Raw genomic sequence first — 144,179 nt, 5'->3', positions numbered from 1 at the left:
AAACTATTTGAACGCAAAAACAGCTTGGATTGTTTCAGCTATAATGGCATATTTAAACTCTTGATGTCTTTATAGCGAATTAGTTTCCTACGGGATGGAGTCACTAACCTCATGCCCAACCCTCTTATTTCATTCTGGCTTGGGACCGGAAGTAGCCCCAGGGGGCTCCAGGCGAAGTTATTTAAACTTTTACAACTTTAAAAATGAACTCAAAATGTAAAGAATTCGTAAAAATTAATATAACTAAACAAAATAAAAGTTTATAAATCTATGTTATCAGCAAATTTCAATTGTTTTGCCATCTTTTTGAAGTTGAAACAACCATAAAGTACAAATGAAAACATAAGAAATGAAAAAAAAAGAAAGAAAACGACATCAGATTCAAAAAGTTAATCTATTTCAATGAACATAAATACGATAATAAAAAAATGTATGACCTTTATTCGATGCCGCCTTTAACTTATTTCTAACTTTAGTTTTAAATTTTGCTAACCTATTTATCTTGGTACTTTATGGAGAGATAAAAGATTATGTAATCTAACTTAGAAATAAATTAAGTTTCATCATATTTTTTTTAATTAAAAATACCCCATTTTGATTGATAGTTGATATTTAAAATAAACATGTTATCAATGAAAATTTATCAGTGAATAGAAGTACAAGTTGTTATTTCTTATAAATATTAACCTGTGAATGGATGTATTATTTATGCAAAATGAAATGTAATTTAATTGTATTATGATTTATGTCAGCTTATTATTATATATATTAATATATATTTTTAGTTTCGGGGTTGTGAAGAATGTTGAATTTGATTGAAAGCATGAACTGATCAGTGTTAAACTACCATATATCGATCTCATGAGTAAACGTTTAACCATTAGACAACTGAGTTGGCCAACATCCAACGATATTATTGTCTAACTTTAACCAATTCACAAAATTGCACCACCGTCTACCATTGTCATTAGTTAGTAACTATCTCACAACAGACTTGATTGAAAGCTATTGGTCACTGCTTCTCACTAGAACTACAGGAAATACATCTGGGAGCTAGTCACCAGTGAGCAGATGCTAATTAGGGGGTTTTGTGGATTCACTTACTTACTTACTTACTTACGCCAGTTACTCCCAATGGAGCATAGGCCGCCGACCAACATTCTCCAAAACACTCTGTCCTGGGCCTTCTTTTCTAGTTCCTTCCAATTCTTGTTCATTTTTCTCATGTCTATCTCCATTTCTCGGCGTAATGTGTTCTTTGGTCTTCCTCTTTTCCTTTGGCCTTGAGGATTCCATGGGAGGGCTTGTCTTGTGACGCAGTTCGGTGCTTTCCTCAATGTGTGTCCTATCCACTTCCAGCGCTTCTTCCTAATTTCTTCCTCCGCTGGGATCTGGTTTGTTCTCTCCCACAGTACGTTGTTGCTAATAGTGTCCGGCCAAACGGATCTGAAGTATTTTGCGTAGACAACTGTTAATAAGCACCTGTATTTTCTGGATGATGGCTTTCGTAGTTCTCCAGGTTTCTGCCCCAGTAGACAGTAGAAGTGTCTTGACATTTGTATTGAAAATCCTGACCTTGATTTTGGTTGACAGTTGTTTTGAGTTCCAGATGTTCCTCAGTTGTAAATATGCTGCTCTTGCTTTGCCGATCCGCGCCTTCACATCTGCATCAGATCCACCCTGTTCATCAATGATGCTGCCCAAATACGTAAAGGTTTTTACATCTTCCAAATCTTCTCCGTCAATTGTGATTGGATTGGTGCATTCTATGTTGTATCGGAGAATCCTGCTTTTCCCTTTGTGCATATTGATACCTACTGCTGCTGAGGCTGCTGCCACACTGGTCGTCTTCTCCTGCATCTGTTGTTGCGTTTGGGATAGAAGGGCCAGATCATCTGCGAAGTCCACATCGTCCAACTGCATCCTAGGTGTCCATTGTATCCCGTGTTTCCCTTCAGATGTTGACGTCTTCATGATCCAGTCGATCACGAGGTGAAAGAGAAAGAGTGAGAGTAAGCAACCTTGCCTAACACCGGTCTTCACTTTGAACGACTTTGTCAACTGTCCTCCATGCACGATTTTGCAGTGTAATCCATTATATGAGTTCTGTATGATATTGACTATCTTCTGAGGCACGCCGTAGTGTCGAAGAAGTTTCCATAGTGTTGTTCTGTCCACGCTATCAAATGCCTTTTCGTAGTCAATGAAGTTGATGTAGAGTGATGAATTCCATTCAATTGATTGTTCTACAATGATCCGTAGAGTTGCGATTTGGTCTGTACACGATCTATCCTTACGAAATCCTGCCTGTCGGTCTCGAAGTTGGGCGTCTACAGAGTCCGTCATTCTGTTTAACAATACCCTGATGAAGACTTTTCCTGGTATTGAGAGAAGAGTGATGCTTTTGTGGATATTATAGTAATTTTAGTAGTTGAGATCATGAGTCCCATAATAGAACGAAACGTCCGTTCAAAGTTTTCGGTTTTCCTACGTTGGTCTAGCTTCAACTGACTCATGATCTCAACTATTAAAATTACTAATAATATTCATAAAACCCCTTCTGATATATGTAAAAGACTGAGAAAAATACCATGTTTCGATAGGTGAAAAATAGTTATTTTTTATGAGCGTAGATCAATACAGCTTCTGAAATCGAAATCACATCAACTGAACTAATAATTTATGTACAGTATTTTAAAAAGTTTTATTTGTTACAACGAACACTTGACAGTTTGGCATAGGGTAACATTACGTAACTTTTAAGTTCGAAAAAAAGAAACGGTATAACTACGTTTCATTTTCATAGTTATACTTTAACCAGATACATCTGGTAATAGTTCATTATTTAAGTATAATGACTGTCATATGATTCTGTTCTTTGATGGATAATCAGAAAATTAAGATCAAAATGATCCAAATATAAAATAATTTCTTTTCTAAGAATCTAAATGATGCTTAACAGGTTTATCAGAACCATACAATAATATCTTTTATTCAATTACACTATTTTAAATGAAATTACAACGGTAATTGTGTAAAATTGGTAATGAAACATTATACAAGTCAATCGATGGATCAAGTAATACAAACCTAGTTTACATGTTAATATAATATGGAGGCAAAACTATTAAATATAGTCTGCTACAGTTAGATCAACGACATATGATGATGAATAATTTCATTGATTACTAAATATACCTTACTCGTAACAAGAAATAATCTGAATATTTGGTGTTGACTACGTACGGAATACAAAACCTTTCATTTATAATATAGTTACTATTATAAGTAGTATTACGATAATTATTTATTCTGTTCCTATATCGTCAAGCGTTTTATATTCTACATACTTTGTTAAAAGTTCACGATATTTAAGTGGTATCACAGATATGATTTGTATTTTTTCATTGAGGCTAACTTATACAGTCTTACGAGTCACAACTAATGAACCATTTTCATCAGATAGTGTATTTTCAAGATGTGAACAAAATGATTATGCCGGTTAAGTAATGAAATGAAAGTAATGTAGTTTGTCTTTTTATAATTAAGTATACCTATTTACTGTTACAGTTGAATAGTAAATTTAGTACCAGAAAAGGTTTTTAGTTATTTAAATATTCTATGTATTGGCAATTAGTGTTATGGTGAACAAGAACTCAGATGGAGAAAACCAACTAATATATTTAAGGTAAATTACAGAGTTCTTTCCAAAAATGTGAAAATCATACATTAAAAACTTCATTTGCAAATCTTCCATCAATTTTCCTTTACACCCTTCATGATTCTTCTACTTCCTAATTCCTTTCTATTTCCTTCAGTTCAATCTTCCTAACCTTCTTTTGACATGCCTTCAACCTCTGATCATTTTTACATACACCTTATATCTGTCAATATAAGTAGCATGCACCACAGTGTTATCTTTCAAAGTAGTTGTGAGTTCATATTAAAACCTAAAGAATTTTTAACAGAATTAAAGTAATTATTTTCTTATATCTGTCTACAATGGGTGTTTGATTCAACAAATTTGTAATCACATTGTTAGACAATGACAAATAAGGAAAAGAGAAAAATGATAAAACTTTCCATTTTTACAAATTATCCATCAAATTGGTAAAAACTCCCTTTTAAAAGTTACATATGAAATTCTATTCAAATTACTGTAATCTTTAATACGACAAAGGTCACATGAATTTGATAGACTCTTGGTTCATGTAGGTTTAAAATGTTCGTCTAAAATTATATCTAAATTTTAATTTTCCTTCTCATACTTTAATTGTCTAATGTAATTACTAGTTAACTCTGAATATATCTGAATTTCATTAGAAACAACTACTCACTAGAAATTCAGGAACCTCTTGAAGAAAATCATCAGTGATTTGACTATCTTGGTCAAATTAAACGTTTGGTGGAAATTGGTTGATTTTTTTCGGAATCAATATCTTAAGTTGAGTGAAGTTTGGATTATAATGTTGGGTGCAGACCAAATGGTTCTGATGTTCAACCGTTTGGCGTGAGACTTCAATCTTCTTGATGGGGCTATGGACTCTCACTGTTGTCTCACACTAGGATGAAGCACCTGTTCATTCATAAGCGGTTTTCAATGGCCCAATGGTTTAGATTATTATTTGTTAAAGGCTATCTACAAATTAAAACAGTTTCCAGAAAACCCACTTGACAAAATTATGTAGGTGACCAAATTATCCTAACACATAATAATATATTTGAGTATATACTGTTAAATAATTCGTCATCGTTTAATTGGTACCGATTTTCCATTCAAATGTGAAACCTATAAATTAGTGTAAAATCGTGAGGACAACCTGACCGAAAATATTTTTTTCCATCTCATATCAACATGTACTTTAAACACTGAAATAATTTTGAATAATAATATTCACTTTATTGTTTAACTATAAGGTGTTTGCTGATATCTTGCTAGACTCCAGATTTATTCGAACATCAACCATCACTTAAACCGGAAAAAATGATATACCTTGTAAAGTTAGGCCAGCACACATAGCTTATTCTAGCTTCCGAACCGATCAGTTTGTTCATTCTGCTTGAATCATATTCTGACTTTGTTAATTATTCGCTTATCAACCATGACTGTTTTTATATGAGCGTATGTGTGTGCACTTCATATCCTATTCATCACATGTCTGTTACTTTGTTTGTGTGACTATAAATATCGATTAACGCTTGATTAAATAGAGTTGGCTCACACGCCTTCTCCAATGCGTGTCATTTGGCTTCGTTCTCTTCTCTTCGCTTCTCCAATTTGCTTCGCCCTTCTTTCTTTATTTCGTCTCCCTGATTGCCTGTTCAAATCAATGAATGTATGAAATATACAAATTTCGACAGCAACTATTTCAATAACAATCCATAACGACTTAACTAGAGTCAGATCTAGGGCCACTGAAACCTTCTAAAAATTCTTGACTAGTGGGATGTTACTGGATTTGTAAGAACAAACAACAAAGAAAATAGGTTAATACTCATAGAAAAGATTTTCAACTATTCATAACTATTGTGATAATAATAATTATAGTCATATTGATGACAATAAAATCCTTAAATAAAGCATAAAATGTCTTTTGAATTATTAATCATATGCAAATAATTTATAATGATAACACTAATATAATACATAAAAAATAGCTTTGTGTTTCGTTGTACAGTGATTGTCTAACCTTACCAATGTACTTTTAAGTATATATTTCAATAAAAATTAATATTCTATGATGTATGTATTCTCGGTTAGTTAGTTTGAGTAGGTTAGCTCAAATTGAAAATAGCTTTTGCCAATTTCTAAAACCATTAATCATCAAACAGAATCAGACAGTTGTTAGAAAAATATGAATTAATGATCTAGGTATTATCAGATCTACCATCTTTATTTATTATTTGCACTAGTACTCTGAATCAAACTTGAAAGGATCAGATTTTATACTGTAGTTATTGTTTTATACAGCAGGATGGCTACTAAACGCCATCGATAATAACTGTCACAATTGTACTTTGATCAAAGCTTTGCTACATTGTCAAAGAACTATCTTATATGTAGTCTTTGGTAAACACGTTCTTATTCTGAATCAATACAATTTGTGAAATGATTGAAACCTAGTTGGTAACCTTACTATGTATTGAATAAGTACTGTGATTTCTTAAATGTATTTCAAACTTGATATCATCATTTTGCACTGTTTTAGAATTATTTAACTGATTATGAAGAAAATATGTGACAACGTATCCGATTGTTTATTTGTTAAAAAACATGTTACCAATCCACAACATGAATTTAGTAAATTTAAACCTCGTAAAACTTGATATAACTCCACCTGTAGATAAGCTACGATTACTCCTGGTCACAATCCCCTGTAAAGGAGAAGAAGTGATCATAAGGTAAGCAACTCTATCCTGTAGAAAAAAACTTTGCTAAAAAAAAACGTCAAACGGAACAAACAATATGAACTAATAGGACTCCCTGAGAGTTGAAGGATCGTCATTCAGAAGAATTATGACGTCTCTGTATGCTGCTGGAAGAGTCGACTTTCGAATTGTGCTCCTCTATCAGTTGTGATAAATGCTGGTATCCCATGGTAAGAAATTCACTTTTAGACTAGGGCTTTGGCTACAGACTCGGCTGTATCTTTTATCGGTACCGCTGCAGACCATCGTGTAAATCTATCGATGCATGTAAAAACACAGTTGTATTCATTTGAAACAGGTAGTGGTCCTAAGATATCGATGTGTATATGCTCGAATCTAGTGACTGAGTGAGAGAATGAACCCATTGAGGAGCTAGTATGACTATGTACTTTAGCTTTTTGACACTTCGTACATGCCTGTGTCCAACTACGCACAATGCGATTCATGTTCGTCCATACGAAGCGTTTTCTGATTAGCTTCACCGTGGCTTGTGCATACTTTCAAATGCCTTCTGTCGCAATGGTTTCGGGATAAATGGTAGTGGTCGGCCTGTCGATATATCACACATCACTTTTGCGCTACCGAAAATCTTCAGATACTAATGATGTCTTGTCATCGGATCTTAATTTGTTTGACTCGATGTCCGTCTCTTGCAACTTCGCCAGATCATGATAATCTATTCCACTTGGAATAAGCGCGTTTATCGTTGTCCTCGATAGTGCGTTAGCTACTTCGTTTTCTCGTCACTTAATATATCGTATATTGGAAGTGAACTGGGAAATAAATTCTAAATGTCGGATTTCCCTTGGAGAATAACTATCTTGCTTTGCGCTTAGTGCTTTCGTGAGTGGTGTGTGGTACGTGTACATAGTAAAATTTGTACCTTCTACCATATGTCGAAAGTGTCTTATTGCCAAGTAAAATGCTAGTAATTCTCTGCCGAACGTACTATATCTCGTTTGTGTAGGATTCAATCTCTTCGAGAAAAATGGAAGCGGTTTCTACGTGCCACTTATTAACTCCTGTACAACGGCTCCTACCACCATATTCGACGCATCGGTCAAGACAGCTAATTGTGTTTCGTCCTTGCGTCTAGCTCGAAGGTCAACGGTTGAAGTATTGCTGCACAATTCGGAATACAGCGTCTGTAGTAATTTATCAGTCCTATAAATTATCGTAACTTCTTCCGTGAGTCGGATTACCGATAACCTCTGATGGCATCAACTTCCACTGAGATCCTTGAGAAGTTACAATGTGACCAAGGAACTGTAAGGATCCCTTTCTAGACTCACGCTTCTCAAACTTTATGGAGATGCCATGTTCTCGTAGTCGCTTGAATAGTTGTCGTAGTTGCTGTATATACCCGTCCATAGTGGCGCTGGCTACTAGTAAATCATCAATATATATATATATATATATATATATATATATATATATATATATATATATATATATAAAACCTTTTCACTAGATTATAATTACCAAACTTTACAGTTTACTTAGCCTCCCCATAAATGCTTCATCTGGTGTTTGACAAGACCTGAGGAATCAGCTACGTAATCCTAATTCAATAAAATCAGTTCTATTCTACAAGTTAAGCCTATCATACAGTCGCTTAATTCATTTCAATACTAAACAACAAAGTATATCTTTCATAACAAGGCTGAGACATCTACCATTTCAAAAGCATATATATATATATATATATATATATAGTCCCCTTCTTAAAATATCCATATCTTTCACATACTACTTATTAAAAACAATGTTGTGTTTATATGATATATGACTATCGTTATACTCAGTCGAATTGAACCATAAATTGTATCTTTTTAAATACTTTATTCTTATTTTATAAAAAAAAATTTACCTGGCTATTTTCATTTATTTGATCATGTTCATAAATTGACATGCATCCTGTAAACATTTTCAGAATATAGATATATGTAGCGAGAGAGAGAAAGAGAGAGAGAGAGAGTGGGAGAGTGTGTGTGTGTGTGTGCGTGCTGTAATCCTCTAATTTATTACATCCAAACTAATACCTTCAGATATATTCTCATCTAAGAAGTTTCTCTTTAGTTTTGAATGTAAATTAACTCATTTCATCTTATGTAATCTTTAATCATTTAAAATACTAATTAATAACTTTAATCTCATGGTGATATTGTTTTTTTTCTTTTCGAAAACAAAAAAATACATTATCAAATGGTAAAAAAGTTTTTTAATCCATAGATTCATTTATTTATTAAATTATTCTAACTTAATCTTTTATTTATAACCGAGAGAGAGATAGAAAAGGTTTTAAACATGCTGATTCATTAGTTTGACAATATTTAACCAAGTTAAATCAATCCGACGAAATTGATTGAAACATCCACAATTGTCTTCAGTGAGTTATATTCTGACAACAGATTCGGTTGAACTTCATTGGTCATCGCTTCTCACTAGAACTTCAGGAAATACCTCTTGAAGACCGTCACTAGTGAGCATATGATGATTATAATCCGAAAGGCGTTTTTGTGGATATTTTAGTAATTTTAATCGTTGAAATCATGAGTCAATTGAAGCTAGAAAACCATGGAAAATCTAGAAGCACTGTACGACAGTTTCGTCCTATTGTGGGGATCCTCAGCAATGGGCATCCACGATCCGGCCTTTTGAGATTCTAACCAAGGACCTATCGGCTCAGTGATCTAGATGTTAGGCGTTTATGCACGAGACGTATAGGTCTTGGGTTTGAATCTTGTGAGGTGGGATCGATGATTTGCATTTCTGAGGAGTCTCACAATGGGACGAAACCACCATCCAATGCTTCTAGGTTTTCCATGGTGGTCTAGCTTCAATTAACTCATGATCTCAACTATTAAAATTACTATAATATCCACAAAAACGCCTTTCTGATATCAAGTTAAAATAGTTTGTATTGTATATACATTGTTGATAGTTTAATTTCAAAATAATTTTCTAATAAATTCTTGAATTTTTGTTTATTTTCTACTTTACACATTTATTCTTCAGTTTTTTTTCTATCAAATTTTTCTACTCATATACACATCATATGCTATTTCTATGATTAATGAAATTGTCTGGGTTTATTTCTAGTTTTATACCGTTTTTAAACCAGTTAAAAGTGCGTGTGAATAACTTTTTTTTTACAAAAAAATAATTGTTTCCCAATTCTCGTTTTTTTATTAACTTTTTCTCACTTTGAAACATTTGTTTCCATACATGAGAAGATATTAATATTGTTTCTCTTATATTTTTACCATTGATTTACTCAGGGGCAAGGTCAAATAAATTGATATTCTGATTGGTGATTTTGTCAGATGGTTTTAAACAGGGTCATAAGTTATAACAAATGGTTTGATGATAAGACATGAGTTCAGTGTTATTAACAAAATATTTAATCAATCTCATGATAATTAGAATTTAAGCTTAAATTCTACCTAACAGGTTAGTTGAACTGATGTAATTTATACAATTATTATCAGCTATTTATATCATACTGAGTGAGTTAAATGAATTGAATAATTATAAACTAATAGATAAGTATATCAATAATCTGATATATTTGGTTGATTTTTACTATGAATAGACCATTGTTCGAATCCCGCGAGGCGGGGTCGTGGATGCGCACTGCTGGAGAGTCCTACAATAGGACGAAACGGTCGTCCAGTGCTTTCGGGTTTTCTATGGTGGTCTAGCTTCAATTGACTTATGATCTCAAATGTCCAAATTACATTGTTCGATTCTTAATGTTTAAAACAACTTAAATTTACTGGGTTTTTTAAAACAAATTGAACGGTTCTCATTAATTTACCTTGAGTTTTGTTTTAATAAAATGAAGATATAGACTGAAGATCAAAAAATTACATAATCATTTTTCTCTATATCTTAATGAGTCAAAACATTAATCCTTAAATCATAGAATATAGAAATATGTAATAATAAATTGTCACATTACCTTAGGCTATAAAATGACTTAAGGATTACCAGGGTAAATTCAAGGTTACGACAAATTATTTTTGTACACATAAGGAGGGTTTAAATTTACGAATAGACAAGGCTTCAATAAATTTGAGAATTCGTCCTTGACAATTTCTATACAACGTTTTAAAAGCTGGGTTAATGACAGTTTTGTACCCCATTTCAACTATACGTTTCGCTATCTATGAACATAATTTTCTACCTCTCACGTTGATAGGATCATTTGATACTAATTGGTTTTGAAAATCTCTATGATCAGTTGAACCCTCTTATCCCAACCGTCCTAGATAAGAGAAACTGGCTAAAGGTGAAATCGGTTGATGTTGCCCACAACTTTCACGGTTCTAAAATCAAACACAGAAGTATTTTGATTTCTAAACATTTCGCCGCTTTAAAAAACCTTCAGAGCAGGTCAGATATTGTGATCCTCAGACCTGACAAAGGTTCAGGAGTGGTTCTTATTAATAAATGTGACTATAAGGAAAAAATGTTATCTATATTCGGTGACCAGAATAAGTTCTTTCAGAACGTTCCGTCTAATATTAATGTTAGAAAATTGGAAACCAGAGTCAATTCCAATCTACTAGTTTCTTAAAACGAATGTCATAAACAAGAGTTTAATATACTAAAACCTTCGGGTTCTGTTCTCCTGAATTTATATGGATTACCCAAAAGTCATAAACCTTATAATCAATTACGACCAATATTATCTATGCGTGGTTCTCCTACACATGAGCTAGCTAAATGGTTAGTAAAACTATTAAACTTAATTTGTACTAAACTATGTAAGTTTTCCCTAAAAGATACATTTGAATTAATTAATCTCCTTGAAGAAATTAATGTTAAAGGTAAGACTTTGCATTTTTTGATGTAAGCTCTCTTTTCACGAATGTACCGTTAACTAAGACTGTGGATTTCCTCTGTGACTAAATATCTACCAATTTTCCCGTTTTTTTCCTATTCGGTTATCATTGTTGAAATAATTACTTTTATTATGCACTGCTAATGTTCAGTTCACGTTTGATGGTGAATATTTTCAACAAGTTGATGGTGTAGCTATGTGTAGCCCTTTGAGGCCTCTCTTAGCTGATGTATTTATGTCATATGTGGAAAATATGACGAGTGAGGTCATTAGTGAGGCAACATTCTACAGAAGATATATGGATGATATACTAATTATATGTGATAATGATTTCGAGGTACCGCGGTCACTAGATAAACTCAATGGAGTTCAAAACGATATCGTGATGACTTATGAAGCAGAAAATAAAGACCAGTTGCCCTTTTTAGACATACTGTTTGGTCGAAGAGATGATGGTACTATAAGATGGTCAGTATATAGGAAACCAGCTTGGACAGGGCAATATTTAAATTTCCATAGTTTCTGTCCTTTGCAATGAAAGCGAGGCTTGATTAAGTGTCTCTTCAATAGAACTCAAAGAATTCGCTCTGTTGAAAAAGATGAAAAGTTACTGACTGTCACATTAGTGGCAAATAGTTACCCACTAAAGTTTACTAATTGGTGCAAAACTCTTGTTTATTCGGTTTCAAAAAAAAGTTTATATTCCTCTACAATATAGAGGTGGATCCAATAGTATAGTTTTAAGACAGAGATTGAAAGCAGCCATCGAGAAAACCCATTATGCTGCTCAACTGGTTGTGATCGAAACGTCTAGGCCCATGATTCCAAATAGACTCAGGTAATGCACAATTGATTACGTCGCATCCCATTGTATTTACCAATTTACATACTTTTGTGGACACATATACATAAGGAGGAGCAGTCGAACAATGTAATCAAAGGTCATTGAACATATTCCTAGATGGCTTCAAAACCAATTAGTATCAAATGATCCTATCAACGTGAGAGGTAGAAAATTATGTTCATAGATAGCGAAACGTATAGTTGAAATGGGGTACAAAACTGTCATTAACCCAGCTTTTAAAACGTTGTATAGAAATTGTCAAGGACGAATTCTCAAATTTATTGAAGCCTTGGCTATTTGTCGTAACCTTGAATTTACCCTGGTAATCCTTAAGTCATTTTCTAGCCTAGAGTAATGCGACAACTTCCTCTTCTTTCTAGAGGAGTTGAAAAAATTTTTCTCTCCTCTATTATCTTTTTTGCCTAAACTTTCATTTAATTGACCTTTATTAATCTTCATATAAAATGCCGTGACAAGTATATGTATGACCAGATTGTTCGTGGTATATAGCGCAAACACATCACATTATTTAGATCACCTCCGTCTTCTCATTCCTCTATCGAGATTAATGTTTTAACTTACTCTTCTAATTCAATATGATGTCTGATCAGTATTACTTCCGTTTAATTCAATAAATACTCAAAAATGGCATTCGTATGCAATGAATAATGATGGTACATTGTAAAATCCCAATGAGTAGAAAATTGGGTTTCTAATGTTTCTCAAGTTTATGTACGGTGATTCTTCAGATAGTAAATAACCAAATTAAATGAATATAATTTTTAACTACACGACGAAAATCAAAATTGAAATAGCTCTGATCATGTTAAATATTCTGCTTTGTTTCCTTTGTACCGTTTGAACTTGTGTTCATTTATTTTGATTATTTATGATCTGAAGAATAAACTTATATTAAGTTATGGAACATCAGAGATTTAATTTCTGACACATTCAGTCATCTTACAAATGCCCTGGTACGGCTGAGAGTGAAGAGAGTTTGCCCTCTCTCTCTCGGAATGCTCTCACATGACCATGTACATGCAACCACTGCCATGAAAGTCCTACTCACTGCCTTCTCACCGCGGGGGTATTGTTTACGAAATTGATAGAACGAAAAGCGAACATCTGGCGGTCTAACCGGGTTGGTAGATACGTAGGATCTACCTAGAGGAGTTGGAAAACCCTAATTCCAAATTAATGGCGCACATGAGCTTCAGGATACTAACGGAACAAACGGCGTATTAACCAATTATTGGTCACTGGCTACCATGAGACTGCACCACCTGACGTTGCTGCACTGCCTTGTGGATTAGACCTTTAGGTCGAGGGCTCTGGATGTAGCCTCCTAAGAAAACCGTCTGCTTCGGTCTGGGCACCTGGGCAACATCAAAATCGACACACAAATCAAGTGATTTGTGTGGAGCATTTGTATTTGATGTTCTCTTAGTACCAATATTTATGTGTTTAAATAAATAAATTACTATTGATAATAATCTACCCAGTGCTTAATACATTTGAAATCATCAAGTTAATAGTTGGTAATGAGATATTCATTTGGTTTTTATTACTGGTTTATTTTCAGTGTGATTTTTATTCGGTATAATATATTTTATATAAAACTGACGAAAACTCTGTTCAGCATGGTATGTAGAAAGCATTTTACATACGTGTAATATTTGTCAACGGATGATTAAATGAGTGTACGAGTTAATTTACATATTAACTCACTTTTCTCTATGAACAATCTATTTTGAAGTGTCAATAAATCTTCATTCCCATCAAGCTTCCATATTCCTACATTGCATCATGGGAATTGCAGTGATTTCCGATTTCAGGTATTTGGTATTAGGACTATAGGGATACAACAATATTTAAAAAGTAAAATCAGTATAATAAAAACACTTGATTAAAAACAGCTTCATATCTTATAAATTTCTATTAATCCTGTAAAATAGAGCAAACGATTCGCAAAACAATTCATGAAAAGCAATCTTAGGGTATTTACACTGGAGTAAATTTGTATCCATAGGGGTTTGTATCATCCCTTTGTTAATAATAAATGTTGAATTTTTCACCAGGTTTAATTTTCGAGTTGATAAAATCTAACTTTTGAATATGTCGTTTAGTCACCAAAATTCTAAAATTTCACAGACATTCATCTCGATGTGTTGTCATATTTCACTTCAGAACACCTTATTACCTGATGTCTCTAAAGAAATTCAAATGTTCAAAGTTGTGAAGTCCCAAATCAAGAAACATCAACTATTTTAAGCACACTGATTTCAATGATACAAGCTGTACAGAATACTTACATAAAATTGAAGTTATCTCTAAAAATCACCCAACCTAAATAATTATTCTATGATATGTATTATAGGATAGGCTTATATGTACTAATCAATAGTAATTCTATTTATAAACTATGAAGTTGAGATGGTGGAGATTTGTACTTCAGCTGGATGATTTTGGTGGAGTTTCAAGTTTCATTATCAACTTCATATTCCATTTCAAGAAATTAATAATTTATTCAATTTAGTCTTGAATAAATGGATTAAATTTAATTCTTAGATTAATTTTATTGAACGATCCATTTGAGACAGTTCACCATACTGATAAATATAATGATAATAATAATAGTAATAGGCCCTTTCAATACTACAGTAAAGAATCCATAATATCAAGTATACAAAATTACAATCAACATCTCTTTAATATAACATATTTTGTAAGCTTTTTTACTAATCAGTATCTTTACAATATATCCAGCCATTGACGTTTCATGATAGTTCATCCACTTCAAGCAATTTTTTTATTTATTATATACAAGATGCTTCAAAAGCAGTTGTCTCACATTATGTCAAAGCATAAGTAAAAAAGAAAATATGCCAGGAATCTCAGTGTTTCTGTTTGAATTTTCCAAAATTTAAAATCTCACTGATTTGTGATTTCTTATATTAGCTCTCGAGTACTTATGACTAGGATTCATAGTTGTTCAGCTCAAACAAATCCCAAACATATAAGTTAACTGTAATATTTGTACAGTTAGAAAACTATGTGAGCTAAATGTCTGAGCTGTTCCGATTTGATTATTAAAAATCAATATTAAAATCAAGATATCATAACCGAAATGTCATTTTTATATATAATTTAATCCGTTTAAATGATAATTAATTTTATTCTCACAGTTGAAATTACCAGTCAATCAAAGCTAGACAATCACTAAAAACCTGGAAGCACTAGATAGTTATTTTATCCTGGTATGGGCCTCCGCATCAGTGCGTATGCACAACCCCACATGTAGGACTTAATTAATTTTCATCATAATTTTATGAACACAGAACTAACTTAAGATTGAGCTACAAATCTTCTCCATCATCTTAAGATTTATATCCAATATCTTACAGATACACTATATTAATAAATCTCGAAGGCCTTTTGTCCATGCGAGAAGCTCTTTATATTTACGTAACTGCAGCCTGAATTTCTAAATGTTTTAAATTCTTATTGAAAAATAACTATCGTAATCATAACTATCATCATCAGTCAGTATCACCTTACTTCCAATACCATTGAACTCTCTAGTTTTTATACTGAATTAAACTCTTTGATTCACACGGACAAATAAATGTATAGTTACCAGATTTCACAGTTCAAACTTGAGGCCTGTTAACTTACTAGTCTCTCACAGAAATCATTTTGGTTAGCGTATCCACTCCATTGATACCTTATTTTAATAATAGCTAATTAGCTTTGTTGAATTGTTAGTTAATCGCAATACCTAATATTTTATTTTACTTACAAAACATGTAGACAACAAAAATTTACAAGTACTTATTAAAAATGTATATACTTTACCCTCTGAGCTGGATGGTTTGGTCGTGGAGCTTTCATCGTTCTTCTGAACAACATCATCAGCACAAACTTCAGGTACAAGTAGAAGACTTGGAGAACAAAACTCCACCAAAATCATCCACCTGAGCTACAAATCTCCACCATCTCATACACTTTACCGTCAAATTTATCCAAATACTTACGCAACACTATCTCATCTCTATCATTTTTATCTCTTCCATAAATGTAGACTAAATGGAAAATCAGAGAAAATATTTGAGTTTATAGTTGAGTGATATGTTTTTAATACGCGCAAATATATAATATTAAAGCTTATATACTGGCTTTTTGTGTATGACACAATGTAAACAGTATATCCTGTTGGACCGACAGAATAATAGCACCATAAATGATTGATATCCTTATGTTTATTGGGATTGTTTGCACCCCATCCAGTTAGAATACATATTTCAGTGTTACAGAAATCGAAAATCAATCATTATATGAGCCAAAGCGATTGATTAAGATAAAAGTAACTTTGGTGATGTGAAGTTTTTCTATTAAATAAATAACATTTACCTAACTTCCATCCTGATATTATATAAAATAGTGCTTCATTTAAAGTTTAATCCATTACCATAGAACTAAGTGTAGTACCTGCATACTACAGATTAGACTCAGTTTGTATAAACTAAATTTCACCCTTCTATTTTTCAGTGGCTCATCAGCTGACATAATTGTCATTCAATCTCTTCAAATTATGATGTTTCGATTAACGGAGTTAAATGTTATTAAGAACTATGGAAACTATGAAGTACTTAATACTAAGGTAGTATTTCATGTTTAATTTTCTCAGGTTTATCTTCCTCATCTCCAGTTGTGTATCACATGATTATGAATTTGAAAATGTTGTTCACATTGACAATGTTTTCTCAAGATGAAACAATTGAATATCAAAGATAGATGAATACATTCGTCTATAGTCACAAGTAAGTACTTTACTTAATGCTCTACCATATTCTGATCATTATAGACATGTGACACTTATTTAACTCAGTTTTTTTATAAAACAAAGGATTCATTAAAAATTTGTAGCCCATTTTGTTACTTGGAAATATTTCCATGTAACCATTTTTTTCACAGTAAATTAACGTTAAGTCTGTCTGTTTGCTTAAAAAGACTAATTGTACCATTGTATATATATAAAACTTGATACTACATTATGCTTAAACATAAATAACGATAAGCAAATAGATACTAAAACAAAATTACATTTTATTGGTAAAACTACTTGACTGTTATTATGTCTCGTATTAGAATTTATTCTTTGACAAAAGTAATATATTTTCAATTCTCCTTAGGGTTAATCGATTTTCTATTTTTTTTTTTATTACAAGCGTTTTGATAAGTAACGTTGCTAAAAGAATCCACAAGTGATAAATAGCATGATGAATTAAAATTGTCAAAAGTTTAGAATAGAAAGAAAGAAACTAAGTAATCAAAGGAAATCGGTAGAAACTTTTGAATGTAAGTCATGTACTCGCTAACATTTCTCATTATTGTAAATGTAGAACGTGATGTGAAATAATGCTTTTGCGAGATCTAAAAAATTTCTTATAGAGTGTTACAGTCAGAACTAGTCAAAATAAAGTATTCGAGCTGTGACTAACTCTATATAAGACGAAAATAAATAACCAAGCAAGAGATAAAGATCGCTAGTGAGTAACAGCTAATGTGAAATCTATGTATACGATTTCCTGTAAATTGCTTTCAATCACTTTAGTTTAAATAAAGCAAGAACAAATATTGGTGCAGAATAGTATGAATTCATATTATTTCGAGGTTTCTCGTCAGCTGCTTACAAACCAAAAAGTGTGATAGAATTTTTACATTGAGATAGAGTGAAAAACAAATGACATAGATGAGTGTAAATAACTGGGTTACAATAATAACTATATATATATGCTAGAACAAGTCAGAGGTCAAAAGGAATTAATTCGGGTTGGGTGGTGTAATAATGGAATTGAATAATCATAAGTTAGGTTACGTAATAATAGTTAGATAGAATTTGAAAAGTTAAGATAATTTAAGAGGATCAGGTGGTGGAAATGAGTGAATAATAATGTGGTTTAAGAATTATGTAATAGGAGAGGAATATAAATATTTTAAAATAAATAAAAATAAAATAATAATAATAATAAAGGGTTACCAGGGTAGTGTTAAGTTAATTAAAGTCTCTTTTTGAATGCATAAGTCAGGTTTAAGTTTTTTGATCATAATAGCTTCAGCAAAACGGAGGGTGGTCGTACTTCTTTGTCTATTAATAATTTTGAAAGCATGAGGAATGTCGATGGTGTGCCCGGTGTCAAGTAGATGTCGAGCTATTGCACTGTTGAAAGCCCTAGTCCCACGCAGCCTCAAGTTTTTAGGAACATGCTCAGAAATGCGGACATGCACTCTTCTCTCAGTTCTTCCAGTGTATGTGCTTTGGTACTTACATGTAAATTGGTAGATGCAGTTGGAGTTACTAAGAAAAGAGGGCTTGTCGATTTTGGTTTGTTGAAGTGAGCAGTTCGTTTGCCATACTGTCATAAGTTTTGCTGCCGGGTAGGTGACTTTCAATGCAGAGTTTATTCTGTGATTGATTATTCCAGCGATTTCATCACCTTTGAAACTTAAGTGTAAGAAACAGGTTTTCCTTTCTACTCCATCATATTTTGTATGAGGATTGCTTTTTGCATATTTCTGGATAAATTTCAATGGGTATTCATTATCGCGTAGAACATTAGTAATCAGATTAATTTCATCATCAAGACCTCGAAATAATATGAATTCATACTATTCTGCACCAATATTTGTTCTTGCTTTATTTAAATTCATAAAGGGAACCAATTGCATGAAATTTTTAAAAAGCCGTCTCCCTGATCACACTTTAGTTTAACCAAATTGCACTAAGATATCAAGTTACCCAGTCTGATACCAGATCCCAACTTGATTTTCAATAGTCATCTAGTTGAAGTCAGTCTGTGATGAGAATTACAAAATTCAAGAATTATTTATCTAACACTTCATATTAGATATCTTTTGAAAAATTGGTGTATCCACTCATATATTCTATGGTAAAATACAATTTTGAGGAAGAAAAACAGTCAACCACAATTAGTAATGTAAGCGGAGATGAATGGTGCCTACTAATGTATTCTAAAACGTGCGTTTCGTCTTATTTGGGGGTCGTCAGCTGGGTGTATCTGCACCCCAGAGTTGACGTTCACTCCATGAATAGAACCCGGTACTGTTCGCTTCAAACGCCATCACGTGAGTCCAGATAGGCACTAGCTTGTGGAATGGAATGAAATTTTAATTTATTTTGCATTGGTTGTTTGAATCTTCCCATTGATCTTTAAGATTGGGATGCAGGTACATCCAACTGTCGAGTCCCAAATAGAACGGAACGTGAGTACTGGATTCCATAATTAGCCACCATCCATCTCTGCTTATAATGCTTCTGACTTAAAGCAACATCGAGGCAATGCTCATAGGACGCACATGTGCTAATAAGAGACTAATCAATTGCAGTCCTAACATCAACGGGGCGATCGAACACAACAAACACAAAATGAATTATAAGTAATAATGGTTGATACAGACAGTACTGTAGACTTAGCTACGTTATTTGATGTAAATTAGTTTGTCCAAAAAGTCTAAAAATAAATGGTGAAGTAACTGAGATTAATATTACACTTTATTCATTTTTTCAGTACGCTTCGAATAATTTACTTGAGCGTTTTTGACTCGTGTTATGTTGTCAGCAACTCAGTGACAAGGAAGTATATCAGTTAATGTAATATATGTGCGTCGTACTTACTTACTTACTTACGCCTGTTACTCCCAATGGAGCATAGGCCGCTGACCAGCATTCTCCAACCCACTCTTTCCTGGGCCTTCTTTTCTAGTTCCATCCAATTCTTGTTCATTTTTCTCATGTCTATTTCCATTTCTCGGCGTAATGTGTTCTTTGGTCTTCCTCTTCTCCTCCTTTGGCCTTGAGGATTCCATGTGAGGGTTTGTCTTGTGACGCAGTTGAGTGCTTTCCTCAGTGTGTGTCCTATCCACTTCCAGCGCTTCTTCCTAATTTCTTCCTCCGCTGGGATCTGGTTTGTTCTCTCCCACAATAGGTTGTTGCTAATAGTGTCCGGCCAAACGGATCTGAAGTATTTTGCGTAGACAACTGTTAATAAGCACCTGTATTTTCTGGATGATGGCTTTCGTAGTTCTCCAGGTTTCTGCCCCAGTAGACAGTAGAAGTGTCTTGACATTTGTATTGAAAATCCTGACCTTGATTTTGGTTGACAGTTGTTTTGAGTTCCAGATGTTCCTCAGTTGTAAATATGCTGCTCTTGCTTTGCCGATCCGCGCCTTCACATCTGCATCAGATCCACCCTGTTCATCAATGATGCTGCCCAAATACGTAAAGGTTTTTACATCTTCCAAATCTTCTCCGTCAATTGTGATTGGATTGGTGCATTCTATGTTGTATCGGAGAATCCTGCTTTTCCCTTTGTGCATATTGATACCTACTGCTGCTGAGGCTGCTGCCACACTGGTCGTCTTCTCCTGCATCTGTTGTTGCGTTTGGGATAGAAGGGCCAGATCATCTGCGAAGTCCACATCGTCCAACTGCATCCTAGGTGTCCATTGTATCCCGTGTTTCCCTTCAGATGTTGACGTCTTCATGATCCAGTCGATCACGAGGTGAAAGAGAAAGAGTGAGAGTAAGCAACCTTGCCTAACACCGGTCTTCACTTTGAACGACTTTGTCAACTGTCCTCCATGCACGATTTTGCAGTGTAATCCATCATATGAACTCTGTATGATATTGACTATCTTCTGAGGCACGCCGTAGTGTCGAAGAAGTTTCCATAGTGTTGTTCTGTCCACGCTATCAAATGCCTTTTCGTAGTCAATGAAGTTGATGTAGAGTGATGAATTCCATTCAATTGATTGTTCTACAATGATCCGTAGAGTTGCGATTTGGTCTGTACACGATCTATCCTTACGGAATCCTGCCTGTTGGTCACGAAGTTGCGCGTCTACGCAGTCCTTCATCCTGTTTAACAATACCCTGATGAAGACTTTTCCCGGTATTGAGAGAAGAGTGATGCCCCTGTAGTTATCGCAGTTGCTGAGATCGCCTTTCTTCGGTATTTTGATCAGAAGTCCTTCTTTCCAGTCTGTTGGTACTTGTTCCTCATCCCAAATCTTATTGAAGAGAATGTGGAGTATCCTTGCAGTTGCCGCTACGTCTGCTTTTAGTGCCTCTGCTGGGATGTTGTCTGGTCCTGCTGCTTTTCCACTCTTGATTTGTCTGATGGCCATGCTGATTTCTTCAATTGTTGGTGGGCCAACATTGATTGGGAGGTCCGTGGGTGCTGCTTCGATAATGGGTGTGTTCAGTGGAGCTGGTCGATTCAAGAGTTCTTTGAAGTGTTCTACCCACCAGTTTCGTTGCTCTTCAATGTTGGTGATTACCTCGCCTTCCTTGCTTTTCACTGGTCGTTCTGGTTTGCGGCGATTTCCAGAGAGTTTCTTTGTCGTGTCATTCAGTTGTCTCATGTTTCCTTCTCTTGCAGCCTTTTCCGCCGTCGTTGCTAGATCTTACATATATTTACGTTTGTCGGTTCTGATGCTCTTCTTCACTTGTTTGTTTACTTCTGTGTATTCAGCTTGTGCCTTGGCTTTTTCTGCTCTTGTTCGACTGGTATTGATTGCTGCCTTCTTGTTCCTCCTTTCTTGAATCTTATCCAGTGTATCAACAGTGATCCATTCTTTATGGTGGTGCTTCTTGTGACCCAGGACCTCATGACATGTTGAAGTGATTGCCTCTTTGATCCCCTTCCAGTTGCTCTCCACAGTAGTTCCTTCTCCATCGAGTAGATCATGAAAGGCCTGGAACTTGTTGCTGAGGTCTATCTTGAATTTGTTGAGTTTGTTAGTATCCTGAAGAAAGGCCGTATTGAACTTTTGTGATATTGTCCGCCTCGTTGTCCAGTGCTTCTTGAGTTTCAATTTCATCTTGGCGACCAGCAAGTGATGATCTCATGCTATATCAGCTCCTCTCTTGGTTCTCACGTCCTCTATAGTCCTCCTGAACGTTTTGTTGATGCAAATATGGTCGATTTGGTTTTATGTAGTGTGATCCGGTGAAGTCCATGTGGTTTTGTGTATGCGTTTATGTGGGAATATGGTGCCGCCTATGACTAGTTTATTGAAGGCACATAGATTTGCAAATCTCTCACCATTTTCGTTTCTTTCTCCCAGTCCGTGTCGTCCCATGATGTCTTTATATCCAGTGTTGTCCGTTCCAACCTTGGCGTTGAAATCTCCCATCAGAATAGTCAGGTCCTTTTTTGGGCACTTCTCGACGATTGACTGCAGCCTATTGTAGAATTGATCTTTAGCGTCTTCATTGTAGTCGTTGGTAGGCGCATAGCATTGGATGATGTTCATTGAAATACCCTCTTTCTTTGTTTTGAACGAGGCTCTGATGATCCTTGGTCCATGAGATTCCCATCCTATAAGCGCATTTTGCGCTTGTTTGAACAGCATCAATGCAACTCCTTGTGTATGTGGTGCATTTTCATCTTCATGGCCGGAGTATAACAGGAGCTCTCCTGTAGTTAGTCGTTGTTGTCCAACTTGCGTCCAATGTGTCTCACTGATCCCAAGTACCTCTAGGTTGTATCTTCTCATTTCTGCAGCAATTTGGAAGGCTCTCCCGGTGTCCCACATTGTACGAACATTCCATGTACCTAAATAAATGGTCGCTCTGGTTGTCAGAAGGGGCGTCGGCCTCGTAACTTCTGAAGGAATTCGGCTTTCATCATGAGGCGTCATAATTCTTCTAAATGAAGACCTTCTGACTCCCAGGGCAGAGTTTAAAAGATTTGAATAATTTTTTCTGGCTAGCGTTTTTTTAGCGAGTTAGTTTTCTACGGGATATGGTTGCTAACCCCATGCCCAACCCTCCTCCTTTATCCGGTCTTGGGACCGGCAGTAGCCCCCGGAGGGACTCCAGGCGGAGTTATGTGCGTCGTAGGTAATACTTTATTTTATTTTATTTTCTATGATAACAGCTAAAGTTTTCTACATCCTTGTTAACTCAGGAATAACCACGTTTTTGACGATAAATTAATTATTTCGGTTATTTATAAAATAAATTCTTTTCAGCCAGTAGTCATTCATAATGTTATTGACTTTCGATTCATTTTACGTAGAACTATCAAGAAATACTTAATCACAGTTGAAAATGATATTTACTTCGTTACGTAGTGAAGTTATAAGAGAGCAGAAAAGGTTACCATTAACATGCATCATACTCTTAAGAATATTATTCTTTATTCAAAAGTATAATGAGTGAAATAACTGATTCACAAAATTTATAGAGGAGAATGTACTTCTTTTAGATCTTTTTTTGGATTATATATTGATTTTTGCTTTAATGAAATGACATTAGGTCAGTTTTTTCGAAATGTTCTTATGCATAAATCGATTTCTCGACAAATGACGTGACTTCATAAAATGGAATTGTGAATTCGCTCATTTATCGTATTGGTCAATGATCTTGGTTGTTGACTCTCATAACTTTCACAGTACTAGAATATATTTTTAGTTGAAGTCTGTGTATTAGAATATGTCACGTCTTATTAGAAATCCAGGAGATTACAGTCACCTATTACTTTCATTAATTTACTTGTCCTTACTTGGAATCCTCAAGGCCAAATTGAAGAGGAAGACCAAAGAACACATTGCGCCGAGAAATGGAGACATACATGAAGAGAATGAATAAAAATGGGATAGACCTAGAAAGAAAGGCCTAGGACAGAGTGGGTTGAAGAATGCTGGTCGGTGGTCTGTGCTCCTTTGTGGATAACAGGCGTAAGTAAGTAAGTAGTAATACTAAAAATCGTATTGCTACTATATGAACATTGATAAAAGCTTCATGTTACTATCATATATATACCGAAATTTTCACTCAGTGCTCAGTAACTTCATTAATTGCGCATATAGCGAAATAATTTTTTGACTACCGAATTTCGTTCTTTTTCTTTACGATCCTAAGTGATTAAAAACTAATTGTACGGAGACCTTGACTTGTAGTCTCATGACAGTCAGGACCCATAGGCAACGTACATCGTCGTTTCGAGAAAAAAAACAGTATTGTCACTGGATGTTACTCTACTAATAATCTTTTTATGGGCAACATTATAATGGTACTGGGTTCGAGTCCCAGAGTGAACATCAACTCTGAGATACAGGTACATCCAGCTGACGAGTCCCAAATAGGACGAAACGCGCGTCCTGGATTCCACTGCTAGCCACTATCCATCATTAATTATCAGTGCTGTTTTGAATTTGATTATCAGCAACACTATTTAACAGTTAAAGTAAACTTAATCGGATTAACTTTGATTATTATACATATGACTAAAATTATTTATGGTGAAATTCATTAGAGCATCAACTTGATTATACAATGATCCACAAATGGAAATAATCAGCGATTTGTGAATATTAAAAATGGCAGGAAATAGCTTTCCTAGTTCATTTAAGGGTATTATTATTATTATAAAAATAAGTATGATTACTATTACTAGACTTTTAAGTAAGAAGTTAAAAATTGATCTGCAAAAAAACATAAACAGAAAGTAACATTGAAATTACTCGACGAAATCTCGAAATAATCGAATATTCTAAGTAGATCAATTCATAACTCCTTTGTTACAAAAAGACAAGTAGAAATCAACAGCTATAGTTTGAACAGATCAGCTTATTATTCTAACAATAAAAAAGAAAATAAAGAAATCTCCAACCCTAAAATAATTGTATGAGAAAAATCATATAGGAAATAATTTTAGGATGGTACCAATGATATTTTCAGTAATAATACAATATTGAGGTAGCAAACGAACGACTTTATATATATATATATATATATCAGTCAGTCAGTAGCAAGGTAGAACTTCGTACGTACATACATCAGTTCGAGTTGCCACACCACATTAGCATAGACATGCAGTGGTCGATTCAAATCCCGTAGTCGTAGAAGTTGCAAGAGTATAAGCAGTAATCGGGAAGATTAGTGTTTGGAGATGTTACTTAAAGAGTATAATACAGTGAAATAAATTTGGAAAGAGAAAAAAGAAAGGGACATGAAGAATTCAGAAGATTAGAATTTGGGAGAACACAGAGAGTGTATGCACCTGCGCCATTGCAAACGATTTTGAGCCATGTCATTCAGGGTCTCTGACCATCGGTTGCTATCATCTCGCGGCCCCCAACCGGGTAGTCTACACCTACCGACATGACTCAGTCCACTTGTCAGTGACTTCATGGACTTGTGCCATGTTTTGGTCTGGCCGCCCTTAGCTTTCTTCCACCCTACTCCTATACCACTGAACATAGCACGTCGAGGCAGTCGGTCGTTGGGCATACGTAACACGTGTTTCAGCCATCTCAACTGATGAAGTTTCACTACTTCATCAATTGACTTGCCATCCTTACCTAGTACCCGTTTCCTAACAACTGCATTACTTACTCGATGGTCCCACGATATACGAGCAATATTTCGAAGACACCTATGATCAAATATCCCCTACTCTTACCGGCCATGTGTCACTGTCATAAAGTAGGACGGAACGAACTGCTGCGCAGTAAACACGTCCTTTGGTTGATAGACGGATATCTCGCCTACGCCATAAATGACGCAAGTTGGTAAAAGCTGGTCGAGCCTTCTGTATCCGTGCTGAGATTTCGTCACACACCAGACCACAATGACTGATGAGACTTCCAAGATAAGTGAAGCAATCGACACGCTCAACTACTTCACTCCCTATCATTAGTTCGGGTGTCAATGCAACCCAATCCTGAAGCAACATTTTGCATTTCGAGGGGGAGAATCGCATCCCGAAAATGCTTCCATTGTTGCTTAGAGTGGTCAGAAGACTCTGCATTTTGTCAGCGTCTTCGCCAAATAAAACTATGTCATCTGCATATTCTAAGTCAACAAGTGAACCTCCCGGTAGAAGTTCAACCCCTGGAAATTTAGATGAGGAGAGTGTTATCTCTAAAAGTACGTCAACGACAAAGTTGAACAAGAATGGGGAGAGTGGACAGCCCTGACGAACACCACTTTAGGTAGTCAATTCTGATGACAGTTCACCATAAGCTCTTACTCTACCAGTTGTGTTCGAGTAGAGAGCCTTTATAAGGTTAATATACTTCTTTGGTACTCCTTTCAGTGACAAACACTGCCATAGAACCTCACGATCAACAGAGTCAAATGCCGCCTTAAGGTCGAGAAATACTACCATTGTGGGGCGTCTGAATGTGTGTCTGTGTTCTAGAACCTGACGTAGTGTGAATATCTGATCTATACAACCACGTCCAGGTCGAAAATCAGCCTGATTTTCTCTAGTCTGCTCTTCACGAGCTTTGGTTAGGCGTCGAAGTATTATTGAGGCTAATATTTTAGACACTATATTAGTCAAACTGATTCCTCTGTGATTGTCACAAGAGGACTTTTGTCCTTTCTTATAGACTGGCACAATCAGTGATTGAGACTAGTCAGATGGCATTACGTCCTGTTCCCAAATTCTACCTAAGACCTCAGTTAATCTCACTGCTAATACTGGACCACCATCCTTAAAAATCTCAGGAGTAAACCTGTCAGGGCCTGCTGCTCTCCCTCGCTTCAGATTTCCTATGGCTTCTTCAACTTCGTAAAGGGACGGAGGACCTACATTAACTTGCCATTCAGGTTGACTGGAGATCGTGTGAAACCGAAGTGTGGCTGAAGGCCAGTTGAACTGATCCCTAAAGTGTTCTGCCCATCGATCCAAACTCCTGGATTGAGAATGTATAATATGTCCATCTTTCTCTGAGTGTTTCGCTAACAGTCGGTTTCCTAATACCGGTTTCCTTAACAAGTCTGAACAATTGTCTGCTATTACCTATTGCCGTTGCCTTTTCCATCTCTCTTGCTTTCGCTACCCACCACTGTTCACGATCATTGCGTAGGCTTCTTGTCAGCTTGCACTTAAGCTGACTCTGCCCGTCATTATGTTCAGAGCCAGGCGGAATGAGCTTCGGAACATCTATCAGTGAGATAGATGCTGCTGAGATCCAGTGTTGCTCTCTAACCTTACGGGTTACCTTACTGGCAGATATCACTGCTGTTTCCACAACTTTTCGGATATCATTCCGTGCTGCCTCAGGGTGGGCATCACATACATGGCTGCCTAACTGTTTTCCTAGTTGTTCCTGAAATATACTCTTAGCTTGACTATCATTAAGTAGGCCCCTAAGAGGTTTCCTTGCAGCGTCTTTCCTACGTCCAGTAAGACGCAGACAGATACGCGTTCGCACTAGAGCATGATCTGAGTCTAAGCATGTGCTCCAGAATGAGCGACAGTCTTCTATCGAGCCCGTGCCTCAGTGGCTGATAGCGATGTGATCTATTTGGGTCCAACGTTGGGACGAATTAGGGGGTCTCCATGTTAAAAGATGTTTTTCCTTATGCCTAAAGTTAGTATTTGCAAGAAAGAGGCGGTTATCCGAGCATAGCTGCAACAGGCGGTCGCCATTATCTGTTCTTTGAGCCACGATGCTATAAGATCCACCTAGGTGTCTTTCCCTTTCGCTTAGTTTACCTACTTGAGCATTAAAGTCACCGGTCACTATTACTACATCCGAGCGCTTAGCTTTTCGGAGAAGGTCCGAAAGCTTTCTGTAAAACTCATCTTTTACATCATCTGCGCTGCAGTCAGTGGGAGAATAGGCAGAGACGACGAAGAGGCAACGACGAGTGTCCCTATCTTTTCGGATCCTTACTGTTCCTTTCAGTCGGACAGCGCACAAACAACTGTCTACTGGGATCCACTCTAAGAGAGCTAGTTCTGCTCTAGGACTCAATGCTATACCTACGCCGGCGAGGCCACGGGAAGCAGAATCTGGGCTTCCAGATACACGAAGTGTGAATCGAGTTGGTTCTTTATTTTGGCATGGTGAGGTCAGATGAATGACGCTACTCGGATCCTGTATGCGCTTTTCGGAGACGCAGCACACATCGATTCCACGGGATTCTAAGGTCCTAGCTAAGAAAGCCTGTTGTCCTATTTGGCACAGTGTTCGGACGTTAAAAGCTCCTACGTGTAGTTTAGAGCATGGTTTCAGGAGACCAGGAATAGCGTTCCGCGTACTTGAATCGTTTGCTCTAGCGGTGAGAGATGATAAAGAGACGTGAGAAGGGTTAGTCATGGAGATAACAGAGGTATTAGGAGGTGTAAGAAGGATTTGAATATGACCAACTTGTCCTCGTGTGCTGTTACGGGTATGAGGGCTGATATCACTTCCCGGCTGCCCACACCGTGGAAGGGTATTTCTTGAGGAACCTGAAAAGGAAATTGGATTAGTGTTGGTCTTAACGACCTGAGGGCGTAACCGCAGAGCCCAAGGGACAACTGCTTGAGGCCGGTCGCGCACGGCCTTTTCGTGGAAGCTTTTTAATGTGTTAGCTCCGTTCTTCAAAGGGCTTTACCGCCGGAGACGAAAATCCGTGAGGTAAGGTGAGGTGTGACATTTTTGTGGTCGACCTTTTCTAACCCCACCCCTCCTTGTGGGAAGGCAGCATCGCTGCAGATGCTGGTTGTCCGAGGGAAACCCCTTACTGCTGTCACACCTCTCTACAGTCATCAGTACGACTTCGCCCTCAGACCTTGAGTTGCTGCTTTTAGTCTTACCGTTCTCTAATCGACCTGCCTGGCATGGTAGAACCTACAGGAACATATGTTCCAGCCAATATATCTCGGTTGGGTCATCACGATAGGCAAGCCCGACCACCGCCTCAAGGTAGCAGCTTCGGTCGGGCTCAGAATCAGTAGCATTGATCCATAAGACACAATATATTAGGTAGAGTGGTTCACCTTGCTATTATTATATGAACATCAAGCACCAACCAAGCTAATAGGTACTTGTAAAGGAATTTCCTAACTTCATTGTTGTTGATGTTTTATGAAAAAATAATCAAAATGTCACAATCACGTTAACTTGAATAACATTTTCTCTTGTAATTATGTTATTCTTTTCCTCAGATTTCTCTTTTCTAATGTTTTTTTATACACTGTATTACAACATACCAAAAGTTAAAATTTTTATTATTCTATGTATGCTTTCTTCCTTTTGATGTGCCATTATTGAGACTCCGTAAATAAACTCTTATTTTACAAGTATCCTTCTGAATTCAGTGAATGTGTATTATACGTTTAAGACGTAGCCAATCAACTTAACCCCCTTTCTCTCTCTCTCTCTCTCTCTCTCTATATATATATATATATATATATATATATATATACTGCTGACTGTAGAGGGATGTGACAGCAGTAAGGGGTTTCCCTCGGACAACCAACATCTGCAGCGATGCTGCCTTCCCACAAGGAGGGGTGGGGTTAGAAAAGGTCGACCACAAAAATGTCACACCTCACCTTACCTCACGGATTTCCGTCTCCGGCGGTAAAGCCCTTTGAAGAACGGAGCTAACACATTAAAAAGCTTCCACGAAAAGGCCGTGCGCGACCGGCCTCAAGCAGTTGTCCCTTGGGCTCTGCGGTTACGCCCTCAGGTCGTTAAGACCAACACTAATCCAATTTCCTTTTCAGGTTCCTCAAGAAATACCCTTCCACGGTGTGGGCAGCCGGGAAGTGATATCAGCCCTCATACCCGTAACAGCACACGTGACCAAGTTGATCACTGACTGATTCTGAATCCACTGAAAGTCCACAACACATAGCATTTGATACTACGAAATTTCAAAGCGAAAACCAACGCATTTCAAAGAGACTAATTTGAACAGTTAGAGAATTAGTGAGTTTATGCATTATGTTTACCTGCTCATTATTATTTATCTTTTCACCCGATCCTATTTCAATCCAGCATTATCTGGATGTATGTTACAGATGTCCTAACTAATTCAATCTACGTCGATTAAGAAAATCATCTGATAAATCAGTTTAATTATGAGGTTTTCTGTGCTAAACATAACTGTCGTTCACTCGACCGCTGTCCGTAGAAATATTTCTTGAAAATTTATGGTTGTATACTATTATTTTTTATACCATTTGATCATAATATCAGACAAAGACGATTTCTGTATACAGTAGTTGCGATGACCAAACTCGTCTAATTCAGCTCACTAAATGTTTATAACGTTACTTATACGCATTCACAAGCACACTCAAAATTATTCACAATAGAGTTTTGAAAATTCATGCTAGACATATTTGTGAGTTCAGTAACTATTAATACCAGTACCATAATTTGAACTTGATGAAAAAGCTAAGTGAAAACCTATTTATCCAGTTATCAACACAACTGAGGATAATCGGATGTATTTAAACACAAAACTACAGAGCATCCAAGTTAAATCTGAGAACCATACAGTAAATGCTTTATTTGCAAAATGTCAATCATTCGTCTCAGATTTCATTGTTCCTTCATTCCTACATTTCACTATTCTCGTTCTCTCTTCTTCAATCTTCCTAACTTTCTGCTGCCAGGTATTTCACTTTAGATTGATGATACATACTACTTATATCTATCGACATCAGTAGCACACACCACAATATTATTAACCATTTAAAGGTTGTTTATTTACGTCTAAGACATTGAAAAAATAATGCTACGTTTTGAATTATATCTTAAATGAGATAAATGTCATGATATTTATAAGCTCATCAACACAATTTAAGTATATTACTAGCTGAATAACACTATCTTTTTTAACGGATCTTTTTATAACTTGTTTGATTACAACAGCATTTAAAAAAATTTCATTGTTTCAATTAAAAAACAAAAGGTATTTCCTGGAGTTCTAGTGAGAAGCAGTGACCAATGAAGTCCAGCCGGATCTATTGTGATATATTAACTCACTGAAGACAATGGTGGATGTATCGTTCAATTTCGTGGATTAGTTGAAGTTAGATATTAACACCTTTGGATGTTGCCCATTTCGGTGATCTAGTGGTTAGGCATTCACATGCGAGATTCATAAATCTTGAATTTGAATCTCGCGAGGCGGGATGGTGGATGCGCATTGCTGAGGAGTCTCATACTAGGATGAAACAACCATCCAGTGTTTCCAGGTTTTCCATGATGGTCTAGATTCAATTGATTTATGATCTCAACTAATAAAATTACAAAAAAATGATCGTTTAATTTTAGATAGACTACTTAATTTGATAAGCATTTAAATATTATCTATTTATATCCGTATTTTATGTATCAATATTTTATAGGCACAATTTTAATTTATACCTGGAAACAATGATATAATTTTCAATAAAATCATTTTTATTCTCATCGTTTCACATATATTTGTAAGTACTATGACAACAAAATTGAAAAATGAGATTAGTTTTTTTTCCTTGTTTAATTTATTTAATTCACTTTCCAATAATTATCCAATTGATTCTGTAAATATACGTACATTTTTACAATATATCAATGAATTAGAGAATTACTATCATCGCTCCAATTAAACATCAGATGAAAGTGTTTCAATATAATGCATATCTATCTATCTATCTATTTGATCTATATATATATAACAATTTGTAAGTTATTCTCAATGAAAAATGCATTACCTTCGAAAAAGATATAAAATCAACAAAAAACGAGATCCAATTTGGTTATACAAACCACTTAAAACAACATTACACTTTAGAGATTGTAAATGTACAGATTTATTCAAATTACTTATCTTTTTTATATTATTGTATACATTATTATTTATTATGGTTATATGTTTTATGAAATTAGTTTTATGCAAAATTATTGATGCTGATAAACCATATTTAACTGGAAGTTACTCGTCGTTACAAAATACACCAGGTTTATCAATTGTTCCAGTGATTTCAACTGAAATGAATCTAGTTGCGTATAAAGTGAGTCAATACTAGTAGTTGACTATAAAGAATATTAATTTATTTCATTATTAATTTCAGTGATTGAGATCATGAGTGAATTGAAGCTAGATCATCATGGAAAACCTTGAAGCGCTAGACGATTGTTTCATCTTATTGTGGTACTCCTCAGAAATTCGCATCCACGATCTCGCCTCGCAAGATTCGAACTCAGGATCTATCAATCTCTCACGTGAAGGCTTAACTTTTAGACCACTGAGCTGGGTGGCATCCAATGGTGTTAGTGTGTAACTTCAACTAATCTACGAAATTGAGCGTTACATCTACAATTGTCTTCAGTGAGTTAATATCTCACAACAGACCTGGTTGAACTCCACTGATAGGTCCTGGATTTGAATCTCTCGAGGCCGTGGATGCGAACTGTTGAGGAGTACCACAATAGAACGAAACGGCCGTCCAGTGCTTCCAAGTTTTCAATGATGGTCTAGCTTCAATTGACTGATGATCCCAACCATTGAAACTGCTATAATATCCACAAAACCGTTTTGATTATTTCCTTATTGTTTGAAAATTACTTTTTCTGTTTCAAGTAAATATAAATCCTCTGCAGTATATCGAGTGTAGGTACAAATTAAATTCATTTTCCAATAATAAAATGATAATGTTATTCAAGATATTCAATTTATTGTCCTTAGAGCTTATTATGTTAAACTCTATCATGATCTAATCAGTAAAATGATCATTGAGCTAATGTATAATTGTAAAAATAGTTTCCATTAGGTGGTGATACCAAATGAAGTTTAACGGAAATCGGGGAATTAATTATGAGTTGTTTTATCTTAGTTTAGTATTCCTTAGTTGTACGTGTCCGCGATTTCAAGACGGAAAGAAATGTAGCTTTCAAGATAAGCAGCATATATTTGAAATATTAAGTTCTAAGTCAGTGGCCATTATTCCCAGCTTTGACAAAACACTTGCATAGTGCTCTCTGACAAGTTCAACTAATCTTCCCAAGGCACTTAAACAATAAAAGATACCATTGTATTTATAATGTTTTTTACAGTAACTTATATAATAGTTAAGGTGTACATCATTTTCATACGTTGATAGATGTAATAACTAAAGATTCTAACTCTAATGTACATCATACTTTCTTGAATCTCTTTAGCATAATGCTTTAACAATTAATCAGTTTATGTAGTATTCACTACAAAGTAATCAATTATGTTCAATACACTTTTCAATGTTGATAGTGTTGAAAAAAAATAAAGTCATACTGAATTTCCTAACAATCTAAAGCAGGGATTCTTGTATCAGTCTTTCGCTTACATGTACTCTTTCTAGACATTTTTAGTAACGTTACTTCAGTCTTTTCAGAATAACCATTATGAATACATTAAATGTGTTGTAATAAAATGAATTATCTACATCAGTTAAAAAATAAGACTTGTTTACAAATAATAGAAGGACTTTTCAAGTATAGTAAGCTTTCAACATAAGCTCACTTTTCTAGATTTTACCATACAAATAAGATGATTTATTATTTATATGTTTAATCAGATCTCCCTGATCATATTTCTGATTGCATATTTTTAAAACTATTGAAAATTTCACAGATTGAAATCATGAGTCAGTTGAAGCTAGAACACCATGGAAAACCTGGAAACAATTGACGGCCGTTTCGTCCTAGTATAGGACTCCTCAGCAGTGCAAGTCCACCATCCCGCCTCGCAAGGTTCAAACCCACGACCTATCAGTCTCGTGCGCGAGCGCTCAACCATTAGACCACTGAGCCGGCATTCAACGGTGCTAATGTCTAGCTTCAACCAATCTGCGAAATTGCGCCACCGTACACCATTGTCTTCAGTGAGCTGATATCTCACAACAGACCCAGTTGAACTCCACTGGTCACTGCTTCTCACTAGAACTCCAGGAAATGCCTCTTGGAGTCAGTCACTAGTGGTTGAAGTTAGACATTAACACCGTTGGATGCCGGCTCAATGGTCTAGTGGTTAAGTACTCGTGCGTGAGACTGGTTACTAAAATCTCCACAATATCAATATTAGTTTCCGAATGAGATTTTCGCTTTTCCCAAGTTACTACGTATACGAACAATGACATTCTGAATGTTGTTTAAATAAACATAAAATTGCCAGTAGTTTACACATTCAATGTTCGAAGTATATCTTTTAGACTCCTGGAGCTCAATCCAAATATTGATGATGGATTAGACACAAATTCATTCACACATTGAAACCATGAGTCAATCGTGGATGCGTACTACTGAGGAGTCCCATACATGGACGAAACGGCCGTCCAGTACTTCCACGTTTTCCATGGTGGTCTATCTTCAATTGACTCATGATTTCAAGCTGTGAAGTTTCTAAAATCTCCACAAACCCCTTCTGATATTATTAAAAAGTTATTTTTTTACTTCCTTCTTAATATAAATCCAGTAAAGATTTCCTTATGCAATGGGATGAATTTAAATTCACTTGGTATTGTTTGGCTTGTATCTTCACATTGAGGATTAAGACTGCAATTGATCAGTCTGTTAATGGCATATGTGCATACTGTGCGTATGCCTCGATATTGCCTTAATTCATAAGCTTTTTGTAAGCAATAATGGATAGTGGCTAGCAGTGGAATCCAGGATGCGCACTTCGTCCTATTCGGGACTCGTCAGCTGGATGTGCCTGCATCTCAGAGTTGATGTTCACTCTGGGACTCGAACCCAGTGCCATTCGCTTCAAACGCCATCGCGAAACGAAACGAAACGCGAGTCCTGGATTCCACTGCTAGCCACTATTCATTATTGCTTACAAAAAGTTTATGAATTAAGGCAATATCGAGGCATACGCACAGTATGCACATATGCCATTAACAGACTGATCAATTGCAGTCTTAATCCTCAATGTGAAGATACAAGCCAAACAATACCAAGTGAATTTAAATTCACCCCATTGCACAAGCAAGTGGCTATCAGGACACAGTAGCTGAGTGGATAACGCGATGGCGTTTGAAGCGAATGGCACTGGGTTCGAGTCCCAGAGTGAACGTCAACTCTGAGATGCAGGCACATCCAGCTGACGAGTCCCGAATAGGATGAAGTGCGCATCCTGGATTCCACTGCTAGCCATTGTCCATCATTGCTTACAATAATTTACTTTGCGTAAAATTACAGAACAAATGTTCTTCAAAATAAGGCTTCAAAGTGTTAAAATTGAAGGTTTTTTTTAACTTAAATACATCATAAATTTTTTTCCCTAAAAATACCATAGGTTTATTGATCTAAAATTGATCGGCTCATGATTTCAATGAAACTCAACAATCTCCACAATCCTATATGGATAGTCTTAGGTTTAGTCAAATACCAGTGAACTTTGAATGACCAATACTATTAAGGGTCATATTTCACGGCCATAAGAAGAGAAAAAACTTCTCAGTTGTATACTCAGCTCTTCTTTCGAAAATGAACATCCTACATGTGTGATAAACGATGTAAGTTGCTAAAAGCTAAATAAGCCTTTATCTATCCTACGATCTCGTCTAACACAAACCTATCAGGCCTTATATGACTTTCAAACATATTCGAGGTGGTCAATATGATTAGCTACAATAAGTTAAAAATAAGATTAGAAACTAATACTTATTGAATCCATATTGTTTAACTGATTCAGTCGTCAGCATCATGGTATTTGAAGAACAAAAGATGTGATCAGGAATTAATTCCACTTTTCATTTTATAGAAACAATCTGCTTCTTATATGAGTACATTGAGAATGATAATTTCAGTTTTATTATTTTAAAGTTTGGCTGGAGAAATCAGTTGTAGCATTCATTCACAGTTTTCATTTAGTATTGAATTCTACAGACAAATGAATCATGTGACAATTAGGCTGTTTTTTCTGTAGATTACTTTACGGTTAACCTCAGGGATACTACACTTCGTCTTGTATTCGTTCGATGCTGCTTATATTATTACTTAATATGGCCATCTACGTGAAATGAGTGATGTACCAAACTTCTAGTACCCATAACATGTTACCAAGTTTGTCATATATTACAAACCTTTATATACTCATTTAACCTCCTTAATTATGATAAATTTTTCTTCCTTCATCTGTAGGATGGTAAACCTGATACTTTTCTTATCTTTCAAGACATGCTTATCGCATTCCTATCGCAGTATGAATATTACTCATACACAGGAAACAATTTGCGCGATTGTTTAGTGCAGAATGATTCCCAAGCTTTAACTTATGGAACATTAGTTGAAACAAGCTGCCTTTTCAATTTGGATTGGTCTTATGCATGTAATATCAACAATTATTTTGGGTATGACAGTGGATCACCTTGTGTAATAATTAAACTTAATCGTCTCTATGGTTGGTTGCCTGATATACGATCAAATGAGAATGGGATTAAGATATGTTGTAAAGGAGCTAATCCAAATGACGATATTCTTTTAGGTACAATTTGTCTGTATGATGCTTATATACATACAGAAGAAGGATGTGGACGACAATGCGCTTTTATTCCTCATCAATATTTTCCATATTTAAACCAAGAATCATATCAGTCTCCGTTAATCTTTCTTCAATTTCAAAATGTCAAGAAAAATGTTTTGATACAAATCCATTGTGAGACAGTAAATTTGCCTAATAAGATGAGTGTAAATTTTGCACTTCTGGTGGACTAGAGTATAGTGATACATAGTTAAATATATTCAAAATAACAGTGATTATTATGGTTTTATCAATCTATCCAGGGTTTTAAACTTTTAATTGTGGTTAACGTCTTTATCGTTTCACTATGCAGTTTAGCAGCTGAATCGGTATACGATCGTGTATATTTCTTAATTAAACCAATTTGTAGTTTAAAAAGATTCTGATCACTTGTGATCAGTGAGTTACCGTTTTATTGCTCACTTATCTGATTTACCGGGTAATGGCTGGCCAGTAGACCTTTAGCTAAACCATCTCAAGGTTAGTCATCAGTGAGCCCATAATTGTTAGTGATTGAAATAGATTTATATAATTCACATAATTTGAAGGCTATTTTCATTACAATCTGACAGTTATGTAGAAAATTTTCGTTGAGAGAATCTGGGGTTGATCGTCATGGCTACTTACGTTATTAATCAGGCTTATTGTACTGGTAGTTAGAGCCATCGGCTCACTGAAATCAATCGTTACCTAGCTCACATCTATTATGAACTATCATGAACTCAAGCTCTAGGTATGTATACAATGTGTGAAAAAAAATACACCGAAATCTAGTATAAAGAACCTATAAATGCTGTTCTCTCTTAATTGAAATATTTCAGCTTGAACAGAAGACAAATTAAATGAATTGTGTTCGGTATTTTTGACGTTAATGGACATATACATTTCTACATTCCTATTGGTATGATATTCAGACATTTGCCGACGATAGATATGTCTAACTAATTTATCACATTGTTCATTATTACATCGAATTAATCTTCACAACAGTTTTAGTTTATCAAAAGTATTTTATTTTTACTATATCCAAGGTTCAACTAATTTTTTTTTCTTTTTACAGCTTATTTGATTAAAAATTATAAGATTTTAAAGTTTGAAATGAAAATTGTAGCTAAGCACATTCTGTTACATTGTGAAATTTGTATGGTGCCACCTAAATGCTATATATCTAACATTCAATAGTTTAGCTGTTGAACTGTTTATTATAGATGGAGAGCTTGGCCATTATATGGACTGTCTAAATACAGTTAAAATAAATGAAGAGAATACCTATCTACTAATAAAATACAATGAAACAATCTAGTTGACTGACTAGTATTTAAAAAACACTGAATTATTGAATTGAGCCTCTAAATAACTCTCACTAAATGATAAGACCACTAACCAGAAGTATAGATTATGTTTTCCATTTAAATAACAGGCATAACGAAAAAATTAAAAATAAGATTAGATGCCATAAGCCATTAGAAGTTACTAACTAACAAATGAATTAAGAACTGATTATTTGACGTTGGAATTAGTTATATTTCAATCGCTGAGAATATTTTAAATATAATTTTCACATATAATGATTATTTGACTGCCTTATTTACCGTATTAGGGTGATTGGAAAAAAGGCTGCGGTTAAACTAATGATAAATACTCATTATTAAGTAAATTCCAGACAAAGAACAATAACTGGTGCTCATGTAGTGTAGTGTATCTTTTATCTTGTTTGAAAATGAGATACTTTCATCACTTTCAAGAAGTACTAAGATAAATATGAATGACTTTTTGCATTTTACGAGGAGTAAGTGGTTGGAAACAGTCAACAGGAAACTCTGAACCTAGATATCCTGCTATTTGACACTCATTAGGAAGGTATATCTGTAATCTTGAGGGAACTGATGCTTTCTGGCAGATCAGATCGCATATCACCCAGCTTCATAGTCATAGACGTTGCGACTGAGCTATCCAGGCCGCGACTTACCTTCTGAAGGACTGAGATGTATTTATAATTGATCGATCACTGGATTGCGATCAATTTCATGTATGTCAGGTTCTTCTTAGTTCAGATTAAATTCTATCGATCAAGTTCAAAAGAAGTTTCGATTATTTCTAAACTTGTTCGAAACCATTCTGCTAACTTAAAATATTTTAATAAGATTAATCATCTTATCCGTTCATATTTCTTTCACATTTCTTTGTATCACTTTAAATGTATTCGGTAGTCAAGATATTATACATCGGTTGGTTCCATAATTCATAAAGCAGTTCCCATAATTTCAGAATAAATTTCCGACATATTTAAAAACTTATTCAATGTCCAACATGAAGGTGAAATCGATAAATCAATAAATACATATGAATATAATACACATTATTTATTCATCAATTACTGTGATACAGACTGAATCCAATAGAACTCTCATGATATATAATGTAATACAGTTAGAATAAAATAATGTAGGCTTAAAGGAAATATTCAGAAAATATCATAACTAGAGTATTAGTATTCGTTTATGCATTAGAACTTCTTAACTGAATCAATAGCACCTATCTCATATTGAGCCTGGTGATTTATTTTTAATTCTCGCTGAATGTGCGGAGATATGCATGACAAGCTTATTTTGTAAATAGTTTTTGATGCTATTTGTATTTATTCTGTCAATTTTTTACTGAATGTACACTTATCAGTAAAGGATTGTACGTGTTGTTTAAGTGTATGACCTTGAACACACTTTCTTCTGTCGTGCTACATTCATAGCATGACACACGCTGTCACGTACTAACAAATACACTGTTACACACATACCGCTTGTTCTCCATTCGCTCGTGATTGTGTTAACTGAACTCTAAATCAGATACCGTCTACATTCATAGACTATAATCAAAATATATCACATTCTACGTTTGGGTATACCACTAGGAGAACATCAATCTTACTGAATCTTAAATCATCTACAATTGTAGATTTTGGTACCAGACTCAATTGGAACACGCGCAAACCTGCTGAATTAAGTAACGGCTCTAATTTTTGTTGTGTTTATGACATTTAACTGATTTACATTAACATTACTATTTGTACTTAATAACTCTGTTATCATTTTTGAGTTCATATATTGTTTGTTCCACCACAGATGATTAATTTTGATTCACTTTCACATTATTTCATTATTTCCAGATCGAAGACACTTAAATAAAATCATCTTAGATGATATAATCGACTTTTTGCAGTTTATTTTCCCTTAAGAATGATGTCTTCGATTGTTAAAAATGTTGGTGTGAATAAGATATTTCTAAATGAATTTCCAACAATCAGTTATTTAAATAAACTTATTAACTGACTTTTCTTTATTCACATAGTTGTATTTAAGACGATTCATATAATTTGAAATCGATTGTCATTATAGAGCAACATCAACCACAGTATCACTGAGTATAGTTTAGCATTAGAAAGCTATGAATTAACTGGAGTTAATACATTGGTTCAGTTATATTTCAGTTAATTTAAAGCTGAAAAGACTAATATATTATTTTTATTTACTGAAAAGACTAAGTTCAATCTAGTATTAGACTGAAAAGTAATGTGATGTGTGCTACTTATATTGACATAAATAGTATACGATGTTAGTCGTGAACAGAAGGTCTGGCAGCAGAGAGATAAGAGGATCGAACAGTAAAGAATGGAAACAGAATGCAACTTGTATGAAAATGCAAGAACAATGAAGTCTGAGTCATTTTGAGCAAATTGGTGGACAATTTGCAAAATAAGCATTAACTTTATGATTGTTAGATTTTATTAACAAATCCTGTAATTTTGTGTTAAATACATTTGATTGTCCCAAACCGTGTTCTGTTCACTACAGTATTACTTAGAATAAAGCCTCTATAGAGTGCTATCTAATTTACTTTAACTCTCTAATTTATCTTAATAAATGACGAAAATTTCCTTGACACTAAGCATTTTTAATAGATCAATTCTTCATATGATTATATACAAAATATACGATAATAAATAAAATCGGAAGTCAAATCATATTGACTAGAGTCTTCTGTTACAATTATTGTTGTATATTACAAAGCTAATCAATAAATTTAAGACTTGACAATGGAGCATAACTTTTGACCACCATGTCAGTAACTAAATATATATATATATATATATTTCTTCATTTCCTTATTTGACTTAATTTATGCTCACAACGAATTACCGGACATTTCCAGATAGAGAAAATGATCGTTCCTATTTTTTTTTTGAAGAAGAAGAAGAAAAAAAAAGAAACCATTTGAAAAAAAACTATTATGAATTGATTAATCACTATCGAAAAGTGTTTTTTTTTTCACTCTCAGATATATTGATTTTCAATGAGAAAAGTTAGTTTTATCCTTATTGATTGAATAAAGTTTCTTTATGATTAAAATGTTCTGATTAGAATGCTTATTTATGATTTACATTTAATGTTTTGTGTAATTTTATGTTTTGTTAATCGTTAATTACACATTAGTTGATAAATACAAATGAATATCAAAGGGAAACTATAAAATTTTCTTGATATTCGTTTTAATTCCGTTTAGGCGATAAAAATAATTAAAAAACAAACATACATTGATTAGATGGTCAGACTGAACATAATCACATGTGTATTTCATTTATATTAATGGTAAAATATGTATCACCGATTTTAATGGATGGACGATTTCCAAACTTTGCAAATAGTTCAGAGTAGGGAATAGGAATAACTGGTTACTAATTCTATGTTCTGAAAGTGTTTCACTAGCATCTTGGCTCAATCGTCATGATTTTGGTCCTGGACGATATTGTTAGTGCATACTGTTGAAGATTTTTATACTAAAACAAAAAAAACCTTTTAATGCTCTCTAACTTTTATTGGTTGTTTAGATAAAGTTAGTTTGTAATGTGAACTAACTTTAATCTAAAATATGTGAATAACAAGCATTTTCTTAAGTTGATTAGAAAAAAGTGGTTAGTTGATCAACGTTAGTAAAATCAAAGAAATTGATAGACAATTTTACTTCGTCCTATCTGAAACGCATCATCAGGCTGTTCATGAACACATACTGATGTTCACATTGAGACTCGAACACAGTACCTATCATTTTAAACGCTTTCTATATTATCCACTTAGCCATTTACTTCAGATAGCCACTGGCTTGTTCAGTGGAGTGAATTTCAATTCACTTGCGTTGGTTGCTTGAATCTTCCAGTTGATACTTTTTCTAACAGTAGATGATAACAGCCACAGTTCAAATTACGCACTTACTTACTTACTCACTTACGCCTGTTACTCTTCATGGAGTAGCGTAGGCCGCTCACCAACACTCTTCATCCAAACCTGTTCTGAGCAATCCTTTTCAGCTCTTTCCAGTTGTTATTCATCCGTTTCATATCTGCTTCTATTTTCCGATGTAATGTGTTCTTTGGTCTTCCTGATTTCCGCTCCCTTTAAGAATTCCAAGTTACGCCTTGCCTCGTGATGCAGTTTGGTGATTTCCTTAATGTATGTCCTATCCACCAACTCCATCGTCTATTCTAAATTTCCTCTTCAACTGGAAGCTGCTTTGTTCCCTCCCACAGAAGGCTGTTGCTGATGGTATCCGACCAATGGATGTCCAGTATATTGCGTAGACAGCTATTTTTAAATACTTGTACCTTCCTGATGATGGTTGTAGTAATTCTTCGCGCTTCAGCTCTGTATAGTAGAACTGTTTCGACGTTCGTATTGAAGATTGTGACTTTGATATTGGTTGGCAGACAGTCGTTCTGAGTTCCATATGTTCTTCAACTGTAGGAATGCGGCCCTTGCTTTGCCAATCCTTGCCTTCACGTCTGCATCTGATCCTCCTTGTTTATCGATGATGGTTCCCAGGTATGTGAAGGATTCCACGTCTACCCGAGTTTCACCATCAAGTGTGATTGGGTTGGTGTTCTCCGTGTTGTATTTGAGTACTTTGGTTTTCCCTTTGTGTATGTTGAGGTCTGCTGATGCTGAGACTGCTGCTGCTACACGAGTTGTCTTCATCTGCATTTGTTGGTGTGTATGCAGTAGGAGGATTAGGTCATCTGAGAAATCCAAGTCGTCTAGTTGGTTCTGAGCTGTTCATTGTATTCCGTGGTTTCCCTCAGATGTCGAGACAGTTCAAATACGTTCCTAAAATCAATAAAATGTCGTAAATGTTTGTCTGTCAAGTAACTAAACCATCTGAGACTGTTATGTCTTTCATGCCATGGCAAATCAGTCAAACTATTATTCCAGTCACTATTTTGAAATTACAAGATATGTTGATCTGACGAGTAAAGAATATGTGAATTTACCTAAAATATCATCAGGCTGCCTATATTCAAGTCAAGATGAAGTAAACTTAAATATGGTATCTAACTCATGTTAAAGGTGACAGTTTCGGCTAATGGAATCTATGTAAATTTGGTAATCCTGACATTTTACTTAAAAAATATATACAGGACTAAGAAAAGTCCAAATATTTGTGTTCAGATTAGATATGTACCCTCTTAAAAAGATAACTATCACTAAAACAAAAAATGTAAGCCACTTTACACTGAAGAAGTGGCTTACATTAGGTTACGAAACGTCAGGAATATAGTTTTCTACTCGTTAGGATATAACAAAGTAATATATTTATTATAAACACATGAAGCTGTTACTGTATATTCTGTATAACAGGACAAGTCAACTAATAAAAATTATGCAAAATATAATTTTTGTATAAATTGCAAGACATCACCATGTAAATCTATTTAATCATCAAACTGAATAAAGGATTCAAAAATATCAATATTATCAGAAGTTGTCTTGTGGAGATTTTAGTAATTTCAATAGTTGTGAAGATGCCACAGGTATTTGGAGTTTGACAATGCCTTAACTAGTAACACATTCCACCATGAATCGTACCTATCAAGTGAAATCAAAAGACAGAAGTGAGGAGGTTCGGAGATATATTCGATAGGCTATCAATATATCGTGGATTGACTGATCTAAACTGGCTAGCGACTGCTGGGGTTGTTGAGCACGGCGTTCCCACTCGTTATCTGGTGCGGATGCATGACCGAGCGCCTTCAGCTAGGTGAGTCCATTAGAACATGTGATCAGCATCCAATGTCGAAGACTTACAGAGCTATTTATTTTGGAGATTCATTTACCGCTACAGTTGAAATCATGAGTCAGTTGAAGCTAGAACACCATGGAAAACCTGGAAACAATTGACGGCCGTTTCGTCCTAGTATAGGACTCCTCAGCAGTGCAAGTCCACCATCCCGCCTCGCAAGGTTCAAACCCACGACCTATCAGTCTCGTGCGCGAGCGCTCAACCATTAGACCACTGAGCCGGCATTCAACGGTGCTAATGTCTAGCTTCAACCAATCTGCGAAATTGCGCCACCGTACACCATTGTCTTCAGTGAGCTGATATCTCACAACAGACCCAGTTGAACTCCACTGGTCACTGCTTCTCACTAGAACTCCAGGAAATGCCTCTTGGAGTCAGTCACTAGTGGTTGAAGTTAGACATTAACACCGTTGGATGCCGGCTCAATGGTCTAGTGGTTAAGTACTCGTGCGTGAGACTGGTTACTAAAATCTCCACAATATCAATATTAGTTTCCGAATGAGATTTTCGCTTTTCCCAAGTTACTACGTATACGAACAATGACATTCTGAATGTTGTTTAAATAAACATAAAATTGCCAGTAGTTTACACATTCAATGTTCGAAGTATATCTTTTAGACTCCTGGAGCTCAATCCAAATATTGATGATGGATTAGACACAAATTCATAATTTATTCTACTTAAATAAACACTAATCAATCAATTAAAAATTGGTCAAGTGAAACCATACTCGTATTGTCACTAGCGAAATTCACAAATTTTCTCTAATGTGGATTATTTATTATTATTACTGTTACTACTAGTCGTAGTATTTAGTGAGATGGTAAATCTAGGATTATAAAATTAAAAAGTTCGACGAGAAAGGTGATTAAACATTGATATTAAATTTGTTTTCATAGCATATTTTTACAGATGATTAATACAATAACGGTTCATCATTCTAGTTAGTCAATAGATTAATGGTGAATATCAATGTTTTCTGGATTATTTTTTCTTACATCAACATACTTCTTATGTAACATTTAAATGTATGTTGAATTCACTCTGTAACTGAACAGATGTAAAATCTAGTATAACCGTTCACTTGCATAAACGATACCATATTGTAAAGATAAACAGGCACGACAACTGAAGAAAAAAGTTTTAAAAAACAGAATAGAAATCACTGAAGTAAATCAATGAATAATTTTCTTACACTATGTACTATAATCTTAAACCATTAACTTAGATCTTCAGACCATCGTGATAAGGTGTATATTACAGAGACTGATTCAGCGTTAGACCTCATGGCATAAACAGATACTAAAACTTAGTAGCTTCCTTTATTCTTGTTTCCCAATAAAATTGACCAATACCGAGATGGTGGAGATTTGTAGCTCAGATGGATTATTTTGATGGAGTTTTCTTCTCTGAGCCGGATGGTTTGGTCGTAGAGCTTTCATCGTTCTTCTGAACGACATCATCAGCACAAACTTCAGATAGAAGTGAAGTGTTCGAATTTCTCCACATGTGGTTCATAGCTTGTCCTGTAGACCTCGATGTTGATTGGTTCTTGTTGACCATAAGGGTCAACAAGATGATGTCGTTCAGAAGAACGATGAAAGCTCCACGACCAGACCATCCAGTTCAGAGAACAAAACTCCATCAAACTGACCAATACTGCTAAATAAAAATCGTCTATAGGTGAACAAAGTAGTTAGATCATAATGAGTGGACATTTGTTGACTGAAGCTGGACAACCAATATTTTCTTTAGAAATGATAATTCAAAGTTACTTTTTATGACGAAACGAGATCGTCTGGAGATTGCCAAATTAACCAGAGATATATTAACTACACTCACTCATAGCCTAATACAAGAATGATCCAAGAGTCTATACTTATTTTACTAGGCATAATAATACTAAATGTTCGGAAATCCTAAAGTTAACCAGCTCATTTATTTAACTATTGTCCATGGTTTCACAATTAAGTGAGAAAATGTTTAACAAAATAGAGAAAATGAACATTTCGTTTATATTTTATGAACTCAGATTAATCTGGCATTACCATGATGTATAGATTATTTTTCTCAATATATTCATCATAAATTGTCTTATATTCTCTAAATCAATGTGACCGTAGCTAACTAAATAAAAATTTCTTACAAATATTGGTTTTTACTACATTCACATATTCCTAATGTTTTACTAGTAAGTAACAAAATACTGTGTTACTATAACTGATATCAGGAAGATAATCTGCAAAGTTCTGTATCAAACTAAATGGTTTATTTATCTTTGATGTTGATTATTTCTATTATGTTTTCAAATTTAATAAATTGAAAAGATACGATCTCGAAACATTTTCTTTCGGTTATTCTAATCTATCACTTTGACGTTGTTGATTCAACCAGAATAAATTTATCAGTTTATATTACAAAGCATAATATATACTTGATAAAGCGTAATATGAACAAGGAGGGTGTAAAACTCACTTTGCTGTCTGACTAAAGTAATAATACGTGGTCGAAGTAACATTTTTGCAAAAAAAAATGATTATTAAGAATCCCGATTGTTTTATATTTTTTGTACTTTAAATATATAGTTGTAAGATAGGTAATTGAGTGGTAGATGTTGTTACGTTTGTTTTTTATTTATTCTTATGCATACACCAAGCAAATTATGTTAGTTGGTTTGAGGTAGCCGACAGGAAACCTTGAATTCAGGTTTCTGCTATTTATCACTCGTTAACAAGGAGTATCTATAATTTTAAATCAACCACTGCTCAATAGATGTATGTACTTGGCTATGACCAAAACTGTTTGTCGTAGGACTTATTATGTACGAAGTAGAGGGAATGAGTAGGCGACTCAATAATGAAAACCTAAGTAGTTTAATAATTAAGTCATTACATTTTCACATAAGATAGTCAATTAGCTGATTGTAATTCAGTTTTGTCTACTGAATGATTCAATCAATCAAGTTCTATAACTTACATTGATAGATTTCTCTGGTTAAGAAAATAATTATATATTTAATATTCGATGCATGCAATAAACAAATTTAGAACATTTGTCCACAAAAAAGTCAATTGCTCTTCAAGTATTTAAACAAACAAAAAACATTTTCGAAATAATTTTACCAATATAGTAACCCTTTTAAATTTCTCAAGATAATAGTGGTTACAGAAAAATTTAGAAACTTGTTTGATTGATGACTAAATTGTTTGAAAAAATCATTTTTTTAAGTGGAGCATAGAAATACAAAGCAGAAATAAACTAAGCGTAGTTATTAAATTCTTTGATTCATTCATTTTGAAGATCTGATTGAAGTGTCAGATGGTTGGATGTAATCAACAGAAAATCTTGAACTAAAGTTTCTTACTCAAGAGACCTAGTTTTACAGTCTGAGATGTCATCACTAGGCCATTTAAGCCTTTTCAGGGTGCCTATATGACTTAGGCAACGACTGATTACTGAATGTTGGGCAATGTCGTGTTTTTCTAGCACTTATCTAGTTACTTAAATCCTTAGCTTGATTTAAACTTGATTGATACAATCTAACCAGTGGTATGGATTAGATAAACATTACTCTGATCACTACTCAAAGACCAATCAACATCTACCTGATTGTATTGCCCATGTGATTACTGAGCAAGTTAGGTAACAACTTGCCCTAATAAATTTCACTGGATAAATTCCAGTCTAATTTTCTACTATATTACTTTTGCGATTTCAAACAAGACTTGTAAATATTAACTACCATAGGTCAGTTAGTTAGTTGAGCCTATTAAAAAAAGGTGTGTTGGAACGATTTACTACACTTCCTATCAGTTAAGTAACAGAAAACTGTTAAGATAAAGGATTAAGGTAAGAAAACTGTCTTGGAAACGTAGTTCAGAAGGAATCAGTAAAATTGGTTGATGTTATGGGGTTAAACGACTGTCAGTTAATATGTTGACAGATGCAAAGAAGTTTAACATGCTACACAGTGATAATCTACTTCGAAGGTCTAGAAATGGTGATAATCGTATTGATCAAATGGGACTTTGTTAATAATTTATCACATGTGTATTTTTTTCAATAAGCTCCCCGTGTATGACATTTATTTTGTCTACTCTTTACAAAATTCAATGATTCGTCACTTCAATTGTATTAAAAAGTGTAATTACTAAGGATCACTTTGACATGATCGGATGCGATAAGCCTTCAATTTAAGTTAATTAGCTAACAAGGGAGCATTAAATATCCGATTCATTCCAGTAAAAGTCATGTCAGCAGTACAAGTCGATAACGTTACTCGTGAAAAAACATTTAGGCCATTAAGGTCTGAAATGGAGACCAGAGGGTCATATTTTATGATAAGTCTTTCTAATTGAACGCCATATTCGGTTCCTAAGCTCATCTGGTAACCCCCAAGCTAGAACCACACAGACTTGAACACGAGAGAAAAGGAGCAAAATATGCAAGAAACACTTTACTCCGAAGGTTACTTTATGTACAGGAAATATAGGGTTTTTATAATATTTTAGATGTCCTTAGGTTTTCCCGAAAATTCTAGAATGCTACTAAACATAGTAGCAGAGTAGTAATCATCCAACCAGAAACTCGAAATATGACTTTCCAACTTCTAGATGTTTCTGGCAAAACTTCTAGTGAACGCTGATTGGATAAGATGCTTCTCAGTTTTTTCAGGGCCTTTCTTGGCTTTTTTTCGAGTTTTCTGGATCAACCCAACACTTCCCCCCTTTCAAAAAATAAGACCTTTCCTCCGGGTCTACTTGCAGCTTGATAACTAGTTTCCTGCGGCGTTCGAACTTTCTTGGTATCCGGCGTCTATGAGTGTCCGTTGGGGTTCCTTTCATTGGAGTATCAGTAATTATCTCTAGCGGAAGCCTCACTCGACTATCTACCGTGTTTAGATTCTTTTTTTCTCCGTGTACTTGATTGATAAGTCTAATCCACGTTTCGAAAGTCCCATGCACTTTGTATAAAACATTTCCCATTCTCTTTTCAATGACTCCCGGTTCCCAACGATTTTTCCTAATGTATGACTCGATGAGCACTTTATCACCGACGTTAAAACCCCGGAAATTCAGATTTTGTCTGCGTCCATCCATTAGTTTAGGTGGCAACATGACGTCGAATATATTTCGAATGTTTCTCCCGAACATTGCTTATCGTCCCATCTGGTACGATAGGGTTGGGCGTAGTTATACAAGCTGTTAAGAATTTCGTAATTACCTGGCTTGTCCCCTCTCCTTCCCCTTTCAGTAGTGCCCGTTTGAGTGTGTCCACAAAGTGCTCTGCTTCTCCATTGGATTGAGGATCATAGGGTGGAGAGCGTATATGTACAATTCCATTAATGTTACAGAAAAACCTGGATAATTCTGCAGTGAATTGCAAGCCGTTATCGGTCACTAGTCACCGGAACTCCAAAGCAGCTAAACAGTTCGGATAACTTGCTCAGTTTTCTGGATCTCCCCGAAATTTTCAAGATCAGTTAATGTCCAATACGGTGCAGTATTTACTTAACATCATAAATAGGCTACTAAGACTTCGAGGAGTCCGTCTTATTCAGATGTGATAATATCATTTTTATTTACTTGGGTATTTTATGAATATTTTCATTGTTTAAAGACAATTTTATTGTAAGCGTACACTGCAGTGTTTGAAACTAAACCAGTATCACTAGTTCTACAGCTGATATCGGACCCTTGATAAACGTTATATTGAATCTAACAGATCTCCAGAAAACACTTAAATAGAAATTTTATATTTCTTAACTGATTTACTCAAGGTATTCATTATTTTCAAGTGCAATGAACTGTTCACTCTTACACAAGTGAATTCAGATGTAAACAACTTGAAGTAAACGAGTGCACGTGTTTGAAAACGGCTCAAAATAAAGGTAAACATCATGAATAAGACTATAAATTTACTTATCTAACGAGATACTGTGGTACATCCCCACTACTGTCAAACTAAATAATACGCCAAACACAACTAACACATCACTTCGAGTTCTCGGTGTCAATTTAATCATTCATATTAATACCTTATTAGAGTAAAGCATCTAATGGTGAAGCTAAGAATCTGTTTCGGATAAAATAACTGCTAATCGAATATTGTAATAAAGAAAATCATGTTCATGTAAGCTCGACTGACTAAACATATTTAAATTTACAAATATATACTTGTGATCAACCAGAAATTATTTATTGTAGGAAATGATCCGATAATCATTATTAAGAATATAACATTTCAATAATCTTGTCTGGCTAATATAAGATCGGTTGATCCAGATTTTATGTTCATTTAATCTGTAGCATCATACCGAGACCATCCAACATCAATATTCCTGTACTTGCTATATGTCTGTTATAAAAACCACTCTCAAACAGAAATAATATTGTAAAGCTAGCCAATAAAAATTAATTTATACTTTCCTTTCTTAATATCGAATAAATTGAGCATTGGGTAGATTGCTATAAATAAATAATATATTTGTAATATCCCAATGAGTAGAAAAATTAAATTTTCCGACGTTTCGTGACTTAGTGTAAGTCACTTCTTCAGAGAATAAATAACCAAATTAAAATAACTCCAATTCTAAATAGTTCATTTATTTTCATTAACATATTATAACTATCGTCATACCTTACTATATGACATTCAAAACGTTCAGTTCACAGTGAGTAGCAAATTTTTATTTTTATACAATCTGCTCTATTCCTAGTGGGTTATTCAGTGACTAGTTTTAATATTTAACATATATTCAGTTTTTTGACATCAATTTAACTGAATGGAATTTATTCTGGCGGTATTGATGAAATCGAACAAATAGATTAACTAGTCTTTATTTACAAATGAATAACAATACAACTTGACAATGTGAATAACCACAAATTTAACTAGAGAACTTGTATCTATACAAGTCACTTAGTCAAAATGGTTTCTACTAGTACTTTGTTTTGAATTGAAAATCTGGTGTATAGGCAAACCCATTGATGATAATAAATTAGCAGCAGGACCGGTAGGTTGCAAGTGGATATGATTTGATTGACTTTTCATAGAAACACCCAAATTACGAGCGACGTATTGATCTAATTCAGAATCAGATGTTTCTACAATGCTGTCTGATGATGACTCTCCTGACTCAAAAGAATCATCAGATTCTTGGTCAACAATATCTTGACAGATATCTATATCCTCTGGTTCAGCAAGTTGAATATTTCCACGTGGCTTCTATGAAAAGGCGAAAAGAAGAAAAATTTTAAAGACAAATTGAAAACGTAAATGGGCGGGAATGTGTGTAGATTTATTAAGAAAAGTGAGTTTCATTTTCTACGCAATTATTAAATAAGACAACTTGATTCGTTAAGAAAGGACTGTTCAACGTATATTCACAACAATCACAGATCACTACACTACATATCAAAGTGAATATTCCTTTTTCCAAAGATTTATTACAACTAATGAATCGTATATGTTAACCGAGACAAACAATCGCATGAAACAATTCACAAAAGCCCGCGAAAAAAATCCATTCGTATTTTGAATATCCAAACGGTATTTCCAAAACGATATCAAACACGATATAAAAGATGCAGTACTAGGTACTAATAGAATATATACAAAAAACTGCAATGCAACAACAAGGTATGTCGTGAGCAACTGATAGCAGTCAGTACTTCTAAAGTAAACTGCAATAATAATAGTAATCGGTTGGTTTCTTAAATAGCGATTAATAAACATCAACAGACGAAATTCGTTGCTTCATTAAGTAATGCATGGAATTCATACAAACTCTTGAATTTGAAAGCTTTATTAAACGAATATTTGACTGGACAGCAGTCTCGGAAAAGAATTTTGAACTCAGATCCTCTTGCTGAGCTACCAGTACATTAACACAAGATACATTAAAAAGTTAATCATTTCAAAAGAATAAAAATCTCAATTGAATGATCTTTTAGAAAATAAAGATTTAGTGTGTCTTCGTCCACAAAAAGATGTCAGTATAGTCCTCAAGGGATGAAAAGATTATATTGATAAATTGTTCTCTATAGTGGCAGATGTAAGCTCTCTAAAGAAACGACCAAACTGAAAAGAATTTGGTAAAACTCTTGAGACGATAACAGATTAATCAATAATCAATATCGACTTATTTGAATATATAAGAGCATGAAGTCCTATTATCTCAGAACTGAATGGACTTTTGGAATTGCGTAATGAAGATATCCCCTTCGCCCTGTAATGGATATGGATAACTCCCTATATCCACTAATTCCCAAATACCCGATAGAAATTCTACAATCAGGTAAAAATTATATAGGTAGACACACCACTTCAGATTCACTCGATTTCATTGATTCAATTTTCGGCATTAATATTATTTGGGGAGAGAATTATATGGTTTAGTTATTACTGCTCTCTTCACAGAAGTGCCTCTAATAGAGACAATTTGTTTCATATTTAAATATGGTGAAGAAATTAACTCCACCATCGGCATTTCGAAACACTACCTGGAGAAACTACTTCTACGTTACATTTTTAATGTGCAATTCAGATTTAAAGATGAGTTCTATAGCCGAATAGATGAGATTTCCAATGGTTTCTCTCTTAGTGAACTGTTTTATGGTTTTAATGATTCAACAACTGTTTACTTTATAATATACAACTATGTGTAAAAAATAAATGTTAATAAGTTTGTATAATTTAGGTAAATGATATTATTATAAAGAAAAGATTGTTCACTGAACTGTATTTGGTTTAATAAAACTCGTCTTAAAGTTTCTATTTATAATTCATTCACTTTACATGAAAACTAAAATTTGATATAAAAATATGTCAATAGTTGTAATCAAAAGTCAATTGAAGCTAGACCACCATGGAAAATCTGGAATCACTGGATGGCCGTTTCGTCCTAGTATGGGACTCCTCAGCAGTGCGCATCCACGATCCCACCCCTACGAGATCCGAACCCAGGACCTATCAGTCTCGCGCTGAGGAGTTCCATACTAGGACAAAACGGCAGTCCAGTGCTTCCAGGTTTTCCACAGTGGTCTAGCTTCAATCGACTCATGATTTCAACTAGTGAAATTTCTAAAATCTCCACAAAACCCCTTCTGATAATAAAAATATGTGTAAACAAACAATCGATTTTTTTTATGAAATGCACAATTGCTAATACGATTTAGAAGTATGTTTGATTGTAAGTATTTGTGGTTTTATTCACAAGGTTAGGTCAATTATAACAGTTAAGTATAGAGTTGTGAAGGTTGTTGAGTTTAGATTAATACTAGGAATGGGTCAATGTTAGACCACCACTGAAAATCTGGAATCACTCGATGGCCGTTTCATTCTAGTATGGGACTCCTCAGCAGTGCGCACCCACTATCCCGCACGCAGGACTCGAATCAAGCACCTTCAGTCACGCGTGCGAAACGGTCGTACAGTACTTTCAGGTTTTTAATGGTGGTCTAGCATTGATCCATCCATGATATCAATCTATAACAGTTAAGATGTTTTTATACGGTTATCTGTGATTACAAAGTTATAGAATTTTCTATGAAAATGGTAAAACTAGTAAAGACTTAGGTCCAGCGAAGGGATCTCTTTTCAACGAATTTATTGTCAAGCTGTACACTCGTATATATATGTGAAAAAATTTTTCTCAAAGTATAAATTCTGTGAGGAAATGTGAACACTAATAACCAAGATAATGTAATAGAAAGATTATAATACTAGATTACGTAATACGAATAATAACAATAGGTTTAATGAATATGATCCCTTCGCTAGACTTCGTGTTTTTAGCTTTTAATGTTTAAATGGGATTTTTCTGTCAAAGACTTAGGTATCTGACTGCTCATAATTGTAAAGGATATAAGTTTATCGGCCCCTAAATTTTATCAGAAACCTCTCAAAGATTGAATGTGATTTATCTGAATGTAAATTGAAGCAAGAATAATTTTTCTGATTGTAATCATCATTCAATTTGTGTGAGGAGTGAGGATACTCCTCAGGCGCCTAACCCGAAGTAGGTGGTTTTTTTATGGGGCCACAACCCGAGCCTTTGACCTCAAGATCTGATCCAAAAGGTAGTGAAGCAACGTTAAAAGATACAGTACAATGGTAGCCGGTGACCAACAATAGGTTCATAGACCATTCGTCCCCTCAGGATCCCGGAGCCCATGTGCACTATTGGTTTGGAATCAGGGTTTTCCAACTCCTCCAGGTGGACAGTCCATACCCAACAAAATGAGTTGGCACATTTGCCTTCCCCAGTCTGTTTATCCACTTCGTTTCTCTGGTTGTCTGACTGGACTATCCAATGCATGAAATATACATATCCAAAAATCATCCTCTCATTTGATTCATTTTATTCCTTTATTCTCTAACGTGAATTAAGTCGATAATTAAATACGAGGGTAGACAGTGTATATATTACGTTAGTATCATCACACAATCAAATTGGAGCCAGATCAACGGGCGACTAAAACGTACAAATAATACAATCTTGCTAAGTTAATTAATATTTATGTATAAATTATTTAATGTAGATGAATACTCTTTTTTTTCTTAAGCAGTTAGTGACTAAAGTGAACTTCTTTACTTTCACTTCTAAAAACACGTCTCAACAAATTGTATTAGATCAAACTTTTTATCACACCTAAAAATTTAACAAATAAAATAGATGAATAACACACACACACGAAAAAAAATCTCTTACTTTTGCATTAAGTAACAATTTAGCTTTGTATTTAGACGATTTACCCTGAATTGATGATTTATGCATAGATGGAATGAAACGACCAACATTAACTGGCTCATTTTTTAATTCGTCTTCTAACTGTGATAGATATTTTTTCATAGAAAATGATTTCTTAAATTTAGACGAAGTATAAATTGAATCATGGGGTTTTTCGTTATCTGACGAAAGGTACGAAGAATGTGATTGGTCACTAGTAGTACATGTTATTCGATGACAAGGAATTATGGATCCCTGAAACATAATAAGGACAATAATATTAGTAATAATAACGATAGTAATAATAATAATAATAATAAAGATAACGGGGTAACAATTACCAGTAAAAGTATCAATAGAGAAATGTTCAAATACTAAGTAATGCTACTTATTTTGTATACGTAAAGATTAGGGATTTAAATACATAGACAACCATAAGATTACCCTCCGTCCAGGAAAATAAGAGAAATAAATAGTAGAATACGTATTTTAAGCATACAAATGAGATGGATTATTCGATTAAAGCAGATATATACATTGACAAAACTAGCATAATGATGAAACAATCAGGTACCTTAAGTTAGTGTGAAATATCACTAAGCACATGACCAAATCAATTTTTAGGAGAAAACTACCTCAGAGAACCAAACTTCACCAAAATTATCCAGCTGAGCTAAAAATCTTCATCATCTTAAGTTGTATATATCTACATTTAAATGTAAAATATTCATGGTTATGAAACGTTGTTTCTCAAAGTAGATGATATTCAAAAGTTACTTGTATTTCCTAATAAATTTCTTGTAAGTATTGTTCGCATATGACAGAATAACCGAGTGAGAAAGGCCAAGATTAGATATATAGTACAAGCCAAAGATAGTAGATCGGTTGACACGACTATGAATCTGCATCAAATAAGGTGATTAAGATATGCGTTTCATATCCCAACCATTGCCTACTTCATTGTCCAATTCTGGCTAGCACAGTACTATAAGGTTGGAAGAAAGCTAGGGGCGGTTAAATCAAGATAAGGCATCCTCTATGAATTCCCTGACTGCTGACTTCAGTCGTTGGTAGATGTAAGCTATTTAATTAGTAGTAACAAGATAATCGTTATGGTTGAGGATTCTTGGGTGGTACAGTTTAAATTTAGATGCATTTAATCTTTACTAATATTGCAACATATTTGTGTACTTATAGGTTCAGAGGAAAAAGTGTAAATATTTTTTACAGGTTACTTAAATACGAAAAACCTTTATGGTAGTTTGTTAAATGTCTTTAGGCTCAAAAATGAAAATCATTTTCAAATAAAACTTCAGGCTAAAAATCGATCTATACGATCTAAAATCTGGGGCAAAAAAATAAAAATAATCTATTTTTTGGGATGACTTACAGACTTAACCTCTTTACTCTGATGTTTTGGTCTATCTATAACGTCCACACTATCAGTCGAACTGAAAGATGTACAATCTTTGAAATAAGTTGAACACTCAGAATGAGGACCATAAAGATGAATCAAATCATCCTCATCATCACTATCACTTGTGAGAACATCACATGTTTTCTGTTGTGATGAGTTAATTAAGGATAAACTCAGTGCTTTACATGACTTGATATTTTGCGCCTTTGAAAGTTTCATTGAACTCTTATTATTTGACAAAATTTTATCTAAATTAAATGATTAAAAAACAAATCGGCAATAAATGTAGCAGAATAGGTGAAATGTACATAATTAAACGAATAAATATTCTATAAGTCATTTATTATCTAAAGTGTAACAAAAGAGTAAAAATGCAAACTTATAATAGCAAAGTAGAGTTATAGTGTTGTATATCTTGTCTTTTATGAACGTAATGGAACTCATTTAAATGGTCTGCTTTAGTCATAGGTGGAGTGCTATGCCCTAAACATTTTTGCATATGACCATGTGTTTATATCTACAGTCAATGTGTTCCTACATATCGTCGTCACGTAGACGGGGTATTGTTTACGAAACTGAGAACATAAAAAGCGAACCTCTATTGGTTAAACTAGATAAGTAGATATGGCGGGTTTACATGGAGGTGTTCGAAGCCGTGATGCCAAATCAAAGGTGCACATGATTTCCAGGATCCAGAGAGAACGAACGACGTATGAATATATTTTTGGCACAGCGTGACACTGTTCTGCATTGTAGATTATACCTCTAGGTCAAAGGCTCTGGAAGTGATTTCCTTAAATAATCTGCTGCGGTTTGGATATCCGGCAGCATTTCAAATGACACAATATTTTTGGTGCTCAGTTGTGACAGATTTCAAATGCACAGTGTCGATAGCATATGGTAACCATGAGGAAATGGTCAAATTATGAAAACGTGAACTTTCATATCACAACTCATCAACATAACAATTCCCAACAACTCTATACACTTTTCATCAGGTACATGCCTTAAAAGTCACAAATATACACAAAATAGGGAAATTTGTGTATCATAACTATACTACTTATGAGTAACTATAATTTAGTTCTCTGTCATATTTTATGGATAAACAGACCGTCGATAAGCTGTTTTCTCATCGATTGATACGTATTTGCCTACCGGGTCATATTCAACCGGTCATTTTTGTGCCTGTATACGCTGAGATTCAAACGTTATTATTGAGTTTACCACCTTGAATGTGAATAATTATTTGTTGTGAAACTACTCATTATTTACATATTTTCATATGAAAATATTAAGAGAAGATAAGGCAATCAACCTCGGGTGCGTTGTCCCACTAAATCTAAATAGTATTCCAATCCAGTTAGAAACAGGTTATATCTGATGATAAGTTTAATGTAGGAATCACTGATAATGTCATCAATTTGAAACGAGATAGATATTCAGGATTAATAAGAAACTATAAAAAGAAACGCATGTTAAAGTATGATGTGTACAAATTCATGTATACTGATTGTCATAGACACTAAAAAAAGTTAATCAAATAAGGATAAATAAGAAGTCCGAGAAAAATTTGCCAGTTTTCAATCCTTACCATCTAGGAAAGATAATCATTAGAAAAAGATTAATGGATAAACAATAGGGCAACCTGTTTTGGAAATCTTTGTTGGTTAACAAATGATAAATCACTATACACACTAGAGTGTCTTTTGGTGATGGGGTAGGAAACAAACGTAGAATTGTGAAGCTAAAATTAGGATACACACAACATTTAAACTAACCATTAGTTTCAAGTAAAGACTTCATAATATCGCCCATATTCATAGATTCACGAGTCTTACCGACAATAGAATGAGAATTTTCAGAGTAACCATTTTCAAAATCCTCTTCAATAATATTTTCATCATCTGTAGTGATCTCTTCGCTGCTTGAAGTATGTACAATATTGGAGATATCTTTTGATCCAGATTTCCGCTTAATTCCATGACTAAAAATGATAATATATTGAATAATCATATTATCTTGCCTATAAACCCGGGAAACCTACTACAATACATATACACATATACATAAAATCTAGAATATTTTATAAAGATGAATGGATACATTATTTTAAATGAATTACACAATTATCTTCATATTATTCCGTCTTATGGTTATCCCGCAAAACCAAAAAGACACAGTCAGTACGATAGATGTAAAAAATTATTCTGTAAAACATTTAATGTCATCAACAAGAATTAAATCAGTGTATTCAATGAAAAAAAGTCGGTAAAAATTTATCCCAATTCAGTGAGATATCCAGAATGATTATTACTAATAAGCTGTGTTATTTTCCTGAAAAGGGAAAGTTACAAAAACGTAAACTATAAAAATTAGATATCCTTATTTACCCTAACGTTTTTTTTATATTGACAATAAGTTTGTTTGAGGAAGAGATGGAACTTCCTAAAGACTACCATCTTAAAAGACCTGTTTTTTGCTCTTGTATTAAACATAAAAAAGTCTTTAATATAGATATTTCAAACCTTCATATATCATTTATTATATATACATTTGCAGCAAGTGTGATTATCGTAGTATAATTTAGTGTAACACAAAAACACGTTGATAGGATTATGACTAGACTACCTAATCGGATCTCTAACATATATTTCTGTAGTAATATAGATTGGTTATCAAAAGGCATTGAATTGTTTAACCTATCTTTTACTACCTAATAAATGGCAACACGTCGATAACGGAGCGAGTATTAAAGTTGGAATTTTTAAAACTATTTTACTAACTATTATTGTTTATCATTTTTGTATAATTATTAAATAATTAGATTATTGTATTTCTGTGTTCCCTGTATTGGAAGCTTTCATCGAACTTACTAACTATTGTTATACATTTTATTGTCCCTTAATTAATGTTGATTAACTATGTACCGTTTGCTTCGATCTGTTACATATGGATTGATTGTGCGTAAAATATGATTTCTTACTTGGGGTGCAAAAATTCAAATAATTCATGTGTGGTTGAGTTATAGTGATTCGATGCCTGAAACACAGATAAGTAGAAGCTTGGCTGTTGTGTTCGCTTATAAAACTAGAAACTGGGATACCAGAAGGAGACACATCCTGAACTAATAAGATTCAAGGCCAACCCAGCCTCAACTCAAGGTTAACCATGCAAGTCTAGGGTTATCACTGGTCGCGTTATGCAGTTGATCTATATTGAGGAATATTTCAGGATTATTATTATTATTATTATTATTATTATTATTATTATTATTATTATTATTATTAGTGAACTTTTATGATTCAATTGGGGACATCTGCACGACTAGTGAAAACCAATAAAAAGAATGAGAGTTTATCAAATTTTCATTCCTGAAATACTTTATTTAAACTGCGGATATCTCATAGAAAAATTGTATTCCCTCCAATCTTTCTTATCCTTAATTACGTAAAGCGGTTCTGGCGTACTTGTATTACAAGAGTCTTAGTTGTGTGAATTATATGTCGCTAATTTGGCATAATAAAATAGTTTTAAGATTTACTGTAAAGATCATTTCAGTAACATAAAAGGTGCCGAGAATTAAACTAACCGTTTCTTTCTTGGTTCAACACCTTTAAAAGAAGACGAAGATTTCATAAAACCTTGCAAAAGTGAAGAAATCGATGAGCATGGTTGATCCAATTCAATGATCTCATTTCGCTCCAATAACATTTTGTCTAACTCCTCTGGGGTGACGAACATCCAAGATTCATCTAAGATTAGTAAAGTAATCAAACCAAAAACATTTCATTAAAAAGTTACTGAATCACTTTATACATCAGATACATCCGTCTCTTCGACTGACACATTTCTAGCTTTATAACTAATTAATTAAATTGAGAGTTAAATAGATGAAATCGACTAACAGCATATGAAATTCTCATTTGGACTAGCAATTGCACATTGAATTACTAAGGTGAAAGACTAGTGTCATAAAATGAATCTACTCAGGCTATCCATCACTGGGTCATATGATGTCTCTACCACATCACATTTTATGAAAATAAACTGCTTTGTCCTTAAGGCGAAATCGTAAATTTTAGAACAAATGAGGAAATTACACAGTGGCATTAACCCGTTATGAGAGACCAAAATTTCAGATAGGATAGTAAATAAAATGAGAAAGCCGCTAGTTCGACTTGGGGTAATGTTGAACAATCGAGAAACACAAGAAACACGTATATATATATATATATATATATATATATATATATATATATATATATATATATATATATTTCATTCTATTCAAAATGATATGCTATTAATGTGTTCACTATACTACGAAAACATACCATCAGCCGGAGGTATTCCGTTCGCCTCCAACGAATAAAACCTCTGCACACAAGATGAATAACACTCATTATTCTCCATGTAATTTAAAATGGAATACACAAATTGACTGTGTTTCTGAAGATTGTTCTGTGTTGTTTGTGTATTACACAGGGATTCATCAGCACTGCTGCAATATTTTTTTAACATTAATTAAAATAAAGAGTCAAAGCGAATATCGAATACAACGCGTGAAATTGTATTAGGTGAATAAAATATGATTATTAAAACAACTGGATAATAAATTGTATTTTGGAAACCATAATAATAATAAGTAATATTATTCAACTGGGAAGAAACTATAGCTTGCTATAAAGATAAAAACAAATCAGTAGCATAGTAATTAAAGGATAGAACTTTCAACAACTAAGTCTCAGATTTTTAATCCCGTTTCATTCACTTTAGTTTAAGCAGCAAGATAATATCGCTAGTCCTTATACATAAAGTGTATAGCTCCGAACACAGTACATGAACCTCAAGCAGAGATGGATAGTAGTTAACAGCGGAATCCAGGAAGCAGCCCTAAACAACAATGGGAGGATTCAAACAACCAATATATATATATATATATATATATATATATATATATATATATATATGAATTAGATACTTCATAACATTTTTAATTACAATTACCATGAAGCAGTACGGCTTTATTGTCAGTGTTATGAGTAAGTCAGTCATAGACATTTTTATTAATGTGATGATCCTGAAAAAAGTCCACTAGTTATAAACTGTTGTATATTGTGACGGTAAACGTGATTGGCCACTGAGTGCGAGCTGACAGATAGATTACGAACGATTTAATTTGTGATTTCCTTTCTTATTATTGATTTCTGATCTTGACCCACTATGTAAACTGCTGATAATTATATTGGATAAAGTTTTGTCTGATCTTTGATCTGATCCTCTATATTTGGTCATATCTGGCATAACCTTACCTAGTTTGTGTAACACTATATCAATTGAGTACTCAACCTAGTGGTAGTATAATCTCTGCAACCGGTCATATTATTGTATAATAGTAGTATATCGTGAAAAACACAATATTCTAGTTTTATTAACATATCATAAACAATACTTAAATCAAGTATCAATTGTGTACCTTTGGAATTTCGTCGCAATCAAACAATTATAAATGTCGGAATGCGCTTTAGTCTTACTAATATGATAAAACCAGGCAAAAGGATTTTTTATTTCAATAATGTATCTCAATTAATAAACACTAATTATTAATAGAAAAATTAACGAAACACCTCAATTTATGAAGGGTTTATAAAAGACTTGCATGTTTATGTGTTACAATGTCAACATAATAACTCCGAAAAAGTATTCAAGTGTTCAAATTAGAAAGTTAATTGGTTTACAAATTATGATCACGAAATGCTGATATAGAAAGATGAGGAGAGTATCTTTGATACTAATTATAACGAAGCATATTTAAAGATAATCTGACTTAGATAAATTGAAAATTTGTTCAACAATCTAACAGGACTACATTGTTGAAGCGTGTATACATTTGGATGAGGGAGATACGAAATTTACATATCTTATCCACAATGAAACACATTCTGGACCCAACAGTTCAGTTTTAAAATTTACTTAACAAGACAATAAAATTATCATTTAAAAAAATCAACAAACAAAAATCTGAAATAATTTAACTTCGATACATTTTGAAGGAAACATTGCATCATTGAGTAATTTGAAGATAATGGTGAGATCAGATAAATCAACATAGTTTTATAGTAAATATATTTCAACTTTCGTACCAGTAAATCACCATAAATAATATTAAATTTATGTTCTAGAGATAACTAAAAATCAGCAGCTATATAAACTAAAAAAACACGAAGGTCAGCAAAGTGATCTCTTTTTGATGAATTTATTATTAAACTGAACAATCGTACTTACTTACTTACGCCTGTTACTCTTCGTGGATTAGCATAGGCCGCTCAAATACACTCTTCATCCAAACCTATTCTGAGCAATCCTTTTCAGCTCTTTCCAGTTGTTATTCATCCTTTTCATATCTGCTCCTAATTCCCGATGTAATGTGTTCTTTGGTCTTCCTATTTTCCGCTCCCTTTAAGAATTCCAAGTTACGGCTTGTTTCGTGATGCAGTTTGATGGTTTCCTTAATATCAGAAGGGGTTTTTGGAGATTGAAGTAATTTTAACAGTTGAGATCATGAGTCAATTGAAGCTAGACCACTATGGAAAACCTGAAAGCACTGGACGGTCGTTTCGTCCTATTGTGGGACTCTTCAGAAGTGTGCATCCACGACCCCGCCGCACGGGATTCGAACCCAGGACCTATCAGTCTCGTGAGACTGGAGTTCAACCAGGTCTGTTGTGAGATATCAGCTCACTGAAGACAATGGTGGACGGTGGCGCAATTTTGTGGGTTGGTTGAAGTTAGACATTAAAACCGTTGGATGCCGGCAAGCTCAATGGTCTAGTGGTTGAGCGCTCGCGCGCGAGACTGATAGGTCGTGGGTCCGGATCTCGCGGGGGGCGGGATCGTGGATGCGCACTGCTGAGGAGTCCCATACTAGGACGAAACGGCCGTCCAGTGTTTGCAGGTTTTCTATGGTGGTCTAGCTTCAACTCACTCATGATCTCAACTGTTGAGATTTCTTTAATGTTTGTCCTATCAATTTCCATCGTCTTTTCCTGATTTCCTCTTCAACTGGAAGCTGCTTTGTTCCCTCCCACAGAAGGCTGTTGCTGATGGTATCCGACCAATGAATGTCCAGTATATTGCGTAGACAGCTATTTTTAAATACTTGTACCTTCCTGATGATGGTTGTAGTAAGTCTCCGAGCTTCAGCTCTGTATAGTAGAACTGTTTTGACGTTCGTATTGAAGATTGTGACTTTGATATTGGTTGACAGACAGTCGTTTTGAGTTCCATATGTTCTTCAATTGTGGGAATGCGGCTCTTGCTTTTCCAATCCTCGCCTTTACGTCTGCGTCCGACCCTCCTTGTTTATCGATGATGCTCCTCAGGTATGTGAAGGATTCCACATCTACCCGAGTTTCGCCATCAAGTGTGATTGGGTTGGTGTTCTCCGTGTTGTATTGGAGGACCTTGGTTTTCCTCTTGTGTATGTTGAGGCCTACTGATGCAGAGACTGCTACTACACTGGCTGTCTTCATCTGCATCTGTTCGTGTGTATGCAATAGAAGGATTAGGTCATCTGCGAAATCCAAGTCGTCTAATCAGTTCTGAGCTGTCCATTGTATTCCCTGTTTTCCTTCAGATGTCGAGGTCTTTATACTCCAGTCGACCACCAGAAGAAAGAAAAAAGGAGAGAGTAAACAGCCTTGTCTGACTCCGGTCCTCACATGGAATGCATCTGTCAGCTGTCCTCCATGCACTACTTTGCACTGTAGTCCGTCGTATGAGTTCCGGATAATGTTGACAATCTTCTCAGGAACTCCATAGTATCGATGAATTTTCCATAATGTTCTCCTATCTCCACTGTCAAACGCCTTTTTATAATCAACGAGGTTAATGTAAAGTGACGAGTTCCACTCAACTGACTGCTCGACAATGATCCGTAGTGTAGCAATTCGGTATGTGCGCGACCGATCCTTGAAAAATCGTATATATACATATACATATGAAAATCTTTTTAGGTGCTAATTCCGTGAGGACATGAACAAAAGATAAATATAGTAATGTAGTAGAAAGGTTATAACATACGATTACGTAGTGTAAATATTAGCAATAAAAGATTGCAAATGTGCAAACAAGAAATTAATAAGTTAGCAACGGATTATAATGTGAATGGACTAAAATAATTAAATTTTTATTACAATAATTAAAGGCAATACAGGAGTTAAATGAAATGAAGTGATATCAAAAACAATTATGAATAAGGTCATGGAGATACGAGAAATAACTCAAAAGAGAGGGGGATGTTTTCAAATATGAAATATAATAATAATAATAGTTCAAGGCCATGGCAAAGATAAGGTTAAGACATACTTAATCTGTACGCACAGTTGTGACTTTATCTCATAGATGGAAAGAGCTTCTGCTGTTTTAAGAAGTTGAATAGGAAGAAATTTAGGTAGATTTGAACGAATTGTAAAGACAGACTTAAAATCAACCTGTGGATTAGTGGAGTGACCGGAATTGACTAAATGTTCAAGAATAGAACTTCCACTTTCCTCTTACCCTTGTAGAACCCCACTGGAACGCGTTCTTGTATCAGAGTTAAGAGTTTTTCATCTGCATACACACGATCTTTTATTGTTACTATTTAGATCGCATAATCTATTAGTATAACCTTTCTAATATATTACCATCTTTATTCGTTGTTCATATGTCTTCACGTAATTAATACCTAGAAAGATTTCCATATATATGTATATACATACGATTGTTCAGCTTGATAATAAATTCGTTAAAAAGAGATTCCTTCGCCGAGCTTCGTGTTTTATGATGTTTAAATGCGAACTATATACATGTTTTAGCTAAAGGTTATAATCTACACGCATATTTACAGTGAAAATTCCCAATTTAACATTTTAGCCAAACTTTGATTAAACTTATTCTTTTGAAAATATTGAAACAATTTTCTAATTTCTTTCACTTTCGTATTTTTATATATTCTTAACATCTTTCTCTTGATTTTTACATAACTACCACATTATTGAGTTCCTATCAAAATATTTTGTCAATTTCTTTTCATATATTATGTAATGTAGCAACAGTTTAATGGTGTATAATAGCAGATACAGTTCAGTTAACGATAAAACCGAGAAAGAGGTCTTTCAGCTAATGATGTTTCTCTGGCTTTGCCCGACAAGCGTACACGAAAACTACAGCAGGATAGTTGATGGCTCCTATTCTGAGATATGTCTGATAACATCTGAAACCATCGAGTTGCGCCCAGAACCAGGGAGTCGTGAAAGACCAACAGGTCCCAGTCCTATCCATCACTCTTTTATACCACAGCCCTAGGTCATAAACTGAAAACCTCTCCTGTTTTTCTAACAAGTCCCAGAGTTGACTAACAAAACACTACATGAAAATCGCTGGGATGGTAATCGTAAAACATGTTCAAACCACTGCATCCAGTGTTTTGAGATGATAACAATTACTCACTGCTCCGGAACACACACTGCCAAGTTTCACAGTTACTAACATAGTGCTGCCGTTGGATATCAGAAATCCTTGAAAAGAAGCAAAAATCAAACACGGAGTCGATGAATATCCTCAGTTCGGAAAGGCCTGGTGAGGATAAATCAAAAGTAATCCACAGTCATAAATATAAGTAATATCGAAACAAACCTGCAAACTGGTGGTACAGGTGGCTTATCTGGAAGAAATTCAAGAAAGTGCCACTGAGCTTGCTGAAGTAGTTCATTATGCAACCACGATCCTTCTGAAACACCCTAAAAGAATGAAATATTTTTTCACACTCAGATGATGATATTAAAAATCCCGATGTTTAAATCGTAATTTATCGTAACTGAAATTATTGGAAAGTATTGATAAGTTTATCATGTTAATATTTCCAACCACAATACTTAAGATCGCAGGTCGGTGACAGGTTAAATTTCGGCAAGGATGCTTGACCGACTTTTAATAAACAGCTCCACCCAATATATATATATATATATATATATATATATATGCGAGATAACTCAGTTTATTAGTAGGTTGGAAGCCAGAAGTGACCAAACCAAGAATTAACATCAATCACTGAAGTCATTGACTGGATCTGAGCTATGTTAACATGCACAGACTATGTGCTCGTGGTTCGGATGATAATTGTGGTGAGTGCTGGAAGACAGGTGGAGTGGAACAAAATCCGTTAAGTGATGCAAATGAAGTCATTCCTTTCCCTCGCCTAAATCTTATTTTTAATTTTCCTTCGCGATTTCTGATCCTTTATTTTATTTCTTTGTTTGAACCATGTGCCTGCTAGTCATTTTTATCATTGCTATAGTGATTATTTTGACTCATTTTGTTCCCCTGTGTTGATGTAGTAACTCAACCTGAAGCCTTTCAATGTTTACTGCCGCTCCTAAGTCTAGATATAGAAGGAGGATTAAGCATGGGGTTAGCAACTCCATCTCCTAAAACAGAAGATTACTAAAAAATCACTAGCCAGAAAAAAACTGTTTGAACCATCATTCAAAGTTATTTGTTGGGGAAAACACAATCCTGAACTGATTGTCTGGTCATTAATTTAAAAGTAATTCACTATTATCTGATTATGCAAACGATAAACTAGTAAATTATATCAAGGGGAACTAACGTATCACATTATGTAGGTTGACAATGACTAGATAAACAACCTGTAGTGAGATTCTTTAGTTGAGCAACTCACTCAAAGAAATAGAGATCGATTGAATGATAACGTCAAGATACTCAGCTATTCAACTCCAAAATGGTAAATATCTCAACATAAATAAACCAAAAGAAATTCTTGTTTATATCATCAAAATGATTTATTTCATATGTATCAAAATTGAAATAAACCGAAAGCACACCAAGTGGCAAACTAACAGAGACCAACAACTACTACAGACCAAGCAATAATCTGAAAGATATCCAAAACACTGTTCTCGTAAACAACATGAATTCCCAAAATCTCAACACATGATAAGCATAGCAGTTCTGGGGAATACTTGATAACTCAATCAAAATACATGCTCAGTTTGATAAACCGATTACGATTATTTCTTTTTATTTCCTTATATTTCTTCGAAATACGAACTGTCATGAAATATAAATTTAAAAATTTCACATGTAATTTTCTGACATAGTTATCTGCACATTCACTTACTTAATTACTGTAGTTACATGCTCTAACCAATTCTGATAGTCGTGTCAGATCTTTGAAACTACATAGTTGCAGTTTGCTTCTATGAACACAAAAAATAAGTTTATTGTGCCTAAAGGGTTATTTATTTGCATACTGTCTAAATCAATAACATGAAACTAAGGATATCATAATTAAAATAAGGGGGATTATTAGTCCCACTTAACTAAACGGATTCATGTAGTTTGTTTTTCGAACCAGCCATCAATACAGGATTAAAGACAGAGTGGTCAAGCTATCAAAAATGTTCGAAGAATTACCTGAAAATAACTGCTATTGGTCAGTCTTTCTATAAATTTATTCCATTTCTCCTTAGATTCAGCAGAAGCCATGAAATATGGAGAAAAGTTCGGATCGCGTTCATGTTTTCCCACAAGGTTTAACAATAAATCAAGTCCAATGCACTGAAATAAAAGTAGAAAAGTGTTGAAGTTATAAAATATTTGAACTACTTTCCCTACTGATCAGCAAAACAACTATTTTAGTAAGATAAAAACCGAAAGAAATGGCTTTGTTTAAACACTACATAACGTACCATTCTGCTAAATTGTTTATAAAAGGACAAATATCACATATTAAATGGGTTGAATAATCGATTTAATAGCTGAGGACTTAAACACTAATTTTAATTACTGGATAACAAATATTAGTAGTTATAACGTATCGTTTCAAATCAGGTCATTCAAGCTTATAAGTAATGGTGGTGTTTATGCACCCTTCAAAAAAGATTGCGAGATGAATTTGAAGTCATACCATCGAATTGCAACAAATTTTGGCTTCTAGCAATAATAAGCTTTGAACTATACAGAAAAGCTTAAATTCAAACGTCCTATAGGTTAATGGTCTGAGAGGACAGTTTTCCAGCTAAACCAAACACTAGTAAACAGTTTTGTTAGTTTCCAAGAGCAGTGTCAAAAGTTTGAGGAGGGAATGTACAGTCAGTGTAGAATTTTGATAGTTCCATATATATAGACATAGTAATTGTTACGCGTAGTGTCAATGAAACTTCAAGTGAACCTAGATACGAGCTAATTTAACCATAGCACGTCAAACCCAAGTAGTACAACTTTGAATAATTATGAAGTCCGTAGGATTGTTATGAACTAATCAATCCAAATTGACACAATTTTAGATCTGACAGAATGCTTTTTTCTTTCAAAAACACTGATATTAAGAAAAAACAGAAAAAATAGACAATTTCTGATATCTGTAAGGGTTTGTATGGGACGAAACGCGTTTTCTGGATCCCACTACTAGTCACAATCCAAATTCACTAAAAATAATCTCTGTAGTTCATCCAATTTGCTATGGACTGTTTTATGCTTAAGACAGAATCTTACCAGTAATTCTTAAAAATGAGATGTATCAATAACATGGATGAAAATATTCTTATGATCTTATCTAATCACTTCATGTTGTTGATTAACAGATAAATTACTGCCCTTACAATCAGCATAAATTCTGTCAGTAGATGCAAACAGTATACATGAAAGTTAGCGAAAGAGACTCATTATGTCATTGAAGAAGAAAAAAGGAAATTCAGCGAAGACCATTTTCTTTTCAGTAATGTTTGGAGATGTGTTTTGAAAGAGCTTGCTTTGTATGGCCAATATGATCTGCTCCACATGAGTAAGTAAACTGATAAATGCACATTGATTTGGTCTAAAGCGAGAGCTTTACGCCGACCAAAAAAGTTAATACAAAGTTCAGACGATTAGAATGTTTTTAAAAGAGATCTCGAAAGTCTGTTTTTCGAAATTTCCGTTACAGTATCTTCTTCAAACTGAGTGCTCATGAAAAAAGTCTTCACTGGTGCTGTGGGTACTGTTCAATGTTGTTGGTTTTTGATTTCAGGTTTAACTTATTGAATCTAAGTGGATATCCATTGTTGATTAGTATCTGCCGTAGTTTAGCAAGTTCGATATCAATTGTACCCTCGGTACAGATTTGTTTTGCTTTCATGAAGAGAGAATCAATCAGATTTCCAAAGTTGGATTTCATTGAAGCTAAAGACCAAAAATCAACAACATAAAACAGTGTCCACAGCACCAATGAAAACTCTCTTAATGAAAAATCAGCTTAAAGAAGATACTGTAACGGAAATTTCGAAAAACAGACTTTCGAGATCTCTTTTAAAAACATTATAATCGTCTGAACTTCGTATTAGCTTTTCTAGCAGGCCTATGATTTGCAGTTGTGTGAAGGATCACGCACTGACCTTTTTAGATCAATTATTGAATACCAGAGAGCACTGGACAGCAGTTTCATCCTAGTATATGACTCTCCAGGACCTTCGGTTTTGTTTAAAAGCGCCTAAACTCTAGGTCATTGAGCCGGCATCCAATGGTTTATACGTCTAACTTCAATCAGATGTGAGACAGTTATCCACCATGCGTAATGAAAGATGATCGCCCGAAATCGTGAATCGACTGAAGTTAGACGAACATTACTGGATGACGGCTTAGTGGTTTAGAGGTTAGGTATTCGCGCTCGAGACCAAAGGTTATGGGTTAGATCTTCGGTGGGGATGTCGAATGCAAGTTGCTAGGATGTCCCATACTAGGAAGAAACAGCTGTCCAGTGCCTTCTAGTTTTTAATGGTGGTTTAGTTAAGATCATTCTGTGTAGACTATGAATACTTACCAACCTTCACAAAACCTCTATATTAATGGGAATCAGATTGTTGAATACGGTTTTTGAGACATCTTCAATAGGACCAATATATGGCGAATACCATTTGTGTTAACTGACAAAACTTTATTTATAGTTCTCAGCTTGACACTAAAGATCACAGAGATTGTGAGTCCCCTCTGTATACGCACATACAAATTACAAATTAAAAAGACAGCTGAATCATGAAAAACAGCATATACAAGGAGGAATTATCACATTGAAACACTAACAAACTAACCAATTTTAATCCAAGTTCAGCACCTAAACGGCTAGAAGCCAGATCATCATTTGGAGGTTGTTCAAATCCGCTTGGTGTTGGTAAAGAACGCAGTAGAGCGTAACGAAGTCTATTGAATCGCATTGGGATTGTTACATATGAATTCGATAATTCAGCTAATCTTGGCCAGCTTGATTTAAGAACACCACCCTTATTCTTGCAACGGTTTGCGAAAATGGTCAAATTATTGCTAAACAGCTTTAACCATGATTGTACAGCAGAATGTTCGGAAACTTTATCAGCTAGAACATCAATAGATGAATTAATTATATCCTTTGAACCAAAAACTGTGAAAACAGCTGCAACCGGGTACGGAACAGTAATGTGAGCCAAATGCATAGTCTTAACAAAATCTGGATACCTTAAGAGAAGAGTTAGTAAAATATCAACTGAGGAATCGGGAAACTGAATGTATACAACATAATTATCACACACTGAGTAAACACCCCGTGTAACTTATTTAGTAAACGGATTATGGATAGCAGTGAGGTCCAGGGCGTGTGTATCATCATATTTAGGACTTGTCAATTGCAAGTATCTACAGCCATGTTCACACCGGTACTCGAACCCACTACTTCTCCCTCCAAACGCCCGCCGTGTTATCCACTTAGCTACTAAGTCCAAATAGTCACTGGCTTCTGTAACAGGGTGGATTTCAATTCATTTTTGTCGGCTTCTTAAATCACTCCACAACATCAACAGGGAAATCCCAGCATCCGACAAAAATGAATTGAAGTTCACCCTGTTACAGAAGTCAGTGACTATTTGGACTTAGTAGCTAAATAGATAACACGGTGGGAGTTTGGAGAGAGAGAATTAGTGGGTTCGAGTACCGGTGTGAACATTAACATTTGCAATTGAAAAGTCCTAAATATGATGGGACACACACTCCAAATTCCACAACGAACCACCATTTAGCTCTGCTTAGGAGGATTGGTTTGTTTAAAACCACTGGGATAACAATACGACTTAGCATATACACTCATGATTATGGCCAAGATTATAAAGTCAGTACGTTCGTCCCATAGAAATACCTTCAAATATGCTGTAAAATTGATTTATATTTCCAGCTATCAGTTGATAGTCACCAAGGTCATACTTATTTTATCCAAAGGTCTAGAAGGACATAAGCAGACGAAACTAAACATACAGTAAAGTGACTCATATGTGTGAGTGCATACATATACAAACGGTACACATGTTATGTCTTCAAATCCTCTGACCGACATTATGTGCCTAATCACCGTTCAGAATCACAATTTTATTTTGATCTGGTATTTACTTTATAGTTCACTGCCTGACCTGGACAATCACACGCACGACCAGCACTATTGACCCTGAGCCGGCAGCCAGACTCCTATTTGCCGACTATCTGCTAGCTCCTCTATGTGACCACCCTTGAGTCCATTAGTGGTAGCAAGCCTCTACTATACCTGCACTGCAAACGGACTTGCTTTATATACTGGCATACTAGACGTCATAAGATCATAAAATTAAAAATAGCAATCATGCATGAAGAAGCTCAAAGTGCCTGTGAAGTGAAGAGACTGTAACAGACTGGCTACAAATTACAGATAGTAACCCTTACAACAGTAATTAGTGTGTCAACCTAAAGCTTATGATAAATGCAATATATATGCATAGCGATTCAGTTACTCCGCAATTATACAAAACAACTTGGACCGATGCATATGTGTGCCTGGTCTTACGTTGTAGATGACTGATTGACTGATACAAAACTATAATTAATAATAAATCGAAAAATCAGTTCCAACTTCTACAGTATATACAATATATAATAGTAAGTTGGCAACTAGGGTAGTGATGGTGTAAATACTGGTGTCCTATGTAGATATATAGGAACTGTTTTACGTTTAGGACCCATAAAATCAAGTGAAAGTGACAACAGAATATAAGATGTTTATAAGGAGGTCTTATGTCACAATTGAAATCCGTATTTTTCATTCCAATGAATATCAAACGAACCGAAAACCAAGGTTTATAACGACAGTAAATAAATTACAGGGGTAAATTTGTAAATACAAAATAAATGGAAACATACTTTTTTGTTTTTGCCTGTATACTAGCTTGTATATTATTTGATATAAGAAATACGGCCTTGTCAAAATTTCTGAAAGCCTCTAATGCATAATTCAATGTTATTTTTAGCTTTCTTTCTTTGCAAAGAATACACAATTCTCCTCGGTAAAACCAAACCTAGATATTTATATAAAAGGAAACATTCACTTACACGATTCTCAGCATTCTCGGGATTGATCCAGCTTGGTAACTGATTTGCACATTCGATAAGAAGGAATTCACCGTCTTCATCAGTAACTCTAAATTTCATAATAGAAAGTGGGCACTTAACTAACTGAATAATAACTTCTGGATCTAATTTGCTTATTTCGGCAAGCATCCAAACAATGAACCATTCATCTTCAACACTTTCGCCACAATCAACACATCCAAATAGGAAAAATGAATCAACAGCTATCGATTTATATGATTAGATAGTCAACTTACATGTTGACTGAATCCATAACTTGAAGGGATCTCTGTACCATTGATACTGAATGCACCATAAGCTTAAAAATTCAATATACGTATTCCTTTTATGGCTTGCAGCATTTTCATCAGTACTATTAAGAAAAATAAGCTTGTAGCTGAGACTATTCCGCATTTCTGAAAGTAATATAAGTGGTACAGAAATGATATTCGTATGTATTTTTGAAGTGGTTGAATACAGAGTGGAATGCTCCGATTAACTGAACAATTTCTAAAAAAGGACATCGGAAAGTTACAAGTATGCTAATGCAGTGAGCAACATTGAGTCCAATGGACCATTTAGTTACGGAAACTGTATACATTATGAACCATAATATTTAAATCTAAGCATGTGTCGACAAATGAAAACCTGCTTCAAGTTAGCTCAACTACACTGACTTTCTCAGATTTTCAGTCTAGCTCCAATTAAAACGAAAACAATTAAAGATCCTAAAATTTGAGAGATCATGCCACTTAAATCTATGCCTATTACAGATGTCCCTTTGTAGAAAGTGGTAGACGCACTAAGCTCTAGAAACAGCAAATCTATTGGTGTATAGGGAAATCTAAAATATAAGGTAAGATAGGAAGCTCAGCAACGCAATAAGAATTGGGAAGCGAAGCATCGGCCGTAGTAAAAGTCCCGGACCAAAAAGTTCTCAAACCACCATTTGGAAGCAAAGAGCATCAAAAGAACATCAATACTCAGCCTATTAAAAAAGAACAGGTCTTACTAGTATAATTGACATGGAGAAGCCTGATACTATTCGTCTCAACAAGCTTAGGAAAAAGATAAGTACATGGAGTACAACCACTGATCTCTTTCTATAAAACTCAAATTACACGGTACAACCAGTCTGTAACTGGAGAATAACAGATCTATAAGAGCTGAGAAAAGTGGAACAGGACAGCAAATACACATTATTTATCTTCTAAATATTTGGTTTCAACATTACTTCAGATTCTTAATTCTCTCATTTTTTTTCTCCTTTTCAGGTATTTTCTCTGTCGTCCTTCTCACTAAAATTAGCACTACCATTAGGTCGAGTTATTTGTCATCCATTTGTCTTCGCAGAGACATTTACTCTCTATCTTTTCCTTGATCTTGTACTCCAAGATTTCCCTATAAATACCTTGCTCTTCTGTCTTTTCAAACAATATTCCTAATGTTTAGTCTTTCTCACTTACTGCTACTACATTATTTTGACCTCTTTTTGATGAGTTGATATGGAGTCGCAAATAAGGATTATGGATACCTGTGTTGGATCCAGTAAGGATTATGACCTAATAGTTCTGTGCTACGTCTGATAACGTCTTGAGTCAGTGAGTTGCATGATTTCTGGAACTTTGGCTATGCAGTCGTGACAGATTAATATCTATTTTTTATTTATCTGAACACATAAGCATTGGTAAAAGGCGGCACCAAATACATATGCGTCACACAATAACAATGAGACCAGTAGAAGTTATCATTGATTTGTGTGATACCGCCCGTGCGCCCAGACCGAAGTAGGTGGTTTTCTTAGGGGATCACAACCCAAGCCTTTGACCTTAAGGTTTAATCAACAAGGCAGTGGAGTAACGTCAGGAGAAGCAGTCCTATGGTAGCCGGTGACCAACAATAGGTTCATAGACCTTTTCTTCCATTGGCATCCTAGAGACCATGTGCACCAATGGTTTGTAATCACGTTTCTCAACGACCCTAGGTTGACCCGCTATATCCACTAACCCAGCTAGAGCTCCGGACATTCGCTTTTCGTCCTCTCAATTTCGTAAACAACACTTCTGCGGTGAGAATGCAGTGAGTAGAACGCAGATAACAATTGAAAATACCAAAGCATAGAACCTTTATAGGTAGATCAGAAATATGCGTTATCAAGCCAATTAAGTAAACATCCACGTATATTAACAACATAAACAAGATTTCACAGGATCCCTACTCTGATTAGCGTCGCGAACGTGTTTTGGATGGCAGGCGATTAGAACTTGGTGCGACCATAATTTATGGATGACCTTTGAGAGACGCTTAAAAAACCTTGAGAATGTCCACCTACATACTACGGCAAAATGAGGGCTATAAAACAGTGTGAGGAATCAGGATTAATATTTACTGTTGATAGTTAGGGTTTTCATCCCGAACTGATATCAGCTTTAATGCCACAAACAACCTCGGGAGCCTGCACTTACAAGCTAACTGTAAACACAGAATAAGCTGTATAAATGAGATTGGACGGATTTCTATGAACAGTAAACAGAACGCTATACTCAAGGAACTCAGAACTTCAAGCACATGAAAGTCAATAAGACTGGACAATCTACATATATTATTTGGATAACTTGCTACGCATATAGCTTTATCCTTGACAGTAACTACAGTCACTTAGAAAGCATACTGCATCCCAACACTGAAATAATTGCATACAATAGTGTTCTGTTGGAGCTTGAATATTTGAAAAACGGCATCTATACAGATAGGTCATGGAATCCCTGGCTAATCCGTTGTAGATGAATTGATTGCGAAATTTAATGATGAAAATCAACACAATCTAGGTGCTGTAAGGTTAATTTCGAAGTTTATTGTATTCTATCCTGTATATCAGTAAACACTAAGTTCAATCAATTTCCAAAAATATGGTACACTTTAAATAATGACATTACAATGCTGATAAAAATAGCGCAGGAAAACGATTCATTTAAGTGCAGACGGGAAATATACCAAAATATACTACAAAATGACTAGCGAAACTCTTCGTCCTTCCATAAGTATTATTGAAATACTCTCCGATATCTTAACAACTAAGCATATCAGGCTTATCGGAAAAGTATTGGGGATACTAACCAAGAGGTACCTATTGGGTGCATTTTAATTAGGGATAATCTCATTCACAAAATAATATGGTCTAATGGGAAAGTCCTACGTAACGCACCACTCACGAACAGTAATAAAACGCCGTAGCGAGTACAAGTTATAATACCACCAGATTCTCAATGTTCAAATTCAAGTCCTGAATTTGAGGATAAAGGATGTGAACTTCTGTTATTTCATCCCTGAAAGGCTTTTGCACATGCCTGATCTTCTCTTGAATGAACTAATTTAAGGTGCATATATATCTTCTGGTGTTTCAAAGTTTCAAGGACTGACTAATCAAGTCCCGTTCCAGAGTTTCAGTTTGGAAAGAACAGAAGGCTATGTGGCCTGTGTTCGTCCTGGTAATGATGACCTCTCAAATGATTCAGCTTCCTTTTGAAGGATGCAGCTTCAATCACGTGTTGAGATAAAGAGCTCCATTCTTTGATGATTTGTTGGGAAAATCGACAGTCAGCTGACAAGTAATTTGTTCTAGGCCTGTGAATTGTTGTGGAATTATTTCGCAAATTCTCTGCTTTGGAAGACGAGAAAAATAGGAACATATCGGACACAAACTAATCACTAAGCAACTTAAGAACTGTGATTACGTCACCTCCAGTTCTTTTGTAGCAGTAAATAAATCCCCAAAATAAATTATTCTGTAAATCTCCGACATTCATGCTGACCACATTCGTTTTACTGGACACAAATGGCTGAAGGCACTGGGTCACGCACCATCACCAGATCACGAGTGGGTACACCGTGCTACGCATCCCTCGAAACTGTTAGTCAGCTTAGACCGAACACTTCTCGATGAATCGATAAATATATCTAAGAAACCCTTCACTTCTGACTTCTGGTTTGACTGGGTTGGCCTGCTTCGATTATGAAGGTGTTACTGGTAAAGGCGTTGTGAAACTCTGAATGCTCGTGGCATCTTTAGGGATGAAATCGATGTGATCAAGCACACCAAACAGTAAAATGTGAGTCTGTTCCTTGTTGGAACATCAGATATCATTTTTTAATTTTTATTCTTACATAGAGTGATATTGTTTCCATATTTTCGGATGCTTTTTCCCGTCCATCGATATTTCCCATGTTCATCATGGCGGAACAGATTCCAAGTTAATTTAGATCAAGACCCTTTCGCGTTCCTCATTTCAGCTAATACTATTTGGCCCGACAACGTCTAAGACTGATTCTGCTACGCAGAAGCTGGCTTCTACAAGCACGGCGTGACAGACATCGATGACGGCTTTTAGGGTCTAAACTTCGTACATGCGTATGTTGATGACTGCTTAATTTCAAGTCCGGACAGAGAATCCTATCTCCAGCATCTGGCCTTTGTCTTTGAACGACTGCAAAAACACGGCATTACTGTAAGCATCCAGAAACATCAAATCGAAACCAACTCCCTAAATTTTCTCGAACACACTTAACTTTCAAGGCATCCACCCTCTCAAAAGCAAGGCGGCTACGATTCTGGATTATTCAGAACCTACCACAATAAGACGATTATGCACGTTTAAAGGCCTTGTAAGTTCCTATAGACGGTTCATACTAAACTGCGCATCCCTTATGAAACTTCTAACCGACCAATTTCGTGGAAATGCGAAATCCATTAATTTGGACGATATCGCGAGGAAAGCATTCTCTACAGTTAAGGAAATTTCTGCAAAAGCAAACATGCTTACACGTCACAATTGACGAACTTATCGCAAAATTTGACGGACACTTTCATCTTTTGCTTTTCCAAGACGGCTGGGAAAGATGGAAATTATGACGAAGTTTACGATGAACCGAAATTTTCATCGTACCCGTTTCCTCAATATTATATTGTACCACATGGCTTCTTATAATAAGAAAAGAAGACCAGACGCTGCTGAACACAGAAAACTATGAGAAGACTGTTGACCAACGTCAAACTCCTTGGGTTTAAACTTTTGGCTGGCCACGTCTTAGGTGAGTGATCTGTAGAGGTAAATAAACCCCAGATCATGAGTGGGAACTCCGTGCTCAACTTCTGCAACCTCTAGCCAGGTTAGATCAGTCGCTTCTCGATATGTTGATAACCTATTTATGACTTTGCACCAGACAACCAATCAAAATAAAACGGGACTTGTAACTCACACTAATGTAATCCATGTGTGTGGCATGTTTCGTTCTCTTCCACTTTGCTGGCTTGCATGGCAAACGCAAAGTTTTCTACGACGAAACTATTCTCCCATCGTGCTACGGGCGTGTCAAGCGAAGCTCACTCAGTCATAATTGAAGAATAGTTATAACAAAGCAGAAGTCATGTTTCCAATTGATTTCATATTAGAAATTATTCCAAAATATCTACAAGTAGGTGACTAAATAAACGAAAACATAACCGTAATTACTGACTACGGTACACATAGATGAGTTAAATATATATGTAGTTTATCTACAGCCCACTAAATATGAACTTACCCAATATATTCAACGATCAAAACGAAAACATATGATCTACATATGAACTGCGCGATAGAGGGACGTGACTAATCTGTCTATAATAAACGTGATTGAAACAACTGATCGATCATTGCTTTGGCAGGTGAACTATGAGACAGTTGTAAGGCCAGTGTCACTGGAGTCTAGCCAAATCGCGGAAAATCGGACATTCCATCAGGTCTTTCCAAGTTCACGTTCAAGTAATGCGTGTTATTCGATTACACATCATCGGCTGGGCAATGTGACAGTGGTAGCACTCTGTTTCATGTGCCTTTTCCAATTAATACATCTCCGTAATATCATTGCATTCATTCTACACGGTCATCAAGACAGCCTTAATTTTGGATACAACGAGAGGGTGACTCACGTTGTTTATTGGCCGCGTGGTGTGACATCAACATAAGCTAGTTGAACATTTTATTTCCGTCTATTTCTTCAGTCATTAGCACCTACGTTGTGATGTACAAAGCCAAGGAGCTTTCAGGATGATTTGAGATCATAAAACTTCTATCGAAAGTGCGGATTAGAACCATTGCGCTACGGCTAATTGTTGTCGACTGTTTTCCATTGAATGCTGAACAGTTCACCGATCCTCGTCAAGAGCAACAAACATTCATTAGTTAATTGCACGCCATAGATTGACCGATGTGGTGATGGTCCCACTCTGTTTCTTGTGCTTACTCTTTCTTAAATACTTCTGTAACAGCGTCGTTTGTGTTGAACAGTCACCAAAGCAGTCATAATACCTGGATACGACAAGAAGGTATTACGGGCTAGATACTAACGTCAAGGTGTGACTTTGACGTTAGCTGCTTGATCAAATCAATTCCATTTGACTCGAGTAGACCTCTGATCATTCGACGCAGATCGTATACTTTGGTGATATACGTATGTGTATTTTGTGAGCTTGCTAAGTTGTCTTCTAACTTTTACTTTGGTTTTTCTATCTACTACCTCCCCCACCCACGCTGCCTAGTGCCCTTAAATGCATCCAAGCTAGCTGAAAACATCAGCAGGAGTAACCATTATTTTTTGATGTTTCATGGAAGTAATGACCATTATATTCGGTCTAATTTTTAACAACAAAGCCTAAATTTTAGTATTTACAAAAACCCAAAACTTTTAATTAGGGTAGTGTTTATCCTCTCACATGATCCATATCTTTTCGAAAAACTAGTAATAATTGACTCTACCTGACTCCTAGGATTACTGAAATCAATAAAAATAACATGTGTTCCGCTGAACACATGTGGCATGGTGGGTAAATTGGAGAGCTCGCAAATACCTAGCTACGGCAATTTCATTCAGATAGATTCGACCTAGCTTTGCATTCTCTGGTAAACAAAACTTGATCACTTATAAGTGGATTGCAGGATTTAAATATATTCCAGTTACAACTTTCCGCACTGGCCTAGCAAGGTTGCTGAGATATTTTGTGTGAAGATCCGGTTATTACCAGCCCAAATTGGGGAGATTTGCTCAGTAATTCTTTTTCAGTGCTTGTGCCATAAATCCTGTAATGTTTTGGGAAGTGCTGTAAAACCGATCACTGAAACGGTATTCAAAGGACTAGAGAGTGAGTTAGGTCGTCCTGGTAATGCGTTTGGATATCGGTCCCTTCCAGTTCGAAAAACAAGTTGTCATGAAGATAGCATGAAATAGTAGTGGTATTGGTCATAACCACACAATCCTCAAAGATAAACGTGAGATAACTGAGAAAATGGTAATCATACAACCGCGCTTTTCGAACGGGAAGTTTAGTCCTAACGTGATTTGCATTTATCAAACTTTTGCTGTGTTCTTACGCAACAAAAGTACCATTTCAGTTCTAAAGAATCTATCCTGAGCTATACGTTCGGTAGATTACTTTTTTTTTTGAGTTTCACTATATTTAATAGTTACCTGTGGTTTTGCCTCAGCTTACTATTCGGTTTTTTTTTGTTTTTCACGTATAGACTAGTTTCAGTTTATATCACTCGTTTTGTCCATTTTTGTCCGTTTTCAGTGTGCTTTTTAGTGATTTTTTTAAAAGGTCCTAGGCTCTTGCAAGCATCTATAACATAATTTGCTTCAACACCGTCATGAAAAACTCATGCAAACGTCCGGGATGCCGTTTTGCTGTCACAACTGGCATGCAGTGCGACAACTGCAAAGGTTGGTTCCACGAAGCATGCACAGATCTGACAGCAACTGCTTACAACAGACTCAGCAAGTCAGAGCAAAAGTGGGTGTGTGTCACGTGCAACACAGACTCCGTAGTCTTGCTGAGTAACATCATTGTCCTACTGACAAGTCTTCGGAACAAGTTGTCAGTTAACTTGGAATACGATAGTAAAAAAACTGATATACAAACAAGAGAGTGCAACGGACTCAAAAACAGGGATATCGATAGGTATTCCATCGATGGAGCATCCATCCACACTAACGACGACGTGTCGAGGCTCAGTACCATCATTACGTCGACGGTACTGAACTCCCTGGGCAAACTCGGGTCTCCCAGCTCAGGGTCCCCGAACACAACAGTGGTTGCCAAAAACCCTGCATGTGATTCGACCCACGTTAAGAGAGCCCAAAAGAACCAGGCATCACCGCCTAAGCCGAGCAACCCAAGAGTTGCTGCACGGAAAATAACTGGTAATTTAGTCGCACAGTCTACCCCCAAGACTGTTCGTCCGGTCAATAAAGAGCCCATGATTCATAAACGCACACTGACCTCCAAACAACAAGTTACTAAACCTGAACCCATCGTGAAACCTGGTAAATTAACAACAGTTCGTGACGATTCTCTCATTATCATGAACCTCGTTGACAAGCCTGATCTTCCTCTCAGTCTGCAGGACAAAAACGACAGGATGCTCTGGGGTGAATTGAACAAGAAGCTCGAACTTCCTAGAATAGAGCCTTTGACGGTCACCCGGCTCACTCGAGGAAAGGATTCTAAGCATCTAAATCACCCGAGGCTTCTCCGAGTAACACTTAAGGCTGCTACCGACGTAGAGGACGTCTTGCTAGCAAGCCACTTGCTGAAATCAGATGGTAACGTAAGAATACTGCCCGACACACCGTACTCTGAGCGCAGTATCATACGAAACGTCCCTAAAGAATCTCGTGAGAAGTTTTTCCGCGGAAGAAACATAATTGTCCAAGGTATACCGGAAAATGCAGACCCTACTCAATCAAATTCTGACATCAGGGAATGGAAATTCATCAAACAGTCCTTGAGGCTCAAACACATACTGACTCAGCATGTGACGAGACTAGCCAAGAAGGACGGTGATTCTAGACCCCGTCTAATGAAGATAACCTTCCCATCTTCCCACATGGCGGCTGCAGTTCTGGAAGCATTTCGTGCTAATAGACGTCGATTGCCACCTGGAATCCACATGCACCCGGATAGGCCATACGAAGTTAGGACCAAGAACAAAGACAAGTTGGAGCTGACCATTCCACTTGTGGACTGTCTAAACGATAAAAAAACGTGTAAAGGACAGGGCCTACCACCTCGGCAAACCTCACATAGGTGGGCTACCTGTCCATTCACATAAGGTTCATACAGAAAAACAGGACGAAGCTCACGCGTTCCAAATTGAAAGCATAAACTGCTTATATATGAACGCCGCGAGTCTACCAAACAAACTGGATGAACTACGTGAACTAAGCAACGCTAATAAGGCCCATCTGATAGGAATATCTGAAACATGGATATCTTCTCAGTTCTCGGACCAAGAGTTAGCATTGCCTGGGATGACTTTGTTCCGCAACGACAGAAAAACAGGAATTGGGGGCGGAGTAGCCATATACATAAGCTCTTGCTTGGAGGTGCACCAGGTTCACAACCTCGAGTTTAACAATCTTGAGGAATCCATATGGTGCTCTGTAAGATTGTCTAGTACTTCCAGGTGTCTAGTCGGAGTCATTTACAGGAAGCCAACTGCCGACACCGAGTACGATAGTCGTATGCTGGAAGGACTATCCCGCTCTATCCGTCTCGGTTTCACACACATCCTGATTCTAGGGGACTTTAATCTCCCTAGAGTCAACTTCGCGGAACACACGTACACTGGAGGCGACAACTCAATTGAAGCTCGGTTCTTCAACCTCATCGATGACTTGGGCTTATATGAAAATGTGAGGTCGGCAACTCGTTGGAGAAACAGTCAGACACCATCGCGCTTAGACTGTGTATTCACTAACGAAGAATTCCTAGTCGACAACCTCTCAATCCTGGCTCCTCTGGGAAAAAGCGATCATGCCGTCATAGCCTTCAGTTTTGTCATCAAAACTAAGCTAAGGTATCCCAACAATAATTTGCGTTGGAATTTTAAACGGCTGAATGTCCCAGCTCTACATGACTATCTACAACAGGTGGTTTGGGATGTTCACCCTCAAATCGATGTGGATGGTCATTGGGACTTCTTACTGCACACGCTCTTATGTGCTACAGACCATTCAGTTCCTCAAACGGTTCCCAAAAGCTGCAAGCCACCTACAGTAATCAAGAACCGTACCCTTCGCCTCCTAAGCCGCAAACGGCACTGTTGGGCGGAATACAAACGAACTAATAACGATGGAGCGTATAGGCAATACAAACATATCAGGAACACATGCACGAAGGCTATAAGAGAAGACAGGCTTCAGTACCAAACAAAGCTTATGGACAAATTCGCCTCTAACCCTAGAAGCCTATTCCGTTACGCAGCCTCTCTTCGTCAAGCCAAAACAGGAGTTTCTCAACTGCTAGGTCTTAACGGCCCGACCAACAACGATGGCGACGCCGCTAACCTTCTGGCGGCCCATTACTCTCAAACATTTCAACCGGCTGACATCAACTTTATTGACGACAGTCTCATCTCCAACTCCACAGGACTTTCTGAAGTGGACCTAAGCGCTGACTTGGTGTTCCGGAAATTGCAGCACTTAAGACTTGACACTTCTCCTGGCCCGGATATGGTTCATCCTGCCATACTGAGGGAGGCAGCCTCAATCCTGGCAACGCCGCTTAGCGTGATGTTTTCACACTCGCTTAGCCGAGGCAAATTACCGGAAAACTGGAAGTTGGCTCACATCACACCAATTTTCAAAGGTGGTCGACGCAATGAACCTTCAAGTTATCGGCCGGTGGCTCTTCTGTCATTACCTTCAAAACTCATGGAGTCCCTGATATGCGACGGTTTAAATGACTATCTACTGTCCTTAAATTTCTTCTCACCCCAACAGCATGGTTTCAGGAAGGGTTACTCTTGTATAACCAACCTGCTGACTGCGGTGGACAGATGGACAAGCATCCTCGATCGCAAGGGAAAGGTTGATGTCATTTACCTTGATTTCTCAAAAGCTTTTGATAAGGTTAACCACTTGTGTCTTATCAACAAGCTCAAACGACTAGGTATCAAACCACCTCTAATCGATTGGCTTACTTCATACCTAAAAAATCGACACTTTAAGGTTAGGGTTAATTTCACTTTATCTCAGGCTATGGAATGTCCTAGTGGGGTCCCCCAGGGCTCAGTACTAGGGCCTCTTCTCTTCTTGATCTACATAAATGATCTTCCTCAACAGGTAACGTCAGACTTACTACTTTTTGCCGACGACGTGAAACTTTGGAGAGAGATACGCAACCAAGACGATACACAGGCACTTCAGGAGGATCTGACGCGACTTCAAAGTTGGGCAGACGATAACGGACTTACCTTTAACACTTCAAAGTGTAAAGTAGTCCATCTGCGACATGTCGCAAACTACAGTTACAACTTAGGAAACTCCTCTCTAGTAGTATCCCAAGTCGAAAAAGATTTAGGAGTCCTGGTGCCCCATGACTTAAAGTCTTACTCTAACTGTGACAAAAATGCCTTCCGAGCAAACCTTGCACTGGTAACGTTGAAGCGCATTTTTGGACAGTTTGACGGACGAACTTTCCATACAATCTTCAATAGTTTCATCCGTCCCCATTTAGAGTACGGAAACATAGTACTCCCCCTCACTCCATAAGGACAAGGTCACTTTGGAGCGTATCCAACGGCGAGCTACGAAATCAGTTCGAGGACTCAAATCTAAGCCTTACGAAGAACGCCTCCGTTCACTAGACCTTTACCCACTAGAATATAGGCGTCTTAGAGGTGATTTACTAATGGCTTATAGTATTCTTAACACTTCTGGACATCCTCTTAAACACCTACTTAAGCTTAGTTCGAATAATAATCTAAGGGGTAACACCCAGAAACTGGAAACACAACATAGCAAGACGGAATGTAGACACAACTTCTACTCCTTAAGAGTTGTCAATAGCTGGAATTCGCTGCCGGCCGAGCTAGTCCAAGCGACTTCTCAGGAGTCCTTCAAGAGGCAACTTGACCTATTCTTAAGGACCAAGGACAGCATCACATTATGATTTACCAATTTCTTTTCCTTTTTTATTGTTAACATACCTAGGTTCCTGCCTGGAGGATTTGGTGATCCCCTGCTACTAGACACGGAAGCCTGTTAAGCGAAAGCTTCTTCTATTCCGTCCACAACCATTTGAACCATTTGAACACTTAACACGAAAAGAAGGCCAGCAGTGGTGAACGCAGGAACATTCAGGAACATTCTGTGCTGATGACTAAAGAAATAGACGGAAATAAAATGTTCAACTAGCTTATGTTGATGTCACACCACGCGGCCAATAAACAACGTGAGTCACCCTCTCGTTGTATCCAAAATTAAGGCTGTCTTGATGACCGTGTAGAATGAATGCAATGATATTACGGAGATGTATTAATTGGAAAAGGCACATGAAACAGAGTGCTACCACTGTCACATTGACCAGCCGATGATGTGTAATCGAATAACACGCATTACTTGAACGTGAACTTGGAAAGACCTGATGGAATGTCCGATTTTCCGCGATTTGGCTAGACTCCAGTGACATTTTACTGGCCTTACAACTGTCTCATAGTTCACCTGCCAAAGCAATGATCGATCAGTTGTTTCAATCACGTTTATTATAGACAGATTAGTCACGTCCCTCTATCGCGCAGTTCATATGTAGATCATATGTTTTCGTTTTGATCGTTGAATATATTGGGTAAGTTCATATTTAGTGGGCTGTAGATAAACTACATATATATTTAACTCATCTATGTGTACCGTAGTCAGTAATTACGGTTATGTTTTCGTTTATTTAGTCACCTACTTGTAGATATTTTGGAATAATTTCTAATATGAAATCAATTGGAAACATGACTTCTGCTTTGTTATAACTATTCTTCAATTATGACTGAGTGAGCTTCGCTTGACACGCCCGTAGCACGATGGGAGAATAGTTTCGTCGTAGAAAACTTTGCGTTTGCCATGCAAGCCAGCAAAAGTGGAAGAGAACGAAACATGCCACACACATGGATTACATTAGTGTGAGTTACAAGTCCCGTTTTATTTTGATTGGTTGTCTGGTGCAAAGTCATAAATAGGTTATCAACATATCGAGAAGCGACTGATCTAACCTGGCTAGAGGTTGCAGAAGTTGAGCACGGAGTTCCCACTCATGATCTGGGGTTTATTTACCTCTACAGATCACTCACCTAAGACGTGGCCAGCCAAAAGTTTAAACCCAAGGAGTTTGACGTTGGTCAACAGTCTTCTCATAGTTTTCTGTGTTCAGCAGCGTCTGGTCTTCTTTTCTTATTATAAGAAGCCATGTGGTACAATATAATATTGAGGAAACGGGTACGATGAAAATTTCGGTTCATCGTAAACTTCGTCATAATTTCCATCTTTCCCAGCCGTCTTGGAAAAGCAAAAGATGAAAGTGTCCGTCAAATTTTGCGATAAGTTCGTCAATTGTGACGTGTAAGCATGTTTGCTTTTGCAGAAATTTCCTTAACTGTAGAGAATGCTTTCCTCGCGATATCGTCCAAATTAATGGATTTCGCATTTCCACGAAATTGGTCGGTTAGAAGTTTCATAAGGGATGCGCAGTTTAGTATGAACCGTCTATAGGAACTTACAAGGCCTTTAAACGTGCATAATCGTCTTATTGTGGTAGGTTCTGAATAATCCAGAATCGTAGCCGCCTTGCTTTTGAGAGGGTGGATGCCTTGAAAGTTAAGTGTGTTCGAGAAAATTTAGGGAGTTGGTTTCGATTTGATGTTTCTGGATGCTTACAGTAATGCCGTGTTTTTGCAGTCGTTCAAAGACAAAGGCCAGATGCTGGAGATAGGATTCTCTGTCCGGACTTGAAATTAAGCAGTCATCAACATACGCATGTACGAAGTTTAGACCCTAAAAGCCGTCATCGATGTCTGTCACGCCGTGCTTGTAGAAGCCAGCTTCTGCGTAGCAGAATCAGTCTTAGACGTTGTCGGGCCAAATAGTATTAGCTGAAATGAGGAACGCGAAAGGGTCTTGATCTAAATTAACTTGGAATCTGTTCCGCCATGATGAACATGGGAAATATCGATGGACGGGAAAAAGCATCCGAAAATATGGAAACAATATCACTCTATGTAAGAATAAAAATTAAAAAATGATATCTGATGTTCCAACAAGGAACAGACTCACATTTTACTGTTTGGTGTGCTTGATCACATCGATTTCATCCCTAAAGATGCCACGAGCATTCAGAGTTTCACAACGCCTTTACCAGTAACACCTTCATAATCGAAGCAGGCCAACCCAGTCAAACCAGAAGTCAGAAGTGAAGGGTTTCTTAGATATATTTATCGATTCATCGAGAAGTGTTCGGTCTAAGCTGACTAACAGTTTCGAGGGATGCGTAGCACGGTGTACCCACTCGTGATCTGGTGATGGTGCGTGACCCAGTGCCTTCAGCCATTTGTGTCCAGTAAAAAGAATGTGGTCAGCATGAATGTCGGAGATTTACAGAATAATTTATTTTGGGGATTTATTTACTGCTACAAAAGAACTGGAGGTGACGTAATCACAGTTCTTAAGTTGCTTAGTGATTAGTTTGTGTCCGATATGTTCCTATTTTTCTCGTCTTCCAAAGCAGAGAATTTGCGAAATAATTCCACAACAATTCACAGGCCTAGAACAAATTACTTGTCAGCTGACTGTCGATTTTCCCAACAAATCATCAAAGAATGGAGCTCTTTATCTCAACACGTGATTGAAGCTGCATCCTTCAAAAGGAAGCTGAATCATTTGAGAGGTCATCATTACCAGGACGAACACAGGCCACATAGCCTTCTGTTCTTTCCAAACTGAAACTCTGGAACGGGACTTGATTAGTCAGTCCTTGAAACTTTGAAACACCAGAAGATATATATGCACCTTAAATTAGTTCATTCAAGAGAAGATCAGGCATGTGCAAAAGCCTTTCAGGGATGAAATAACAGAAGTTCACATCCTTTATCCTCAAATTCAGGACTTGAATTTGAACATTGAGAATCTGGTGGTATTATAACTTGTACTCGCTACGGCGTTTTATTACTGTTCGTGAGTGGTGCGTTACGTAGGACTTTCCCATTAGACCATATTATTTTGTGAATGAGATTATCCCTAATTAAAATGCACCCAATAGGTACCTCTTGGTTAGTATCCCCAATACTTTTCCGATAAGCCTGATATGCTTAGTTGTTAAGATATCGGAGAGTATTTCAATAATACTTATGGAAGGACGAAGAGTTTCGCTAGTCATTTTGTAGTATATTTTGGTATATTTCCCGTCTGCACTTAAATGAATCGTTTTCCTGCGCTATTTTTATCAGCATTGTAATGTCATTATTTAAAGTGTACCATATTTTTGGAAATTGATTGAACTTAGTGTTTACTGATATACAGGATAGAATACAATAAACTTCGAAATTAACCTTACAGCACCTAGATTGTGTTGATTTTCATCATTAAATTTCGCAATCAATTCATCTACAACGGATTAGCCAGGGATTCCATGACCTATCTGTATAGATGCCGTTTTTCAAATATTCAAGCTCCAACAGAACACTATTGTATGCAATTATTTCAGTGTTGGGATGCAGTATGCTTTCTAAGTGACTGTAGTTACTGTCAAGGATAAAGCTATATGCGTAGCAAGTTATCCAAATAATATATGTAGATTGTCCAGTCTTATTGACTTTCATGTGCTTGAAGTTCTGAGTTCCTTGAGTATAGCGTTCTGTTTACTGTTCATAGAAATCCGTCCAATCTCATTTATACAGCTTATTCTGTGTTTACAGTTAGCTTGTAAGTGCAGGCTCCCGAGGTTGTTTGTGGCATTAAAGCTGATATCAGTTCGGGATGAAAACCCTAACTATCAACAGTAAATATTAATCCTGATTCCTCACACTGTTTTATAGCCCTCATTTTGCCGTAGTATGTAGGTGGACATTCTCAAGGTTTTTTAAGCGTCTCTCAAAGGTCATCCATAAATTATGGTCGCACCAAGTTCTAATCGCCTGCCATCCAAAACACGTTCGCGACGCTAATCAGAGTAGGGATCCTGTGAAATCTTGTTTATGTTGTTAATATACGTGGATGTTTACTTAATTGGCTTGATAACACATATTTTTGGGTAGTTATTTTCGCCAGGCTTTTCCGTGATATCTGTCGAAAAAGATTGAGGAGTTTTCCGTTAAAACGTCTTTTTGTATCAATTCACCAAAATTGTGCAAAATTTTCTGATTTCATAAATAAATAAAGGCGATTTTCCCAAAAGAGTGAGCAATAAGATTCTGAGGAAATATTGTGGAAGAACCCAAAACTTAGGGGAAATTTTGGGAACAATGCGAAATCTCCTGAAAATTGTGAACACTTGTTGTTTTATTAATAAAAACTGGCCGATTTCCGCAAAGTGTAATACTTAGATTTATAGAAATTGTATCTATTAGGAGATTCTTATTTTCCTATGATGTTCAATCTTTTTGTGCAATGAGGTCAATCAAAAATGAACAGTCTTATCTTAATTAGTGTTCCATCGTTTAAAGATCATTCCTCTCTAATTTATGTAGAATAAGAGCTCGAATAATCTTCATTAGCCTGACCACAGTATTATCTAGGCCAAAAAGCAGAAAGTTATTAACTGAACGTTTGCCATCATTTACTGTCCAGTCTATTAACAGTCGTGACTGCTTCGGCTACATCAAACAGTATTGGTAGTTTTTCGGCAAAGTAGTGGAACTAAGTGTTCGTTTAAAGATAAATTATGCTTTTTCAATTGACGAGTTCGTGTCAACTGATCAGTCAGCTTCTGCAACACTCCCACGGCCCAAATATGCACTCACCATACTCTTGGGAGGGGGGCTGTCAGGTCGTAAACTGTCACAAGCTCTGAACCTAAGTGACAAAATCTCATGATCACTATTAGCCTGTTTTATTTATGAGTAATAAGTTTAATAAAGAAGATCCTTGGCTTGAGCCAGGACATGTAGGATTGAATACATGCTGTTATAGAGCATGCTTCATCACGATCACTAGTCTACTGTCGTATATTCCACTGGATACAGAGGTGGATAGATCTTGTAAATTTATATTGGGAGCATTGAAATCTAACGCAAGGCACCAGTTACATTTAATCGAAATCAACTTGTTGTACTGGTTTTCTGACTCCACTATGATGGAATTGATGATGTTAATGAGATGCAGATACCATTTACTACGTATACACTGTCGATAAACCCTGTCAACAACACTGATACTGAAAGTTAAATAACGAAAGTATTGGAGGTACATATATTTCAGACATTTGGTAGTTCAAATCAGTGACAAGAAACGAAAGTGAATCGGGGCGGTGGACGTAATAATTGGTGGGTGGAGTGGCTGAGTGGTCCAAGGCGCTGGTTCAAAGCACCAGTCCGAAAGGGCATGGGTTCGAATTCTACCTCCATCACAACCTTTGCCCCCCAATACCCTGGTATGGCCAAGAGTTGAGGGGGGGGGTCCGCTCTCCCTCTCAAAGTGCTCTCACATGGTCACGCGTATATAGCCTCTGCCAGGGAAGTCCTACTCACTGCCTTCTCGTGGCGGGGGTGTTGTTTACGAAATCAAGAGAACGAAAAGCGAATGTCCGGCACTTCAACCGGGTTGGTGGACACGAAAAGTCAATCTAGGGGAGTTGGAAAACCCAATGGTGCACACGGGCTCCAGTATCCTGAGGGAACAAATGGTGTATGAACCAATTGTTGGCCACCGGCTACCATATCACTGCATCTCCTGACATTGCTCCACTGCCTTGTGGATCAGTCAGTCAGCTACAACGTAGGACCAGGCACAAATGTGCATCGGTCCAGGTTGCCATACCTCATTAGCACAGCAAGATGAACACCGGATTCATAGGAGTGGTTAGGTCAAAGGTGGTAATATATAGGAGGAAGATTGCAATAAGGATATAGTATAGGAAGAAAGAATTAGTTAGTAGAAAGAAAGATATGAAGTGATTTTAATCTCTTAGTTTAAGGGAAGACAGGGAGTGTATACACCTACGCCATTGTGATCGATTCTGAGCCATGTCACCAAGAATCTCCAACCATTGGTTACGAAAGTCACGCGGACCCCAACCAAGTAGTCTGCATCTACCACCATGGCTCAGACTAGAAGTTAGTGACTTCAGGCACTGATGCCACGTTTTGGTTTGGCCGCCCCTAACTTTCTTCCAATCATCCCCAACACCGGTTAGCATTGCACGTCGCGGTAATCGGTGTTCAGGCATACGTAATACGTGGCCCAACCATCTCAGTCGATGGAGATTCATAACCTCATCAACTGATTTACTATCATTCCCTAATACCCTGCGTCTAACCTCACTATTACTTACTTGTGGATCAGACCTTTAGGTCGAAGGCTCCGGGTGTGGTCCCCTAAGAAAACCACCTACTTCGGTTTGTGTGACCGGGCAGTATCACAGCCGTCACACAAATCAAATGAGATTTATGTGGCGCATATGTATCTAGTGCCCTCTTTTACCAGTATTTATGTGTTCAAATAAATAAATAATAATTGGTGACTCAGTCTTCATATAAAGTGAATAATGTATAAATTAAGGAAAAGCAATGATATAATCAACAAAGTCACAGATGACATAGTACGTATGAAAGTCATAAAACGGCTGACCAAGTTAAAATATCAAATTTAATGGACGGAGAAAAAGTAGACTCCTTAGAGGTGTAGTAAGAGATTCTAGAAACCTACCAAATCGGGCAAAGATAGATGATACCTAACATAAATGGGCAACCTTCTAAAGTAATTCACAACTAATAACGCAGTCGTCTTTGCGACATCTGTTATCATTTGTTGGGTTGTGGAACCTAGTAGTTTTGGAGTTCTGTCAGAGACCTGACTACCCACCAGTCAGAGACTATCCTCACTGTTTTGTCTCTAGCCCTCTAGTTCAACTAGAGCCGTCTTTTTTCACTGTTTTTTAACGTTATGTCAGGCTTTGTGCAAACGTCAGTATAACCCCATTTCCTAGAGTAAATTAACAGGAGATTTATTTGTTTCTTAGACCCTAAGAAGTCTATATGACCGGAGGTCAACATTTTTATCTATCCTTTTACCTATTATCATTAGTTTTTTTATATGAGCTAACCAAATTATATGGCAATGTTGCGAATAAGTACCCTGATTTTTTTTTCAAGTTATGAACGTGTCTAGTCGAAATAATTGGAGTTAAAGTTATGCTTTTGATGTTACGAATTCACAGAAGTTACTTTACAATAAATATGAAAGTTATTGTATTTTTTTGATATACTTAAGCCTTCGTCATATGTAGCTTTAGAGTTATTGTTTCCCTTGACTCTCAAGTCTTCGAAAACATTAATCTTCAGTAAATTAATGAAAGATCTGAAAACTTCTTCGGTACTAGAAAGCAAGGAAAGAGTGAGTGGATGGTAATCTAATTTCATAGGGATCTTTGATGAGTGAATTACCTCGTTAGACAATTTTTGTCCAGATTCTATTCTTAAGTTATATGAATGACATACCGTGGTCTTTTCCATTGTTCTTAAATGGTGTTAAAATACAAGGTACTGTACAAATGAGGGATGATAAGACATGGTTACGGGCCTATCAAACGTCTTTGTTGATTTGATGAGTCAATGGGGAGTAATAACAAGTGTTGTGCAAGTTGATCACAGTGATCCTCATTATTACACAATAAGTAGAACATCTTAACCTAAGATTAACGTTTGTGAGGATTCAGTAGTCGATAAAATGTACTATTCATTATCCATAATTCACATATACGTAAACTGTAATAAGTTCATATGTAAGTCTTACAGTTGTTACTATCTTTGCATTGTTTTAGAATGCTTCACATAAAATCACACGTTTCAAAGTCATCTTCAATGTAGCTTACCAAATAAGACATTCTCATGATGCTAATGTTTGTTATATGACTAGGGAAACTAACATATCGAATCTAATTCGTAGGACAATAATACCACTTTCGCGTTTTCCCTCTAATTTCCATTTTTATTTAGGTGCTCGTGTTATTACTAGCCTTGCATGATGATTCTTTTCACTGGATGGGATCTCGTTCCATACTCCAACCTTTTAGAAGTCCAGAAAGAGGTGTTCGAATATTTTGCAGACTTAAGATGTATTGCAAAACCATCGAATCCGCATTGTAAATCTAATGATGTGCCTGATATTGATCTCATATGTACATGGTAAGATTTGTTACATTAATTAGAAGCCTGTAGTTTTATCAAACCAGAATATGGTATCTCAGCCACTGATGTTAAACTTTTTAAAGAGCTTCTATTAAAAATAAGTTCAGTAGATGTAAATAAATCTGGTCACTCAAAGAAAAGAGAAATGAATAGACTTCAAGTATGTATATATACAAAAAATTATGTGGATTTATTTGTGAAGAAATTGCATTCACTTATTTTGCAGGCTCAAATTTCGGTTCAAAGACAGTTAGAGTTAGCCAATCCTTGTTCACACAATGGTTTAACATTGACAAATGAAAAACAGCTGATGGAATTACAAGCAAAAGAACAAACTTTTCATATAAATACACTACCTAGCTTCTACAAATTTAGGGGCATTACTAAAAGTGTTACAAACTTCAGTACAATAACATTTACGTTTATTGATTTTCTTCAACGAGATGTAAGTTGTTAGATATTTCAATTTCGTATTGTAATCCCTAAATAGTCTTTTATTTGTAAGGTACCTTCAATTGAAATGCTCTCTGTGAATAAACGAATCGATACGGCTTATTATTTTGAAAAGGTAAGTCTTTTAATAACTTCGGAAATTTCCGATATCAGTTCGGTACTCTTGTTTGTATTGTGCTGAGTGTTTTGAGCACACGCGGAGAAAGGCAGTAACCTGGGAGGCCGGTAAAAGTTAAACAACTGGTTTCTATAAATTGTCTACATAATGTTTATGTCATCATACATTCGGTTTTTTATTTTGAAATAGAGCCTATTTTGATGTGAGATATTAGTTGAAGTGGGTTTAGTAGAGCTAAACAGGCTTTTTAATCTTCCCTTTATTGTCGTTGCAATGTCGTCACCTTTAAATTCAAGTTGAATGAAAATAGGTTTCTTGTTTGCTGTGGCTTCTTTAGGCGTTTTGTCTTTTCCCATATTTTTCAATGAATTTCTTTGGATACCCCTGCCTAAGGAGCATTAGGTACCTAAAGTTTATTGAGAAATAATGGAAAAGACAAAACGCCTAAAGAAGCCATAGCAGAAAAAAGACCTATTTACATTCAACTTGATTTTAAAGGTGACGACGTTACGATGACAACAAACAAGATTAAAAAGCACACTGACCAGAAGTTATCCTTCAGCTAAACTGATTATTTCGTACAAAACCGTGTGGTCCTTACTCCAATCCAAGATCGATAGGTACCACTCACATGCTACCGCCAACTGCAAATACAAATTTACATGTACCTGCCAGAACAGTTACATTGGTAGAATAGTAGGAAGGGCCTGCGTTCGATCGTAAAAATATATTCCAAGAAGTCTCAGGTCAATGGAATTTAAGGCTTTTAGCAGTGCTATCGCTAGACATCTCTGGAATACGGCATCGAGTTGATAGACTGAAATCTTTCAGCATTATTAATCGACAGTCGGATTTTGTTCTCCTTCAATCCGCTGAAGCCATAGCCATCGAACGACTAAACCCGGACTTATGTATCCAAAAGGAAATACTCGCAAATCTTCCCTTACCATGGTGAGTATTTCTTCAGTTTATTACATAATACTTGCAATTGTTTTCCCTCCCTTCTGTTTTAATGGTATTACTTTCGAAGTCATAACCTTATTTATTTTTTAACTGACTGATATTAACTCATATCATTCTTGATTGTTATTAATTTATGTTCAACTACTTCAGCTAATTATTTTATCTCTATGATCTTTTGTTACTGTATCTGACGATCCAGGATCTTTCACACATGTTTATTTACGACACTCACTGTATATCTTCACTCACCACCCCACCATTATGTCACATATCCACTTTTACTGTTATGAGTATGTAAACTTTTCAATAATTTCGATTTTAAATATTATATTATAAGCAGCTGATGAGAACCTAACGGAATAAACTGAATTTGTGTTCTGTTCAATTCTTTGTTCTTGCTCTATTCAAAGTTCGACAAAATTTAGATTAGGACCTAGAAACTTGGTCATTGGGATGTGCTAACGAGATGGACGTAGCAACTGTATTTGTTAACTGCTGGATACTGTTTCACCTCACTTGAATCACTGGTAAAAAAATCCTGGGGTCAGTGAAACAATTTGTGAATTTGATGACATGCCAATAAATTACCCCCAAACGCTGAGAACAAAGTATCTAGGTGGGGTTTAACTAGTTTGTTGTTCCTGCGACGTCAGTCGAACTGTCTCATGGTCCCTAATCGGTAACTCGGTATTCACTTGATGAGGCTTGAGATCAGTAACACCCTAACATATGAGGGATAACGTTATGTGCATCAAATAAATAGAGGAAAATGGTGGTACCACGAGAATATTTGCAGGTACTTAACTGTTTCTGTGTTTACAGTGTAACCTATCATTTAAGGTTAAAATGACCCTTAGTATTTCATACTCGTTACTTTAACTACGACGATTTTTCCAATTTGCAATGTTTTGTTTTGGAGTCAAATGCAGACTTCAATCTTTGAATCTGAATCTGCTGGTACGTCACTGTGAAGCATTGTTGTGTTACCTGACTCGTTTGAGTTGTTATGAAGACTTGTCCTTTTCTAACGATGGTATTGATTTATACATGAGCAGATTATTGGTCAGCTAAAAATAAGGAGCTGTATTGACTGGTTAAATTGTCTTTAAATGACGAAAACTGGTAACTGTAGTGTTCGATTGACTCGCTTTACTAGACTGATTTGAGTTTAGGTAAGTGTTAGTTTGTATTCCATATTTACAGATGTATGTTATGGATGATTATCTAAGGTAAAAACCTAAATCCATAACTTTCTGCTTATTGACTACCAATGCTTGATCCTTAGAGCAGTCTTACTTTTCAAAGCATTTTGTCATTTTACTGCTTTTGTATGCAATTAAAATGTATTCAATTATAAAAATGTATTCAGCTGTTCGTATTTTTCTTAATCAAAACAGATGCTTCCATTTCCTACTTACGTGTACAAACAAATTCATCATGCAGTTGAATATGTGGTGTTGTTAACTGAGAATGTATTGAATTTTTTATTTCTTTTGAAAGCACTGGTTGGTGTTTATGTACCATTTGATGTGACTGTTGAAAATTCAGGTAATATAAAGTGAATTTTTCACCTTTTTTTGTCTTCATAAGGAATGATTTTTTTTAAAAAAGACAGTTATCTCCGCCTACTTTTACCATCCAAACACTTAGCATCTATTTTAAATGCTTCGATATCAGTCTCTTATTCTGATCTGCTTTAATCTGTGTACAACTTCATGTACACGAATGATCTTTCTTTTCAACTTCATAGGGATGGGTAAATTGCATTTATCTCAGGATAGGAGGTCCATTCTAATTTCACTCTGGAAAAATATAAAACTAATCCCAAATTATGAAAAATGAAGCACGTCAAAACAGCATAATTTTCCGTTACATATACCTAACCACCACCTACCTCGATGGGGGACGTTTGTTGATGTTAAAGTGGGTTGGAAGAAAGCTAGGGGGAGCTAAGCCAAGACGTGACATCGGTCTCTGAAGTCTTTAGGTGTCGGTTTGAGCTATTTTGGTAGATGCAGACTACCTGGTTGGAGTCCGTGCGCAAACCATGGTCAGTGATTGGAGAATATATTTCTAAACCTTTATATGAAAATTCTCAAATTGTGCGAGGGTTTCGATCATTTCCAATGTAGAAAGAAAACATGTTTTCAGGCTTATTTCAAGTTTGTGTATTTTTCAAACCACTTTTATTCTGAACTTGATGATGTGTATTAATTTCATCCTTAATTTAATTTGAATATAAATATTGTGATGATAAAAAAATATTTGTAGCTTTAGAGAATAATTTTGTTGAGTTCTTTAATTTGAGTGATTCATTCGAATACAGATATTTAGTATAATTAGAAGCATACACATTTAGGACTAATTCTTTCTCTCTTCTTTGAAGTTGAAAATCATGAAGTATCGTAGTTCTTCTACTTATATTGTTTTCCTTGGTTATTATTTTCGTTACTAGAATGCTAGTTTGTATGTGTGTGTGTCATCTGTTCTACATGTTACCAAACTCTCGACTGTATTTCATGGTTATTGACTCATACAGATTCGTGTTCTATTATTAGATGATGAATATTCCCATTCCGTCTAGAATTTGGCTAGTCACTGATTCAGTCAGAAGTAGCGGTGGCCCCCTAAGAAAACCACCTGCTTCGGTTTGGGCACCCGGGCAGTATCTCAGCCCTCACACAAATCGAATGATTTGTGTGGCGCACATCTACTTGGTGCCCCCTTGTACTAGAACCTTGAATATACATGCGTCCACCTAACTTCTCACAGCTAAATGAAGCTCTCAGAACAAATACCAAGGTAGTGTGAGTGGTAGTGGTATCAATTATAATTATAATATTAGGCAGAGAGAATATTATTCAATAAAGGGGAATAAATTGACGGAATAAAAAGTGTAATGTTTTTAACGGGACATAGATTGGATTACAGCACCTTTCACGCAGGATTTTGTTGGAGCGCGCTAACTGATCTATTTTTAGTCAATTAGCCCTAGCTGGTAAATGGAGAAGATTCTAGAATCCTGTGTAAAATTATGTATGTACTGACGTCTTTCTTATTGTAATTCTCTTTCAATCAGCATGGTTTATTTGGGAACATAATTACTTTCTTGTCTAAGCCGTGTTTTTATCCTAGGGACTAGTGGGGTAAAGTGTTCAACGAATACTAAACAGCAAGAAAAGCTGGGTAGCATAAAAACACTTTATAAAGGTAATTTTGAAACTGAAAATGTAAGAGAAACCGAAGAGTGAATGCATCTGCACTATTTTTATCGATTCTGAGCAACTTCATTTATCTGACCGTTAGACACTGATGAAAGCTTATACAAATATACACCTCATAAATGTGCAACCAACTGTCTGTCCAGGACCATTAGGATAATAGTTAGGTTATAAAATTATGTAACATCCTACCAACCAATGATAGCTAATTTGGCCTAGTGTAGGCATATCTGGTTTTAAAAATATTGTGATGTCTAATTATAGAACATTTATATATATTCGGCGCACTCCTGTACCAATATATATGTGTTCAAATAAATAAATAAATAAGAACATTCAAAACTATGAAATTGTCCAAAATCCACACTGTCTTCTGTTTTGTTGTTTCTCCACAGATACATCTTTCAGTCGAAAGACTATCCAGTTTGGAAATATCATATTAACAAGTCCATTTTCTCCAAGAGTTCGCTCTCGTTTGTTTTATGAATCTTTAGTAAAACAACTATGTTTTGAACACATCTCGGGTGATCAAGCACATATTATTGTTAGTTTAATTCCTGGTTATAATGATTCGTTTTTATTTTAAACGACATTTGTCGCTCTGGTTCACAGTTCAAACCACAGTAAATTAGGTTGGTTTTAAGCCCATAATCCATTGATTGCAATTCACTTATAAAATATGGCACATGTTTCTGAAGTACACTTTTGTGATGAAGGTTCATGATAAACTTGACTGGTTGAAACACATTCGAAAGAATACTATTTGAACGTGCAATCCACTGACTAATAGTTGAGTGCATTAATCACTAAGCTATTTCACTTTCATTAGTTAAAATGTGAGTGACCCGTTCATGAAGTCATAGTTCCAATAAACTTGCAGTAGTATCATGTCTATGATATGTTATTATTCAGTGAAACGTATAACCTAAACTGATAAACAAATAGTCAATCAGACAATACATCGTAGTAGGTTTTACAAAAGACAATCAACAAAATATAGGCAAGAGAAAATATTTGAGTGAACTGTAAAACATGCCGTTTTGGATTTTCTGTACAGATATAATTGACTAACTGATTTGTAAGGGTTTGTACTTCCCCGTTGTCGGTGTTAGTAACTGCAATTGATCAGTTTCATTTAGCATGTGTATTTGGTGAACGGATTTCTTCAATATTATCATTAATCTGCAGGTTTTTAATAAAGTTGGCCAGCAGTGGAACCCCGGAAGTGTGTTTCTTCAGTAGGCTGTATCATCATCCATGTTGATGTTTACATCTGAATTCTAAGTTAGTATCTTTCATTTCAATCACTCAGTCTATCATTCACTTAGTTACTCAGTCCAGATAACCACCAGCTTATCCAAGGGATATGAATTTTATGTGTAAGTGTTTGTATTTTCCAGCTGTTGGTTTTTCGTCATAATTAGAAACGCGTCTCCAAATATTACCCCCTAGGCTTTTTAAGGGATCCTAAAAGTCAATCTTAAAGTATCTAGTTAATTCTGGTCACTCTGCTTCACAAAAAGCCTCCTTCAACATCATACACACAGTCAAAAGAGTCGACTCAAGGGGAAAGCACATGGAAATCTTATGTATAGCCCAAGCTATCCACTACTTCAAGCCTATTATTTGAGTACAAAAACAGTATGTTTAGTCACTCATTCCTTCAGAGTTTTCTCCTTCCTTTCTATAATCCACCGTTTCTTATTTCTACTTCTCTCCAATTATTTCCACAACTATCAACTAACCATTATTACGACTTTTCATCATTCTGTTTTTAATAGCTATCAAGTGGACACTTACCTTCACCTTAAAATTTCTCACTAGCTAATTATTACATAACTTCCTTTCAGTATTTGATTTCTGTAAACCATTCACGACAAGATACTGTAGTGTTTAGTACTATGTCAAACCCACATAGGTTATTTTAGCTTTCGGATAGACTAACTTATTCTTATTGGGTCACATTTTGACTATCTCACTTATTAACCTTGAATGATTTTATGTGAGCATATGTATGTGTATTGCTTATCCTATTCATCACATGTATGTAGCTCATTTTTGTCTGTTTATAAATATTGAGTCATGCTTTATCAAAATGAGTTGGCACACTTGCCTTCTCCAATCTGCTCATCCGCTTCGTTTCTCTGATTGTTTGTCTGGATTGACGAATGTCTGGAATATACGTATTCGAAATTCATCCTCTTATTTAACCTATTTTATTCCGTTATTCCCTAACCTGAATTAGGTCGATAATTATGTACGAGGATAGCCGAGATGTATATTTCGTTAACATCGTCGTTCGATTAAATTGTAGTCAGACCAGTGGGCCATGAAATATCCCCAAGTTTCTTTATTACTCAAAACCGTATAATACAATTTTTAACTGATAAAATTAACTAAAGATGCGATTGTATAGCTTGAGTAAATGAAACCGTTGTGAAGAAGATTTCACCGAATTTCCTTTATTCTTTTTTAATGATACACTAGGTCTCTTTTGTTATTTAAATAAATAAATGCTAACATTGTGTTTTTATTTCGCTAAAGACTTACCTATATGTAACATTTAGGCTGCATTGACTATTCCTTTTCCCACGTTTTGTCTTTTAGGAGCAGTCAAAGTGTGCTCTCACTATAAATACAGTTGTAGAAAAGATTAATATATCTAGTCCACGTACACTTCGATCATCCACTAAAGCTCAGGAATATGATTTATCCGTCAATAAATTGGATCCAACAGAGGTGTTAAGTGATACTGATGATGAATTGAGGATTGATTTAGATGAACGGAATAGTGATGATCATAGGTAGGATACATATGTACTATATATTCATGGTTGCGAGTCCTTTTCTCTTGTGGTATTTTGATAGCCTATTTTTATTTTTTAATCCGTTTTAATTATACTACTGACTATTATCAAGTAACACGTCTCGCTACACTTTTCTATAACTTCATTTTACTTGATTTCGGGTTTTGCTAATACTGCTTATGTATCAGGATAATGAAAATGTTACACTGTATTTTTACCCCCCCCCAATGTGCTTGATATTAACATTTTTTCAACTTAGTACAACTATGCTTTCAGTGTAAATATTTTGGGGTTTGATTCCAGTTTTTGTATTCTATTTACCACACTTTCAACAGTACAATTTCCATGTTCCGGTTCATATTTCTTTTACACCACCTTCAAAATCCTGTAAACTAGTATTTGACTAGTAAATCTAGTACACTATACCATATTATATTCGAACCTTGTGGATCCTATGAAATAAAATGTACTACTGTTATTTTTCAAGTGTATATATGCAATATGTAGTTTTATGAAGAATAAAAGGCTAGAGGCGAAGAATTTGGTATGGATAAAAGCAAGATAATAGTGGTTATTATTTACATATGATTTTGTAGTTTTGAACCAAAGTTTATATTTTATTCTGATGTTTGAAAGTATAATGAATTTATTGACTTATGCGCTTGTAATTCACAAACATTATTCTTATCCATTCAATATGTTTATATATATATATATATATATATATATATATATATATATATATATATATATATATATATATATATATATAAAAAACAGTAAGAAATATATACCTTATGCTTTCTATGTTTTATAATTTGTGTTTCGGCTCACTTATCAAGTAATTATTATTGTTTAATTTTATTATCTTTTTTCAGTTCTAAACAGTTTAGTTCATCGATTTGCGATCCTGGAAACGTAGCTAGTTTTTGTACAGTTGTTGAAAGATCCACTAATAAACAACAAGAAAATACAAATAGCATTTCTGTCATCAACTTTTCCAGTACACCAGCTTCACCAACTGATGAGACACCTAAAAGTCCGTGTTTTAATCAAATCATAGAATCAGAGTCTATTATTCATTCTCCTAGTAGGTTTTATATATATTTAACTTTGTTTTCCTGCTATTACCCAAAATTTCTTAGCAATTATTCTACTTTGATTAATTCAACTGAAAAATTGATATTTACATGTATTATTATTTTTATGGATAATTTCTATAAGTAATTAATGTCATAAAATAGTTTATAACATTTTATCTCAACAGTTTTCAATAGTATATATATTCAGTAGAAATTAAATGAAAGTAAATGGCATCCTAAACTCTTAGCTGTTACTCTTAAAGAAGTTTATCACCTGAATTTAGAATTCATGGTTGATATTTTTATTGATCTTTAAAAATCACTTGCCAATATCCTTGACAACGATATCGTTTTTAGTTAAAGTATGAGAATCAAATTCTCCTGGAGACTTTTTCTTTAATGATGTATGAAGAAGAAAGAATAATATTTTTCGACTTTTTTTAACTGCCTGTAATAATTTTCTTCTGATAAATCAAAGCTTATCGGTTGTATTCACAGCATAAAATTTACAAGTTAGTTTTCAAACACCGGTTATTTTTATTAGTCAGATAATCAAGGGAGAATATTAACAGCTCATTAGTTCAACCAGATCTTTGTTCAGAAGCACTTGACTCTTTTTTTGTAGAGGTAGTTTTTACACTGCTCAGTCGCCCATCACTCATAACCCTTAAATTGTTCTTTGTGTAATCATATGACACATGTATTAATTTTATCACGGTCGCATTAGTAATGAGTTCACTGTTATAGTTGTACTTCTTGACACCCTTAATACGACTACTTTTTAGTGAATTGAATATAAACTTTCAGTGAAAAAATGCTTTAGTTTGACTCCATCCTACAGTACATTCTTAATATCCCGTAATGTCTAGTATGTGATTTAACAACATCATTCTATCACTGATGATTTGATTAATTTTTCCGTTCCTAATCTTCATTCGTTTTGTTTGTTAAAGTAATTAATGTGATTCAATGCGTATTCAAGAGTTTAGTGAAGGTAGATAATCTCCCCTCCTTACTCTTGCTCCAAATATCCTCGTTAGGTTTCTCAAGTTTGTAAACAGAAGTATGGCATTATAGCTTATGTCAATTTGTGATAAAGACCCCAATCCTAATTTTTAAACTTAACTCAAAACTCCATTTTAACTCTTAATACCGAACCTTATGCGTTTTGCATCATGGCTGATATCAGCTGGTGACAAAAGCACTACGGGATTCCAACCCCAACTCACAACACTAGCCTGACTTCTTATGTCTAAATTTAACCTTTTTCCTTTACGACAAGGTATAATTGGATGTGTAAGGGTTAATTATTCAGATCAAAGGTGTTATTTCATTACTCTGTACTGTTGATTATTTTACAAGGTGGTGCTTCCTGATTGGCTGATAAGTCGCCCAAGGTCATCAGCATAATATACTTTTACCAAATTTATATTATTGGAAAGAAATTTTCTTTGTTGTATGACTTAATATGGATGTTTTTTCTTCAGTTAGTTAGTGCCCACTAATAACTGTTATCGTTATATTTCTAGGCAATTGTTTTAAACTTCAAAAGATACTACCATTTTTTGCTTGGACTAGTTATAGTAGTAGGATATTAAAATTATGGTGATTAAATCAAAAAGAAGAAAATCCCATGTTATAGATTCTTCACTTATCTATCAATGTTGAGTAAAACAGTAATACAAGCATACTGATGTCATTGTAGCTACTATATTAGTTAGTTTTTTATAATGACCATCCAGTTGGTACAGTACTGTAATTACTTGTTACTATAGTTGGATAAGTTAATAAATTAATTGTTAACTGATAGGAAAATACCTAGTGGTGGAATTTTAACTTTCTTGCTTCACATTACATCATACTATTGAGTAAAACTAGATAAATTTGAAGTAAATCAGTTCATGAAGCATTAAAGTGAACTAGCGTAAGTGGTTAAAAACTGTACTTTATCTGTCCAATTACTTAGATTTATGATGACTGATAGTTGAAATGGAATTATTGTAGTTAGTTGGGTTTTCAAACAATATTTTTGTATTCCAGACCATTAATTATTTAGTCTCAGAAATACTTATTTTCTCGTTGTTGATATATTGAACACTGTTGGTTAGGATTCTTAACTAAATTAACTTGAATCAACACAAGTGTCCATTATTTTTTGAAATTATATTCTTCTGAAAACTAATATTTTGTCTAATTTTTGCAAAGAAGGTATATCGCAGCCTGTAACAACAATTATTATTCATATTTTAATAACTATGCTTAAAATATACCTTTGCTATTAGTTTGATGCTATTATGTAAATGAATGACACTTTTAATCTTATTCTTAGGTCCACAAATAATTCCTCTTGAGCCTGTCAAAATTACTTGTGAATTATCTCAAGATTTATCACCATTGGAAACAATTAGTCCTTCAAAACGATTAACGTCCAACTCTTCTACATCAAATAAAATAAATAAAGCAGAAGTTAATCAGAGTAAGTAATTTTCGTAATTTTAATAACTTACTATTTAAAGCAGTTAGTCCCTTTTATAAATTTCGATAGAACAATGAGAAGATTGAGTTGATCTGAAAAATGTGATGTATTTGCGCTATACATTTCGAACAATCTGGTCACATATATACTTGTCAAGGCATTTTTTATATGAAAATTAATAAAGGTGAAACAAATAAAAGTACGATTAAAATAACTAAGGGGAGAGAAGGAATAAGAAATTGTCGCGTTATCCTAGGCCATAGAATGACTTAAGGATTACCAAGGTGAATTCAAGGTTACGACAAATTGTTTTTGTACACATAAGGGGGGTTTAAATTTACGAATAGCCAAGGCTTCAATAAACTTAAGAATTCGACCTTGACAAGTATATGTGTGACCAGATTGTTCGAAATGTATAATGCAAATACATCACATTTTTCAGATCAACTCCGTCTTCGCATTATTCTATCGTAACTTACTATTGTTATGGATTTCACCATTTAAGGCGACAGTTTGCGTAAACTTACTACCGATATGTTTAGATTTCTTTCATAGATGTTTCAAGCAGTGAGCCGTAAACAATGTTAACCTGACATAAATATACATCAGCCAAAGATACAATACACTTAATCAAGACACCGAGTAAGTAGATTTGATACGACTCAGGTTAACAGTTACTAGCTCTACGGTCTGATATCGTTTCTCGATTTTGGTTACGCCTTGCCTTTTTTTAGCCATCTCATATCTTCATCAGTTTTACGAGTCGGGAGAAATGCTGTCTTGGTATACACATCATCTGTGTAAATCACCTCAGTTGATGAAGCTTCATAGCCTTAACAGCATCAGACCTAATCGAAAGGTTTTTTCACACCGTAAATAGTAGTCAAATTCCATGATGTCCGTGCGGACAATGTACCTTCCAGTATGCTATCGTACTGAAAAGGTATTTCCCGACAGACTAATAATTTAGTCAGTGGAGGTGCGCATCTTGTCCTTCATAAGTTGACGAGCATGCAGACTTCCACATCCCCGTAAGTCTAACGTATCCTGATTGTTACGGATAATAACCTTTTTAGAGACACCCTTGGCCAATTTGTAATAACTTGTGTGGAACTAGTAGCTACTTTGCAGAAACGAATGAAATGCACGACGTACAATAAGACACTTTCGAAGAAACTCTAAAATTATTTCGATCAGGTTTGATGTCTCTCTGGCTACAAATCCGAAGACTTCCGGCATAGGGGCATCAAATGATACTAACTGATGGATTGAGGTTTCCTCCTTGTTACATTTATAGTTACCGTCACTTCCTACAATATCCGTAAAACGGCATGCTATTTTCTTCTGATCTGGTGTGAGGAAGAAATAGCACTGCAGTAGGAAGTTTTCATTTTAAAACAATGATGCTAGTCATAACATAGTATTATACTCTTTATTATCTTGAGCTTAAAATATTGAGTTTTATATTAGGTTTTAAATAAATTCAATATATTGTTTGAAGTTGATATCGATACGTATATTAATCTTGTTCTCTTAAATGTCTAGATCGCTGTCTATCGGTTAAATCAAGACGGAATTCTAAAAATGATGAAAATTTTCATGTTATTCGAGTAGTTTGTGATTTCATGAATGTTTTTTGTCAAATTAGTGTCTACTTGTAAAACCAACCATTATTATTCAAATCTATAAAGTAGGAGTCAACACAACTTGTCACTACTTGATACTACTATGATTTAGAAAGCTCAAAATACAAAAAAATTTAAAAGGAACGATTTTATGTGATTCGAATATGTGAAGGCATATACGCAGAAATCATGTTTACAATTTACGACGGGTGGCGGTGATTTCAAATCATTTCGCTTACTCTTGTTGTCTCTTTGTCACCTTGACAAATTCTATCTTTTTCCGTAACCAAATCTGGGACTACTACTCGGAAAGCTAAATCAAAAGGATTTCTTGCGTTACTTTATTACTTGGTGATAATTTAGTACCACTTTGTTAATTCATTAAATATAGGACCTATTCTAGCGATTGAGTTTTTGTGTGATCACTAAATTAAGTGACTTGACGTTGTGATCCACTTTTTTTAATAATAGATGTAATGGACTAGATAGAATTCTATACAAGGCAATAAGTAAACATAATGATAACTGCTGCCCACTAATCGACTAGTATAATCGATCCATCATTGTCTGAATAGCATGCCTTCTTACTATATTGGGTACACAGGTTTCGGTTTGTTTATTTTTGTAGTTATACGCTGCTGACAAGCAGCAATATTTAAATCTTCTGTCTGCATTTTAGATTAATAATCTTGTGTCACAATTGTTACCACTGTCATGGAATACTCAGAAGTTCTAAATTCTTATCTGAGCCTGTCAGTTATCAATAAGTTATAATTAATGTTCATGTGATATATGGGGGCCGTTTGCGAACGGTTTGTTCAAGAGCTATGAACTCGCATCTTACCCCTATTGATTTATCTTGAGTCTGAAGCAAATTTATTGTCCCTCGGGTCTATGAAATCAACCAACTTATTTCCTCAATTACATTTAATTACAACTGAACTAACAAAATCAGTTTTTCATTTACAGGATTGAACTATCTGACAACTATTTGACAATCTTGAAAATAAAGTATGTTGTGCTCTGTGTACCTCAAACTAATTGACGATGTATTGATTAGTTGGACGACAAATATTCTCAGGAAGGTTTTTATGCATTAAACTATCTTAATATATGATATGCTTATGCTTGTATGTTTTTTTTCACTAGTTTATCTTATCACAACGATTTTTGTGTTTTCCTTTTAGAATCAAACAAAAACTCAGTTAAGGCGTATTCATATTCCTCTTTAAAATTAGGAAATAAAAATTTGTTAGTTCAATTCTTCGATACAATATGGTCGAATAATGAAAGTTGTCAAGCTTGCAAAACGTCATCTTCTGATGGGCAATGTCCACTTTGGCCTTCATGTAACACGCGGAATCGGACAAACAGCGTAGTGGATGATGAATCTAAAAAAAGTAATGTGAAGGTATGCAGTAAACATTCTTTTTTTAAAAGTTGTAATTAAAGTAATGTCTCAGTAAAGGCAAATGATATTATGCTCATACTCTGTTCACCACTTTTTACGTCATTATTTGTATGATACTTCTAAGTTTGTGTAAATATGATATTGAATGGATTACACTCGGAAGATGATCCACTTTCATGGAATGAACCTTGAATAATTTATTTTAAACTCATACAGCTACTGTGTATAATTGTATCTACGGCATCTGAAAATTGTGTAGTTAATTAATACCAAGATATAAGTAAATCAGTAGGCTAAAAATAACCTAAAATGCAGTGGAATTGAAGTGCACATAATGTGAAGATATTGACTAGAAAAATGCTAAATTCGAAATTATAAATAAGCAAATTGAAAAAATTTAAACTTAATAATCCATAACATGGCTGTATATTGTAAATTCACTTTTATGTCCTAATTATCACCAAGTTTTGTTGAGTTATAATAAATATTCATAAAGAAATTGAATTCGATAGACAAGGTAAAACCGAATAAAACACACTTGATATTTTCTATTAGCTTACATACTAGGTTTAGATTCATATACTTGGTTTGAATCACATAGTATGAGGGCTATTGATTCCATCCAGTTTCCTAAACAGAAGTGGAAAAGGTGTTCAAACCTTCGACTTAGCGGCTGAATGTTCGAATCTCCAATCACTGAGCTACTGGTTCTCATACATCATCCGAAGTTTTTCCTTAATATGATTGTCGTAAGTTTGGTTGCATTGTTTGCCCTTCTTTCTTCCCAATTGTATTATGATTTATGGTAAATGGAGCCACTAACTTTGATATTTCATTTGTTGTTTATATTTTCTTATTTATCGGTTGTCTATAGCATTTTAGAGTTTACAATAAACTTCGTTGTTATTAAGTTCTAATTTTTATAAGTATAGGCCTGAATGATAGCTAAGCAACATGTATATCAAGTCAAAGGATTATTGTCTCGAAAGTTAACTTACACTGTATTCCGTCTAATATGAGTGCGCGTCCGTATCGGGTAGAGACTAGAATCTACCTCAGTACAATGGAACATGGTTGCACGATTTCGTGGTTTCGTTGAGGCTAGACATTAACGCCGTTGGATGCCGGCTCGGTGATTTAGAGGTTAAGCGTTCGCGCGCGAGACTGAAGGTCCCGCGAGCGGGATCGTGAATGAGCACTGTTGAGGAGTCCCACAATAGGATGGAACGGCCGTCCAGTGCTTCCAGGTTTTCAATGGTGGTCTAACATCAATCGGTTCTTGACCTCAATGAAAAACTTGATAATTTCCGCAATACTGATAATATGTGATGATTGGAAAATTTCTGAGAGAAATTGGCCATTCACAAAAACTTACTAACAAATATTTTAGGCATGTGATAAAGTGTTAACCAGCAAATTTCAGTGTACACTAAACACTTGAATTATAAGTATTATTTTGATTTAAAATATATGTTTTGTTCCCAATTTGTTAGATGGTTTCGTCTGATTTATGAATCATATGCTCGCACAAAGTAAAGATACTTTATGTGCTTGTTTCCGCCCTTTGATGTACTGTACTCTTGTGACTTATATAAATCCTAATCAATAGATTGATTTCGAAAGCTTCCTCCAATTCATTCTGACGACATTTTGTTATGCTACAGTATGATTCAGTAATCGCACTTAATCAGTCAAGGTTAGAGATACTTCACTGGTTGATTTAGCTTGAGTACTCCATCATTTGTGACTTACTGATCAAAAAATGAATATGTAGTTTTATTGCGGGTGTGGAAATTTCGGATACAATTTATCAGTAAGAAAATCACTATTGATTCGAAGTGAATTTAAAGTGGATTTTCAACATATTTTACATTACATAAATTTTTGCTTATAAAAGCTTGTGAATTAAGGCAGCATCGAGGCATACGCACAGTATGCACATATGCCAATAACAGACTGATCAATTACAGTCTTAAACCTCAATGGGAAGGTACAAGCCAAACAATACCAAGTGAATTTAAATTCACCCCATTGCACAAGCAAGTGGCTATCAGGACTCAGTAGCTGAGTGGGTAATGCGATGGCGTTTGAAGCGAATGGTACTGGGTTCGAATCCGAGAGTGAACATTAACTCTGAGATGCAGGTACATCCAGCTGACTATTCCCAAATAGGATGAAATGCGCATCCTGGATTCCACTGGTAGCCACTATCAATCTTTGCTTATAAATCTTTTTGTTTATCATTTTTTGTCTCCTTTAATGCAAATAAGTTTTATAGTTCCTATAATTAAGTTATTTCTCATGTTTTCTGTGATTTTTATTTATTTATTTTGTCATATTTTATAGCCTATTTGTGTTCAAATCAAACCGGAGTATTTAGGTGATTGGGGCTGTGAAATGCTTGAAAATCAAGAATTGGAACTTTCTTGGTTGGGTTCATTTATAAGAAATAACTCAGATATTTTAAGAAGTGAGTACAATCATTGTGGTATTATGCACATGCATATGTATACATCAAGTTGATGAGTCCCAAATATTATGATACGCTCATCATTCCATTTCACTGCTAACCATAATCCAAATTTATTACGTAATGATTTGTTGTTGATATTTTTTTATGGTTCTGACCTAATCCTCAGTTTTACTGACTATTTAGTGGTATCATATGAAAATACCCCAAATGCCGTGGTATGACCAAGGGTGGGGATAGTCTGCTCTTCATCTCGAAATGCTCTTATATGGCCACGCGCATAATGTAGCCATTGTCAAAGAGGTTCTACTCACTGCCTTCTCACGGCGGGGGTGTTGTTTACGAAATCAATAGGACAAAAAGGGAATTTTCGGGCCTAAACTGGGATTGTGCGTACGAGGACCTACCAAAAGAATTCGGAAAATTCTATTTCCAAACCACTGGCACACTTGGGCGCCAGGATCCTAAGTGGACAAATGGCGTATGAACGTATCCTTGTTCAACGGCTACCATGGGACTTCATCTCCTGAAGTTGCTTTACTCCCTTATGGATTAGACCTCAAGGTCAGAGGCTCGAGGTGTGGTCCCCCAAGAAAATCACCTTCGCTTCTGGCACCCAGCCAACACACAAATTCAGTTATTTACATGGCGCCTGTGTAATTTCGTGCCCCTTTGTACCAATAATCGTGTGTCTAAATAAATAAATAAAACTATTGAAAAGAATTGTGTCGACTTTTTCATTCTTTGTCTCATAATTTAGGATACAGCAATGACGCAGAGATACGTTTTTATTTTCTCTCTCCATATTTCCTTCATTTGTTTTTATATGTTTTACTGGACACTACTTAATGATTCTCAGTAGGTTGGGAATGCTCAATCATTTTTATACTGTAGCGCATAGAGATAACAGGCTTTTCTAGTCCTCTCTTATGTGGTCTGGCTAGATAAGTCTTATTTCTATTTTTTCCAATTTTTAGCAGTATTTCTTGCTCTCAGTTTCTAGTCTTCTTAGTTTATAACAATCTTTTTTGAACTACTTGATATTACCTCTTGATGTAACTATGTTATTTCTTAATTTTTAATACACTTTATATTTCTGGCTTAATGAAATTATTTGATGGAACTTTCCATTTGACTGTGGTTCTGGTGGGATATTTAATACAACACTATCTCCAAACAAACTGATGTGAGTCCTACAACTCTTAATAAGGTTGAAAACTGTTATAAGTAATCTAGAGCAATAGAGAGCATCAGGGTTTGATGGACTTATTCCTGAAATTTTTAAGGATGATCCAGTTTTAGGAGTTGAGTGCTGTTAGAGGTATGAGAGCAGTTATCACTTCCCGGTTGTCCACGCCATGGAAGGGTTCTTCTGGAGGTACCTAAAAAGGAAATTGTGTAAGGGGCGGTCTTACTAACCTGAGAGCGTGGCCTCAGCACACAAGGGTCAACTGCTTGAGGTCGGTCACACAAGACCTTTTTGTGAGCAATTTTCGTGTTGGCTCCGTACTTATTGGAACCTTACCGCTCGAGACGGATATCCGTAGGATAAGGCGAGATGTGCACTTTTAGGGTCGACCTTTTCTAACCCAACCCCTTCTTGTGGGAAGGCAGCATCGCTGTTATGCTGGATGTCTGAAGAAAACACTTTACTATCGTCACACCTCTGTACAGTCAGCAGCACGACCTCACCTTTGGACCTTGAGCTTACTGTTTTTAGTCTTATCGCTCTTCAACCGACCTGTCTGGTATGGTAGGACCTTGAGGAACGATTGTTCCAGCCAGTATAGCTCGATTGGTTCATCATGATAGGCAAGCCCGTCCACCACGGTTGGCTTTTGCCAACTTGCGTCACTTACGGCGTAGGCGAGATATCCGTCTTCTAAACAAAATGCGAATTTACTGCACGACAGTTCAGTCCGTTCTACCTTATGGATGTGAAACACGGCCATTAAGAATAGAGGATATTCGTAGCTCACTGGTATTCGACCGTAGGTGTCTTTGGAGAATTGCTCGTGTATTTTGGGACTACGAATTAAGTGTTGCATGGGTTAGGAATAAAGTATTAGGTAAGTATAGCAAATCAATGGGTGAAGTAGTAAATTTTATCAACTGAGATGGTTGGGGCATGTGTAGCGTATACCCAACCACCGCCTACCTCGACGGGTGATGTTTTTTGGTGTAGGAGTAGGCTGAAAGGAAAATATGAGCGACCAAACCAAAACATGACACTAGCCCATAAAATTACTAATGGTTGAACATTTTAACAGATATAGACTGCATGGTTGGAATTTGTATAATTGTCGTAGCCAATGGTTAAAGACATTGGATGACAAGGCTCACAATCGTTTACAACGGCTCAGGTGCATCCATTTATCTTCCCCAAATTATAATATTGTAAATTCCTCATAATAATTTGTGCTTTTATTTCATCAATTTATTACTGTGTTTGAAGCGATTACGAGTTCACCTAGTCTGCGAACGGAACAAAAACTCGGTGACTAAAGACCAATAAGCTAGCTATTCTGAAGCGTCCCATCCCCGCTAACTAGAGAGGGCGAAGTCCAAGTTCAAAACGGGGAAATATATTTCGCAAGCAGCCAGAAGCACGAGCAATCGCGACAAGTCTAATCGGAAATACACTCATTTAAATATTGATTCATGCACCCATTTATGATTAATAATCAGAATAAATCACATACATGGAAAATACTTCATACAAGAATATCGTATGTTATGAATAAAAATCATAATGACTAAATCAGTCTAATTTTTACTTTTCATCCCGTCATAACATTCATATTTATTCAAATCGTATATGCGTTGCCTATTAACGCTGATACTAATATAAGACGCAACAATAGTCAGGTGGTATGTTTCTTTAGTGCGGAAAGTTACAAAGTATTTACATTATATATATATATATATATATATTTCAGCCGTCCATTTGCAATCTGAACTGGCCTTCAAGTGTTCTTTCAACACCGTGCTTTCGGTGGACTGAAACTCTCCCCTGTATTCGACAATTATTGTAACCTCGACACCACGTTCACCCACACACTACTTACAAACATTCTTGTGAGTAGCGTTCACTGCTCTGTTACTACCTTTAATATTTTAACATTTGGCCGAATAGCTTGATTTCTTGTTCTAATGGGGTATAACAACTTGAACAGATGTATATTCGTACCAGGTTCTACTTTGTAACTGACTGATTGATTTAATGGCAGTATACTGCATAACTTGAGATTTAATCATTTTTAGTATTTTTTTTCCCCTATTAAAGATTATCGTATTTTCAAATATATCCAGTTCCTTGATTTTAAGTGCTTCGCATACGACTTATTCATTGAATTTTAGTCGTAAAATTATAATTTCCCTAATTATTAATAATACAATATGAAAATTTTTAAGTTCAACATTTATGTTTTGCTTATTAAAATGTTCTGGTACAACTAGTTAACTGATCACTGTTTTTGTATTGTCTTTTATTGTTTCCCTCGAAATTACTCGAACTCTTTTTGAATGTTTAAGACATTGAATCGCCTCTTTTCTAAAACATCTGTTTATATATATTAGAAGATGTTATTATATAATTATCGCTCTGTTGTAACATTGGTTGACTTAAATGGGTATGTTTTTTAGAACATTTTTAATTGAACTTTTTTTAATACAAAATTGATATAATCTTAGTTACTGTTCTAATTATATTTTAAAATTCAGCGAACGACCTTATAGAAAAAGAGCCTAGATATTTCGCCAAACGGTTTTTTTCCTAAAACAATCTATATTTTCGTCATTATAACCTAATTATTCATTTATAAGTTATCACTTATTAAGGTTAAAAAGACTACTGATATATATATATATATATATATATATATATATATATATATATATATATATATATCTTTCTATTTTCATCAGTTCGTTTGTATCCAAACTCTGGGAAAATTATCTTGATAGAATATCAATCTATGGAAGAAATGTTGAAGACATATCCTCATTTTAAGTAAGCACAAAGTTTATTATTTTTCTTTTGAGTTCATATCTCTAATTCGCAACACAATTATTATGTTATTTATGTTTTGCGTATCTGATGAATTTTAAAATATTTCCTTTTGAATATTTATTCGTTTGATTTATTAAGGTCAATTGTACAAATTTGTTATTCATTTATGAGTTGGTATCTTTACATAAAGCCATAATATTTTATGTGTACATATGTGTTGTATTCTGATATATATCATTTAACAACTGACAATACGAAATTCTAGTTAAAGGATCCTAATTAATACAAACGTAATGATATAAGTGAATGAATTTGGGTATTTTGGGAAATGTAAATTAATATGCATTTTGTTTATTTCTTTGTAATTATTATTCGTCAATACAGAGAATTTATGTATTTAATCTACGTGTCAAGTTGTATTCAGTTCATTCAATATTTCCTTCTACAAGAAATGAAACTATCAGAATATTCGAAATTTGATCTAAAATTTTATACCGGCTTGCCAAGATAGATTGGCTTATTATGTTTATGAGTGTCGTCGTCTAAATTAACTGAGACGTGTGTTTTAGATGTTTAACTGTCATTTCTGAATAACTTTATTTTGTAGAATTTGGAGTCGAGTTACATAAGTTTATTAATCTTCAAATAAACACATAACATTTTATGAATGAATTGACTTTTTGTGTTTTCTTAACAAATAGCCAATCGAATAACAATTCTTTGTTGATCATTGACTTGCTTTAGAATAATTTTCTTATATTTGTGATTTCGAGGACATGATCTTTAATACTGGCAAAGTCGAACATGAAAACAGTAATTATAGATGATATTAAGTGATAGTTGTATTATATCCCTTATCAATTTAATAAATACACACCATCATAATTAAAACAAAACATGGAAATCTTAGGTTTATTTTCTATAAAGTTAAGTGAATGTGTTGATAGACAGTCTTAGAATAAAGTGGAGTATCTAAGAATATTGTGTTTCCAGTGATTTTATAACTGATGTTTGTGTATTATAAAAATTGTCTTCCCATTTTTAGATTTATTGTTGCACTAGACTTTTCTTGTAAAATTAGCATAAGGTAATCCAATGATATTAACATTAAAATGATCTTTTGTACGACGACTTCATAAGTTAAGGGGCTATTAATGTAGATGGATTTGTTTTTCAGGTGTTAAGTTTGTTTGCTTCTCTCTTCTGTAACATTATACTTTTTTCATTATGACTATTATTATTGCAAATAAAATTTCCTATCAACTAACCATCATTTTCCTTGTAAACACCCATTAAGTATTATTTTTTATTTACTTGCCTCGATGTTACTTTTCTTCCTGAATTTTATCGTATTCTACACTATCCTTCTTTTCCACTGATACCTTCAATGATATCTGAATTTTAAAGTGAATCGCCGGCGAAATTTAATGTTTTGTTTATTAGTCCTCATTATTAAAACATATAATTATATCCAGTTAAACATTCATTCCGTTGCTATTTGACTGGTTTTCCCGGTCTCCCACATTGTTCGGACGTTCCATGTACCTGTAAAAATTGTTGCTCTGGTTGTTAGAAGCGGCATCGGCCTCGTGGCTTCTGAAGGAACTCGGCTTTCACCATGAGACGTCATAGTTCTTCTAAATGAAGACATTCTAACTCCCAGGACCGAGTTTAAATGGTTTGAATTATTTTTTCTGGTTAGCGTTTTTTTGTCGAGTTAGTTTTCTACGGGATGGGGACGCTAACCCCATGCCCAACCCTCCTCCTTTACCCAGGCTTGGGACCGGCAGTAACTCCAGAAAGAGCTACAGGCGGAGTTGCTAAATTCAGAAATTCATGTACGGGTCGTTTTATATCTTAATAGAACAAGCTTTTCAGTTCCCGACTTTCGACTTGGTCAAGATAAAATGCACATAATTTTACATGTATATAATTGCAATTTCTCGAAAGACAGCATAACATCACAAGTTGGCTGAAGTTCATACTTCAAAAGCTAAAGCACATTTATAGCATAGTGAATTTACTTTGAAGTTAATTCTAACTGAAAATAAATTTATTACACACTACTGAAAAGAAGTATTAAATCAAATCAATTGTTTAGGAAACTTCAAAATTTTAAGTTTAATAATAATAATAGTCAATATCTCAGTGTGTTATATTTTGCGAATGTCTTGTTTATGCTTTGAGTATATCTTATTTCTAGTTCACAGTTTTTGTTAGATAATTTATCAAATTGATATTACTTTCCAATTTGTTCATTCTCTATTATTACTATTATTATTATTATCATCATCACTATTATTATTGTTTATTTATTTTCAGACCACAAGATAATGTAAACAGATTATCTGGATTACTGGATCAACTTTTCGAGTAGGTGAACTACTTTGATTATTGGCTTTTGATTGTCTTACTTTTTTATTATTTGAAGTGTATTTATGATCTTCAAGTGTGTGATATACCTTTTCTGTTCATTCAACTGTTTATGTTGTGGATTATATATATTTATATATAGGCTTTTCACGTATTTTCTATCACAGTGGTTCTGTTTCTTTTTCACCTGACTGTAAGTTCACAAGGTTTAAAATTATCGCATATGTTCAGTTAGCTTATATCGACTGAAATGCTTGTTCAATGGATTTATGGTTCACTCAAAATTCGACTAGTCAAAAAGTAAGGCTTCGAAATGTTTACTTTCTCAGTGATCCCTCTAATTTTTAAATTCTACTCTCTCTAGCGTGCCAGGTTCTACGTTGTTTTATAATTAGTTGCCTGACTGACTCTTGCTTTGGTAATTTTTATCACCCCGAGAACTCACAAGATCAACTGCGTACAAACCTTATTCAAGAGGGCATGGATGCACTGCAACACGCAGCGCGGAAATATGAAGAAAAATATCTAAAAACTGTCAAAAGAACGGCTATCCAATCAGCTTCATCAAAAAATATCAGAACAACACATAAGCGGAAACGAAACCAAGTGCGTAAATCAACAAACGGATCATTTTTTCATATATCAAAGACATACCAGAAATTACAACAAGATTAATGAAGCCTTTTGGAATAGGCGTAGCACCCAAACCAGCAAAATCAATTTAATCAATCCTTTGCAAACCAAAGGATGAAATGACAAAAGAAAAAAGATCGAACATCATCTACAAAACAGATTGTTCGAACTGCGAAAAACACTACATCGGACATAGCGAACGTCCTCTTCATCTTCGCCTGTATGAACATGAATTAACGGTCAAACGCCATGACATATCCTTCCTTATATCAATGCATGTGGACATGGACATACGTTCGACTGGAAAAATGTTGAGATCTTGGATATAGGGAATTCTAAAAACATCAGAGAATTTTTCGAAGCTTGGCTCTCAGGCCAATCAGTAATTAACAAATATTTTGAAATCGATCCAATTTATCAACCGATCAGAATCAAATCAATGGGAGATACAATCAAAATAAAGAAGTAAACAATGACTGGTTAAAGGTCAACAATAGCCAATCAAGATTGAGGTCTACAGGACAAGCTGTGAGCTATTTGTGAAGAAATTCGGACACTTCACTTCTACCTGAAGTTTGTGCTGACGATGTCGTTCAGAAGAACTATGAAAGCTCCACAACCAAACCATCCAATTCAGAAAACAAAACTCTAGCAAAGACATGATAGTGATAATAATAATAATAATAATAATAATAATACAAATAATTAAACAAATTGTTACTGTTCAAATAACACTGTTGGTTGAATGGCTTGACAAAATTATTCATAAACCAACTTAATTGCAGCAGAGGTGTTGTAAGATATTGAGGATAAAGAAATCCCACATAGATTAAGCAAAATAAGTTTCTTTTTCCAAGTTAACTCTTCTTTGTAATTGTACACTAATATAATGTATAGTTTTTACTATTGATAGTAGAATAAACCATCAATCATAAAATCAAATTATTTGACAGTTTTTATCATATATCCAGTTATTTATGAACGTATATAGAATGATAATATTAATTTGATTAGAAAGATAGACGAATTAAGGCAATTGTGCCAGATCTTAAGGTTTGATCATCTGATCAATAAATTGGAACAGATGATTCTCTAAAAAGAAATAATAAATAAATTATTATTTTGAATATACCTTTCAAATGTTATTATCCTATTCATCTTCATTATTGAATTACTTATTTTTAGAAAGAGATAATAATGTATATCAATTAGATAAGTTTTCTTAGTGGAACTTATAAAGTTTCTATCGTATTTCTTCAAAATTGTTAGCAACTATCTCTTGCAATATTTATATATATCCATAAATTATTTATTTAACCTTTAAAGATTAAAATTTTTTACTATTGATCTAGTTACATTTTCTCTCTAATATATTTTCATTAGTCATGTAAAACTGTCATTAATATCTTCGGAACTTAGTTCTAGACACATATTAATGCGTTCATATATTCACTAGTTGTTAATTAGTCGAATTTTCAACAGTTATCACTCACTTTCATCATAGTCGTTAAATTCAAACATCATAGAAAAAAAAGTCGAGCATAATTGTGTCTTTTTTCTTCGTTTTTAATATGGTGATAGTATAAAATGCACTTGCTTATATGAACAAGTAGTAGCTGAATGTGAGATTAAAATTAATTTATACCTTTCTTTCTATGAACTAATTCTTTATATCTGTATCATATCCTTATATGTAATCTTTTTTTTCATATATTACTACCATTGTAGTATCTGCTTCTATGAATATGGTGTTCATCTTGTTGTGCTAACGAGGTATAAAAACTTGGAGCGATGCATATATGTGTCTGGTTCTACGTTGTAGCTAACTGACTGAAGGAATCATTTCACTTGAATCTAATTCAGTTAAAGCTGTTTTTTGTGTTAGGCAAATTTAATTTTATTTATGGTGTATTTCAGTTCGAGTAGCGGCATCTCAGACGACAGGAAACTAACAAGATGTGCAGCAGATGAGTGAAAATAGTGTCAACTAGTGCAAATAATGAATTGAGCATTAGAGATATGATTTACAATAAATTAATTCACTGAATGAAAGACATGGAATGATACTATGCTCAAGATTTAAAACAATGTAAAAAATCAATATAACCGTACTGCTATGAGATGTGACACTTTGAACTATTAGATATCTCTGCTTGCTTATAGTTTGTCTACCATGAACTTATTGGTTCGTAAGGATTTTAAGTATGATATAAAAATTCAACATAGAAAATTCTACCGTTTGTTTCGCTCCGAAAAATGCTATCGTATATTGACTAACATCTATATATATACCTTTAATTGTTATCACGAATTGATTTAAAAGTTGAAAATGTGGGCCAGTTGTCGGTAACACAGTAGTTTAGAGACAGTCCCTATGTCCAATCCCTGGTGGGGATGGGTCGTTAATACACACTCATGAAGTAGTCTCATACTATTATGAGAAAGTCTCTCGATGCTCATCGGTTTCTGATAGTTGTCTAGCTGAAATAACTTTGCGGTATAAACTATCTCCCAATTTCAAAGTTTAAAAAACTATAGTCGTTGGGATTTCGTGGGTTTATTGACATGAGGTGTTTTTTTTAGACACAAGTAAAGTTATTAAGCCTATTTTAACTATTGGATATGCATTCTTTGATGATAATAATAATTAGACAATTGAAAGCATTGGTTTTTTTCATCTTAACTTATTAACTTTTTTTATTTTGTAGGGGATAGATCACCTCTTTTCAGAGTTATTTACCCGTTATCCTAACTTACGTGTTTTATTTTGTTTCCAGTTTACAACCTGGATCCTATTTACTGACACAAACCAAGCTCGCATCCGATAATTCGTTTGATATTTACCAATCTGTTAATGATAATCAATCATTTGAGTAAGTTTTCGCCAATCATACATTATTTGTGAAAATGTTGTCATTTATTTAAGATTTGTTTTATTTCTTTTGAAGAAAAACCTATCATGAATAATGTAGGTGTTTAAATAAGTCAATTCGTTTGAAATCATACTTTTGCAGTAGTGTTCAGCACTTGAAGTATCCCGATTGCCTATGAGATTTTCACTATGAATACTGAATTCTAGATTCTTTGTTATCATTAGATAAAATGTGATTATTTTGAATAAATGATGCACTAGAAGTCTAATCCTGTTATTTATTACATAGATTTAAATTTAGTTGAATAGAACTTTGGGAAACCCTGATTCACATGCGCTCCAGGATCCTGAGGAAACAAATGGCGTATGAACCTATTCCTGGTCACCGGCTACCATACAACTGCATCTCCTTACGTTGCTTCACTGACTTGTGGATTAGATCTTCAGGTCAAAGGCTACAGGTGTGGTCTCCTAAGTAAAGCTCCTGATTCGGTCTGGACACCCAAGCAGTATCACAGCCCTAATACAAAGCAATGATAACTGCTATTGGCCTCATTGTTATTGTGTGACGCATATGTATTTGGTGCCCCCTTGTACCAATGTTTTTGTGTTCAAATAAACAGTTTTTCATGTTTAACCTTTATTTGAAGTTACATGAATGAGAAATAATAGTATGTGATGATTTATAAATTCTGCGTAATGGTTCTTCAATTCATTTGGATGTATATATATATATATATATATATATATATATATATATATATATATATCGTGGCATTATGTCCCACTACACGTTGTGAATACCTAATGTTAACTGAAGAAATCTGGCTAGCATTATTTCATATTTAGTCAGAGAAAGGAGTAAATTTATATGACTATATATTCACTTTATATCTTGTTACATTTCATCTACCTATTCCTTCATATTCTCTCATTTGCTAATTTTTCTATCAACTTTTCGTTTTTAATCTGAGTTTATCAACAATATTTAATCAGTGTCATCATCTGGCAACAAGGATTTCTGTGTCTTGTACATATTGTAATAGTGTCAACGCATCGGCTCCCATATTTTGAATTATTTTCCGACTCCGGAAGTAGGTGGGAGATGTATAAAGGTGGTTGGTTTATAACATTACACTGTGGTATGAAAGAAAATTGCTTAGGACTGGGACTTATCAGTTTATTACGACTTTCTGATTGGAGTCCTAGAGCTGATACAACTCATTGGCTTCAGACGTTATGAGTCATGTATCAGAATATTAGCTAGCACCCGTCATGCTATAGTTCCCTGTTACATTCTCCATAACAATGAGAGGAACTCTCTCAACTGAAAGAAGTCCTCTTACGCGGAAATGAGTGGTAAAATCAAGAACGCACGTTTCGTCCTATTTCGGGCTCATCTTGATGCGTCTGCATCACATAGTTTATGTTCACTCCGGTATAACGCGTTAATGTTTAAATATCGAAGCAATCCGCACAGGATGTACATATGTTCACCTTTTTTATATGATTTTATCATTAATATAATTAATCATTTCTTTTTGACTGGTTTTTATTATCTAGTATAGATGCTCGTCAAATTAATCTAAATCAAATTTCCAGTCAGTTCTCAACATCTTCAGAAAGATTACTAAATTTATTATCACTTGGAGATGATAATTTCACTGGAATCACTATTCCAGAAGAAATAGCTAGTACACTTTATTTAGTACGTCGTTTAAAATTGGATTTGGATATTCCTGCTGGTTTTGAAAAATGCATACTTTACAAAATGTTAAATCTGAGAGAAATTTAAAATTGCCTGGATTAAATCGTATAGATTGTATGGAAAACTGTAGTAAACAGAGTAATAGTAGTGAATTAATAAAAACATCGACATCTGACGAAATCAATAAAACTCGTGTTATGAAAGTAATGACATCGAAGAAAAGACCGACGATGAAACCAATGGAGAAAAATAGTACTAAAGGAAGACAACTACCTTCTGCTAGTAAAAATGCAAATAATAAACTTTGCGGTAAAAGACGAAGAATTAATTAATTGATTTGTTTATACATTATTTATTTATGAGCCGGTGTATTTGTATATATTTATTTTTTAAATCATGTACATTTCTGAGTTCAAGTAAAGATTAAAGAAACAAGATTAAATTCTAAATTGTTCATTTTTATTTCTTGTGATAAGTTTGTACTGTGAAAGAAAAAAAGACGTCATTCAGTAATGGAATGTAGTGTGTTTTGATTCAAGATACCGGTGATGTCATAATTCATGGATGACCTTTGAGCAACGCTAGGTTGACCTTGAAAATGTTCACTTGTCTACTAGGGTTAAATGAGGGTTATAAATTAGTGCGAGGAATTAGGATTTACATTTGAACGCTAGAGTAAGAAATTAGATTCAATGTTTTCATCACGAACTAACGTAAGCTAAAATGACATTTAGCCAGATATGTATATGAATTTCGCGCCAAAATTCAAGACCTGTTATTTTAAAATCTATTTTTTCATCCATAAATTATAGTCTCGTCAACACTGCGCCACTGTCTAGATTTAGGTCATGCCTCAACCTCTATGACCATACATTTCGAATATTGCACAGGCTCTAACCAAGAAGTTTTCCAAATTGTATCAGGAGATTATACTTCACTGTTGAAACTTTATCATCGAAAAAGTGCGTTTGTACGACAGATGTTTATTCACATTCATGGGACTATATTTCAGCGCACCTACTTTCGAATAAAATCTAACGTGCTTCCCTTTAGCTTATTTTTTATGAGAGATATTTCACCTAATTCAAATTTATCATAATTTATAGCTGGTATGTTTTGTAATAATTTTCTAATCTGAAAGCTAACTGCTTGGTATTTTCAATCATAAGATTAATAATTATGTTTTGTGTTGGTAAGTAAAATAGACGATATTATTAATTCACTTTCGATCTTTATGTATTTTGTAGCATTTAAAGTGTTCAAATTAGATTAGAAGTGCTCTGCGATAGTGTGTAGCACTCGTAACATACAAGCAATCGGTCTGGTGTTTGTTTGTATTCGTGAAAACCTCATTAAGATTTGTCAGGAAATAGATTATACAAAACTACTTATTTTAATTCATTGTATTTTAATTCAAATCAGCCTGGTTTTTATTTCGAATTCACATTAAGCAAAGATTTTATCTTCTAAGGGTAGAAATTCTCACAGTTTAGTTAGTTATGGGATTGTTTTATGATTAATTGAAAACATTATAACTTGGCATGACTAGGTTTCTATCCTGGAAGCACTGGACGGCCGTCTCGTCCCATTATGGGACTCCTCAACAGTGCTTACTCACTATCCCGCACGTGGGATTCGACCCCGAGGCGTTTGGTTTCGCGTGGACGCTCAAACTATAGACCATTGAACCGGCATTCAGTGGCGTTTATGTTTAACCTTAACCAGTCCACGGTATTTCTCGGCCATTTTCCATTACCTTTGACGGGTAACTGCCTCACGCCCGGCACGGTTGTACCCGACTGGTCACGGCTTCTCACTAGAATTCTGAGCATTCCCTCTCGAAGTTAGGCACAAGTGAGCACATTGATAATTCTCAGTTTGGAGTTGTGGAGATGGTTGGATTTCATTGAAATTGCGACTAAGCCAGCATAGTGGTCTAGAGGTTAGGCGTTCGTGCTCAAGACCCAAGGTGTTGGGTTTGAATTTGGTGTGCGGGATCGCGAGTACGCACTACTGACGAGTCCCATACTAGGAGCAACGGCCATCTAGTTTATCAGTGGTGGTATAACATTGATTTCATGATTTATATGAAATTTAACAATCTTCACAACCCCAAACTGAAAACAGTGTAATGATTAGAATATATTTCTCCATTCAATCGGGAAATGTTTTATGACTGAATTGCAACGGTGTAGTAGTTCATTGCCAGCAGATATTACTTGTGACAAAAGTAAAATATCTGTTTTCCTTGGTGGCTTTCCTATAAACACCATCATTTTGAAGGGATGACGTCAGTTTAAGGGTTTTCGAAGCAAGTGACTGCCATATGGAATGATTCTTTGCGAAATCTATAACAACTGTTTTATAAATACCTTTGTTCGGTAGCACTACAATAATCAAAATAATCATGAAAACCAGTTTATCCTTCAACTTTTTCAGTAGTAATCTTTCCAAACTATTAAGAGAGGATTTGTGCAATCTATAACTGATTTTAGAATTTTCGAATAAACCGCCTAATGTTGATATAACACTCAAAATATTTTATATCATAAAAAGACATTTCCCTTTTTTTCCGGAAGAAACATTTCAGCATTTAGTTGACTGATACGTATTGCGTTGATATATATATATATATATATATATATATATATATATATATATATACTTTTTTCACGACATAAAACGGTTTATGGACAAATTTTTCAGAGGATCTTCGATAAAAAAAGTCCTTTTAATCACATGTTATGAGACAGCTTATTAAGATTAAAAATGCAGATAAACCTGTCGCTACAAATTCAATGTGATCTGTTATTTTGCAAAATAATATTTTGTTTTAGTGTTAACAAAAGAAATTAATACAATATGTTTCTTTCCGTTTATCAATTGATTAACATAATCGCCATAATATCTGTGATGATAAAGTTCTGTTATTTCACATATTTATCAAACTATCTTAGAATATATCAAACCAATTCACCGCGAAAATATGTAGATAAATTTCCTTTAAAGGATAATCATGTAATTGAGTAATTATAGATAAACTATAGTTTGAAAGTTATTCTCCGATCTTATCATACATACTCGTTTATTAATTACAGTAAGCATATCATTACTGAGAAAATAAGTTAAGGTCATATTCAATTCTCCTATTATACTGTAAGTAACAATTCGAATTTAAAGTCGTGAATTTTGCTACGTCGTTAATTTTCGGACTATTAAGTTATGAAATATTTAGAAACATCCATCGAAACGTCATGAAAATCATTTAACAGTATCTGAATATGAATAGAAATGTTCGAGCAAACTTTTTTTTAGAAGAAAGATAAGTCTGATACTTCCATAGTGGAATAATCTTCACTGTTATCGATGAACGATTCCACACGTTTTTTATGTTATGTATGTTTTGTTTAAACTAATGATTCGATTTTATAACTTTGAAAATGATGTTAGTCTAATAAAAACTAGAATAGATTTAAATGAATATAAGAAACAACACTAGTCATTATTTATAAATCCGAGCATACGTCATTTCCATACATTATCTTGAAGAGATTTTGTTTGCAACAACTCATTTGTTTTATCTTAGGACAATGAAACAACTAATACTTGGAAGAACAGATTCATGAATACACTATGAACAATATTTTTTCTGACATTAATTCATGTTTCTTTTTTTCTGAAATTCGTCTATCAATTAACTGGAATCTAAATGGAAAAAAAATGTCTTCATGAAATCATTAGTGTGTTAGAATAATTTACCTATAGATGGATATTCTTGATTGTTTAGTAAAAGTGAAATAGAGCTGATCAAATCTAATGTAAGATTAGTATTCCTCCTTGTCTCTTTTCCTCCTCTCAAATTTATTTCACTGTATTATACTCTTTAAGTAACATCTCCAAACACTAATCTTCCCGATTACTGCTTATACTCTTATTACCTCTACCACTACGGGATTTGAATCGACCACTGCATCTCTGTGCTAATGTGGTGTGGCAACTCGAACTGATGTACGTACATACTAAGTTCTACGTTGTTACTGACTGACTGACTAAATAGCATTGTCAATGTCAGTCAGTTGATTGATTTGCCATCCTTACCTAGTACCCGTTTCCTAACAACTGCATTACTTACTCGATGGTCCCACGATATACGAGCAATATTTCGAAGACACCTATGATCAAATACTAGTAACCTACAGATATCCTCTACTCTTACCGGCCATGTTTCACTGCCATAAAGTAGGACGGAACGAACTGCTGCACAGTAAACCCGTCCTTTGGTTGATAGACGGATATCTCGCCTACGCCATAAATGACGTAAGTTGGTAAAGGCTAGTCGAGCCTTCTGTATCCGTGCTGAGATTTCGTCACACACCAGACCACAAGGGCTGATGAGACTTCCAAGATAAGTGAAGCGGTCGACACACTCAACTACTTCACTCCCTATCACTAGTTCGGGTGTCGATGTAACCCAATCCTGAAGCAACATTTTGCATTTCGAGGGGGAGAATCGCATCCCGAACATGCTTGCATTGTTGCTTACAGTGGTCAGAAGACTCTGCATTTTGTCAGCGTCTTCACCAAATAAAACTATGTCATCTGCATATTCTAAGTCAACAAGTGAACCTCCCGGTATAAGTTCAACCCCTGTAAATTTAGATGAGGAGAGTGTTATCTCTAAAAGTACGTCGACCACAAAGTTGAACAAGAATAGGGAGAGTGGACAGCCCTGACGAACACCACTTGAGGTAGTCAATTCTGATGACAGTTCGCCATAAGCTCTCACTCTACCAGTTGTGTTCGAGACGAGAGCCTTTATAAGGTTAATGTACTTCTTTGGTACTCCTTTCAGTGACAAACACTGCCATAGAACCTCACGATCAACGGAGTCGAATGCCACCTTAAGGTCGAGAAATACTACCATTGTGGGGCGTCTGAATGTGTGTCTGTGTTCTAGAACCTGACGTAGTGTGAATATGTGGTCTATACAACCACGTCCAGGTCGAAAACCGGCCTGGTTTTCTCTAGTCTGCTCTTCACGAGCTTTGGTTAGGCGTCGAAGTATTATTGAGGCTAATATTTTAGACACTATATTAGTCAAACTGATTCCTCTGTGATTTAGTAATTATGTAACATTATAAATTGATTGGTATTAGAAAATATTAATCAGTTAACATCAACGTTATAGTTAAATAACATAAAATTGTTTATTCATAATTAATAAACAAGATGTATAACATTTTATAAAGCTTACAAACATACACTAAATACAGACTTAATAGTGAAGTATTCATTTCATTTAAAATAGATATACTTTACGGTCGATTTATTGCTTAAAATTTTCCTAACAAGAAAAAAATGATGTGTAAACAACTGAACTAATTGAAAAGTAAACACTTTACTAAATTCGTATCTAACCATGTAAAAACTAAAAAGAATTTCTTATTAATTTTATTAAGTAGTATCATTAGTTTACTAAAATAAGTAAACATTTAAGCTAATTAATTAACTTATCACTTAAATTGAATACAATTCACTTGAGAAAAGAAAATTTATATTAATCCTTGAATTATTTCAATATTACTATAATAAGCAAAGATGGATAGTGGCTAGCAGTGGAGTCCAGGACGCGCGTTTCGTCCTATTTGGGACTCGTCAGCTGGATGTACCTACATCTCAGAGTTGATGTTCAATCTGAGTCTCGAACCAATAACAGACTGATCAATTACAGTCTTAAACCTCAATAGGAAGATACAAGCAAAACAATACCAAGTGAATTTAAATTCACCCCATTGCACAAGCAAGTGGCTATCAGGACTCAGTAGCTGAGTGGGTAACGCAAATGCGTTTGAAGCGAATGGTACTGGGTTCGAATCCGAGAGTGAACATCAACTCTGAGATGCAGGCACATCCAGCTGACTATTCCTAAATAGGATGGAGTGCGCATCCTGGATTCCACTGGTAGCCACTATTAATCTTTGCTTATAAAAGCTTGTGAATTCAGACAATATCGACGCAATACGCACGGTATCCACATATGCCAATAACAGACCGATCAATTACAGTTTTAAACCTCAATGGGGAGATACAAGCAAAACAATACCAAGTGAACTACATTGAATAAATAAACATATATTTATTTGATATTCATCTTAAATTAATCTTATAATGTTTTCAATGAATGAAAATAAGTGATAAATTAATTTATTAAAAAAGATTCTTAATTTAATCTCATATTTCAAAATATTTTCATTTAAGATAATCTGACGAAATGATAAGATGGAGTAGAGAAAAAAAGAAAAGAAAAGATAAATGATGAAACTGAATATGATTAATAATTAACATTAGATACAATAACTCGGCCTGGACCCCCCACCGGGGCTACTGCCGGTCCCAAACCCGGATAAAGGAGGAGGGTTGGGCATGGGGTTAGCAACCCCATCCCGTAGGAAACTAACTCGCTAAAAAACGCTAACCATTAGATACAATGATTGCTCTCATCTTCCAACAATCAAATGATAATAGAATAATAGTAAGCCAAAAATTAAAACTAATAAAAGAGAAAACAAATGAATTTTGATAAGATAGATTTAATTTATTTAATGTATTTCTAATCCAGGTGGATTTTATCATTCCTATTACATAGAAGATAATTATCTGTTTATATTTGTACAAACTATTCCATAAATATTACTATTCAATTCATTATAAGAATTATAATAATGAAGAAAATAATGTAGAATATTACAAATGATACATAAATAACATCATCATGTATATATGATAATTGTATTGTTTGTTTTTTGTTGTCTTCTTTAAAATACTATTGATTAAATGAGGAGAAAGTAGTTTAGTGATAAAGAATTAAAATGATGTCTTATTTTTAGGCTTACTAATAAATACTTCATCATATCCTAACACATGAAACCATAGATTAGATATTTCTTAATTCCAATTATCACATATATACAACTTGTGTAATAGTTATGACAGTCAAGATCATATAAATAATTTTGCAACATTTAACTAACATCAACCTCATCTCCAAACTATTCCCTTTTTTGTGGCTAAATATTTATTTTCAGAAGGGCTTTATTTGGAGATTTTAGTAATTTCAATAGTTGAAATCATGAGTCAATTGAAGCTAGACCACAATGGAAAGTCTGGAAGTACTGGACGGCCGTTTCATTCTAGTGTAGAACTCCTCAGCAGTGCGCATCCACAACCTCGATCCCTGCGAGATTTGAACTCAGGATCTACTGGTTTCGCGCGCGAGCACTTAACCACTAGACCACTGAGCCGGCACCCGATGGTGTTAATGTCTAACTTCAACCAATCCACGAATATATATTGGTAATGAATGTCTAAATAGTAGGCACATATAATCCAATACTAATTTAAACTAAACATTCTCAGATTTTATGACAAAGACCATATCTTAATCATGAAAAAGCCAGATTGCCTTCAAATCATTCATTAATACAAATCAATTCCATATTGTATGTAATTTAATGATTAATTACAGGTGTATAAAAGGTTATAATTTTATTTTTAGGAAAAATGATCATAGAAGACAATGTAATATCTCTAAGCCTAGATTTGACATTATTTGATGTTGTTTACATGAATTGCCTTAAGTCACAAGCATTATATATAAAGATGGAGGGTGGCTCGTGACTTATGGCAATATCGAGGTAATCCTCACAGAATGCACATATCTCAATAAGAGACTGATCAATTTCAGTCCTAAACATCAACGTCGTGGATGCGCGCTGCTGATGAGTCCCATACTAGGACGAGACGGCCGTCCAGTACTTCCAGACTTTCCATTGTGGTCTAGCTTCAATTGACTCATGATTTCAACCAGTGAAATATTTATTTGTTTCCTGTTTTGATTGTTCAATAGTTCATGAGTCTTCAGTAGTTAAGTTATTATACTGTTATGTTTTTCCATTATCTCTTTCTTTCTCTTTTGTTCCAGCTTATTTTCATACTTGGAGAATCATGAATAAGTACTTTTTAGTTTCTATCAAAGTATAAGGAAATTTGAGATTTATTTTGTACACAACTTTTTGAATCCTAACTAAATTGTGTGCACAAATGATTTTCCTCATTTTTGCTCATCAGCAGTCTGTTGGACAGTAGTAAATCGATAGAAATTGATATGAACAGAGAAACAAAGAAACCACAACAAACAACGGAAGCTATTTTTAGAGACGTTATTTAACTTTATTCAAAGCTTGTTGACACAGTAACATTTATTTTTATCCCTAGCTTATTCTACAAACCATAAGCTTTCTTTTGATGTATGATTCAGTACCATATCCTTTTCCGTTCAAAAGCTATTATTATTTAAACGTAATCTTTGGTACGGTATTTTCCTACCCCAATTCCCAGTTTTGGACATAATTGTATTTTTCTAATTGTTTGTACGTTGTGGTAGTGTTAGTCATCCATATTATTCATGTATCTTTTTGCATTAATGTGAATCAGAACCGAATTGGAATTGGGAATAAGTCGAGTAGTGTTCCAGTTGACTCGTTTTCTCTTTCTGTCCTGCTTGTCAACCAATCAGGTGATCGGATCGTTTTCGTCTTTCTATCCAAGGCAGTTAGTCTCACTTGGAACACATACATTCTAGCCTTAATGTTAAACCAGTTAGCCTATCGTTCGAAGATTTATTCCATATCGATATAAGTTATCTCCTACATTTTATTGGGTAGATTGACTAAGGATGTAACAGAAATACATAATCATAATGTCATTCCAAAGTATCATAACTATTTGTCTGGTATCCTGATAAATTTTTTTTGAGGTTTGATGCGTGAAAATTTACACGGTTTATCGATCGTGGACTGAACATTGCATCAGAGTTCATTGATCCATTGGAAATGGTGTCTTATTGATTAAGCTGTTACAAAATGAAACTGGAATTCGAAAGAGATAACTTACAAATACAATGAAGAAACTTATATTTGGTGCTATTAAAAAAATAACAACTGCTATTTGCTTTCAATACATACATATGTTAAAAATAAACATCTGCGATATGAGATCGTCATGGAGTTTGTTTAATTTTAGATCCATATAGATAAAACAATAATATTATGTTCTTTGTGTATAACATTTGAATAGTTTTTTTTTAATTTGTATAAAGAATAATATATTTTATTCATTCTATACAATATTCTATCTTTTCTAATTTCCATTTATTTTCGTTATATTCATTTTATTCAAACAAGTTATCATGAAAATACATGTACTCAAGGGATACATTAAAATGAAATCGTAATATTGGCTTAAATATGTAAAATAGTTTTGATACATATAATTCTCTAATCTTTTTTTTTCTTCATAGGAACATAATCAAAAAATGTATTCATTGTGTTGTTTTTTATTTTCCAGTAATGTTTAAACTGAAATAAGTTGATTAAATGATCTCATTGAAAGTCCTTTATGTTGATCATATTTTATTGAGTAATCATCGAAAGTTTTCTTTACAGTAAGTAATAAAGGTACCTATCATTGGGAAACTATGAATTTAGAATACATGAGCAACTAGTTTTAATTAAGTGTAACACAAATAATTTAGTAGTATTAGTAGAATGAGAAAAGTTTATTTACCTCACTTTTCATATCTGACGCTAATGGAAAGCATTGATTAGACGTTTTCTCGACTTATATTTGTTATATCTTGGCGAAGATTAAATTATAGGTAACCTCTGAGAGACTAATACTATACATACATATCTATTAAGTAACTAGATGATGTATATTTATATTCCTCTTATTAAAAGCTTTATTTTGACCTATAGACTATCTTTATACGATTTACTATTCTTAAGTTATACCCAGTTTATTAACTACAGCCACTTTTTGTTTTGATCTTGTACAATTGTTATTTTTTATTTATGGTATGAATTGGTCTGGCTGGCTTGTATATAAATCAAGTATGTTTGAAATATATGATTCATACAGTGGAAGCTAATAATGGCGTTCTGGACTCAACAGGTAAGGTCAAGCAGAAAAAGCAACAATAAAGATGCTAGGCTGCTCATACCGTTCAATACTTCATTGTTATGGCACAGTGTTAAGATGATATAAGTTGTGTTCTGATTGGTTACCTTATCATGTGATGTATTAACCGGCCACAAGTCACAACAATAATTACAGTTAAAAACGGTGGTAATAGAATTCTTGAAGTTATTTTCATCTGTAAAGAACTCAGACATCGTTCAGTTAACTAGTTAAGCTCTTGAAGTTCAAATAATATTTTGGTATACGAATTTATACACAATTTTTATGACCGAGATTATCCAAGTGTTCTGTGGTATTTGTTGAATGCCATTTTTGCATTTTAGTACATTTTTATATATTAAATCATGTACACTATTTTACATATTTTTAACTTAAGCTTTGTTTCTTAAGATTACAAAATATGATTATTTTAAGCAAAACCCGCTGATGTCTTTTTACAATATAGTCAAGCATACACAAACGTTAAGTTTCTTAGCTCATTTAACTCAAACATTAAGTAATGTCAGTTCAAATTTAATGAGTAATATTATGTTTTCTAAATATAATGATACACTCCGTCGACTATTGTTAGTTAACACAAAACGTAGGTTTAGGGCTTCTTGATGGTTGCCTTCTACTCATCTAATATATAAAATCGTAGTAATGGTTGAGTACGTGAGAGTGTAGCTGAATTACATAATGATTTTCAATCATTTTTTTTCAGTTTGGAATTATTCTAGTTATATTGTTTACAAGATTGCCACATAACAAATGAAATGACGGTTATGACTATGATCCTATCACTTCACTGATGTTGACTGATTACATAAATTACTTATCTATGGTGATTAAGTCTTCCAAATGTGCAGAAAGTTATTTGAAAATAACTTCAATATAGATCCATTATAGACACATATTTCGTTATATTTCGGTTCATTATAACAATTCATAAACAAAAGTGGCAGAGATAAAACTGTGAACATTCAAATGAGCAATATACTATTTAGTCAGTGCTTTGAAATGTAAGCGTATAAAATTTTTAACATAAATGATTTCAAGAAATATTCCAATATAATTGGACTTTTACGTTACCCTTTATTTGGCTCATGATACTAGTTTCAATGTCTCAATGAAACTTTAGAAAATTTATCTACAATTAAGTCACTGATAAACAATGAATTACCTATAGTTTGATTACGTGGGTCAAATTAGTTCGAAAATAAATCCCAAATTTGTTAGTCAAGATTCTAAGTAGTATGAATAGAATATTTTTGTATAAGAAGATTTACTACTAATCTATCATCATGTTGTCTTTTTGACGTGATGAATGACTAATATCGTTTTAGGTAAAATGAAGTTATATTTTTATCCTTAGCTTCTCATTATGACAACTAAACTATTCTCCATGACTTACAAAGTGAAAACTGAAGCCATAAAGTTTTTCAGGGATTTTTAAAAGCTAGTTGTAATGTCTATTGTTTATATTTTACCGATGAAAAATGTTTTGGGGTTTCTCACACATGTTTGTATATTCCATTCATATAAACATTTTCAGTTTATTGGATTAAACCTAGCAATGTGCTGTTTTTTTGTTTTACCAAAATAAACGCCTTTGGATGGCCGATAGTGGGGAGAGTTAGCTCTTCCTCTCGAAATGCTCTCACGTGGCCACGTGCAGACAATCACTGCCAAGGAAGTCCTACTTACTGCCTTCTCGTGGCAGTGGTATTGTTTATGAAATTGAGAGGACGAAAAGCGAGTGTCCGGCAATTCAATCGGGTTGGTGGACACGGGGAGTCCACCAAGGGAGGTGGAAAACCCTGATTCCAAACCAATGGTGCACATGGGCTAGAGTACCCTGAGGGAACAAATGGCGTATGAACCTATTCCTGGTCACCGGCTACCATACGACTGCATCTCCTTGCGTCGCCCAACTGACATGTGGATTAGACCTTCAGATCAAAAGCCCCAGGTGTGGTCCCCTAAGGTAACCACGTGCTTCAGTTTGGGCACTCAAGCAGTATCCAAGCCCTCACACGAATTGGAAGATTTATATGGAGCATATCTATTTGGTACCTCAGTGTACTAATGTTTATGTGTTTAAATAAATAAATTTGTTTTACTCATCACACTTTCCAGAATCACAGACCAAAGTATAGTCGAATCTTACCCCTATTTAGTCTAAATGAAACAAACAAGCAGCTGATGAAAAATCACGAGATATAATGAATTCATATTATTCTGCATCAATTGTTGTTCTGGCTTTATTCAAATTCATAAAAGGAACCAATTACATAAAGTAACTAACATAAATTAATTAACTTCAATAGTTTGTCTTGCTAGTAATGATTTATGAAACTTGGTCAGCTTCACAATCCTTCTAACGGGAAACTAAGAGTCATATCAAAATATGCTGTCAAAAAAACATGCTTAGCCTTTATTGTCACCTTAATCAAAATTAAAACTAATAAATCATCACTCAGTTTAAATATAAGGTCATCTATTTCAACTGATGTATACACATACCTTTATTCTTTATATATATATATATATATATATATATATATATATATATATATATATATATATATATATGCATCAGTAGGCCTCAGCATACACAAAGGGAAAACCAAGGTCCTCAAATTCAAAGCGGAGAACAGCAATCCAATCACCCTTGATGGCGAAACTCTGGAAGATGTAGAATCCTTCACATATCTGGGAAGCATCGTCGATAGACATGGAGGTTCAGATGCAGACGTAAAGGCGAGGATTGGCAAAGCAAGGGCCGCATTCCTACAATTGAAGAACATATGGAACTCAAAACAACTTTCAACCAATATCAAAGTGAGAATCTTCAATACGAACGTCAAGGCAATTCTACTGTATGGAGCTGAAACTTGGAGAACTACAACAACCACAATCAAGAAAGTACAAGTATTTATAAATAGCTGTCTACGCAAGATACTCAACATCCATTGGCCGGATACCATCAGCAATAGCCTTCTGTGGGAGAGAACAAACCAACTTCCAGCTGAAGAGGAAATTAGGAAAAGACGATGGAAATGGATAAGACATACATTACGCAAATCGTCAAACTGCATCACGAGGCAAGCTCTAACTTGGAATCCTGAAGGGAAGCGGAAAAGAGGAAGGCCAAAGAACACATTACGTCGGATAATAGAAGCAGATATGAAAAGGATGAATTACAACTGGAAGGAGCTGGAAAGGATTGCCCAGGACAGGGTTGGATGGAGAATGCTGGTGAGCGACCTATGCTCCTTCACGAGGAGTAACAGGTGTAAGTAAGTAATATATATATATATATATATATACCATTAGTTAAACTTGCTTTATTCAGGTATTACAATTATCATGAATTCGTTAGATATATAGAGAAAGCATTGAACATTAACATCATTTTACTGTTTATTTTTTACTTAACTAATATTGTTCCGCACATTATGTAATCTTCGACTGAATATTTCATTTGACTATTAAGTATAATATTATTTCTATTTCCGACTATAAAACTTGCAATCTCAATTAACTTACAAAACTGATCCAAGTATGCATTACATAATCCTGTGCGGATTGCCTCGATATAGCCGTAAGTCACAAGCATTATAGGTAAAAAAGATGGAAGGTGGCTCGTGACTTATGGCAATATCGAGGTAAAACTCACAGAATGCACATATGCCAATAAGAGACTGATCAGTTACAATCCTAAACATCAATGAGAAGATTCAAACAAACAATACCAAATGAATTTAAACTTCACCCCATAGAACAAACGGGTAGCTATCAGAACTCAGTAGCTGAGTGAATAACGTGATGGCGTTTGAAGCGGATGGTAGTGGACTCGAGTCACAGAGTGGACATGAACTCTTGAATACAGGCACATCCAGCTGACGAGTCCCATATAGGACGAAACGTACGTCTTGGATTCTACTGTTAACCACTATCCATCTTTGCTTATAATGCTCAATTCTTTTTATTTCATTAGATAACAAACAGTTCAAATAAGTAAATCTTATTCATCCAAATGATTATGAGAAGAGGTAAAAAATAATTGAAAAGAATTACTTGGTGAAGTGAAAGACAAAAGATAAAAAAATTATCAGCTGACTGCCTTTTAACAATCATTAAAAACTACAACAGTTTATTGTCTATCCATTTAATTTAATTATTAACAAAATGAATGCTTTGAATTAACATGAAAATAATTATGAGATAAATTTTCTTACAGTTTATTATGTACATATATATATACTGTGGCTACTTATAAAGTCTTACATCCAATAGGAGTAAAGTGTATTAATGAAGCGTCAAAGTAACAAATAAATTGCAGTATTATCAGAAGGGGCTTTTGGAGATTTTAGAAATTTCACTGGTTGAAATCATGAGTCAATTGAGTCTAGACCACCATTGAAAACCTGGAAGCACTGGACGGCCGTTTTGTTCTAGTATGGGACTCCTCAGCAGTGCGCATCCATAATCCCGCACCCCGCGAGTCTCGAACCCAGGACCTATCAGTTTCGCGCCAGACGCTTAACCAACTAGACCACTGAATCAGCATCTATCGGTGTTAATGTCTAACTTCAACCAATCCACGAAGTCGCACCACCGTACAACATTGTATTCAGTGAGTTGATATCTCAAAACAGACCTGGTTGAACTCCACGGGTAACGGCTTCTCACTAGAACTCCAGGAGTATTTTGAAAATTTTATTATATTATTTATCAAATTAATCTCGATCTTAATAGTTTAACACTTTTTGATGATTAAGCGTCACTGTCACTAAACCTATAGAGATGTTTTAATAAAAAAAAAAGACGTATTGCATTATAAGATTTAAAAATGTAAGGTAAAGATTAGAAAATGGATTATTACTTTTGACAGGTTTCAAGTTAATTGAAATCTGTAAAATGAATATTCAATACTAGCTGTCACATATTCACTTGGTGTTGTTTTACTTATAGCTTCCCATTGTTATTTAGGACTGCAATTGTTCAGTCTCATGTTGGCATATGTGCATTCTGTGCGGATTGCCTCGATATAGCTTTAAGTCACAAGCTTTTTCAGCAAAGATGGATAGTGACTAGCAGTGGAATCCAGGACGATCAGTCCCAAATAGGACGAAACACGCGTTACTGATAGAATTTTCTGCTATCGATTATTCATACATACTTATTTCTTATTGTGCCATGGTTTTTTTATATTTCGTAATGATATGGTGAAGATTTGTAGCTTGGTAGCTCAGTGGTTTAGTCAATAATGTATTCGATTATCCGTTTAAACGATATCGTTGGCATAAATTTCAGATAGAACTAAGCTGTTTGACTTTCTTGACATATAATTAACAGGTTGTTATGCCGACCTTGATTGTGTTTAGTTGATATATTTAACGAAATTTGTCGAAGCAGTTACATTACTAGAATTGAAAGAAGAGCCTACGTCCGATTCAAAGAACATATGATTAAAAGTCCAAGGTCAAATGAATTAAAAGTATTCAACAGTGCCATCTCCAGATGTCTCACTGACACAGGACATTAGGTTGATACACTGAAGTCTTTCAAGGTGATTCACAAACAATCAAACTCCAATCTTCTGAAATTTCTCGAAGCGATAGCGATCAAACGTCTAAAATCAGATCTATGTTTCCAAAAAGAAGCAGTAATAAATCTTCCTTTGCTTTGGTAACTTTATATTCTTTTATTTATTGATTGCGTCATTCATTATTTCAATTCTTTCTGTAGTTTGATTACGTCATTGTTACTTTTCTTCAATTCATAACTGACTGATTTCAATTCATATCTTTATTACAATTAATCTGTTTTCAGTTGCTTCATTACACAGTCATCTAATGTTTGTTAACTCCATGAGTTTTAACTTCTATTTCAATGTTCTGCAACTTTCCTTCCCAAGCTTTATTTATTTAATCGAAACAAAAATTTTATGACCTTATTAACTCTATTGAAATCTTCGCTACATCATGATACACATATTCATCTCTAATCGCTCATATTTATAAGTATGTTAATATCTGTATTAACTTTGATTTTAAAATATTATAGATTGTAAGCAGCTGATGAGAAACTAACGAAATAAAATGAAATTTAACGAAATTTAGTTCGTTCTTTTCTACTTGTTATTTCAGTTCCATAAATGAATATGACTTGAATATATTCAATAACTTTTTGTGATCAATTATCAAGAAATTATCTTTCTTGATACACAGCTATCTTCAATACTTTTTCATGTATTCAGTAAAAAACAAATTGTTTCATGATGGTTTTTAAAATTATTCCGAATCTCTGAATATTAATGTATTAGTGTCATAGATTAAGAATAGATCTAATGAATCTTTTACTATCAGTTTAGTGGTTGTGGAGATTGTTAAGTTTTTGATTGAGATCATGGACCGATTGATATTAGACCACCATTGGAAACCTGGAAGCACTGGACGACCGTTTGGTCCTATTGTGGGACAGGTGTCTACTTCAGTACAATGGAAGATGGTCGCGCAACTTCGTGGATTGGTTGAGGTTAGACATTAACACCAATGGATGCCGGCTCAATGGTCCAGTAGGTTAAGCGTTCGCGCGCAGGACTGAAGGCTCTGGGTTCGAATCCCGCGGAGCGGGATCGTTGACGCGCACTGCTGATGAGTCCCATACTAGGACGAAACGGCCGTTTAGTACTTCCAGGTTTCCAAAGGTGATGGTCTAACATCAATCGGCCCATGATCTCAATCAAAAGAATTCTTTATTGTTTTTTTATTGTCGCTTCGTCTCAGTCGTATTATCACTATCATTATTAATATTTATTGGATAATTATAGACTTTGTAAAGTTTAACATATTAGATTTACGTTAGAATGAACAGGTAACAAGGTCAATATTTAGTAAGATCAGTGATATTAGTTTTGTCAAATAAAAATTGACAAAGTATGTATTCATTTCTTTTAATATAGGAAATACATTGTATCATACCTTCAAAATTTGTTTCATACAACTGTTTTGTCTTAATTGAAACTTGAATAAAGACAGTAAATTATTCTTTTATGTCAAATCGATAACCAAACACTTGAAATATATATGTCACTATTTTGATAAGTATTTCAAATATATGTCATCGCCAACTGACAAAATAATTCCTGTCATATGATATAACATTACAACATTACGTAGTATAATTTATAAATGAATGAAAAGAAAATGATGATTTATAAAACCACAAGTAAACTGTAGGGTAATCTAATCGAAAATATGTTCATATTCATGTTGAATACAAGATTAAAATCTCCTGTCATACTTTTGTTATAAAGGATATCAATTAATAATGAAGTTAAAATTATATATATATATATATCTTTTGATGGAGTTTTGTTCTCTGAGCTGAATGCTTTGGTCGTGGATCTTTCATCGTTCTTCTGAATGACATCATCAGCACAAAATTCAGATAGAAGTGAAGTGTTCGAATTTCTCCATATGCGTTTCACAGCTTGTTCCGAACAATGAAAGATTCACGACCAAACCATCCAACTCAGAGAACAAAACTCCATCAAAATCATCCACCTGAGCTACAAATCTTCTTCATCATCTCATATATATATATATATATATATATATATATATATATCAAAAGAAAACTGATAAATTAGTGAAGAAAACCTTGACTGTTATTGTGTACAAAGTTTTAGAATGGATAAATGATTTTACAATATCGAGTATGATCAATTATTACTTATAAAAATCTTCTGACTTATGAGCAATGAATATTGAACTCAACAATAAATGACATGTTTTTTTTCAACCAGCAACTTTTTTAAAGATTACATTTTGAAAAAAGTACTTTTACACCTGAGAGGTTGTTTCAATGCAAATTTGTAAGTTATTATATTTTTTTATAGTTTAAAGCACTTGCTATTGTATTAGCAAACTGAATAACAACACATACAACATCGGTATAAAACATCGCCGTTGCTTTCATACTTACCAACAGTTTCTACAATTTAGAAAGTAAAGAAACATAAAAACACGGTTTGTAATAATGAATCTAATGAACAGTATGAGATGGATTGACCTTGTGTATGATACAGACATGTAGGGTAGTGTTTTCAGATAGATAATGAAAGCAAATAAGTATAAAAATATTAGAATTATTCGTTGTTTGGGATATTTTTAAAATGAATGGGAATTTGTTCAAATATTTAAAGTTTGAAATAGAGAGTAGTTAGGAAAAACTATTTACATTAGTAGTAAAACTAAACAAAAGAAATGTTAGAAGGGGTTTTGTGGATATTAGAGTAATTTCAATGGTTGAAATATTAATCAACATATGCTCACTAGTGACTGACTTCAAGAGGTATATCCTGGAGTTCTAGTGAGAAGCAGTGACCAGTGGAGTTCAGCTGGGTCTGTTGTGAGATAGTAACTCATTGATGACAATGGTGGATGTGTCACTCAATTTCGTGGATTAGTCGGAGTTAGACATTATCACCATTGGATGCTGGCCGGCTCAGTGGTCTAGTGGTTAAGCGCTCGCGCGCGAGACTGACAGGTCCTGGGTTCGGATCTCGTGAGGGGTGATATCGTGGATGTGCACTGCTGAGGAGTCACGCAATAGGACGAAACGGCTGTCCAGTGCTTCCAAGTTTTCTATGGTGGTCTAGCTTCAACTGACTCATAATCTCAACCATTCAAAAGAAATATTGTTCAAAAAGGAGTGAAACAAAGGAATAGAAAACCGAAAACAAAGCAGTAAAAAGTTTAAGAATAAATACGAATATTCCATTACGACAAATTTTAAGGTTTCGCTTTTCTATACATCATTAGCTTCTTATTTAAATTAGATAACAAGCTGTAGAATCGGTGTTATTTTAAAACACCTAAGTTTATTTTAAATTTTCTTTTGCAACGTTTTCCAGAAAAAGTCAATTTTGGTTTAGTTTATCTGTATGTTTATACCTAAAGTAATGAATTATTTTGAGATTTTAGCCTATTTGTTTGACATTACGGTGCCGTATCAGCGCCATATATATATGCATGTTTATCGAAGTTGTGCACGCTAATGATTATTTAATAGCTGTACTGAAATTGTAGCATTATTACAATTGAACCTTTTTTTCGATTAATTCTACTTTTAAACGTTTTACTGAATTCAGTTATTGTTTCTTTTCATTTGGCAACATAAGAATAATGCAGGCTAATATTACTGATTCTAGATTATTTTCTTATTTTTCTAAATGGGGATTTTTTCTTTCTTATTCAATACAAAATACAGTTTGATTGATATTTTCACTTATTATTATTGATTAGCCTAATCTAAGATCAGTCTTTTTTGGCTGTAGTCACAATGTTATTCTGTTATCTAGTTCTAATTTGTAATTAGTCACACGCAAAATGAAAATTAGTCTGATAATCATTTCCGAAGTGCAAAGTTTTATTTTATGTTGTATACTATTCCATATGGTGTGTAAAAATGTAGGACAAAACAGCGAGACTCTAATTTAGGGACGAGCCAATCAGAAGCGTTTGAGCAAGTTCAACACGCGATGCTAACATACGATCGGTTCACAGCGGATTTTAGAGAGGAGGTGATTAATGAGAGGTTACAACAGATGGGACGGCGAGACTCTAATTTTGGGACGAGCCAATCAGAAGCGTTTGAGCAATTTTAATTATTAGCCAATCAGAAGACAGTATAAAGTAAAAATATATTATAAGAAAGTAATGAATTAGAGTGGATATTCTTCTTTTACATGATTTGAAAGCTTGTTAAGGTTTGATAAAGGTTCAGAAGTTCTGAATTCATAATGCATACAGTATAGAAACTCGTCCATAGGGTTAGGGGTTAGGGTTGTAGCCTAGGGTTAGAGTAAGAGTTAAGGTTAGGGTTGTAGCCTCTCAATAAAAACCTCTTCTCTAAAATCCGTTGTCAACCGATCGTTAACATCCTAACCCTAACCTAACCCTAACCCTAAACCCTAACCTTGACCCTAAACCTAACCCTAAATCTATGGACGAGTTTCTATACCATATGCATTATGAATTCAGAACTTCTGAACCTTTATCAAACCTTAACAAGCTTTCAAATCATGTAAAAGAAGAATATCCACTCTAATTCATTACTTTCTTATAATATATTTTCACTTTATACTGACTGTCTTCTGATTGACCAATAATTTTCAAGGTCATTCAAGATTCGTTCAAAGGTCGTCCCTAAATTAGAGTCTCGCCGAAAAAGATACCTTTTATTCAATCATTTTTCAGAATACTGTTAGGTCAAGGTTTACACAAAGCTATAACTAGAAGAATTTCAACTTGATCATTAATAGTTCACCTGCCTTGGAATCGTAGATATTTTATAACTAATGCAGAGATAAAAATTACGTAAAGTCATTAAGGAAAGGAAATTAAAGCTTATAAAGTTCTAGAGGATGCGATAGTAAGATACATTGAAGTACATAGTTCCAATCATACATACAAAGACTAGCAGTATTAAGGTCAAACTGAGATACAGTGATAAATGTGTAGAATACAATTTAAGAAATCGCTTGTTTTGCCATAAACATCAATACATTAATCATACAGTTCAAGAAATATACATTTGACAAAGATCTCAAGGATACCTTTCAAATTCTAAGTAACTGTATTATATTTGCCAGTTGACAAACGTTGACTTCATAGTTATGATGCTTTAATTAATTTAGTATTATCCTTCAGATGAAAAAAGTGACATTACATTTACTTAAGAAGATATTCGTAACAAATTTATAAATAACCAGCTTCTATCTTCGTATGCACATAGTTCTTTACATTATCTTGAAGAGAGAAGGAACAAAGATTTGAACAGAATAACATGAAATCATTTTATTTTGTTTAGTTCTCGTCGGTTACTTGCGATATTTAAACTCCACAATTACAAAATGATTTTAAATTAATTACATGAAAGTTTAGTGGAAAGTGACTTTAGTATGGTTTAGCGAGGATGTAAATTAATTTAATTGACTGAATAAAACGTAAATTTATACCTTCAAAGGGTTAGAAACAGGTGATTGTGCAATAAGTAATTGCTGATAGGAATAAAATGAGTACAATTCAGATAATTAAATTAAGATAACTAATATAGAAGACAGCAGAAATCAATGACGTAATGATGCGAATAATTGAAAGGGTTAAAAATGTTTTCCGATGCAACGAAGGTATATGTGTCACTAAGGCAACGAAAGATTAAAACCATCTCCTTTTGAACACATGAATCAGGTTTTTGACGCCTGAGAGCAACGGCCTCAGCAAACTTCAGAAGACTGGAGTTTGGCTGTTTATTAGTCACTCTGAAAAATAGTAAGGTATCAACCTGATGTCCTGTATCTAAGATATGTTTGTTAATTGCAGTGTTCAAAGTCGTTCTTTCCCTTGTTCTACGGCTTTTTGGAACATGCTCAAAAAATCTATGATACGCCCACCTTTCTGTTCGGCCAATTTAACTGCTTTGGCAGGTACACGTAAATTAATAAGCACACTTGACGGTAACATGAAAGAGGTGTTTGTCGACTTTTTATTTGGTTACTGAACATATTTTATACAGTATTAATGGTTTGGCTCCCGGGTACGTTCTAGCTAGTTCAGTGTTAAGCCTTGTGCTTATTGTGCTTGCGACATCACCTTTGAAGGTGAGATTTATAGATACTGGTTTTTTATTAAATGTAGTCACTTCTATCTAGTTTTCTTTGGGTTTTTTATATTTGTCAATATATTTCTGTGGGTATCAGTTGTCTCTTAGGCAATTTTTCACGTCCATAAATTTTGTTTACCAGTTTGGTGGCGACACATTTGCTTTCTACTTTATAAAATAGTGTTTTGACCAGTGCTTTCTTGTTACTGATTGAACAATAACTATTGGATTTCAAGTAACTACTATTCCAATTACTTTTAACGTAAATCAAACGTTCAACTATCTCGTCTTCACTCTGTTGTATATCGACACCAAGAATGAGATTCTGCTGTACACCGGTCACGAAGAGGAAAATGCTCCATACACTCAGGGAGTTGCTCTGATGCTGTCCAAAGAGGCACGCAATGCACTTGCAGGATGGGAATTTTATTGATCTTACTTCAAAACAAAGAAGGAAGGAATCACGATGAATGTTATAAAATGTTATGCAACCACCAATGATAGCAACGACAGCAATAAAAATCAGTTATACTCGAGGCTGCAATCTATCATAGCGAAATGCCCAAGAAAGAATCTCACCATCCTGATGGGATACCTAAACGCCCAAGCCGGGATGGACAACACCGGATATGAAGATATCATGGACTGGGAGAGAGAAACAAAAATGTGTAGAGATTAGCAAACATATATGCATTCAATAATTTGTTTGTAGGCGACGCAATATTTCCACACAAACGTATACACAAGGCTACATGGATTTCACTGGACCACAACACAGAGAACCAGATAGATCATATTTATATCGATATAAGATTCAGAAGGACAATGATATATATATATATATATATATATATATATATATATATATACATTTTCTTTGGAATACCTGGAAAACTAGTCAGTTTAAACAAAAAATTCTTTCTCATCGCATCATTTGTATGAACGACACAAAATTATGTTATATTAACATCTGTCTAGAATAGTGTAGCTCACTGGGGTTATTTTGTATTTAACGATAGAAGTATAATTCATTCAATTTGAAACCATTTCGTTTTGTAAGTTATAAATTAAATAAAATAAATTTTTTGTCATTTGTTTGAATCTTCTCATTGATGTTTAGAACAGTAACTAATTAGTTTCGCATTGATATATGTGTATTTTGTGGTAAGTAGATAACGCGATGACGTTTGAAGCAAATGGCATTGGTGTAGATTCGTAGAGTGAACATCAACATTGGGATGTAGTTAAATCCATCTGATGAGCCCCAAATCAAACGAAATGTGCGTCCCGGATTGAACTATATAATATTCAATATTTATATCAATTTTGTCTGAAATTTTAACTTGATCAACCTAAGTTTCATTAGTTCTAGGTATATTTTTGAAATATATTGTTTGTTGTGATTTGTATAACGATTTTTCCTCATCATTGGTTTACATTTAGACCACTTTTATTAGACTTGAAACAAAAATTGTTTTAATTCATTAAAGTCATTTTAAAAATGTTGTCTATCTAGAATTTTTGATTATTTTTTAAAATTGTGATTATACTAATGGATCTAGAAAATGTATAAAGATATCAATAATAGGAAACCTATTTACAGATCAAAATGTACTTGGGAATAAATTTCACATCAGTCATTTAGTTGCTGTCAATTAATTATAGATAGTCGTTGAAGTCTTTTAGGTTATGTATAATTGAGTGCCTACAATTATTCAAATCTGATTTTCTTTTACTACGATAGACGTCAATTCATTGATTAGAAGTTCTATCTTTATGATTGTTTTTTTATCATCGTGTTTTGAACATTTACCAGTCTACAAGTTATGGTTCTATTATATATTAGATGGATGAGTTAAATATTAAAATGATTAAAATGTTTTTGTTATAGTAATTAAAGGTCATAGAG

General features: G+C 34.7%; 3 protein-coding genes across 4 annotated transcripts; 2 read left to right on the top strand and 1 right to left on the bottom strand.

The window, feature by feature from the left end:
* Window positions 1-31,633: 31,633 nt before the first annotated feature.
* On the top strand, window positions 31,634-36,641 carry ATP1B4_1 (ATPase, Na K transporting, beta). Its single transcript, XM_035733446.2, has 2 exons — window positions 31,634-31,948; window positions 36,057-36,641. The coding sequence occupies exons 1-2, from the start codon at window positions 31,640-31,642 to the stop codon at window positions 36,627-36,629; spliced, it is 882 nt and encodes a 293-aa protein (XP_035587128.2). The 5' UTR covers window positions 31,634-31,639; the 3' UTR covers window positions 36,630-36,641.
* Window positions 36,642-50,221: 13,580 nt separating this feature from the next.
* On the bottom strand, window positions 50,222-75,405 carry MS3_00004412 (uncharacterized protein). Its single transcript, XM_051212328.1, has 14 exons — window positions 75,355-75,405; window positions 72,407-72,659; window positions 72,256-72,373; window positions 72,132-72,219; window positions 71,943-72,097; window positions 69,842-70,241; window positions 67,191-67,334; window positions 65,391-65,494; window positions 60,047-60,213; window positions 59,302-59,464; window positions 57,491-57,696; window positions 55,683-55,957; window positions 54,275-54,547; window positions 50,222-50,787 (listed from the first exon to the last, which is right to left on the bottom strand). The coding sequence occupies exons 2-14, from the start codon at window positions 72,561-72,563 to the stop codon at window positions 50,482-50,484; spliced, it is 2,556 nt and encodes an 851-aa protein (XP_051072498.1). The 5' UTR covers window positions 72,564-72,659; window positions 75,355-75,405; the 3' UTR covers window positions 50,222-50,481.
* Window positions 75,406-87,126: 11,721 nt separating this feature from the next.
* Window positions 87,127-121,023, top strand: NARG2 (Little elongation complex subunit 2). Of its 2 annotated transcripts, XM_051212327.1 has the most exons (16): window positions 87,127-87,189; window positions 92,159-92,347; window positions 92,381-92,510; window positions 92,553-92,795; window positions 92,841-92,918; window positions 95,282-95,432; window positions 97,501-97,649; window positions 99,713-99,909; window positions 100,791-101,002; window positions 103,324-103,470; window positions 106,283-106,506; window positions 108,853-108,976; window positions 112,904-112,988; window positions 115,311-115,361; window positions 118,772-118,867; window positions 120,430-121,023. In XM_051212327.1, exons 2-16 carry the CDS (start codon window positions 92,184-92,186, stop codon window positions 120,659-120,661), a joined length of 2,283 nt encoding a protein of 760 aa, XP_051072497.1. In that variant the 5' UTR covers window positions 87,127-87,189; window positions 92,159-92,183; the 3' UTR covers window positions 120,662-121,023. The 2 variants fall into 2 exon arrangements, with proteins under 2 accessions (XP_051072497.1, XP_051072496.1); XM_051212326.1 differs by having other exon boundaries at window positions 92,841-99,909.
* Window positions 121,024-144,179: the final 23,156 nt, after the last annotated feature.

The sequence above is a fragment of the Schistosoma haematobium genome, chromosome ZW (assembly GCF_000699445.3).
Source record: "Schistosoma haematobium chromosome ZW, whole genome shotgun sequence".
Taxonomy (NCBI): domain Eukaryota; kingdom Metazoa; phylum Platyhelminthes; class Trematoda; order Strigeidida; family Schistosomatidae; genus Schistosoma; species Schistosoma haematobium.
The sequence above is the reverse complement of the archived record's forward strand: the minus strand, read 5'-3'. Positions and strand labels throughout refer to the sequence as shown.

Excerpts from the sequence above, each read along its gene's own strand:
- ATP1B4_1 (XM_035733446.2), top strand. The coding sequence starts at position 31,640 with ATGCATTACCTTCGAAAAAGATATAAAATCAACAAAAAACGAGATCCA. Across the intron at positions 31,949-36,056 it reads TGAATCTAGTTGCGTATAAA|GATGGTAAACCTGATACTTT; the intron begins GTGAGTCAATAC and ends CTTCATCTGTAG.
- MS3_00004412 (XM_051212328.1), bottom strand. The coding sequence starts at position 72,563 with ATGCGGAATAGTCTCAGCTACAAGCTTATTTTTCTTAATAGTACTGAT. Across the intron at positions 65,495-67,190 it reads CCAATAGCAGTTATTTTCAG|GGTGTTTCAGAAGGATCGTG; the intron begins GTAATTCTTCGA and ends TCATTCTTTTAG. Across the intron at positions 57,697-59,301 it reads GTTGAACCAAGAAAGAAACG|TCATGGAATTAAGCGGAAAT; the intron begins GTTAGTTTAATT and ends TATCATTTTTAG.
- NARG2 (XM_051212327.1), top strand. The coding sequence starts at position 92,184 with ATGATGATTCTTTTCACTGGATGGGATCTCGTTCCATACTCCAACCTT. Across the intron at positions 106,507-108,852 it reads CTAAAAAAAGTAATGTGAAG|CCTATTTGTGTTCAAATCAA; the intron begins GTATGCAGTAAA and ends CATATTTTATAG. Across the intron at positions 118,868-120,429 it reads AATGATAATCAATCATTTGA|TATAGATGCTCGTCAAATTA; the intron begins GTAAGTTTTCGC and ends TTTATTATCTAG.